Source organism: Anomalospiza imberbis, chromosome 2 (genome assembly GCF_031753505.1).
Source record: "Anomalospiza imberbis isolate Cuckoo-Finch-1a 21T00152 chromosome 2, ASM3175350v1, whole genome shotgun sequence".
In the NCBI taxonomy this organism is placed as follows: Eukaryota; Metazoa; Chordata; class Aves; order Passeriformes; family Viduidae; genus Anomalospiza; species Anomalospiza imberbis.
Window position 1 is genome coordinate 6,301,873 of NC_089682.1, and position 128,168 is coordinate 6,430,040.

The following is a 128,168-nucleotide window of genomic DNA, read 5'->3' on the forward strand; positions in this document are numbered from 1 at the left end:
ATAATTTCTCTCAATAAAGCTCTTGGAAGGATCAGTACTGAGTCAGGTGAACAACACCCACATTTGCTCAATAAATAAGCTCTCAAATGATATTTATCCGTGGAAATGCCAATTAACTCTGTTACCACAACTCTCTCCCAGGGTTTGGCCTTTGCATATTTTTTAAACTAATTAGGGGTATGGTAGTGTAGTTTTTTTAACCAGTAGAGTTATGTATGTGTGGTTTATTCTTCCTTGAGGGAGGGAGGCACACTGTCCAGCACTGGTGTGGCTGCACTGATTCACTCAACTGTGCCAATGTTTCCAATTATAGCTGTTAAAAATTGTAGAAGGTTTTCAAACAACTCATCTGTGCAAGTACCTGCACAGCCTAATCAATACAGTCACTTTAGCTGGAGGAATGACCTCTGCCTTAAGACTCATTAGGGCACTCGAATAGGCAAGTTTCAACAATTTCTAGTCTTAAAATATGAAGGAATGTGAGGTAGGGTCCTTTCTAATGAGGATAATGTGTTTGTAACACATGCTTTGTATATTAAAAAGTTCAGAAGTCTTGAAAGAAAAATTATTGCAAATCAGATACAAAATTTTCAGAGTGAGAAGGTTCTTCATTTTCTGTTTGTTGCTGAATTTTTTGAATATTCTTTTCAGGGTGAACACCAATAAAATTAAAAACAGGCAATTTTTTTTCTTAACAAATATCTTTTATTAAACAGAATGGTGGTAAAGAGAGTGGTGGTAAGGCAAAACCAGTCTCAGCAACAGTCTCATTTTTAAAGCTTTCTGCTGTTACAGGAAAAAGTCTAAAATAGAAATCAATATTAATTTAAAAATACTATCTCCCTAAAATATGAAATAATGATGTAGTTTTCAAGCAGGAAAAGTATAAGGTTGGTATTTTACTGAAGTGCTTGGAGCCCTGCTTCATGTGACAGGTGAAATTGGAGGCTGGGCATGTGCCAGGCAGGGATGGTCAGGGCATCCTGTGAGCCTGAAGGGGACTCACGAGGTCCTGCCTCCTACCAGGGATTCATATGGATTTTGTTTTCACATGAAACCGTGTGAAGGTGGTGTAGCAGATGTTGGACTTCCAGCCATTAACAATTTTCACCTTTGATGGCACAAGGCTGTTCCATCCCACAGAAACACAAGTTCACTTGAATTCCCACGCTGCCCATCTGCCTGCATTTCAAAGTTTGCTACCTTATTAACTGGTGAAATATGTTCATTATAATAGCAGCAATGAGAAGCACTTAAGTGCACCTCAAGCAGTCAAACCCCAAAGATTTAAATCTACAAAACCCATCTGCTCTTAACTCAGGAACTCACATAAAATAAGAAGGTGTAAAGGATTCCTATATTAAGTTTTGCAAGCACTTTCTTTCAGGCTTGGGGACATTGGAATTTCACTTGGAAGTGCAAGACAAGCCAACTTTTATTTTAATTTTTTGTCTTTGGTTTGACTGGGCATTATAAGTTCATGGGTGCTGCTGGTTTTGCTCAAGCTGATCATTCAGTTCTCAAAGCACTCTAAGTGCTCTCCAAGTTCTAAAAATTTTAGGTTCATTTCTTTTCTCTATCTCAGAATTATCGGTGGTGCCTATCTAAACTGCAAGTCCATTTTGTGACAAAGGTGGCCATATTGAGTATTAATTTAAAAATAAAGATTTGGGTCTGTGACTCCCAAAGTTTGGAGATGTTTCCTTGCAGATGAAAATAATGCATCACTTAAAACACAAGTCTTAATGACTGAATATATTTGTCCTGCCTGAAATATGGGTAAGACTATCAATTTAAAAAGTAAGATTTTTTTTTTTTTAGGACTGTGGAGAAACTCCTCCTTCGTTCAAGATGCAACATGTCCTCTAGTGGAAGACATTTTTCTTTTAAACACCAAATAATACTTATAATAAATGTCTAGGTTTGGAGGATGCCTTGGTTGCTGGAGCTGCCACTTTTCTGAGCACTGTGAATTCTGAGCTTTTAAGTAAGCTGAGAATTATTTTTAAAAAAGGATTCTTCCATTGTAATCAGCTAAATTGTCCTCCCTTCAAAAATCTATGTTATCAACAAATAAACAAAAAATCCTGTCAAAAAAGTAATAAATGTTAAGTTTCTTCTCTGATTTGTTTTTCACATGGGATATTTCTCTTGTGCCTGTAATTGCCTTTTCTGTGCAGAAAGATGCCATGCTCTGGCAGCTCACGTGTTGTCTTGGAACCAAAAAATCTGGGTTCTCTTCCCACAGGTTTCCCAGCTATTGCATCAAAGAAATGGCAGAAACAAAACCAAAAAGGGATGACTCTCACTGCTGAAGAAAATAGTATGGAAAGTATAGAAATTGATTTGCCCATCTTTGATACCAAGCTTTTCTTCAACACCTACCCTAAATGCCTTTGCTGCAAGGAGGGGTGGATGTATCGTGCTTGTTGCAAGGCTGTGTCAAGGCAGAGAGTTTGTGGGGGTTTTTTTAAGAGCTGTTTTAATCTGTTCTGGAAGTCTGTTTCTTGCCACAGAAAATCCAATCACACTGTTCTCTGCACGAGTGGTTTAAAGAATCCCTCTGTATCTTTCAACATGGAAATGTGCCTTGCACTTGCACTGCCTAGCAGTGCTGCAGTGCATGGTGGAAAACTCAGCAGGAGGAGCAGCCTCCTCATACCTGCCATCCTGGCCTGCTGAACTACGATTTCCTCCCCCTTTTTCTGTGTTTAAATCTTGTTTTTTGGTGGTTTGCAGATACTTCTCTTGCTTCCCACATAAATTCCAACAGTATGACCAGATGTCTGCTTGGTTTCTCTCACCACCCTTTACAGCCCTAATCCAAAATGTTTTTAACACCAGCCACAAAAGGATCGTGTGCTCGTCATGCAAATTACCTCAAGCAGATAGCCAAAACATTATCTCATGCTGGCCTAGATGTTACAATGCTTGCAGCTAAAATGCTCCCTCAGGATCCTGGGCAGATGTCTCTGGGCTTTCTGACTGTTCTCTGAGATGGGCAGAATCCTGCCTCAGCCATTTCCCCATGTAGGAAATGTGTTGCTGGAACAGAGGCTACTATAAGAACAAAGATGTATTTCTTGGTTGCACCTTCACCCAGAGGGATGCAGATACCAGCCACAAAAGATGTCCCTAAAGAGGAAGACTTCATGTAAGTGGTTTATAGGAGGGAGAAGGTGATCATGTTGGTATCAGTCCAGCTGAAAACTTGCTGTTTGGAAATGCTGCCACCTTCGGGGCTGTTCTGCCTGTTGGCAGTGGGAGCAGAACAGTCCAGGGCTCGCTGGCAACAACTGAAGAGCACAAGGTTTTTGCCCTAAGAATCTGAGTCTTTCACTCACCTTGATAAATTCTTGAAGGTTGGGTGCTCAGCTGTGAAGCATGCTCTGCTCGCCTACCACTGTCCTCCTCATCTTCCTTATTTTTTAATTTGTTTAATGTGTGTTTTTCTATTTGTAAAACTTTTAACTCTGTTAAACTTTCTGAGCTTCATGGTTGGAAAGTGCTGCTTAAAAATTGAGTTGTTCTTTCTGCTACTTGATTATTTTTTTCCCCAAGGCCTGGGTGAGATTAGAAGTTTGAGTTTGCGTGCTGAAGTTGTATTATTGTTTGGTTTTGTTTTCCTAACCACTTCCACATGCAATCAGGTTTTATTGCCAGCTGCTCTCCATAGTTGGTCTCTGGGGAATGTAGACTCCTGTTTGTTGTTAAACTCATAACAGTTGGTTAGTTTTACTTTTTTCAAATGTTGATTTGTCAAGTTTGGGTTTCCACTAGTTGTTTTTACCCAGCCAGAGGTGGGCAATGGAATAAGCAATGATGTATAAAAAGAGCTCATCAGGACCTCAAATTCCTGTAGAGGGAGAAATGGGCAAGTTTATCACCATCCTTGCATTCTTTCTGTATTAAAATTAGGTATCTTGGAATTTTTCACTTCCCACAGCGCAGGAACATGAAATTTAATTTAAATAATAAGAGAAAGATTTTTATTTCACGGTTTTAAACAGAAAAGGACAGGGTTCCCTGTGATGATTGCAGCAGGGAGCCTGTGAGCCCAGGCATGCTGCTCACCAGGGAGGCCAGGAGCTAGCAGGAAACCAGCCAGGTTTCCCTAGGAAGTGTGTTTGCTCGCTGCTAGAAGATTTGGTTCAATCAATCTGTTCCTGCAGAATATATATACATATTTTTCAGGAACTGGCATTTTCCTATGGAAAAAAAATTAAAAGTTTTGCTGAGTTAAAATTGGTGATTAGTGAGCATGCTTTTCTAGCTGCATTGGCGAGAAAGCCACATGTACTATGTAAATGTATGTAAATACATGACAATCTAACATACAGTTATGCAGCTGCACCAGACCTCTAAAATGCAGCCTATGGATGACCTAAAATTATCCTTAAGGGTTTTAGTACTGTTATCTGTCCACCTAAAGCTAACAATGGAATGAGCAAACTATTGAGATATTTTTCTACCTTGCAGGGAAAGGCTGTGTGGAAATGAGACACCAGAGAAAGCAAAAGAAGAAGCCAAAGGCAGTCACGGTGAGAACATGTGCACCCTCTTCAACTTTGCACTTTCAGTGTGATAGATGTGAGTCCTCTGCATTTCCCCGTGGAATTTATTCTTTTAAACCAAGCTTCTGATTGTGGGCTTGACCCCATGGTGCCAACAGCTGGAAGAGTTGAGGAATTGGGTGTCTGCTCTGGATTTAAGCATCAGTTATTGGTACCAGCTGACAGAGCCCTGAGCACTGGCTACTTTTTCAGCAGCCTGAGGGCTGGGCTGTCCCCAGACAGCTGACAATGTTTTGGAGGCCAGTGGCCAAGCTGCTGTGGTGCCAGCATGGGCACACAGGAGGGACAGAGTGGTGGTGAAAAAAAGGAGGGTTTGGGGCTGAGTGGGGTAGCACGGCCCATGTTCAGTCCCTTGGGAATTCCCACTGGGTATTCCAGAGGATGGCACATGGAAGGGCTTTAGTGAAGTCAGGACAGAAACAGAGTGTCTGGCCCCAGGCACCAGATAAGAGCTGAAGCAATTTCTCCTGTCCTGGTAGGTATAATGGACAAAAGCCTGTGGTCCCATGTGCTGCTCAGTGTGTAGGAATCTAAACCCCCCCCAAAAAAAGATTTTTTTTTCACACAGGCTGTTAAACAGAGATGAACTCTTGCAAGGCTTTGCATATGGACACCTTTCTCTCCTGTGCTTGCTCAGAAGACAGGTATAGTGGTAGGTATAATGGACAAAAGCCTGTGGTCCCATGTGCTGCTCAGTGTGTAGGAATCTAAACCCCCCCCCAAAAAAAGATTTTTTTTTCACACAGGCTGTTAAACAGAGATGAACTCTTGCAAGGCTTTGCATATGGACACCTTTCTCTCCTGTGCTTGCTCAGAAGACTCTGTAGGAACAGAAACCTGTGCTAAGGAAGGAAAGGGTTTAAGTCCTGAGTGAACTCTAGAGATCCTGCAGCATTTCCTACCCTTACCCTCATAATCTTTCCCTGTTGTTGTGGCTGTAGGCTTTTCTAGAGGAAAACTGGATTTACGTGGGGCCACACATCCAGTGCTCCAGCTCCATTTCACACGGAGGGAAGAGGAGCTGTGGTGCTGGAGTCTGAAGCCTGTCTACGGCTCTGTTTGGTAAAGCAAATGCGGGTGGGAGGAGTAGGACTAGAGCTCCCGTTCTCTGTGTGTGGAAGTGATGAGGAGACTGATCCCCTCAGACAGAGCAGTGTCACTGCCTGATGTGAAGGCCTTACTATTTAATAATTAGATGAAATCATCTAGTTTCTAGATGCAGGGAATAAAAGGCTGTTTGACTTTCTGAATTTTTACTCGTGTAAAGCTGTTACCCTCATTGTCCTGGCTGAAGGGAGCTGTGTTTAGTCCTCAGCTGGAACTTGGTTTGTGTTTTAGTGGAAACATTTCTCTTTTGGAAATACCTTGTCCCATAGCACTGAGCCCCACCAGTGACTCAGTGCTGACTCAGAAGAGAAGGTTCCACTCACTGAATCAGCCACGGAGCTGAGGGACAAGGCGAGGTTTTCCTTGGCTCTGTCCATCCAAACAGTGATCAGACCTGCGGATCTACTCAGCTTGCTAGGTGGGATGAGCTCACAGCTCGAGGCTGAAGTTGCATCAGAACATATTTGTAATGAGAATAAAAAAAGGGCATTTTCACAGACTTGGTTGTTTGTCCAGGAGGTAGAAGGAGGTGTGATGCAGGGCACCCGGATTTGGACCTCTCTGGATGCTTATTTTAGAATTTTCTGAAGGGAAATCATCAATCTTCTCAGAAATGAGAAGACACAGGTATTCTTTGGGGGTCTTTGAACTGAACTATTACGTTAGTATTCTGCCTGATTCAGATTCTGCTTTCCCTGCATGAGTCGCCTTCACAATGGTGGGGTTTGAGTTTTGTGGACTTGTTAATTTTTTTAGCTCACCCTTATATCAGCTGCAGTGCTTCTCACAGGGAGTAGTGCAAGAAGCTAAAAGCTACTTTATGACTATGTAAGGGGTGGTATATTACTCACCTTTCTAAAATAAAAGTTGTATAAATAATTAAATGCAATGATACCGAAAAAGGTAATTTTAGGTTGAAACTTCACAAAGAAATTTCGTCAGATCTGTTATTCTGCAAAGTATTTCCCTGCAAAGGTGGCTGAGAGAAGATCCTTAACAGTGTTTGACTACACCTGCATGGAGTGGGCTCCTTCAGCAGCAGAGCAAATAATCCTGTCCCTCTCACTGCTGCCATCTGTGACTGCAGCAGAGTTGAATATTTGCTCCCTGTGTATTTACTGCCATGAAAAATTTCACTGGGACACTGCTGACCCTGTCGGCCATCTGTTTTTGGTACTGGGCTGCCACACAGTGGTCTTCTTCAGAAACCTGGAGAATGGGAGGAGGAAGGGGGAATATCAAGCTGATAACAAGAACGAGCGAGTGTAAACGTCATGATTCAGTTTACAGTGTCTGTTAATTCCTTACTGGGTGGGGAAGCAGAGTTTTGTTTTGTACAGGCCAAACAAGAAGAAGAAACAAACATGAGAACACAGAAAGAAGAGGTAGGAAACCCCTGAGTTAACTAACAAAAAATTCTTTCAAGAAATTTATAAAGGAATTTGTATGAAAGTAGAAGAGTTTTCTCTGATTTACTAATACCTGATTTCTTTTCTTTGCTACTTCCTCTTTTTTCCCTAGATACAGACAACTAAAATTTGAAGCTTTTTCCTTTTGGATGAGCTCATGTTGGGAGGATGTTCAGGGTGGAGGTTTGGTTTTGTACTGCTGGTAGATTGAAACACAAACCCCCCTCAGGCAGCAGAGAAATGCTGTTTTGATCCAGACCTGGAACCTCTGTGATTTTAAATTTCAGCTGAAGTGTTCCCTCATGCAGGTTCTGCCTTTGTGAAGTGTCACAGAATTGTTTGGAGGTGGAAGGGGCATTCAAATCCATCTTGTTTCAAGCTGCCTGTCATCAGCAGGGGTGCCACCCACTAGACCAGCTTGCTCGGAGCCCCATCCAGCCTGGCCTCAAGCACTTCCAGGGATGGGGCATCCACAGCTTCTCTGGGCAACCTGTGCCACCAGGAGGGAGGTGGGAATGGACTTCATCCGTCAGGATCCTTCCTGGATTATTACTTTGTAACTTTGTAAGAAGCATGGGGTTTCGCTGCCCTATAGGTTGAGATTTGATGCCCTTCACTCCCCTTATGCCTTCCCATTCCTGTGGGAAGGTGATCCATGGCAGGTGGTCAGTCTTGGAGACTTCTAATGCACCTGACCCTGACAGCCTTCTGTGACAAATAATCTGAGGCAATACAAAATCTAACAGTGTGAGGCACTCTGAGTTTCTGCCATTCCAAACACACACTTCAGACCATCAGGAACCCTTAAATAAGAGACAGAATTTAGGAATTTTAGACTGCAGTGGCATTATGTGCCTGCAGTCAGACAAGTTGTGTTGGTTTATTAATATGAATTATTGCCGAGTAAGGAAGCAGAAAGGTAGGAAAATTAACTCTGTCTGTAAGAGAAGACTGTTTAAATCTTAAAAATAGTTTCATGTGATTACATGTCAGGTTTAGATCTATTATTTTATGTATTCATCTGTGTTAGGAATGTTCTGTACCTGCTTGTTCTCAGAATAAGCATCCTGTGCCCCTTGATTTGTCATAGTGTGAGGAGTCTGATGTTGTTTACAGTAGGTGGATGTGAAATATATTTCTGTAAAGCTCTAGGATCTTCATTTTAACACCTGCATGTTAGTGCTATTAGAGTGGGGAGCGTTTCCTTGGTGAAATTACTGCTTGCTTTGTCATTGTGCTTATAAGGCTGGTTTTATTTTGTCATAAATTCCCGTGCAGGCAGAGAAGCACAAGTGACTGAGGCAGCTGTTGCAGGCAAAACTGTCTCTACTTGGAGAAATTTTATTTAATCTAATTTACTGCCAATCAACACAAAATTCTGGTCACCTCGGTTTTGATGTTGAAAAAAAGAAAGACAAAATTAATCAAATGAACACTTCGGTAAAAAACCTTCCTGCCTCTTCCCCAGGCTCAGCAGAAGTTTGATCAGCATTCACAGGAGCAAAAGCCTGGATGTAACAAATGAGAGCGGAATTGAAACTGTCATAAAGGGACGTGGTGGGGCACCAACTTTCCTGGATGTGTATTTTCAATAAAAGCAACCACTTTCTGCAACCTAATAGATGTCTCTTAATGGTCTGTTTATCTGAGAAATGGAGAACAGGTTAATTTTGAAAGGAAAAGTCCACGCTGGGAAAGCATGTGCACTCAAGATCCCAAAAGGAAGTATACAGAGGAAACAAAATTCTGCATTCGACTGAGTGAGGTTTTTAGGGGCCCTCCTCATGGAAATCCCAGTGCAATTAGCCAGAAAAGCATTTGTCAGAAAAATCTGATGAAATTTTTATGTGGAAATATGCCCATGTGGTGTCTTTTCCAAGCAATTTCACAAAGAATTAAAAAAAAAAATCAGTTTTGGAAAATGTTTCAAAAGAATAAGATGGTGCAAAAAGAAACTGCATATTTTGCTTGAAATTTCATTTAATTCTTTTATATGTGTTCTGTTAGTAAAAATGTGATGAAACTTTCAGCACAGAGAAAGAAGAGCAAAACATTCAGTGTGTGTTGAATTGCTACTGTCATTAATGATTTTCAAGATGAAATAAAAAAATAATTTTTTATTAATTAATGGGAGTAGTTATATTTAATTCCTGAGTAACCCGTTCCCTATATTTCAATTTGTTAAGTAATATAAGAACAGTATATATAAACTAAGCAGTAAAGCATTTAAAATAGTTGAAAATTCCTAGTTATACTTTTTTAAATAACAATTTTCAGAGTTTTTATTCCATGGGAAAATTTGGAAATCATCCTTTCCTTTGAGAGTAAAGCTTCATTGAAAAAGTTGGAATTTCCCACAAAATAAATCCTAGATCTTGAGAAACTTTAGCTCAGAGTTTGAAGGACAGTCACAAAAATGTTTCGTTTCCTGCTTGAGAATTTCCTGCTGGAAACTCCTGGGAGCTGAGTCCTGAAATCTGTGGACACTAATAAGAGAATTCTTCTCTGGCTAAAAAAAAAAAAAAAAAAAATTAAAAAAAAAAAATCCTATAACTGGGAGCTAGAACATCCTTGGAGGTATCACTCAGTGTGCCCTCTGAAATGTTCATCCCACTGGTCATGTTTGGAGCCCAGAATTTTTGGTGGGGTTTGTTTGGGGCAGACGGAGATTATGAAACCCATGTCAAAATCCTACAGGTTTGAGAGAGAGGGCGTTTGTGTGGGAATCCTGCAATCCCAGCTGATTTAGGGCCCTGTCCTCTTCTCCTGCCATGGCATCTCCTTCATGAGAGGCTTGAAAGGTTTGGAAAACATCTGCCAGATGTGTTCTGAGTGTGGGGGATCCCTCCTCAGCGGAGGGAGAGGACAGTAAATGAATTGTGAATATTCTGCTTTTATGTCCCCTCCCAGGTGTCACAGCAAGTGGGGGATCTGGGGCCTCTCACCTGTGTGTTGTTCCGTGGTGCCTGCAGCTGAGTTTGGCTGGATGTGGGTTCTTTCCAGTGCTGTATTGCCAGGTTTTTGTTGGAAACATGTTCTTTCAAACCATACCTTCATCAGTATTCTGGGGCATTGCATTGCTCCAGTCCTGGTCCTGCCCTCTCCCCCAGGAGGCTTCCCCCGGGATGCAGAGGTTTCTCCTGGATACCTGGTCTCTGGCAGCATCTGCTGTCAGTGGTTTCTGTTCTCCAGCAAACTGCCTCCTGGAGCTGGGTGTGAGACTGACTACAGCCCAAACCACAGAAAAATAACCTGTGGGTTAATCCAAACAGAGCTCAAGTGGTGGTGGCTGTAAGTGGGCTGTAAAATCCATAGGGCAGGTTAGAAAAACAGGGAGAGCAACACCATTTAAAAGTGTCAGTGTGCCTGGGGTGGTGGGAGGAAGGTTACTACTTACAGCTCCTGGAGAGAGACTAGAGTTACACAGGAGCTCGGATGGTTTCCCCTCTATCTGTAATTTAGACAAATGCTAGCTGGAACTGTTTTGGAATGGGATGAATGCTTGTATTCCTGGCTGAAAAGCCTGGGGAGCAAAGGCTCCCAGCTCCACTGGGATGTGCTGGTTGCAGTGTGGTCCTGATCTTCAGTAGATTCAGAAAACTCATATTTGCAGCATAGCAAAGCAGGGACTGCCATGAAATCAACTGCAGTAAAGGAATACTACAAACTCTGGCCCCGCAGTGCTGCCCTTCCTCCCAATGTGCCCTTCCAGTGCTTCTTGAAGCAAGTTCAGGTCTGAGGAGGTTCCTTGATTTTCTAAGTAGTGTATTTTTCTTGCAATTCTTACCATTCCTATAATGGATTTTCCAGCTTCTTTCTTCAACTGGAAATAGGGCCTCTCTAAGTGTAATTTTGAGAACTACAACTTCAGAAGTTTTAACTGACACCACAACACACTGTGCATTCAGTGTCAGCAGTATTTGGTGTGTCACAAAATACGCTTTTGGTGAATTTTACTCTGTCTAACTAATGTCAGTGTTGCTGTCCCAACCCCTTTGCCATCAGTCAGGCTGATTTAATCAATTTAGAAAGCAGGGGAGCACTGAAGGAGTAATGTGTCAAACCAAGCCAAAGCAGAAGTGGAGCTCCAAACCAAATACAACATTAAAAAGATCTACATCACAGATAGCGGCTCTTCATGATCCTTGTGAATTTAGAGGGGTTGGCAGGTGAGTTTTAGCTTCTTCAAATTTAAGAAACAATGTCACACAATACATACAGCTTGAGAAATTTCTGGAAGAAGGAATGCAAGTGTTAGTAATGATCTTGGGTTATTTCATTTATATGAGGAGCATCCTGCTGTGAAGCTGCTGCCCTTTGTAATATTAGTTTTTATAATAATACCAGTATTTTTTACAGTGTGTTACTCCCATGTTCTTCTTTTTCACCAAGAAGCCTGTGCTTGATGTAATGTATAGGATGGCTCAGAGAAATGCAGTTCAGGGTTTCTTAGCAGTGGCCTTTTTGCAGTGGTACAAAATGGACCTTATGACAACGTTTTATCTTCAGCTAAGTGTATGAGACCCATTTTAATTGCCTGAATGTCATGATGGGTGCAAAAATCCAAAGAGTCACTACTGAATTAAGTAAATTATCTCACCACATCTTTTGACTTCAAGCCTTAATGCTTATAATTTCTAAATTTTTTCCCCCTTCCACACGTCCTTTAAAGACGGCAGAAGAAAGATGACCCAGCCAGCAGTGATGACAATCCATGGCTTTTCCTTGGGCAGGTCTTCCAACCTCAGGGAATTACAGGCAATTGGGAAAATGTGTAATGAAGAAGAAAGTTGTCAGGTTTTTTGCTAGGGAATCTATTAGTTTGAATTTACTCAAATTTCTCTATTTTGCTGCTAATTATTATTGCCACATGTCTGAGTAGGACATAGAAGAGTGATTTAAATACCATAATGAAAACAAAACTCTTTTAAAGTGCCAATATAAGGAATCTTCCAGTAGAACTTCTACTGGACTTCCTGCAAAGATGATCCAGCCCCAGGGAGAAAATGTAGCTGAATATGATTATGCAAAAGAGTAGGTGATTTCCACCTTTGATCACTGGCTGATCATAAAATGCTGAAAAAATTATCAAAAAGAGTGGTAACACGGGTTTTAGGAGTGCAGTTTCACAACTGGGGAGAAGCACATTGCTTTGCCATCCTGGCCAAACACAATGCATCTTTCTTTTTTTCCTTCCTTTAACCAAGGAACGCAGTGTGTTTGACAGCTCACAGGCTGAATGGGTTTGCCTTACAGGAGGAAAAAATAAAAATATGTGGGGATGTGGAGGTGGTGCTGTTTCTGTTTAATTTGTGGTGGGGTGGTGTTTTTTCTACCTAATTTATGTAAGATTAAAAGCAGGTATTTGGGAACTTTTTTGCTGTCATTTAAAAGGTGTTACAGGGAGGTCTTGAACAGGAAATTGTGAAAAAGGAAGTTGTATGCCTTTGAATTAATCCTTTATAAATAGGTGCAACCAGAGGGGTTGAATAAAGGCTAGGATTTATTTGCATAGGAAAGTAAATTATTCATGTTATATGCATAAAAGCAAAGGAGAAGAGCTGTGCAGCAGTGAATATGTCAGCTGTTTCTGTAAAAGGCTGTTTTTCACTTTATAAATATGGCACAGTGTTGACAGCATTCATGACATCATGTGATGTAAATGATGTCAGCAACTTGGTGTTGTGCAATTGTGTATTTTAACCTGCATTTCAACAAGAAAAAGACAAACGCTTGGGTTTCCTTTAAAATGTGAAACTTAAGGGCTCCAAATTAAAAGGTCCAAATGAAAATAGCCCACACTCCCCACCAAAAAAGTCTTGCTCCAGTTTAGGGGAAGCTGATCTCCATCAGATCAGGGGAAGCAGATGTAGGTGCCAAGGTAGGGATGCTCTTCTCTCTGCTTTGCTGAGACAATTTCTCTGGTTTTAATGACAATTCTCTTTCTCCTGACCAGTGAGATCAGAACAGTATCCAGCTGTAAAATGGCAACATGCTGAGGAAGCTGCAGCCTGACTCCTTGTAGTTAATCCATAAAGTAATTCTGTTTCTTAGACATTTATCTCTTCTGCAGCACTGACTTGGGTGATAATGTGAGGGGGAAAAAAGCACCCCTCGGGTAAGAAAGTGAATTTTTGCATTTCACACTGCTTCTGAAGAGCTTCCTGGTGCTCTGCTGGCAGCAGAATGATAATTTTCCACTCTGCTACTTTTCAATGTAAGACAAAAAATTCTGTTAATGGTGAGCTGCTATGTTAATTAGTTAATCATTTAATTGTTTCTAATAGCTGTTTCTACTAGGGCAAGGTAAAGAGATATAAATCTAGCTATACATATTTATTTATAGATCTGGAAGCGAGGAGGGTTTATACCTGGATGTATATTTCTAATTGGATGGATTTTTCTAAGAACCTGATTTACAGAGAAAATATATTGACAACAGACTTCAAGCTTTTTCCTTTTGGGAACTCAAAATTACTAATTATTCTTCAATCCTGCCTCTTGATTTCTTTATTTTTATTGGCCTTTTTTTTTTTGGAAGAGAACATAAAATAACTCAAGTATGCTGTGCTTTACGGTTCTAACTTAATTATAGTTCTGCACTTAATTAAGGAGAAATTATTGCAAATAACTCTTACTGTTCAGCATTCATTGAAAAAAAAATCCTGGAAATAATGGAGGCCAGATGAGAGAGAGAGAACTGAAACTCTGAAAAGTGGGCTGGTGGGGCAGCTGCTTTCCCAGGAGCCATGTTCTATAACCCCATATATGCTTCTTACAGGTTATTTATTTGGGAAGTAGAGAATTTTGAAAGGAAAAGTCTGTACTGAAGAGGTTAAAGTCTGATCTTACACCCCTGTTGTGTGACAGCCCTCCAAAGTTTGGCTGATTTTTTTGAGGTGTTTTGCAAATGGGTGGCATTAATTTGTGGTGGCAGGGGAATTCCTGTGGAGTCCAGGTGATCCCCACGGGTTGTGTGATTCCTGATGAGGGGATACAGGGTAACTGCATCCTAAAGGAGCACAAAAATGTAGGTATGTAGCTAAGAACTTTTATAGATTGTAGGCAGAGGAGTAATGTTAGGCTTTTAAAAATCCTGAGTGTATCCCAAGTACCTCAGTTGTAACCTGGTGCTGAACAGTTCCATCATCACAGCACACGATGCTCTTTGGGTGTTACAAGAAAAATTACCATCACCAAAGCACCCTCCACCTTCCTTTAGTGTTTTAAATTTCACCACCAGGTTTTTTCATGAGGTTCTACTGAACTGTGCTGTGTCTGTGAACAGCATGGGTCATTAAGCCATCCCTGAAGTGTATTCTGGCTCTAGAGGTATGCTGCATTCAGTAAGTTCACAGTGCATTCTTGAAGTAAATGAAGCAAGTTTCTGGAGTCTACCTGCTGGAAAAAATGCATTGTGCACTGCCAGCCAGCTCTACCAGCCAGATTTAAGTTGTTCATATACTGCTTTGTTTATCTTATTTGGGACTTTATTTACAGAGCGAATTGCAGATGTCTGAAGATCAAAAACCTCCCAAATGCCTGTTGAGAAAATTTAGTATAGGAACAAACATGAGTGTGTAGTTTAGGAGTTTGCCCTTGTTGTATCACTGAATAAAACCAATTTGATATCTTTAATGAAATGAGTCAGTCTGAGGGCAGAGAACAGCTCATGTTTACACTGTGGGAGCATTGGAGAAACTGTCTGTTCCCAAATTCAGGGTACAAATTGTTTTGCAACTAAGGGTCAAGAAGAAAATACCCTCTTTTTCCCCTCTCCATATCCTGCAGGATGCTATAGAACAATTAGGTTCATTGGGGGTGGGGGGGCAGGATTAATCCTCTTACGGAAACATCTGGAATTGGTAAATATCTGAGGTGGGAGACCCTCTTAGAACAGAATATGAAGGATTTCCACAATGGAACAAACCAGCTTTTATTCTTTCCTTTCTCCTGTTCTCAGCTCTTTGTTAAGTGACAGATTTTAAGACCTGAAACATAGAAAAAGTGTGTCTGTGCTTAAGGGGGAGATAGGAAGGAAGAACTTCAGCCAAAATGAACATTATAGACCAGACAGAGGATATGCTTATTCAGGATGGGATGAAAGAAGAAAATATCTCTCATGGCATGAGACCATTTGAACTTTCAGATACCTGGAAATAACACTGATAATGACAAAATACAGTGGAAGTTTCTTCTAGAGAGTAGAAAAGCAGGGGAAGGATGGAAGGGGCTGGTTTGTCTCAGAAGGACATTTCCCCAAACACAAGTTAAAAATCATGAATAAATGGTAGATACTTGCTGCTCACTTGGAACTAACACTTCCTTTTGTCTTTGTTTCTCTGTCATGGTTTTTTAAATGCATGTAACAGATATATATTCAAAAGTGCTGTTTTTTAGAGACCCTCATATTTCCTGGCTGAGAAGTTACTTCAGAGCAGAAAACCTGAAACTTCCTGAGCCTCAGGCAAAGTGGAGCCATATATGATAAACTCCTCTGCAGCTGTAATTTTACATGGCTTATTTGGCTTGTGCTTATTATGATTTCTGCCTGTTTTTCTGATTAGTCCAAACAGAAGAGGCTGATTCTGTGGTAACACTCTCTTCCAGCAGAGAGTAATTGGTCTTTGTATAGATACACCAATATGATAATTTTTCTGCAAGGAAAAGCTTTGTCTTGATGTTTTTGCATCAAGGATAAGTGGGAGGAAACAAACTGAGTCTGTCTCAGCTGATGTTTTCAACTGACTGAGGCTTGCCTACCAGACTAGGGAATTTATTAAATGTGACTTGTGTGGTTCATTCTATGCCATTAAGCTTCCTGCCTATCTCCTGCTAAAAGCAATTTCAATTAGAGCACTTTATTTTCAGGACCTCCCCCACCCCAACCTTCTCTTCAATGTATCTGTATTTGACAGTGGTATTATTTTGTAAGTATATGCATGTGTTTAGCACAAACTAAACCAGAACTGGCTGTGCTGGAGAAGTGAGAGTTCTCTTTAGGCATCTACTAAAATCCCTTTTTTTTCCCCAAGAAGTTAATTTTTTTTTTTTCTGCTGAAACTCACAGTACGTGGCATCAGTGATAAACCAACCTGATTTACTCTCAATTTGTTAAATAACATTCTGTTTCTATTGAAATTGTAATGTTGGATGCAACCTGATTCTTTCTAAATTACCCCCCATTCTCGAACTTCTATCAGCATGTTTAATATAAATTGCTATTGTCAAATTAAGATGTTACAATTTAAGAGTGTCGAAAACATTTTGGTCTTTTTTTTCCCTGTCATATGTAAAGTAAATATTGTGACAGCTGTCTTGCTGCAGATGTATTCATAATCCTCCTGGTAGGATTTCATATTAATGAGATTTTTTTCTGCCTATAGGTTTGATTTCATGGATGTAGGGCTGCTGCTGGGTCCCTGCATTCACCACTATTTGCTTGAGCTCAACACCAGCCTATAAATGTGCTCCTCTGTCTGGAAGGTGACTCAGGCCAGGACTAGAAAGTTGTTGTGTGTCTTCAAAAGACTGTGAGGACACAAACAGTCTCCTCATGAGTATCTGAACCATTAGAGCATCTGAGACTCTGTATAAGGCACAGAATACAGCCCCAGCTGGCCCTCTGCACTGGCCCAGGGATTTCTGTTTGATTATTGACAGGGCTTTGGTGAGTCTCTTCAGCCAGATTTCCAGCTGAGATGTTTGTCTGTGTGAGATGTGGATGTGAGGCTTGAAAGTCACCTCAGACTATGGCCTCCCTTCTTCTCCTGGAAACTTTGCTTAAAGCATTCCAGGAAAGAAAAATAATTCTCCAAAGGGTTTTAGGTAAAGTCAGTTCTTTCTTTAATAGTAATTTTATTTAATATTGCAATAAAGAGTGCTCATTTTTGTGATGCCTGTAAAAAGTGCTAAAGAAATTGAAGAGTATTTTATATTCTCAGAGATACTGCGAGAGGTACAGAAACAATTTGTCTGTTTCTGGGTTTCACATCCCATTAAATGTGAAGGAGACTTAGGTACCCTCTTTTAAGAAAATTGGGCATTTAAAAAACACTGAAGGACTAGGAAAGGACTTCAGACTAGAGCAAACAAAAATGAAAGAATATAACAGCTATTTCAAAACTGCAGACAGAAGTAAATTCCTGACAGGCATATCCAGCCTAGTCAGCCTCAATCTGTGGGGCAAGGAAGGATGCTGAGAACTAAAACCTACAGCAGCTGAAAACCAGAAGTAGCTAATAAAGCACAGTTATTAGCTGTGGTTTGCTACAATGCTTTAACCCCCCAAAAAAGGCTGACCCAAAAAGCAAAAATTCCTTGAGACACCATCCACAATCTTTTTACATTACCACTAACACTTTAGCTAATAATTAGGAATTCCTCTGGTTTCCAAAGTCACTGTATGAATCATTTGGTTTAAATGTGGGTACCTTAAGTGAGTCTGAATGATTCTGCTGGAATCAGCAAATTAAGTAGACCATTTAATCTTCTCAGCTGCATTTACCTGGCTAGAGGAAATGTGGCACAGACATTTTGAATGTTAATGGGAGACTTGTAAAAATGAAGGTTCCTCTTACTTTTGTAAAGGTCAGCAGAATGAATGGCACAATTCACATCACCTGAAAAAATGAAAACATCTTGGAAAGTGTCAGAAGTGAAAAAAAAATTAGTATTGAAATTAATAAACATGTGAAGGAATTAAGTGAAATGGGTACAGAATTTGCTTTGGGTCTAGGGATGAGCAGCTAGTGGGATGTGTAAAAGAAAATCTGTAAAAGTTGAAAATGTGGAGATAAACCTAGACTGGGAAATCTAATTCTAAATAGACAATTGGTCTGTAACATCTCCATTTCCCCCACCCCTTTATTGAATATGTGGTCATTGATTAACCAGCATTTTAATGAGTATATATATTACACACTTTAAAGAATCATTTGTGAGGCACAAATAAGAAAACCCTGTGAATGTGCTCTAATGGTAAAATATGTAATACTCATAAGTACTAAATGTTGAAAAACACTCCACTTTTCCATTTAATAAAATAGGTGAACTTGGCACCTACATAAAGTAACTAAGTGTGGGATGCATTGAGTTTCTGTATAAGGATCTCATTTGAAGTAGTTACTGTTCTTTCATTTAATTGGAAAAATAAAGAACTCTGCTTATTTTGTGAGAGTTCCCTTTGAGTGTTGCATTTCCCATCATATTTGCGTTTTGATGGGGTTTAAAAAAATTATTTGCTTGTTAGTTTCGGGGTTTTTTTTTAGCTTTTCTTCTATGCAGCTGATTCAGTGTCATTTTCCTGCCTCCCTGGCCCCAGGCTCAGCAGCATCTGTAGGTCAGCTCAGTTTTATGAAGGATGATGAGGAATTGCTGTGGGCAGCAGAGTTTTGTGTGGAAGGAAATGCTGCAACTGCTGTATGGGAGCAGATTACATTTCTCACCTGAGGGGCTACCAGTGATTAAATTGGTTCTGTCGAGCTGTCTGTGGGTTCAGAGCCCTGAATTTATTCAAAGTGTCCTTAACCAAAACCAGCATTTAACTTCCTTGCTTGTTGGAAGACTTTGAGCCCATCTGCTCTAAATGAGTCTTTAGGTATCGTTATTAAAATACCAGCAAGGGATATCACTCAAGACTGGAGTGCCCTTGCTCTGATTTCTGTGAAAACACAGACAAGGAAATATTCCCTGCCCCAAGAAATTAAATGGGTAAGACAAAGCCAACAGAAGCATCTGGAAGGGAATGAACTTGGTTGCAGTCACACAGTGAATAAATCCTTGGCAGACATCAAGGTCTCAAATTTTGTGTGGTTGAATTTTTTTTAAAAATAAATGCAACAGTGGTTTGAAATGGTATCCAAAATGTTAGAAATCCCCTTTATGTCTCTTTTACTGGTCCATAACTGGAAATACCCTTTCTGTCATATAAGTGATCTTCCTGACCTGCTGCAGTCCATAATCCCTATCACCTGCCCGTCTTCATTCACCTACCCTGTGAAGTGAGAAAGTTGTGAAAGAATATTTCTCATCTTGCATCAATAGTTATTTATCAGAGGCAAATGAACTCCAGAGTGAAGAAAAAGGGAGATACTTTGCAGTAGCCTAATTTATAGAGGTGGTAGCTTCTTTTGAAGACCAGGAATTTGGTCAATTTTTTGCAATAATGAACAGATAAAGCTATAAATCAGTTTACCTAATGTCACAGATTGGTGCGAGGAATAGAAACAGTGGAGACCAGAGACATACTGTGTTTTTATATTGCTTTTTCATCTGGTTTCCAGTTACCTTTTCTGCATATTTATTTCCTCACCATCTTCCTGTCTCCATGGTGGTATTTTGAAGTGCTACTGCAAACCTTTGTGTAGGAGGTCTCCACCAAGGCAACTGAAGCTGTAGAAGAAGTGCCACCAGCTCTGCTTTCTGATGGGACACAAAGATCCCTCTGCTTTCAACCCAGCTGCCTTCCTCTCTCATATTTGGCACCTCATCTCCTGCAGTTCTGTGGAAAAAAATAATAATTAGTACTGACAGAAATGCACACACATACACAAACACACACACACATATATATATATATAAAGATTTGGGCCAAGATTTATACAAATAGACTTAGATTTTAAAAACATTTTTCTTTTTAGGGGTTAGGTCCCTGTTTCAAAAGGCACTTTGGGGTCTCAGTCATGCAGAAGGTCACAAGAAACCACAACATGAAACAAAGCAGTCACTGGCAAAGCTCAGGCAGTGGTGTGGATTCAGGGACTGAATTTGTGTCCACACACCATGAAAAAAATCCTGCAGGGTGTAGTCATGGCAGTCCCCATGCTGGGCTGTTCTCTCACATCAGCTGACTGGTTCTGCCTGGTTTACAAATAATGTTTCTTTGGTAAAATGACCTACTTTTTCTACATTAATGTGAAGCTCCCTCTGCAGCAGTGGATTCATTCAGGCATTGTAAAATATGTAAGTGGCCATTTTCAAATTTAGTGGCACCTTGAGGTATAAGTTAGGGTTAAGGTCCCATTATACCAGGCACTGTAAAAACTCACAGGAGTTTTTCCATGACAGGAAATTTCTCTTATCTAAGTATTCAAGAATAGCCAAATTTAGGAGGTGAAGTAGTAATGCAGAGAAGAAAATAATGTGCCAACATCGTGTTGCAAGACAATAGAAACGATAAGAAATTAAACCATGGACCTGATTCAGTGGTTCTCTTATCCAGAACCACTGTTGTGTTCCAAAATTAAGCAGTAAGACTTAAAATTATATTTAGTAGAAGACAAGAAATAAAATAGGACTGTCCACCTCAAATACCTTTCTGCTTTTTGTGGTTCTCTGGACTTTTCTTTCCTGCTGTTTGCCTGATATTTGGGTACAGTGTTGAGGAACGTGGACTTTCACTCTTCCCCAGTTATGTGCTTTTAAATTTTCTTATCCTTTCCAGAATGGAGACTTACTCTGCCCCTTCTGACCAGAGGAGGACATTTAGGCTCCCTGTCCCTCTTGCTCGTGGGCAACACTGGATTTTTCACCTTGCTTTTTGTATTGCCTTGTCAATGGTGCTTTGTACAGCAGCACCTCCACTCTGAGCCAGCTGCTGGTCCTTCACCTTGTTGTGTGCAAGGGTCTGTGCTCAGAGCATGATGTTTTTTTCTTGCAAGTTTATCTCTGCATGCCTTTTCCTGGGTTGGATCTCGCCTGTCTGCTTTACAAACCAGAGCTCTCCTGTTGGCTGGAGTAAGTGAGCCACAAATGTGCCTTTAATTTAGGAGCTTTTAACAACTCCAAGTTATGTGTTGATGTGTGAGTTCTTGGGTCCATAACATATTTTGCTGTTTAACTTCTAGTCCAAGGCCTCTATTCTGTCACAAGAGTCACAGCAGTTCATGGCTGGCCTTGTGTTAACTCCTGGCAAGAGTGTGTGTCTTCTATATCCTTTCTTCCCCAAAACACAGCAAAATCTCCACCTTTCTTTTCTCTGCCCTGCTGCCTGTGAATAGGTTTGTTTATGGGCTTCACTGTTACTCTTGCTCCAGTGCTCGACCAGATTTGTAGACTCAGAAATGTAAATGCTGCTTTGTTTGCCTGTTCAATCCTAAATTCTGTTCTGGTGTGTGTTCTGCCTGGCTGACCATTGGTGCTGTGCTTCTCATATATTTATTAGGGAATAGCAAAAGAGCCAGAGTCTCTGAAGCTATATTCACTCCTTGCCAGGGACATTATTTGCAGAGATGCTGCAGGTTCTGCTCCTCTCCATCTAAGCTCACACAAGCTGGTTTCTTGGCTTCTTCCATCAAACTGTTCCATTTAGGGCTTTTCAGTTTTACAATGCAGCAGGAAAAAATTGAGTGAGTCTCCTTCCTTACTGTTTTTTGTAGCTCCTTCCTTGCTAAAGCAGAAGAAGGGTTGAAACAACACAGGAATGATTTAATGGTGGGGGATGGCAAAACCAGAAACAGGACTACAAAGCAGTGAGTGCCATGCAATGCAGTGTGAAGAATTTCAGGGTAACAGCATTGACAATGCCTGAATTAGGAATTGGAGGATTTAGGAGGAGAAATGTTCCTCTGTAGAAAGTCAAGTTTTCCCTATGTCTTCTGTTTCTTGTCCTGTGCTTAACATTGTTAACAGCAGAAGGAAATCCCCATTTTCTCCCTCATCCTCAATTAGACATGCTGTATTTCACTTGCAAGTACCTTCCAAGTAACTAAAGCAAAACAAATCACTATATGATTACTCCTCTCATTAAATGCAGATTTTTTTTTTAGTTCAGATAGAGTAGGGTGATACAGACATCTCTGTGAGCACAGTCCTTACACATTGTGAATCCTGAGGGCTTTTTTGCAAGAAAGCAGCTCTGGAGATAGATTTTCTTGTTTCCAGCTCATGAACTCAACTATGCTGATCTTTCCACTGGTGGCATTTTAGATTCTTCTCCTGATACATATGTTTTGATATTTGCATGACATCTGCTAGTACAGAAGACCAGGTGTGGTGTGATGTAGACAAGGTCTATGTTACTTGGCAAGTTATATAATCTTAAAATCTGTCATAGGAACATAAAGTATTGGAGTTTAAAGATGGAGTAAGTCTAGAATAGGTACTTGCTTTTATTTAGAATAAATACTTGGATGTTTTCACAAAATGACTGGAATTAGAGGCATTGTGTTAAACCCTTCAGCTTTCCCACTTGGTTGCTTCATGAAATTCCCCAAAGTTTTCCCATCACATAACGTGGTGGGCTTTTCTATTGCAGCAATGCTGTGCTACACTTTTCCCCAGACAAACAAGCCTTTGGGAAATGGTATCCAGGCAGGATGCAGGGAAATAGGACATCTCTGTAGCTTCTCTTCCTGGTGTAAACCAGAGCTTAGGCTTCATTGTGGCCCCTTTGAAGAAACAGAAGAGAGGCAGTTGCTAAAATTGCCAAACAAACCCAAAGTGTAATTGACTTTGTCAGCTGTGAAGACAAGCGTGTTCCGAGGCTGGATGTGTGCTTCTGCATGGGTTAAGGAATAAGTACAAAAGATGGCACGGCTTCACAAACTGAGAGGAAAGGGAGCTCTATAAAAAGGAGATAAGCCCAACCACCAGGGTGAACTCTGGGCTTTGAGGGGTAAGTCAGGTGAGGGGGCAGCTGAGGCTCTCAGCTCGCAGCACCAGCAGCAGTCCCACATTAATGAAACATTTTGCTCGGTGTGCTGGGCTGGCTGTGTCAGGCTCTGCAGCTCCTGCTGGTTCCCAAAACAGCAGAGACGCCTCCCTGGCATTGCCTTGGCACCAGCTGGGCTCCTGAGGGGCAGGAGCAAGAGCTGTCCAGGTGGCAGTCCAAGAGGATGCAGCTTTCCTAGTTCAGGGTATGTATGATCTCAGAAGGAAATAGAAAAGTCTGCTTTGTTTACCATCCCTTTTCCCTTTCCCTTACTTTTTTTTCTCTTTAGTATGTGCAATATACATCTCCTTTGGAATCTGTCCCAAATGATGGTGTTTAGCCTTTTCGTGTCATGCCCACCTGCTATTTTTCAGACATTTCAGAAAATTACTGGTTTCACAATGGGATTGCAACATATGTCGGAGGGACAGGGACATTAGGACGAAATTGGAGAGGGAGGAAAATATAAATGCATCCAGAGCTGTTATTTCATGTTAATATGCAGATGTTTTTTATTGCATAAAGGCATGGGGAACCATGTGGAACTTGCTCTCCTCACTCCTTTTGTCCCAGTCCTATTCCCCAGTTTTTGCATTATGTTTGATTGTTGCATTTCCTTGTAACCAAGAGTGTGTATTATCCTTGAGGCACCATCTGCTTGCCTTGTGCCTGTCTGAAACACCACCCTGGGACCTGGCACACACGGGCCCTGGATGCTCGGATGGCACACATTAACAGCCTGATGAATAGGGCAGCTCTGCACTTCCTTGGTGCTCCTGGGCTCAGGGTGTGAACAAAGCAAGCTCCAGCCCAGGGAGCTCTTGAACGCTCCGCAGTCAGTAGGAATTGGTGCTGGTTTGGAAATGTAGGTGAAGATTGCAACAAGGCATGTGTGTTGTTACAGAAGGTTTCTGTTTGGAGTATATTTGGAAAGAGTGTATTTTCTCTTGTAATGCAGTGTGAAGACACAATTCTTATTGCTCATTTCGGCTGAGTTAGAATCTGACCCAGCTGTCTGAGCTGCAGCTGAATTAGCTCCTGAGTCAGTTTTAATCCACTTCTGAAGTGTGATTGGAGTCCCATTTTCCCTGACTCATTTTTAGCCCAATGTCAGTAATTCAATATGATCTTCAATAAAGATATGACAAACCCAATTTTCCCCATTACAATTGCCTTTTTAAGCAATAACATTTTTCTTAGACTGTATTTTTCAGTTGGTTTTGCATAGTCCAAAACTCAAAGCCACAAAATCAACAACATTTAGGTCATTTGGAATCCACACTTTGTATGGTTCTGTATGTCAGCATCCTTTTCTACAATGCAGTAGAGCAGAGATGAAGCATATCCAAAATAAGGCCAAAGATTTCTCTAATATTTAAAGAGGAAAAAATTTATACATTTTAAAGCACGTGTTTTGTGAATCAATGCTGAGTTCTGTTTGCTCCAAGCTTTTCATTTTCTTTCAAAAAAACCTCAGGTCTGAACTTAAGCTATTTAAGGGATGAAGCACCGTTGTAAATGCCTGTAGGAAGAAAAAATAGGACACCACTTGAGGGCAGCAAATGCTCAGCTTCTCCCTGACAATACAGCAAAGTATCATGAGGAGGCAGGAGACTGTACTTTTATTTTCCATTCATTTATCGAGTATTTTTTGACTTGCTTTACAAAGAGCATTGTTTCCAAATAATTGCACAGATAAAAAGTTTTTTTTTGTTTATTGCTGCAAAAATAAATAAGGGAAATTTTGTTCCGGGTTTTTATTTTTGCTTTGGAATTCAGTAAACATACGAAGGTGCATGGAAGTTTTTTGAAGGTGGAAGAGAAGGAATCCAGCAGTAGAAGCTAATTTTATCCAAATATGTCTTAGGAATTTCACATGCCATTTGTGCAAAGTCTTCACACTAGAAAATACAGAAAAACATATGAACTAGGAAAGAAAAAATTTCAGTATAAATGATAATGTAGGATCGTGTAACTTTCAGATGCCTAAAGAATGAAGACAGTGTCAAAATACACATTTGATATGTCAGATTAAATCTGCACAAGAACTTGTAATCCTAGCATAGACTAAATTCCTACAGAACTTGATTTCACAACCTTATCTTTTCCCAAAAAATGCTCCATTTTAAAATGCAACAAAATGATAAAACACAATCCATCATCTGGAGCTAAATTTATGCCTTTGTGCTCCCTTAACAGTTTTAGAATTTAGATGCCAACTAGAGATCTTTACCAATTAGGGCAACAGGCTGATCAGCCAGGAGGTTATTTGGGAACTCGATGGAGAAGCCCATGAGGTTTTTTTTTCGATTCATGATGATGACAGAAAAGTGCAGGTTCCAGTTTGGTTTTTTACTTTCTTCCCAGTTCCATCTTTCCTCAGCTGACTCATTGTGCACCTTTTCTTGTACCAGTTGCTGCCTTCTCTCTACAGACCTTTTGTCCGCATTGAAGGTTTCCATTCCTCTGCTCTGCAGTTTGAGCTGCTCCCCCCCATCCCCTCGCTTCCTCTTCCTCTCCCAAGCTCCTTTTCCATGTCAGCTGGAGTTCTCCTCCTCCCCCTCGCTGAAGCACCAGGATGGGAGCAACCAGAGTGCATCAGAAATCACTTTCACCTCCTCTGCTTGGTGCTGCAGCATCCTCAGCTTGTTGGAAGACGTCAGGGCAGGGATGTCCTGCTCAACCCCATCAGCTGTGACTGTGTGTGAGTATTTTGGGACCTCTGAGTCTTGTACAGCACAACCTGAGCAGATTTTCACAGAGGCTGCAAATATCAGCACTGCTTTCATCCACGTTTGTGCTAAACTTTAATTTCTGGTCAAAAGCATGGAGTTGCTGGAGAGTTCTAGTTTTATGGTGGTATTTATTTTAACTTTAGTGAAAAAGTGAAGTCAATTTACCATTTTCAGAAACGAGTGAAAAGCATAAGTCAACTAAAAATATATCTGCATACAGAAATAAAATTCAAATTCAGTGCTTAATGCAATTCAGCACCATAATAGGCAATTTCAGTTCATATGAACAAAGTTGATAGGTTTAATTGAAGGCAGGCTTATGTAATTGAAAATGTAAAAGGTGCCTTACCTCTAAGTATTGTCATTGGTGTTACCTCTGCTGTTTCTCTTGTCTGAGGTCTTATTTTCCCGTGGATGCACAGGAATTTTGAAAGGGGATAAATGTCTCTATTTCACAGATGTAAACACACCACTCAGAAACACTGTTGGTCAGAGTTTTCAAGGTTTGGCACCGCTTTTGCATTTTAAAATTATCAGCTTTTTTTTTTTTTTTTTTTTTTTAATCCAATCTGTGAGAAAGAAACTGTCTTTTCCACAGTGCCTTTTCATTGTCCCTCCCACTGAAAGTAAACTGGAGCTTGCAGACCACTCTTCTAAAAATCAGGGTTTATATCTGTTTCAGATGAAGTCTGCAGAAACCGGCCATTACTGAAATGCTGCTTTTTTAAATCTATCTTGCACAGGAAATCTGTTTCAGAGCCAGAAATACAGATTGAATCTCAGGACTTCTACACCTTTGGTTCAGCAGCAAGACCATCTGTCACTTCTAATTCCTGCTATGAAAAAGATGATCTAGTTATCTTTGATGGAATAGTTCTGAATTTTGCAAGCTACAGTCTTCTCCTTTTCCTCAATTAGATTTTCCTCCCCTCCTACATACTGGAATCTCTATTTGAAGGTTCAGCCTTGGATAAAGCTAAACCCCAAAAGAATGATGCCTTTTTAATCACTGACTCCCCACTGCATATGATATAAACTTGCAAACATGCTAGCTCCTCTCACCACAGCAATCTTGAATTGCTTCCAAAGGGGAGAGAAAATAGGTGAATTCCTTGTCACTTTAGATTTCACTAAAGATATGCAGAAATTTTGCTCAATTTTAAGCTTGATATATATTTTGGAAGGTGGAGGATTTATAAGGAGGGGCTGGATGTTTTTTCAGGCATGTCTAAATCTTAACCAGCATCTGCATATCATTCCAAGGTTACCTTTAAATCTTCTGGATTTTCACTCAGCTTTGTTTGACTCTCAAAGGCAAAGCACTTTTTCTCATAGGACCATTAAATCATGATGAGATTCTCTTTTACAATGAGGAAAAAAATCCAGGGTTTTTTTCTTTTGAGGAAACCATCCTCATCTTCATCTGGGTAAAGAGATGCTTCCTGAATCATAATGTGTTCAGTCTTTCACATATGTGTTTTCTTGGTGTAAACTACAGATAAAAAGCACATGATATAGTCACATGCTTTTGTAATGTAGGTGAGGGATTGTCTCAGGCTGTTCCATCCAGCTATTGTTTTTTCCCACCCATGTACACATAAACACATTCCTGAAGCTCAAACTCAGCTGTGTTTCTCTAGGCATGTCTTGGGGCATGTCTCTGCTGTTAAATTTTAATGAAAATAAGATTGAAATTTTAGGGATTAATGACTGCTTGGCAAAAATTCAGCTGATATCTACTTTAGCTGCACCACTTCTTCCAACCTCCCTTCTCCAATGAATAACTGAAAAGGACTGAGGAACAGAAAGCTGTTTCTAGGATACAATGTGCAGCACTTCCTACTCTTGGCTCTCTCTAACTTCAGCCTCTCAGCTCTGTCATTTTTTTCTGTCTATGAATTTAAAATAGCTTTTGCCACCAGATAGTGAAGTGGAAGCAATAGCATTTGTCCCAGCTGTGAGTGGGATCACCTTGCTACTGTGGTAAAATCGAAGGGGCTGATCTTCACATGGATTTTACATTAAGGTAATTTCCACACCTTACTTATCTTGCTGTTGGGGTAAAACCTTTCCTGCAGTGAGTTCGGAGGCTTTATGCATGTGTGTAAGAGCACATATGTCTCTGTGCAAAGCATGGCTTCTCTGCATTGGCATTCCAGCTGGCAGTTCCTGGAAAGCTGTCTGGAAAGCCACCCTGCAGCTCCAAAATCTTGTGCAAAAGGGAAATCATGAATGATGTGGCCTCCCTCCTGCCACTCATACCTGTGCTGTCCTTTCTGTGCTCCAGCACGTGGGCAGAACAGGAAAGAGATGATTGCTTTTTTTGTAATCCCTCTTTGAAGGGAGTACAAATTCCTTTTTTTTTTTTTTTTTTTGACCATTCCAGATGAGGGGAAAGAAAAGTCTTTTGAACTGGGTTGCCCCAGGTTCATCTGGGTGCAAACACTTTGGGTACATTGATCCATTGTAAACTCCTGGAACAGGAACAGGATGCAGGTATGGTAGACAATTATTATAAAACAATTGCTGCTCTGTATCCAGCCAGTTTACAGCTTTCTGGTGTCCCCGAGATATAGGTGCTGGTTTCATGTTCTTGGCAGCCCTCCACACCCATATAGTCAAGGTCCCCCTTTTTGAGCAGGAGCTGGCAGGAGGCTCTCAGATCAATTGTGAGGGGCTATGGAGCAAAGCTTCCCTCAAATTGGAAAACTGAAGAGATTTTCTTGTCATTTAAGCTTGGGATACAAACCTCCTCACCAGCATTTTCCACTTGCAGTACGTGATTACTCTGAGATTTAGGAAGCAAACAAACCGTAATCATTAAGAGCAGTTTATTAAACAAAATAAATTTCTCCTTGTGTCATTGACTTAAGAGTAGGCAATTTAGCTGTTCCTAATTATGAGGTTATGCCTGGATTTTTCTAAACTGAAATGACAGTTTATATACACATTTTTTTTAGGAACACAGTCACTTTTTGAGGCTTTCGCACAGATGAACTCTTTGATATCACAAGTACCGCCATGTGCAAGAGATTGAAAATAGTGATGGAAGTGATTGAAAATTGTGTTGTAAATCTTGGTGCAGCTTCTAGCAAATTACAGAGCCTTGAATACATGGCACATACCCACAGTATTTTATACCTGCCCTGATGTTTAACAGAGGGGTTTTTTTTTTGAGCCATTCCAGTCAGATACACACATTCACTCCAGGCCCGTGTTTGGGATGGTGGAATGAAATAGTTCCCATAGTTATTCCTAGAAGTTAATTAGCTGTGACAGTGGGAAAGTGACCACCTCATGATTCTTGGATATTTATAACAAGGCTGTCACTTGTTAGGTTAGTCAGGTCATAGAGGAGATGAGAGAGTGAAGTCAGGTTTCTGGTGGCACACAGAGCTGAACCTGCATCACTGCTCTTCCTTGCCATGGCTTGGATGTTGGCAGGAAGGATCTCTTGGTGCAGAGTTTGTAACACGACCCCAGCTGTGATCCCTATCTTTTGCTGTGCTGCAGAGCTCTGTAGGTGCATCTGCATTTCCTTCATCACATGCCTTCAGAGTCTGGTCTGGGATTCATGAAATGGAGATGTCTTTTCTGCTCCTGCTTTCCTGAGCTCAAGGTCAGACTTCCACGGGCAGAGCAGAGCTGTGGCAGAGGATGGAGAAGTGTCACAGTGTCATCCCTCAGCTGCAGTGACTGCACCACCCATCTGCACCAAGTGCTGGTTACTCAGTGGGGGACACAGCGAGATTTGGGGGGTTTTTGCCGATACTTTATATATTTAGCAACTGGAACTTCCACTGTTGTGCCTCAGGACTTACTGTAGCTGTGCATTAGTTCCCTAATGCATGAAGAGATGTTTGTTTGACTCTCCAATTTTGCCATGTAATCAAGACTTAATGTGCTAAATGTGTTCTCTGTAAACTGCTATCAGCACAGCTGAGCATGACCTGAGCAGCTGGGAATATTTCTGAGAACATTTTTTGTGGTTTTGAGAATTAAAAGAGCAAAGGAGTTACATCAACAGGGGAAAAAACCCTCTCAAATTACATGTTTTGTGCAAACCAGAAGTATTTTATTGGTAATGATAGCCTAACCTGGAACAGATTATTCTGAAGATCTTTCTCATTTAGAGTACCATTTATAAATGTTGTCACTGCTCAGAAAAAGAGATATCTCACACTAAGAAAGCTATGAATTACTATCATGACAAGGAGAAAGCACAGAAGTTCATTTTTGTCTGTCTGTCATTACGGTCCTTCAGTTTTAGCAGGAAAAAACTTTCATAGAACTTCAGCATGATTTGCAGAGTGTCATTTCTCATTTCTCTGTTAAAATTTCCTGCCCATAAATAGTGTGCCAAATGTTGTAGTGGGTTTGTCATCTGCCCAATATTCTTCAGAGAAAGCAGCTGACTGTTGGCTTCCCTAATTATTTCTTCTTCTAATATTGTTTCCTCAGAGCTAGCTTGAAGGGGGAAAAAACCCCAACTATATATGCATGTATATAATCAAGTAAAACCAGACATTTCTGTCAAAAAAAAAAAAAAAGTGAAGCTTTGGAACAAACAATAAGTTTCATGCAAATGTCTTTCTCTTAAAACTGGCAAGATTTCAATAAGCATTTTCTGAGAAGCATTTAATTTTATTTTACTGAAAGGTGGGACACTGCTTTTTGCACTGCTATGAACCCCCACTGGAGAGCCAAGCTGGGAAACTGCCAAACCTCTCATACCTGCAGTGACAATGGGGAGCCATATCAACACACACAAACCCATATTTAACTAAACTGTTCAATTGAATTCTAATCTCCAGCTAATCACTAAAGTTGAGGAAAAAAAATTTCCCTATTCATGTTTTATTTCTAAAAAATACCTTTATGAGGTAATACAAGTGCATGAATGGATGAGAGACTCAAGCACAATACACTGTCTACAAAGCTAAATGAGCTAGGGGGGTCACATTCTGTTAAATATCTCACCCATGAAACTCACAGTTAAAAAGAAACTTTAATGGAGTTTTGAAAGTCACTGAAATGGAGTTTGGAAAGTCACTGAAGTCACTGAAAGTCACTTTTTGGGCGGTTCTCAGGGTAGAATGTGATACAGAGGTGTGTTTTTGTTTTGCTTCATTCCAAGTCTCCATAAGCCACACAAATCAATGAGATTACAACAGAAATACCAACGGACACCAATTTATGTGTACTTGTGCACATTTTGTGTTCAAAACAGAGCTGCAGCCTTCTAAACAGAGCATGTCTGTGTGTTGTAGGGCGTAGGGAGACCTTTCACCCTTCGTGCTGCAGGACTGTGCAGGAGAAAGCATGTCAGCCCTGAGTCTGGGCATCAGGCTGGACATCTCCGGTGTGACTGCCACTATCCAACTTAAATTCTTCTCAGTATTGTTTAGTGGGAGAGATCACAAAAGAAAAGAGGTGCTCCTTGTCTTCCTTGGGGTCATATTTGAGGTTAATAATGGAGGTAATGTGAGGTTAAAACACACAGTCCTTAGGTCAGGACTTGGAACACAGCCCCTCATCACTCTTTGCAAGGTAATGGGTGCCCTCCCCTGGTTTTACCAAAGCAGGACTGATGTTCCTGGTAAAAGCCACATCTGGAGAAAGTACCTGCCTGTTATAGAACCAAGATATAATTTCACATGAGGATGCTGTGGAGCAATTGTGAAGAACAAGACATTTGCATACAGCTGGTTCTCAAGCTCTGCTGCTCAGGTCTCTTGTTCTCCAGAAACCTGTTTGCAAAACAGAAAGGTCTCCCCTGGACCACCCCTCACAATTTCAGGGGCTTACTCTCTGGGTCTGAGTTTCCATCTTCTTTGCAGACCCTGAAGGCCAGTCTGGTCTGTGCTGATGGTTGGCTGGGGAATCCCACAGAACTCTCTGTGGGTATGATGGCTCCTCTTCACTGATTTCAAGAAATTCCTTGCAAGTAGCTCATTCTTCTGGCTGTCCTCCCTGCACGGCAAGGCTGGGCGTATCCTTGATTTAACCTGGCAGTGAGAACTGCTGGCACTCACTTTTAACTGAAAGGGTTCTCCCTGACCCAGGTTTCATGCTTGTGTGGAAACCCTGGCAGCAAAAATAATTTTCCAGTGTCTTCCCATTTGTCCTGTTACTTTACCGTGTCTCCAAATCTCACCTTTCTCGGTGTGAATAGGCCAATGTGACCTTCTTGGCAAACACTTGTTGAAGATTAGAGCCAACAAAGTGTTGTGGGGGGCTATCGAATGTCTCCGAGGTAAGGCATGCATAAAACATGAGCACAGAGTCGTAAATAACTCGGCTCCTCTTCATTTATTTGAAAATAATGACGGTTGTTTAACTGGCTTAAAAGGGTTACTCTTTCACCCCTAGCTTGTTCTGAGCACCGTGGGAAAATGACACGAGCACTGTTTAGTTTAAGGGATGTAGTCATGCAAAACCTTTGCTGTACCTTCTGGAGGAAGCTGGAGTGTTTCAAGAAATAATGAAGGTGTGAATCATCACAATTCTGAGTTGTCTGATAAGAAAATCTTTTAATCTCTTTTAGCAGTGCAAGGGCTCCGATTGCTGCAATTCTCTTTTATAAATTGTGCAATAAAATATGGAATAAATCATTGCAAATGAATCCAGGATTATCAGCAGTATTTTCCTTTGATATCAGTATTTCTGACCGGTGTTCTTTAAAGGCTTTTACTTGTTAGTTTAGTTTTAGGAGACAAATAAAGTAATTAGTGCTCTTTCTTTTTTTCCCATTTTATGGTCTGTTCTTGGCACACTTAGAAAACATTTGAGCTCGAACAGTTAATTTTCAGTTGTGCCTGTTAGCAGGAATTGTTTCCATTTTTCAAAAACAATGTAAGAAAAAACCAGGATGAGATACTGGTTTCATTAAAAGTGTATACAAAGGATGAGGTGTTTTGTTGCTTCTGTCCCATTTTCTTTTTTTTTTTTTTTTAATTTTAATATATTTTAAGTATTCAAGATGCACTAAAAAGTATCCAGTTTTATATGTGTGTGTTTAGTCAACAAAACCCTCAGGAGTTCCATTTTGAAAAATATTGTCATTGTTTCTGGAATTTGGCTCCACACACTCTGTGTGTTTTTACAGGACAAAATCTCTGGTCTTTTACCAAGGTTTTATGTTTTTATTTGTACAAAAACCACACAATGCCATAGGATGCCAAGAAAGTGAACAGCGTGGTAAGATTTAGGCTTTTGGGGAGTCCTTTCAAGATCAAGAAAGATATACAATCAAGTAAATACCTCAAATTGGAAACCTCAGAACCCAGCTTTGGTATGTGACCCTTTTCATAATATACAATATGACTCTGATTTAGCTTTATCACTTCATTGATCCCTTCCTAGGCAGCAGATGCCCATTGGCTAGAGAGAAAATCAAACTTTATACACTGCTACTTTGACTGTGGATGGTAAACATGTACTTATAATATGAGGCAATGTCCTGCTGTAAGAGACTGGAATAGTGGAGCTAGAGAGAGGAAGAATGAGCTACAGCCATAAAAAAATACAGCTTGAAGTCTTTGGGTTGGAATCTGTCGTGATTTATTCACCAGCTCCTTGCTCAGGTTGCTGCATGTCCCCTCAGCCTGCCCTGGGTGGGAGCTACAGGCAAGGGGAAGCTCTGCTGGGTGTCCATGAGCATCCTCCAAGCACTCTGGTTTCTAAAGGCTGAAAGAAGGTGGAAAAGCACTTTTTGAAAACAGCATGTCCACTTACCTTTTGGAAGTTTGTTGGGTTTTTTATTGCTGGAAAACCTTTTACTAATATTTGATAAGTGTGTGAAAAAAAAGAAGTGAAAAAATCGCATCAATAGTAAGGTTGCTCATGGTGCTTTAATTATTTGGTCCATTTGCTTCACGCAGGAAGTTATTAGGTAAAATACCTTTGTGTGCAGATTAGAGATGTGTGACACACACTGGCTAATTGTCTGGTTGTGCAGCTCAGATGAGGGTCAGGCTGCCTGGCCTCTGTCACCTCCCTCCCTTCATTCAGCTGTTTACAGCCAGCAATCGGCTTGGGAAAGAGCACACAGTTCAACCTCTGCTCGTGTGTCAGCCATGAGTGACTTCTTCCTACAAATGATTCCCAGACTGGCTTAGGAAACTGCTTTGGATGCTGGAGGGAGGAAGCCAAGGGACGTTGAGCTGCAGGGAGTGAGTGAATAGCTGAGGATGAGTGGTGGAATGGGAAGGCCATCTCTGCCAGGCATGGTTATGTCTCCTGGGGCTCAGAGGTGTGGTAGACTGACAATAAAATGTCCCTGGGAGGGCAAGAGAGGTCCTGAAGATGAGCTGAGACCCCCTTGAAGCTGAATAAGGGGATCTCAGTAGATGGTGGAGGTGCATTTGTGGAAGAGGACAGACTAAGGAGAATACGAGTTACTGAATCACAGCATTTACCTGGTTTGTGTGCAGCCCATGGGCTGCACAGGAGGACTTGACTGGCCTGAGCTCTTCTCAGGGGTCCTGAAGTGTTGAGGTGGTGAAGGATCTGTGAGGAGGAGGGAGTTAGTTCCTCTGTGCAGCTCTGCCTTGTGCTGAGGGGCAGCTGGCCCTTCCTGGAGCTCTGTGACACTGCAGTGAGGTCACCTTGCTGTCCTCCTGCTCTGAGTATATTTGTGGGCTCATGGTCCCTCTTGTGTTGCTGCAAAAATGATATGGATGCCTGAGCATGTGCGATCATACTCTGTCTATAATGGGCTTTAAATACCATCTGATTCAGAGACAATCTCATGCAGCAGTTGGGACTTTGTGTGAATTGCTTCATTTCTCCTTGGGTTTCTTTAAACCTGAGGCTATGGCACAGCAATCTAGAGATAACCTGGTGTAGAAAAATAATAGAGATGCTTCTGTTGTTCCCTTGCCATTTTCACTTCCTTTCTTTTTCTTCGAAACCCTGTTTATTTCCCCGTAGGGCTATGAAATAACAGGAAGCAAGAACACCCCAGCTAGGCAACATCTCTTCTGCAGAACTGCAGGAGATTACATCCTGTGAAAAGGTTAATGAGGAACTGAGACTTTTTTTGGTCAGGATAAAGAGAATTATTCACTTCCTGGTGTACTAGAAGCATTCGTGAAACCTCTTAGGAAATGGCATAATGTATTTTTAGTGCAAAATTAGGCTGGAAAGAAGTTGCAAAAAGCTGTACCATCAGTCCTGGATTTGATGCATCTGATATTCAGCAGCTGCAGGTTTTCTTGCTTCCTTTCTTCATTGAAAATGGATGTAGAGGACTTTAGAAAATATCCATCTTTTCTCATATCCTCATCAAACTCTCCCTGAAAAATGCACACCAGACAGTGTGTGTGTGAGCCAAGCTGACGCTGGCCACTGATCCTGCTGGTCACCAGGCAGAGCGCACAGCTCAACCCTCACTTTCCACCTTTGAGAGGACTTTTGTGGCTCAGGGCCCATTGCCATTTCCCTGCCTTCCTCTCCTGGCCCGTGGAAGCTGCTTCCAGAGCTGCTACTATGCACACTCAGAGATTTTTTTTTTTCTTTTCAGTCTCTGCATTTTAGTTACACGTCTTCCTTTTCAAAAGGCTGGATGCTTTGAGATAATAAAATCTTTCCACAGGTCATGCTGCTTTCCCTTCCTCTAATTCCTCTATTAACAGAAAGCTACCGGTTTCTAGAAGAAAATTGTCTTGATTTCTTTATAGCCTCAATCTGTTCTCACCAAAGCCACTGGCAAACCTTCTGTTTATTTTTCAGAGATACAAAAACTAAGCCAAGTGCCATCAGGCAAAGATCAGCACATTTACTGAACCACGAGCAAGGCCTGGGGAGCCTAGGCTAGTATATCATTACAGCTTCCTTGAAATTGCTCACTAAATAGGTTTGGGATTGTTTTTTGCCAGAAATGCTAGCTTGCTGAAGTGGAAACATTTTGTGGCAATGTACCCATTTCTGTTGGTTGTCCGGAAGGTTATTTTTGGGTCCCAGGTGAAATTTTATGGGGAGAAAAGGAGGCAGAAAAAGAATTTTTATCTGAAATACTGTGCTGAACAAATGCAGCTACCATGACTTCTGGGCTAGAATTGCTTGCAATTGCCTGAGCACATCTGGGCAGATGGACTTAGCCCTTGATTTCAGGTGTCTAAATTGAAAGGCATTTGAAAGAAGACTGAAAGGGGGTTGGACTGGATGATCCTGAAAACCCAACCAAGCCAAACCTTCCTGTGACTCTGTGAAGTCTGCATGTTTGTGATGTGCAATTGCTAAATATTCCTATTTATATCCGGTTATGAAAAGTGATGTTGGAATTGAGAGGGCCATCAACCTGAGGAAAGTAGAAACATCATTTAAGCCCAGTATTTTCATCAGGATTTGAATTCCATGTCATAATGAAGTGTGACATTCCCTGTCACAGGGCACAATGTTAATTCAATGCTCAGAAGGCACTTAGAGATATCATAGAAGATCTTGCCAAGAAGTATCAGCAAAAGCTGTTTCTAGTTAAGGAATCAGTAGAAACTGGGAAAGTGTGTTGAATCAAATCCATGCCATCTTTACCTTGTCCTTACACCTTTCTCTGGTTGTGTGGTCACTGTCCAAGACAGAACTCTGGGCTAATGAATATTTCAGTCTGATGCAGTGGGGTGTTCTATGCTATTTTAAAGAAATTTTGCATGAAAGCAACAGAAAAAAATTATTCCTGCCCCCTTCAGCTGTGCCTGCTCTCTGCAATTAGCACTGTGTGTCTGTAGCTGCACTGGCTCTTGCAGCTGAGATCTTCCACAAGGCTCTGGAGGTCTCAGTGAAGGAAAAATGATAATAGCGTCATGAGGAGTGCTGAGGCTGGAACAAGACCAAATATCCATCAGCATTCCACTGGTTTTGATCCATCACTGACAGTAAACCAAAGTCAGGGATCCACATTAATAAAGGCATTCAAATACCTAAAGTTCACCAAAATCTCTGTGAGTAAGGTGTCTGAATATTTTTATAATCTGTATCCTAACAAAGTTAATCAATAATGTTTGTGTTAAATCAGAGTGTTGATTTGGATGATTCAGGCTTTATGGGAATACAGGAAAATTATAGTTATTCTCAAATTGTTCAAAGTATCATATGGTTACCTTGCATTTGAAACACCTCTATCAGCTTACCTCACTGTTGTGTTGCATTGTGCTGATGTCACAGGCAGTATACAAACAAAAAAATGAATTAATGATGAATACTCCAACAAAAAACAGATCAAGATTTGCTTTGTATGTTGATTACCATTTTATTTATAAGCAGGACATATTCTAAATATTAATATTAAGTGATCAACTTTGCCCAACAGTATAAGTATGAAGTTCCAGGGTTTTTGCTTAGATGCTGGGTCCCCATCTGCTGTATCCATGGTGATAGCAAGACTTTTGTTCTGATTCCTTTTCAAATCAGTGTTGTGATTCTTAGTGATTTTGAAACTGCTTTCCAGCGACTCTAAAAATTAATGGTTAATCAAACAATCTCAGCTTTGGGGTGAGTTATCTATGTGCATGCACCCATTATTAAGTAGCAATCTACCTCCAGCAGCAAAACCTTTCATTGTGGTTTCAGTTCTTGTGCTGTGTCTGTAGGGATAGGATAATCTATTTGAAGAAAATCTGATGAAATTGCACCAAAGCTTTCTACATCCTTTATTGGGAAATATAAAGGTCAAGCTCTTTCTTTGTAGGGATTACTGGGTCCATACAGCCTCAGTAGTAGGAGTGAGCAATAGGAATGAAGGAGTGGGGTGATAAATCAGAGGAACACTTGCTTTATTAGATATCTCTCTTACAGCAATTTGCTCTCGGAAAGATAGTTAGGGTTTGTCTATCATCAGATCTTTTCTGGAATTTTTTGGGTAAAAAAGCCCAAACATAAAATATGTGACTATAGGGAGAAGAGAGATTATAAAGGAAGGGTGTCCCCATATGCATGTTTCACAGGAAAGGAGTGAGGAAGGCAGGAGGTACAGCAGGGTGTGCAGAGGAAATACCTTGGAAAGCAAGTGAGAAATATTCTCAGTTTTGACAATTGTGGAATAGGAAAACTTTGGTTGCCCCCCCCACACAAGGGATGACATGGAGCATTATGCCAATGGGACCAGCAAGAACCTGGGTTAGCCTGGAGTGTGGGACATGCCAATGGGGAAAATCAGTGTGTGACTGCTACAGCTCCTTCTCTTCTATCTAGAGACTTTTCCCCAAGCTTGGGCTGAATCAAATTAATATGTGTCTGATAGGAAACTTGAAAATCTTCCTGGTATTCATCAGGAACTGCAGGTCTCCAGAAACTGTGTATTGCCATGCTCAGGCTGAACAAAATGAAGAAGTACTCCAGAGATTTGCTGTGCTGTAATTTGCCCTTGAACAAAAATGAAGCTTAAAAAAGGTTTAACAAATATTCACACTTCTCAAATACTTCTCTGGGGTTCTGGCCTCCCACTTGGCCTTATACACTGAAGATGAGGGGGAGAAGTCTGCACTGTGATTAATCCCCCTGACAAGGTCACCTGGATAAAATGTTCTTGGCTGGAAAAAGCCAGTGAAGGGTCTGCAGTGATGTGGTTTGTCATTAACATGCATCACCAGTGATTGAAAGGTAACCTGAAGTCTTGTTTCTGTGACTGTACAGGACTTTTATACTTTCAAATAAACAGTTGAAGGTTTTCTTTGTTTCCTCCTCAAGTGAATGTGCAAAACATTTGGCTCTGGCCATTCCTCACACTTGCCTTGAGAGAGCTCCTCCCTGAGCCAGTGATGACAGAATGTGGTCCATTTTTTAAATGGGGATTTGCAAACCCAAACACATTCACAAATCAAGTTCAGTCAGGGGATTCCTCACATTCTCGCCCTGAATGGTCTCCAGATTCCATGAAAAATACAACTGGTCTGCACTCCATATGACCATGTTTTTTTAATTTTGCTCAGGGGGATGTCAAACGATAATCACTGTCAGCCAGTTTCACAAATGACTAGAAATTGTCCTAAAAGTCAGTGCTATCAAGATGGAAGGTTTCTAATATATCTTGTGCTACTTCTGATGTACAATAAGATGCAAAAATACCTCTCTTTTTTACAAACAATTTGACTGATGGAAGAGATGCTTTTAAAATTTGACACTTCAGTTGGTGGAGTTGCAAGATGTTCTGAAGGACACAATCAGAGTTCAAAATGAACTTGGTCAGACAGACAGATGAATAGAGAACTTGTCGGAGAGATGAATAGGTGAATAAGCAAAAGGACGTTCAGTGAACCAACCGTGACTTTTAGGAAGGAGAGTACAAATGCCAGATGGGTACTGTCTGCTAAGCAGCAGCTTGGGAGAGGAAGGTTTAGAGATGAGAGTGGAACAACATTCTTTTAGTCAACAGCATGGTACGGAAAAAAAATAGGAATTTCACCCTAGGCTGAAGCTGAGTTTTAAATAGCTTGGGTAGTCTTAAAAGTTCTTTACCAGTACTTCTGTGATAAATGCCTCATTTAGGCCTGATGGCCATTTATCCTCTGTGTAGATGCTCCATTTATTTTTGCAAAGCTAACTCATTCATTACAGCTAGCTCTTAGGAAAATGAAGCATTCAGCTGGGAAGGTTGGCCTATGGCAGTCAGCCTAAAGACATCTCCAATTTCGTTTTGAATTAATTTATACAGGCCCAGTGTAACAGCTCTTAAAGCCCACATGCAGTGTGGGGTGCCTCCCCTCCTTGGACTTGCTTTGAGAGTGAATTGTTCCATGGAGAGAGACAAGGTGCTGCAGAGGACATCCCAGGGAGTCTTCCTGGGACTGGAGGAATCTAAGGAAATCCACCCAGGCTATGGTAACATTTTGTGGCTTCATCCATTTATATGACTTGGCTGACAAGGATTGATGATGAGCACATGATTCTTATATTGAATTAATCTGAATTCTGCATTTTATTAAAAGCAGTGGAGACCAAACTGAAAACGATCTTGCACACAGACTCTGATTTTCTCTTTTCTTAAAGCACAAGCAATACAAAAATACAGATATCTTTCTTAGTTTCCCTGTGCTTTCCTTATCTCTACATAACTATTTAGCCAATACACACTTAAACAGAAAAAGCTTCTTACCTGTGTATCCTGTATGGCACAAGTTTGACAATAGTTTGGCTATCCATGTTAGCTGCTCAGAGCTTGGTTTAAAGCTTTGCAGCAAAAGGAAATTTCAGGTGGCTTTCAGTGGAGGCAGAACAGCCTTGGGTCCCTCTCAATGCTACTCCTTTAGGAGTTTTGCAAACTTCTTTTACACATAATGTATTAATATTTATTCCTGACTCATGAAAGAAGGGCTGGGCTAGAAGACAGTGTTGAAGTGGCCTTTAATTTCTATGACCTCTTCATTTCTTGCATAATGTTGTATGACTTCAAACTGCTTGTAGGTAAGTGCAGGCTGAAAAATGTTTCCTTTGCCTTCTGAGGGCACCATCAAAATGAAGCAAAGCAAAGAGAAGTAGGATAGCTGAATGGAGCTCTCAACATCTAGAAGATACAACATGTCTGTCTGCAGATCCCCTCTGTGCTGCAGCCTCTGCTCACTGCTTAGTTTGCAGAGATAAGTTGGTCTTATCTGGAAATATCTCTGTACTTGAAACTTCTAAGCAGAGCAGATGCACACACCTCCTCATACTGTAGAGTAACCTGTGAGGTTGGACTATCTGGTCTCATAAACCAGACTCTGTCATCAACAGTCTGCTTTTTGAAGTTTCTGCATGGCTTAACTGTAGAGTGCCATCTCTCTCTGAAGATAAGATCAGAGACTGGACCCTCTCTGCAGCAGTAGCCAAATGTGCCTGGCAATGTTTTCCTTTCCTTTCCTTTCCCCTTCTCTCTCTCCCATGCAAACACATACACAGCTAAACAAAACACAAGAAAAGAAGTGGAAATAATTGGGATAAACCAATCTAATATAAAACCTGTATCAACAGCCTCAAAGCTGCAAAGCTTTAAAAGCATTTCTGACTGACTTGGCTGACAAACCCTCATCACTCTAAATCTTACTCCTGGAGTTTGTACCTGAGTAACCAGGAAGATGCCTCCCAGAGAGATTATTGCTCTTGGTTTTCCCACCAGTAGAGCACAAGTTACACAGACCTACAGCACTGCTGTTCCAAGCTCCTGCCTGAAGTCAGAAAGAGAATGTAATGCACAGGAGCTGCTCTCATTTCCCTTCTCCGAGCCATTCACAGGGTTTCCCAGAGTTGCCAAGGTATAAGAGGTGTGTCTTGGGCTTTTCTTCCTTGCAAGAGAAGCATGAGATTTTCCTTAGAGAAAATTATGGCTTCTCTCCACACTGTGTAGCTGTTTGGATCAGTCAAGCTCTGTAGTTGGGAATGATCTTCCCAAGATTAATCAGATCTGAAAGATTCTTGGCCAATTAATTCTTGAACACTTTATTATTACACTCATCTGAGCTAAAATAGCTATGGAAAATTCTCTTGATATTTTGGATAAATTGCAAATACTTTTTCCTTATATTCTGGAATAAGCATGCATTATCCCTAGAACCAAGATTTCTCATATTTTCCCTAAATGGAAGTTTATTATTTATTGAAATCTTCTGTTAAAAATTAAATTAAAAGCTCTGAATAGTGTATCCAGAAGACTAATCGATATTTTAAATTCACTCAGACATATTAGCTGCTTACTGTTACATAGAGAAATAATGAACTTGCTATATGAGAAGGTAAAATTAATGAATAATTCATAGATGCATTAATTTATTCAGTTTTGCCTTTTGAATTGATTTGGCAATTATTCTTGTACTGCACATAATTTACAAATGCTTAGATATAAATATTTACAGTTGCAAATTTGTGGTCAAATCATTTCTGTTCTCTGATTGAATGGCTTCTGTAGCACACCAAGCAGTGCAAATTGTGAATTTTACTGTTAAATATACAGCTTGGTGGAATGTGGGTGCTGGAACAATCAAATAAAGTGGATACATACTGACTGCAAATATAGAAAAACTAATGTATTTTAAATGGAAATAAATACTTGCAGGCAAGTTTTCTTCATTTCTTATTGCAATAGGAACAAGGGAAAGACCCCATGTGCTGTGCTGCCCCAGACAACAAAGACTAATGTCCTTTGGCACTGATATTTTTATTGTTTATTCAGCCCTTCTCACTTTTTCCTTTCCTTTCATTTTTTCCCCTGCTGATTGGGTTTTACATCTTTCAAGGATGATTGCAACATTCAGGAAAATGAGAAGTCCCTCTAAAGGGGGATGACTTAACCCCACAGTGAAGCTGTGTAAAGAGAGGATCCAGAAGCAGAACATTATGGATCTCTGAAGAAAATGATGGTCTGAGTGAAAGGGTTAATTCACAGTGGCTTATTTCAGCCAAAGGAGACTTGCTCCCTAAACTCCCCTGTACTTATTGGAGAAGGAGAGACTTCTCTAGAGGATGATTCAGAACAGGAGCCTAGTTTTAAATGCTCTGAATCATGCTGCTAGTCTGCTTATTTTGAACAGTGAAGCTTATCTTTCCTCCATTTCTTACTTGTTGCCCTGATTGATGAGTAAGGATTTATGCAGAATGAATGAATTTCACCTTTTATGAATAAAGCATAGCATTATAAGCATTTAGAGAACTTTATTTGAGACTAAAGAACAAGTGAAAGAAGTATTATTTTATATATTTCTCTCTCTGAACAGTTAGAAGAACCTTAAAAAAATTCCAGCTTTAAGCATTTAAATGACTTAATACAGTGCAGTAATTCAAAGTCACTTCATGTGATTTTTTTTGTTTTCTTGAAGCACTCCAGAAAATTGTTTTTCCAAAGTTCTTTCACTTTGAAATGCCTGCACAGAAGCACTTGAGGCTGAAAGTAAAGCTAATCCATTTGCAGATAGCACGTTCAGAAAAGAACAAAACCTGTGAAATTACGAACAGTTTGTTCTGAAGAAAAAAAGATGAACACATTAGCATTCAAAGCAATCCTAAAGCAAAAGTAGGTATTTTGATGAAAATGCATTTGAGAAAAGAGAGTGGATGCTCAATTGGTCTTAAAGCCAGACCAGTGGCAGCCCAGTAGGGATGCGAGGGATGCGAAAAGGAAATTTGTCACTGTGTGTAGCTCATGAAACGGCACGAAATCACGTTCAAACTGTTTATGACTGTTCCCCTTCTGGGATGAAGTGCTTGTGCTCAGAGAAGAGCTTCACCATCACAGCACACCAAACTGCTGAAGCTCCTGCTCTTGGGGAAGCAGCATTATGGGGCTGCTGGAGCACCTTATGTCTGAGCGAGTTCTGGGTCAATGTGCTGAGCTGCATCTGATGCCCAGGAAGGAAAATCCTGACCAGCAGCCTCCTCAGGCCCTGCTGTTAAGTGCTGTCCACTGCCTTGCTCTCCTTGGTGGACTCTCTATGTCTTTTTCATTGTGGCGCTGGGGATGCACAGGGCTGTGGGTGGCGTCCTTCTGGCACATCAGCATCTCGGGACAACCACTGCTGATGCCTCTGAGCTGAAACTGGGTCACTTAACAGATGCTTCTACAGGTGTTGAATAGTGCATCTCTGTAAGGTGGCCTCCAGCAGGAAACTCAGGACATCCAGCTGCCAAGGGCTGTTGTGCAGGGACCTCTTGTCCCAGGCAGCCGCTGGTGGTCCCACTTGTGACACTGACTCCCTTCTGACATCTGCTGTTTTTACCCTGTGCCTTTGTCACCCCTGTACTTGCTGAGAGCTGAGGAAGACCTTCAAGCACCACCACAAATGATTTATCATTAAAAGACTGTTTTAAATATGATTTCCATTATGGGCAAGGTCCATATGGGGATTTGTGCAGTTCAGAAATAATGTAGGAGGGGAGTGATGAGTGAGCTCCTTAGGGCTCTGCCAGGTGCCTGTAGCATGTGTGTGCTCACTTAGTCACAGTGAATTGAGAAGAGGGGAGGCCACAGGGCCATTGCACAGAAGTGAGAAACTCTGTGCTGGTGAATTCAGTGATGGTGTAAAGGATGCTTGAACCTGGCTTCCTGCTCGTGATGTGGTACACTGTGGAGTAGCGTGCCTGCGGTTAACTCTTCCTGTCATGGGTGAACAGACAGAAATGATATTTGCTTTTTTGTTCAGTGCTGAAGCACTCTTGCAGTCTCCTCACATTTTCATGTGAAAAGCAGGAACAAAATTCTGCTGTCACTAAAATGAGTTGTCAGAACAACTGCATGTATGAGTTTAATTTCAATTAATATTTATTAGCTATCTAACTTTTCTTGGGATAATGATTTCACAAGAAGACAAAGATCAGAGCAGACCTCCTGCTAGTGTAGCACAGATACAGCAGGAACTGCAGAATTGCAGGGTCAATACAGCAGAATGAGATCCTGCCATCTGTAGTCATTGTGAGTAGCACTCCACTCCTTGAGAGTCTGCACTTGGGTCAGCAGGACTGTGCAAAGGAATGGACACACTCAGTGTTTATTGAGGAACAGAGTTTCACCCTAACTGCAAAATACTCCTTCCTTTGAAAAGAATAAACTGGGCATGGCTTAAGGCAACCCTTGGTGTCTGCTGCCTTTTGTGAGAGAGGTGAGATGTCTTCTCACAGATCTTGCATGTTTTAAGTCTGTGCTGTCCAGCCTATTCCATAGTCACATAAATTCTTCACTCAGCTGTGTCATGGGGGTATTATTTTATATATAGTGGACTTTAGTACAGCAATTTCTACAACATGTTTGGAACAGCAAACACTTCTCTATGGCAAACAATGCTAGAAACACTCAACCAGCAAACGAATGGTTTTGACATCAATGTCAAAAGTAATATTTCTGCTCTCAGCAGGTTAGCAGATATAGGTGGTTGTGGTCCACAGAGAAGAATAGGTGCTGATTTGTTTCCTCACAGTTGTATTGGCTCTGCAGTGCTAAAAGTCTTGCTAGTTCTTGTCCTTGGCATCGTCAGATGCATTACTCTGAATTTTGAGAGTGAGAAGAACCATTAGGTACAAAGGAGGGAACAAGAAGACTCACAGCATATGTTCAGTCTGCAGGAGAACAGCACTGCCTGTGCTAACCCTGATCCATGTGCATAAAGATGGTCTGGGAAGTTAATTATGACAGGCAAAAAAAAAAAAAAAAAAAGAAAAAAAAAGAAAAAAAAAAGAGAGAGAGAGAGAAAGGGCTGTAGGAATTTGCTCCAAATGACAGCAAATACAGTTGGCAGGATGACTGCAACTCAGTCCCTAAAGAATCCCTCCAGGATATGTAGCTTCCCTGACACAAAAGGAGTGGTCTTATTAGCTGGATTTGATGATAGATTCATTTGCTACCCATAGCCAGACTAACACATGTAATTCTTCCTCTTTCTAATTTTTTCTTCTGCCATTGGATAGGGGCCAGCTCCATAGATCAATTTGTTTATTTGTGGTGGTTTTTTTTTTTTTTTTTCCTGATGATGGATGAACCAAATGATCTTGCCATCACTGCCTTGTGAACCCAAGGATAAATTGTTAGCAAAAGCACTGCCTGATACCTGTAATCTCCACCGAGCAGGCACTGCTCCCTTCTCCCCAACTCGCAGGATGGCTGGAGCGCCTTTTCCTTTAATGTTTTATTTTTCACTGAGCTGCACCCTGTGGTTAATTTTCCTTCCTACTTTGCAGCTTCTCATCACCAGCCTGCTCCATTACGTAGGTTTATTCCACTTTCGGATCTCACAGCTCACCAAGTGCGAGGCACAGGGAGGAGCAGTGGCACAGATTTCAGAGGATCTGGCTAATTTATCTCCTGGTTGGCATTAAGGAGCAAATAACTGAGGATTTGTACCTGTTCATTGGAAAAGAATCCCCAAAGGTTTGCAGAGACAGAGGAAAGATGGTTTTCAGGCATGGCCCACCAGATGCCAACAGGGGGAGTTTCAGCTCTGCCTCAGATTTAGCCCTCTGTCAGTCTCCTCACCTTTGCTGATATTGATCATGAGGGATAAAAGTTACTTATTTTCCCACATTTCAATAACATTTCTTAACGCCTCTTTCCTTTAAAGAAACACTTCTGCAACTCTTCTATAGATTGAAAATGAAGGCGCAGTTCATATCTCTTGTTGAAATCCTTTTAGAAAGAGACCAGTGATGGAATGGTTCTACACCTTACTTTGCTGGAAGGAAAGAAAGCTAATTTGCCTCTGAGACAAGTTAAAACCAGATTTTAGAAAGTAATCTCCATTTCTCTCTCCTCCCTAAAAACCCTGATGATGAGGCACAGTTGACTTCTCTTGCTCACTTTGCATTGACTAAGATTTGAGTGATAAGATTTTAGAAAACCAAAAATCTGCTTCTAGCCTACCAGTTTAAACAAATTATTTCACAGCAAGATGAAAATCAAATGTAAAAAAAAAAACTAGACCTCTTTGATATATTTGTTTATTTAAGGGGGCAATAAATGGAAGGACTTCCATTGTGAGGAGGCAGAAAAGCATCTTATGAAAATGAAGCTCAGTCCTTAGAGTGGGGGTGTAAACCATGCTTGTGTAGAAATGAATGGAGGAAGGTTTTTTGAAGAGACATTTTGTCTCTTAATAAACAGGATGGATTATGTCTGTGCAATGCTGCAGTCAATTCTGCCAGGTCCCAGTGAACAGGAGTTTCTTTTCTTTTCACAAAACTTATCTTTTCTTATTTGAAAAATTGTTTTGGAAACTGGCTTCAAAGAAGAAGGACTGTGCATTTTTTGTAACAGAAGCATGATATTTCCAGTTGCTACTGAAGAGGCTATCTTCTGTATAATGGGCCTCTAGGGTTCACTCAAGTTGCATTTCAATCACTTTTTGCAGCCATCCAGACCAGACTTCAGCTGCTGAATCGACTTCATTTCTGGGTGTGAAAACAGGAACAGATTAAATCCAAAGCTCTTCAGGAGAAAGCTGAAGTGTCCTGAGTCATCCAGTGAGAGTTAACACTAGCTCCTCTTTTCAGAGACTTATTACCTCTGGTTCTGAGCTTCAAAACTACAGCTACTTTCAACTATGATGTCTCAGCTGAGAGGGTCCAGAGCTATCATCTTGTCAATAGAGGACAGGATGGAAGAAATCGCCCTTTGGCAGAGTTGGGCAAATCCTGGAAAATGGACTTCTTCAAACTTTGTGGAAAGCGCATTTTTAAGATATTAAATATTCTTCATTTTCCACTTGGCATATGAAATTTGAATTCACAAGCTTTGTCTTCATACCCATCCTTGGGAGGGCCATGCTCTGTTTAATATACAAAAACCATATAAGTAAGGATGTCTGTGTATATATGTATGTATGTGTGTATATATATATATATATATATATATATATATATATAAGCTGTAATTGCCTATTTCAGAAATCCAAATTAAAATTCATATCTACAGCAGTGATATTCATCATTTCATTCAGTCCAGTTTTGCAGTCAGTTAAAAACCTTTTTAATTAGTAGCTATCAGCAATCCTGTGAGTGGGTTGCTGAGTAGAGAAGGTTAATGCTGTATCTGAGGGGGAAGGGAGAGAACTTGCTGCTGTAGGAATTAGGACATTTTTCTTGATTTGATGAAACTGTGTTGGAGAGAAATCCACTGTGTCTTGATATTGACGTAATTGCATTGCATATGCTGAAACATCCCTCTGTAATGGGCTGATCCAAAGGGCAAGGATGGCCTGGTGAGGTTTGCTGAGATGCTCTGTCTATTCCCATGCCAGCAGACCAGCCAGGAGGGGTGAATGGTTCCAGGGGTATTAGGAGGGATGCCAAGATCAGTCAGGGCTGGCAGGTTTCACTAGGACAGTTGCAATATTGTGGTAATACATCTGTCCGGGCATGGCTCTTGAGTCAGAAATGGAGAGTAAAAGTAATTCCCAAGGATACAGAAGTAGGTCACTCCATCCCTGACTGTGACCCAAATATCTCCCCTGAGAATGAAGCCTCATTTCATACCCCGGCCAAGCAGTGTGAAGACAGGGCTGGAAACCATTCCAGCTCTCCTGTCTGTGAACTTCTGGTTGGAGCCCAGGCTGGTTGTTGAGGCTACTGGCAGAGAGTGAAAGAGAGGAAAGGCGTGTGGATGTAGGAGGGTGTTCAGACCAAGAGCTGAGAGAGGCTGTGCCGCAGGATTAAGGCAGCTATGCAAGCTTGCACAGGTATTTCCACTCGCGCTGTCCTCACACCTTCTCTGAGGGGAGGATTTTGTCCTGGACACAAGGGCTGTTTGTACATTGCCATGCACCACACACACACGGCCCCTGGCCATGTCTGCTGGTGAGGACACGCCAGTTTGCACGGTGCCAGGTGTGCCCTGGAGAAGGGAACGGACAGGGAAGGAGCTGTGGAGCAGCTAACACCTCTTGGGATGGCTGTGGGAGCAGGCCCCGCAGGGCCCAGCCGGAGGCCATGCTGGGGACCCGGCCTGCGTCTCGTCTGGGCCCTGCTGGGCTCTGGGCAGCGCTCTTTGGAATTCAGCAATGAGGATCCCAAGGCTGTATTCTGACCTGTGGGATCTGGCCCGTGTTTGGGAAGTGTACGAAATGTTGCTTGGGAAACATGCAAAATGGCCGCAGCAGGACATGGGGTACGTCCTTCTGTGGCTTTGGCCAAGAAGCCAACACTGCTGCTGTCACAACACCATGTGCAGCACCAAGGGTCACGATGGTGTTTTAAACAGCATTACCCCGTCACTGGGGAGGTGGGTGGTGCATGCACCACGTGCACAGCTGGCTTTGCGAACCACAAAATCAGAAGCCTTCGGAAAGGGTAAGTAGGAAAGCATCAGTTAACTTGTGGAATGAAGGTGGACATTTGATGGAAGTACATTAAAATTGTTTAATGCTAAATGACATATCAATAGAAAATGCCTTATATCTCTAACTTCCAGGCAGGCTTACATGGACAGTAAATGAAACAGTGTGCTTTTACGGAGTAAGGCCAAGATGCTGTCTTGGATCACATATCTTTTAGTCAAAAATGATATAGGATCATGTTGTCTCTTATGAGAAAAGGGACAGCTACAGAGGGGAAATATCTATAGAAGAACTGTTGATTCTGACAGCTGTGTGTTTAAAGCACAAAATCCCGTGAAACACCACCAGGAATTAGAGAGGAATGTGAGGCAATTCTTTAGAACAAAACAAAACAACAAAATGGGAAGCAAGAAAGTTGTGTCTACTATGTGCCTAAGAACAATAGCGCTGAGTCAAAACCTGCTGAATTTGGTTGGGAATGCTGTGGTTTAGCAAACCCAACTGAGTTGAACTGGAATGCTCTTTTTGTCTTTCAGCAAGCCTGTAAAGGCTGGCAGAGATCTGGTCAGCTGTTCAAGCCCTGCTGAAGAGCCCTCAGAATTCAGTTTTTATATCTAGTTAGGGGCCCAGTAGAAAAATTAAGGGTCAGGCATGTTGTGTTTGAGCAGTGTGTAGAATGGGTTTATTCTGCGTGGAAGAAAAATGTTTGTTGCATCAGAAAGATGTGTTCTCGTGCACTCTTGTGAAGCAGAGGATTACTGTGTAAATAGGAATGTGAGCAGCAGTTTGGGGAATTCTTTCATGCTTGTGACGTTACACAGACTAGTTTAGCTCTTTGTTTAAGGGCTCATGTCCAAATTGATTCAGGTCCAAGTCAGAACTTTGGTCTTGCACCTTGCTCCCTCTCTTCTTGCCAGCACTGATAATTGCATGGTCATGTCATGAGCCAGTTCATGGAATGAAACATCTTAAAGGCCTCAGCTTTTTCCTGCAGAAGTACTTTTTACCTGATTTGACTCCCTGAACCAGCTCATAGCAGGGTCATGGCAAGGCCTGGTACTGGCACACAACATCTTGCTGGAATTTGTGGCTGGGGTGCGAAGGGAATTGCAGGACTTGGATTGGTTGAGCTCTTAGGGAACCTCAACTTACAGCAATTCACCCTTCCTCCTGCTCCACTGCATCCACTTACAGACCTTCAGTCCCTTTAGATATTTTATATCCATGTTTACCTGACTGTGGGCTCTGTAACTGGACTCCTGCACTCATCATGTGTCTATTTGGGTCTGTGAAATGGTGTGGATTCCCAGCTTGGAAGGCTTAAATCTCACCACCCTGATGTCTCCTTCTCAGGTCTAGACAACAGGGACATATAGAGAGGTACAAAGACTCCCTGCTTTGTAACTGAGGTAATGCTGACTTGTTTTGGGCACATCTTGGGAAGAAAAATGAGTTGGTGCCAATATTTTGGCTTCATCCAATGCTGGTAAATCTCAAGATCATCTCTCATCCTGTGGGCATAGGCAGGCTATGCAGTCATATCCATTTAATGTTAGAAGATATCTATGCATGAAAAGAAATAGACCTCAGGATGGTAATGATTGGTCCTATCTTCTTTATGGGTCCCACAAGTATCAACAGAAATGCGCACTTTGTTAGAACTGGTGGAAAACAGGGCTTCAGAGGATGGTCTCAAACAGTGTCCCCTGGGAGCTTGCCTTACCAAACAACAACATCTCCTTCAGTTCAAAGAAAGTCAAAGTATTTTCAAAATTTGGTATGTAAGTAACAGTTGCAGTTGCTGCAGAGATATTGAGCAATTGTGGCTGAGTGTGGGAAGTAGCCTGTGAAATCAGGAGAGGTGGGGAAAAGTCCCAATGTACAATTTCTCGCTTGAGTGTGGGTTCCACATTTTGTGAAGGCCTGAGACCCTGACTGTAATTTCACCTTTCTGACAGTTTGACTTCTATTTCCATTTGCCAGCCACTGTCATTATTTTATGCCTCCATCACTCATCTGTTTGCCATAGCAATTTCTGCTAACTCTATCCCAGCTTATGTGTTTTAATTACTAATGGCTTCAGGTGGCAGGACTTGACCTTCCTTCCTTAACGTTTCCTCAGTGTTCCTCTGTTGCTGGGTATGGAAAGCAGGAATTTTTTTCTGCCCAGAATGAGGCTGTAGTTACCTGAAGGCTGAAAAAAAGGAACATTGTATTTCAAGTCAGTAGCACATAGCAGTGAAGAACCTAAGTGGTGCTTTTCACTTAGCCTGTTTTTCTACAATCCCTTTTTTTTTTTTTTTTTTTTTTTACCAGGAGCAAACAAGTGACTATTCCAATAATTAAAAGGAATATACCTGGAGAATAAGCTGCATAATGAGTGCCCCAGATGTTGAACTTCAGCTCTCTGATTGTACTTTTGTTCTCCACAGATCAAAAATGCAGAAGCCAAAATCCACTTTAGAGCTGCTGCTTTCAGATGGTAGCATGAACTCTGGTATCAGCACCAGTTAAAGAATATATTATTATTATTATTATTATTATTATTATTATTATTATTATTATTATTATTATTATTATTATTATATTAATTATTCTTTTCCAGTGCATACCTCAAAGTGACACTTAACAGGAAGACGTCTAGGGAAGAAATAAATACTGAAATGTGATAGCATGCATTTTATATGATTTACCCATGGTCAGAAGTGAAAGCAGTGACCTGATAAGTGTTTCTAGTTTTAATATACCTGAAGATAGGAGAGATTTACTCCCACTATGGAGCTATATATGGCTGGTTTTGGTCATATGGAAATATGTAGCTTCTATGCCCAGGGGTGATGGGACAAAACCTAGGGTAGCTGTACTCCTCTATGAATGAGTAAACTGGCTGTATTTCTCTCTTATTCAGAGGATATTCATCTTGCTTTTTAATCTTAGAATATAAGCATGGCTGAATCTCAGAGAAAAGACTTGAAAAAAACCCAGTAAATTTCTTTTTCTTGTTATACTGCTTTGGACACCCTTTTATGAATAAAATGGCACGGCCAAGCATGAAGTAACAAAGGAATTGTAAGCAGTGGCCAGCATGTGGGAAGTCAAAACTATCTACAGCTGAAAACGTTCTTATTAGAAATGAAGGGCAAACAGGAATATAATTTATTATTGCCTCTCTATGTGGCTTCAGAGATCACATAATCCAAAGTAAAAAAAGGCATGCATATGTTCCCTAAGATATTCTTCACCATAGAGGGGCTATATATCAAAACCTTATTTCCTGGTAATGAATTTTAAATAAGTGCCCAGGGCATCAGGTCACTGATGTTTCCACTTTGCAAACTGGGTGGGCTATGAAAGCCCCTAGAGCCCTTCAAAGGCGCCTTAAAAAAAGATCCCTAGCTTTAACTGACCAAACTTTTCAAGAAAAATACCTGAAACAATTAGGAGAATGAAAACCAGGAGGTCAGATTACTTGGCCCATGGCTGAGGATTTACATAAATAGGCCTAACCTTTGACTTGAAAATAAAAGGTAAGTACAGAGCCCTGACAGAACAGCAGGTCACTGGTATTTACTCTGTAAAGTACTGCCTGTGATGCTATGACAAAAATGCTAGGAATTCCACTGATCACCGTGTGCTGATAGGGCTCAAAGGTATGCAGGCAGCTAACAGAAACCCAGCCTACCTGACTGATCGAAACTGCATTACTCCCACGCATTTATAACCCACAATCTGTGAGCGTGGGAAAGCGTGCAAGGCCTCAGACTAATTCCTCAGGAAAAAAAAGGAGAAAGTTACTGTCCTTAAAATTTTTTTTTTTTTTTAATGGTCGTTTGGGCAACAAATAATAAAATTAACAAAAATTCTCTGAGTGAACATCTTGAGACATTTCACAGTGTATGCTGCAGTTCAAGTGATTCCAGAGCTGGTGTTGCCCATGCAGGCTGAGATTGATACCACATTCAGCATCTTGGGACTTTGTCAAAGATGAGCTGTGCTTCAAGTGCTGAACTGGTAACCAGCTGTAGGAAGCCAGTGCTTGGTTCAGTTTTTAACTGAGGAAACTCTAGACAGCAAACCTGCAGGAGAAATGCCATGCTGTGTGTTTGTGCTACATTTTGTCAAGCAATGGCTGTGTGCTCCCAGGTGAGAAAAGGTGAGCAAAACAATTTTTTTTTTGTTTTTGTTTTTAGTTCCAGTACAATAGCAAAGATACATTAGATATTTTTTTCTTTTCTACATGGACAATGGACAGCAAAGAAAGGAGGACCCCTGTGAAAGTGGAAACAATAAGGGCAGAGTTTTTATGTTCGTGTTTTATAGAGAGAGATTTGGTTTCCTGTTCCAGTTTGAGACACAAGCATACACCAAGTATCCTGCAGGCTGTTTCAAACTTGTTTTGCTAATTAATCAAAAGTGATCCATTACAGAAAACCTGCAGGAATGTCAGAGATGGATGCTTCTGCTCTACTGTTTTTGACTTGCTTGTTGCAACAGAGGGGGAAGCTGTTAGTGCCTGTCTAGTAAATTATTGAAGGATGGTGTAAGAGAGCCTGCCGCCTTCCTCTTGAAGGGCCAGGGAGCCTGGGGCTAGCCAGTCACATGCTGCTTTCCCTGGCTGCTATACCACTGTGGTGTTTTGGAGGGAGGTGGAGGAACACCCCACAGCTGGGTATTGATCAGAAAAGACAGGCTGGCCCCATGCCCTGGGCACTGCCTGGCCAAGACCCACGATTGGAAAGCTGGGCAGGGAGTGCTGAAGCAGAAGGAGAGAGTGGCCACCTGAGGATGGCCAAGCAGGGTGTCCCAGCACCCATGTCTGACCAGCATGGCCAGGGTACCACTGGACACAACTTCCTTTCCTCTCCAAACAACAGGCATGAACTCAAAGGGAAGTTAAACCCCTCTGAGGGACATTCAGTCTGGAGGGTGTTTGTGGTGACTACAGCCTCTTTGGTGTTAGTCCTGTTGCCTCCCCTCACCAGCCTCAAATGCCTCCTCCAGTGGACCCCACTGGCCCTGGTCTTCCTGGACAGAGCAGTAGCCAAATGGCCCTTCTTCTGAGTCAATTCTGTGACCCCCTCATGCTAAGAAGGCTGCACTGCTTTGGTGTCCGTGCGTAGGCGTGCTGTGCTGGCACTGTGTCACTGTGTCACTGGTGCACTAGGCTTGTAGGCCACAGGGCAGAGGTGTCACCTATCCACTCCCTGTACTGTGCTGCCACGTGCTCAATCTCATGCATGCTGAGCTGTGTTCCCTGCCCTGCTCTCATCATCTGCTTCTGTTTGGCAGGCAGGCTGTTAAGGGCAGCATCCTCTGTGGAGTGCTATTCCTGCACAGTCACTCACAGACTGCTCTTGAGTGCTCTCAGATTAGATTTTAGGCAGTGAGATAGATTTTGTGGAATGCTGAACTTTGTACCCTTACCAGTGGTAAGGGTACTCTTCTTCTGATTCTCTTTTTACTAAAATGTCCAGTTTGTAAATCCTCTTATCCATTTTGCCATCCAAAACATGTTCTGGCTTCCTGTGAAATGCCTAAGGGCAGTATTGAATTCATCTTTATGTGATCTCTGATGGTAGGTGGCTTTTTCTTAATGGTGCTTGTGCCATTCCATTCTTGCAAAACCACAGGAAAATATTCAGTATGACAGGACTTTCAAACATTGTGCTGCCATTTGCTTTCTTCAGATAATTATTTGTTTTTTTCAGGATCACTGTTAAATGTGACATTCACCCTGACATTCCCTAGAGGCTGTTCCGTTCATGCACACAAAACTTTTCCTTCAATCTCTGCACCTAATGGAGCAATTCACCCTTCCAGCCCCTTTTAGCTTCTGCTTTGGAGGTAGAACCAAACTTTCACTCCCTACAAGAATTCAATGGAATTTGTTTGGGGAGACTGTTGGGGTTGAACCCTGATCCCAAAACCTCATCATCAGCCCCTTCAGTCTGCACCAATGTTGTTTTGCCCCTGACCAATAAGTGCCTCTCTCAGCAGATAAAAGCAAGAATTTCATAAAATTTTCACCCCAGGGAGACATTTTCTCCCCCAGCTCTGTATTGGTTGAATATGTTATTTATTCCTCCACTCCTCCGCTTGCTGTGCTGCCTAATTAAGGTAAGACACTGGCCCTGTAAAACCCAGATCAGCCCAGCTTGCCTTCTTTTGCCTATAGATTTTCCCTCAGACCTAACAAGACCACAATGTAGACCAGAGATCTGGGTACCTACGTTCAACTGGAGATTAAGATGTCCCTTTTTTTGTTTAAGTTGGTTGTCTGTTCCACTTCAGGCACAGTGCTGTCCCCAGCTCTGTCAGAGGACTCCCTCGAGTGGTATCTCCTGGGTTGCTGAGCACAGGCTCCCCACACATTTGTAAACTCCTCCAGTGCCCTCGTGTAGCTCAGGCTCGTTAGGTTGCTTCCCACTGCACAGAAGAGCTATTTCATATATTCACTCATAGCTGGAAAGCATAAACATTCAGAAGCAAAACATTACTCAAAGTCATAAGGATGGAAGGCTGCAGTTGTAAAATCTTGTGTGGAGAAGCCCATTTTCTCTTGTGAAGAGCTCTCAGGCACCATATCAAGCTTGTGATTTGCTAGAGGAGGCATCAGCTGAAACAGCGGCAGCCAAAAGGCATTGATTCCTTTCATTTATTTTTAACTTTCCCATTGAAATGCCTGAGGGAAAAAAAAAAAAAAGGGAAATCACTCCCTTGGAGAACCCTTCATCTCTGGGAAAGATACCTGCTGCAATCTAGAAACAAGCTTGTTCAGGGAACAGCCAGGCCAAGCATTGCCCAGGGGGCTGCAGTTTGTTCCTTCCTGATCTATTTATTTTAACTGTGAGCACAGCCACTTCTTTCAAAGGCTGTTGCTGTGGTTTTGGTTTTTGGTTTGGGGTGGTTTTTTTTTTTTGGTTTTTTTTTTTTTTTTGGCAGGGGGGGTTGGTTGTTTTTTTTTTGGTTTTTTTTTTTTTTTTTTTTTTTGTGGAGAGCTGAGCAGTCTCCAGTCATGGGGGTGGAACACAGCAAGAGCAGGGAGACCCTGAGCCTGGGCAGCCTGGGCTGCGTCAGCCAGCCGGTCACAAGGATGCCTGTCATGTGCTGCCGCTCCTCACACAAAGATCCCTTTCTTTCCATGCCTGGTGGGTTCTCCATCAATGAGAGGACCTTGTCCTACAAACAGAAATCAAACGTCTGTAATTGCAGTGTCACTGATAAAACATTACTTCTTTACCAATTTGTGTGAGCACTTTGACCTCCTGCCTCAGTGCAGCAGACTTGAAGATTCTTTTTTGTCTCTGGCTTTTTTGAAGGCTGTGCTGGAAATACTGCAGGAAGGTTTATTTGGGGAGTATTTTTGATCCATCTCAAGCAAAAAGCTAAGCTCGTGCACTTCAGTCAAAATTGCGCTGAATTGTCTGGAGTGATTGCTAGCTCTAAAAAAAAAAAGGTTCTCAGGTTATGGTTTATTTTTGCTTAAATTTAGAACTGCTTTTGCATGAATAACTAGTATTATGTATTTCCAACAAAAATGAGAACAAAATTTCTGCTCCACACGGCTTCCATTCCTAAAAAAAGTGAAAAACTTAAGAAGGTTGAAAAGAAAAAAAAATTCAGTGCTGAATAGCATGGCTGAGCAGCTGTCTTATTTTTTTCTTCCCTAAATTGGATTATTGCTATAACTGTTCTTTCTAAGTTAAGATCTCACTGGGGGAAGGAAGAAAGTTTCTAGGTTTCCCAGCAGGAAAGTCTTTAACAAGAAGTTAATGTAGGATAATGAAGGGGTCAGGAAAATCGTAAGCAGGAAGGGATTGTCCAGGAGGCTGTGCAGAGAGGAGAGGAGTGCAAATAAAGATACTAAAGAGGAGGGGAAAAGTGCAGCAACTCTTTTGAATTTTTACCAAGCTTTTCATGCCACCGCACATCACCCTGGGCACAGCAATCAGCAGCACCCGTGGTCAGTGTCCCAAGTTGTCACAGAGAAGAGAAATTTCTTGTTTGTTCATGTGTTCTTCTTTAAAGGGAAATACCTTAAAAGTGACAGGATTTAAAGTCTAGAAGATGCATAGGAAGACAATGCTGTTTAAACACAAAGATGAACTAAAAATGGAGAGAAGCAGATATTTTTGGGATTTTGAGATTATGCTTGAAATTTGGATTTTGAGATTATACTTGAAGTTTCTAACATTTAACTCCAACAACAGGGAAATAGAACAAATTAACTGGGTTAGCAGACCACTTAGATTTGTTGTTGTTTTTCAGTCAATAGGTCACTTCCCTGGGTTAAGGATTGTGCTCTGCCAAGCAGCAGGATTTTCTAGCTGGTTCTGTATTGATGAGAAAATAACTCTCGGATTCTATGATGCCATAGGTCATCAATAAAATAAAAAATGATTATGTTCTTCAATACTGCAAAATTTCAGCCTTTAATAGTCTTAGGGTATTATGTTGTTTTTCAAATATACTAGAAATTTTTCAAATATATTTGAAACCCATCTCAGCCAATTTTTTTTTTTTTGCAACCAGTTTTATAAACATTATCTTCTGAATTCCCCTTGAGCTGCTGTGTACTAACTGTGCCGATATCTAATTTGGATTTATTAACTAGAGTAGGATTTTGCCAGTTAGGTCCCTTTAGGGTCAGGCTTGGACACTCAGAGGTGTTATGGCCATGGAGACTATTACATTATGCAGATGTAAGTACCTCTCTGGTTTGTATAGTTGTGTTTGCATTGATACCCCTAACATTGAAATAACTTGCCAGCTTTAAACACTGCGTACGATGGATGAGAGACAGCATGAGTAGCACTGAGTTCTATGAACAGATCTGTTGCTGAACACCATTATTAGCAACAGAAAAAATGCTATCTCATCTACCAATTTCAGGAGATTTTATTGTTCCCTGATAAGATAAGAAGATTCCACATTCCTTATTTCAGATAGAAGTGGTTTTTATCTGTGAAATGTCCTCACTTCTCAAAAACAGATGTCACAGGCTAAAATACTTAAATACTGAGGAAAATGACAGCTCTCCCCTTTCCTTTTGCCCTCAACAAAAATGAAGTCATGGCTAGCTACTGGCATTTTTTTAGGAATTATGCCTGCTCAGTTATTTTTTTAATATTGCTGCAACTCTTTTTGCCTGATTCTGGCATAAATGAGGCTTATGCAATCCTGCTGCATGCGCTTGTATCTTCGTCACTTCCACACCCCCGAATTCTTTTGAACCTATTGACAAATTTCAACCCATTGATCTCTCAAAGAAAATCAAGCTCCTACAAGCTTTGTGAAAATAACCTGCTCACAGAGAGGTTGGATGCAGTGCGAACAGGCACCATTTCAGACAGAGGAAAACCCACTTTTAGGAAAAGTGTTTATTTATAGACAGCTGTCCATGGGGAGCATTTCAGGGAAAGCTTTTTCCTTCTTTGAACTGAAGTCAATTGAGTTTGAGGCTCTGGTCTTTCAGCAGCCAGGCTTCAATGTACTGATCTCCACAGCATGTGTGGATACTGATTTGTAGTAATGATTTACCACCTTAACTGCATTTAAAGCAAATTATTTCAAAACCCACTTAATTTTCCATTACCTTTCCTTTTTCTTCCCTTCCTTTTTGTTTAGAACCAAAAACTGCCCAATAGCCTGTCTCTTAAGACCAAGACATTATGCCCATCACCCTAGAAGTCAACCCTTGACCTTTAACACTGTCACTTTTCTCTGTGGATTCTCTGAGGTTAAAGTTACAGAATTGCTGAAACAGATAACAGAGTGCAGAAGGCTGAAAAGTGACTGGGACGAACCTTCAGGGACAAAGTTAATCTGTTGGAGCATTTCCTGTGTGTACTTTGAAACCTCTCAATTTAACTTGATCAAAGCATGAGCCGACACGTTTCAGCTCCCTACTGAACAAACAAATTTGCTGCTTATCGTTGTTGCCACCTCAGCCTTTAATTTACTTTACTTAGTAAGCCAGTACATGTTAAATGAACAACCTGGTTACTACAAATGCTGGGTGCTGGTCTCCAAAAAGCTGCAGTTTCCCTGACATTATTTAGCTCAGCACATCACAGACCCTGTTTTTCACCACAATCTCAATGTAACAGGAAGTTTAAGCCATGCACAGCCAGAGGCCTCTTAGGGACCACTAGATCCATCAGCATCCATTGGCTTATATTTCAATATCTTGGGATTCTACCTTTCTTTTTCATTAATTCCCACAGGGCATATGTGAACTGAGAAAATAAATAGTGGTACTTTCAAAATACATTGGTTAACTCGTATTAACACCTTTCAAATCACGTATGGATTAACAGTTCCTTTAAACATCACTTTTTAAAATCAAAAGCAGTAACTAATACTTTTTAAAATGTTCTGCTAGTTGGTATTTTTTTCCCAAAAAATATCTTTAGTCAAGTTAATAATAACAATAGTAAAGACTAGTGTGAGGTGTTGCATGAAGGGGGCATGGCCAGACATGATAATGAGCTAAAGTGGCTGTTTTCTGGTTTTAAACCAAAACAACTTGGCAAGTGTTTTAAAACCAAGTCTAAAGTATATTCATTGTTTTCCACTTATTTAAATCCACTGGCGTATATTTTCTAGCATATTTGCCTTCCCTTATTCTCAGAGAAATTGAGTCCAATGATTTGATTCCTGTGTCAACTGTTCTTCATTGCTTCTCTGTGGCTGCAGAATCCCTGAACTAGGAAATTACTCCTGTCCCTTCAGGGTATAGGTTTCTGAGTCCATCATGCAAATATTGAAATATCCTGGGCTAGAGGAAACAATCAGTCAATAAACCAGCCTCTTAAACCAACCTTCCTCCCAGAGCAATGCTAGAAGGGAATTTTGCTTGATATAGGTAGGTACAGATATATCTGTAGCTACTCTTCATCCAAAACATGGTTGCCTTTGGCAGCTCCTTTCCTTCTTTCAAGTAAAACTGACTTAAAATATTCTGCAAGCTCAGATATTAAACATAATCAGTTTTTATTCTACTTCTGCGTTCATCACTCATTGAAAATGCAAAATACTTAGACAATGTAAGTAATGATGGAAAATTTCTCAAAGAGTGCAGTGCAGTGACACGTGTCCTCTTGGAATTAATGGGACATGTGTGATGGTCTCCTGAACAATTCCCTCAGTGTCATTCAGAGACTTGTGAGCATCTCTGTAGGAAATGACAGGGCAGCCAGCCACATGGCAGTGTCTGCTGACACAGATCAGCCTCCGCAAGCAATTCAATAATAAGTGTATCATGTCTTTCCCCATAATAATCCCAGACTAGTTGAGTTTAGGGGTTTGTGAAGCTTGCAGGTGATCTTTTGGTTTTGCTGCCATGTAAGACTCTTTCAATTCCACAAGATTCCTTCCCAATGTGGACTTGCACTGATTACTCTCTTTCTCCATGTTATTAACATGTTATCAACATGTTGCTTAACAAGTCAAGCAACTTATTTTTCCACCTAAATGAAAACTGTGCCAGACATAGAAAACTCCTTGCCTAGAAGAGGAGTTATCACAAATAAATGACCTGCATTTTGGGTTTAGCTTTAATGAGTTAACTGCAAATATTGCAAGATAATGCAAGATTTATCATTTTGCCAACCTGGTTTCAAATTTGTCTAAGGAAATCTAATTGTAACTAGTTGCCATTTTCAAGAACAAATTTAGGCAGCAGAGTTGGCTGTGTAATGTTTCCATGCTTCTCTGGCATGAAGCAGAACTCTAAAAGTATTCTCCAAATAGGGAAAAGAGCAAGTTTGTTCTGGACTAGGTGGTCGCCTGGTGCTTCTTTTTCACATTGGGGTTATTGGAGAAACAGATTTAAACCCTTCATTGGCTTGATCTGGGTTTCTCACACCAGGAGGGATTCCCCTGACACCACTCCATCAGCTGCCCTGTGATGGGTCTCCTTAAATGGGTCTGGCCATATAAGTTGCTTGTGCTTCTCCAAGAGATGTTGTTTGTGTGGGTTTGAGCACTGCTCTAGGATGAGGGACACTCAGATGCTTGCTCCTGAGCCAAGTATTTTTTATTTGTAAAAAGTGGAAACTTCTGCAGTGGGTGGGATTGGAGAAGATGCTTTTTCCTTTCTATCAAATGACACTGGTGAGAGCACTTAATCCTGAAATTGAAATCCCTATATCAGCTCCAGCAGCCTTGACACATATTGTCTCCTAGACTGACATAAGCTGGTTTTTATACCAAAAATTTTGTTTTAACATCTGTATTTCCATAAGATTCTCTATTTTTTTAGCAAGTCCACATTTTGTTTAAAAAAAAAAAAAAAAAAAAAAAAAAAAAAAAAAAAGGTGTTTTATAGAAATTTTGATAGCAGCTCTAGAGAATAGGAGGTCAAAGGACCGGTTCCTTGGGCTGCTCTGTGGACCCTTGCACTCCTTGCACTCAGTCCTCAAAAAAACTTCAATCCTTTGACTTCCCTTCTCATCCCAGCTGGTCTTGGCACAACTAATCATAGAACACTGTTGTTTCATAGTGCAACAGAACACCAGAGCTGATGCCTGGAACATGCTGCTAAGGGCTGCAAATGCCCTTGCAGGTATTCCTGTCTGTGCTGAAGCAGCCAAACAAGTCAGGGCCCCTAAATAAGCAGGGCTGCATGGAGGCCAGCCCAGAGGTGACCTGTCCCATGTGTGGAGCCCTTACACAGCTAGTAATGGTTTTTAAAAGTAGAATGGGAACAAAATATTTAAAATCCCTTACAAAGGAGTCACCATCAGCTGCTGCTCAGCTGTACTGGAGGCCCTGTCTCAATGGAAGTCTGGCTGAATGGTTGGGAAATAAATTCCACACACCCCTGGTTACTAAAGGAATAGGAGCCAGGATTTGTCAGCCTTACATGCTCCTTGGTCCTTCTCTTCTGGATGAATATTAGTTATACTTTTCTAGGCGGTTTTGTGGGTGGATAGAAACAAAGGAGAAAATTGACAGGAGAAAAAAAAAAATCTCTATTTCTGTGGCAAGGCCTGTGTCTTCTCAGGGTGGTGGCCTCATTGTGTGTACTGCTTCTTTTTTCCTCTACAGACAGCCAGTGTTCCACACATCTGCAATTTTCCAACCATGAGTTATTTTAAATTCAGACACCAATTTTAGCCTTCAAAAATTAATCTTTGCAAAGCATCTATGTCAGGAAAACTGCTGTCCATTAGTAGGAAATTATCCAGAAAAAGGAAGACAATTTGCTTATTTATGTAAGAAACTGCTGTACAACTAAATAAAGATATAGGTCAGTAAAATAAGTTCTTTGATCTATTGCCACAAGAAATCAGTGTAAATATGTTTCCTGATAAGAGTTGCTACAGCAAAATTGCATTTTACAAACTGTGTAGTGTGCTATTACTCAGGAAATGTGTTCACTTATATACATGTCTCCACTCAGCCTCATGGCTGAAAGGTTTGCTTTTTCTCTTATTTATAGTTCTTGCACATTTTTTAATAAGGTGATTAAACTCATGAAGGCATGGAAGAAAGTACAAATAGGGAAAATTGATTCTAGAGCACACACAACCACAATTGAAATAGACACCAGTTGATTGTTTTCAAACATATGTAGGTTACTGGCATTTGAGATTAAACTGCAAGGCAAATATTAAGAGGGATTAGTTTATACTGTCAACTATGACTGTTCTGGGCTTCATCTTTTTGCTAGAATAGCTGAGAGCACAACTCCATCACAGCCATAAAAAGGCTTGTTCTTCATGCAGTTTTGCCCAGTTTTAGGGGGAACAGTGCTCACTCTAGAAATTGAGCCCCTCCAGAGCTTGCTCAAGCTGCTAACTGAATGCTGGTGGTATTGGATGCTCACCAGGTCCTCACCTTAGGGCAGATTTACCCATTTACTCTGGGTTTTAGTGGGATTGCTGATATGGGAAGATGGAAATGATCATAGCACTGTTAGTGCTCCAGCCATAATTCCCTATTTACTAGGGATGCTGCCATAATAATGAAAGGTATCTAGGTAACTCCTTTCAAGGTTTGTGAACCTACCTGAGCAAAGTCTGCTGGATAGAAATTGTTCAGCCAGGCAGAACTGAGCTTATTAAACATTGTCTCAGCATGAAAATATGTATATGAGTGTACAGGTTTAAGCAAAGCCGTCTCATCAGATTTAATATAGGTGATATGAAAAGAGCATTGTTAAGAGTGTCAGGGAAGTGGTTGCAGTAGTATTTCTTTGTTTTGGAGAGCACATGGTTGAGCTACCAGAAACAGAACACTGCAGCAGGATGGGAAAAGCAGGAATGCATCTCTGCACTCAGGTTACAGAGGCTGGGATTTGACTACTTGCGGGCTGCTATAAAGTCCCATTTTGCCTTGGCATGGTATTCTTGACAGGATAAACAATCCCCTTCAGGCTCCTGTGGGATGTCAATCATTCTCATGGTCTACAGTAGGCAGCAGAGGAAAAAACAGTGGGTCACTCCCAAGACAGAGGATGTGGTTCTGGGTTCATGGCCAGAGTGGGAGGCTATTCCCGCATCCTGCCTTTTCACTGGAAGCCAAACGTGCTGCTCTGCACATCGTATTCTTGTCATAGAAAAACAATTTCTACAGCTGTCTTCCCTGCAACAGCTTCAGGGACAAGGCCTTCCTGGGACAGCCTGAGGGAAGCTCTTGCTTTTTCTTACAGGAGGTGCAATATGCAGTCACGTGGAGGACAGCCTGAAATCAAAATGAAACTGAAATCTGATTTGTCATTGTCTGCTGGTTTTGGAGGAGCAATGGGAGCCATCACCATCGCTTGGGATTTAAGTGAGCCTTGTGCTGTTTCATGACTTTCCTGCTCCTGACCTCTCTCCTCGAGGTATCTCCTTTCAATTTTTTGGGAACCAGTATCTTTGTGTGACTGTGAAATGGTTCAGTAATACTTGCCTTCCTTCTTAATTCACTTGGAGATTGACTGGTGGAAAGCATTTGGTGGAACAGTCTAAGTTCCTGATGGCATAGCAATTCAGACTGTGATCAGGTTCTGCAAAGGTTGAAATGTTTTTTCTTGCTGTGATTGTAACTCCCAGAGTATGCAGAAAAACCTTCTCCTTAGAGATATATATAGGATTGTCCTTGACATAGTTGTTAGAAATTTAGCTTTATCTTTTTCTCTCTTCATATTTTTTTTACCTTTTAAAATATGTTGGAATATTGAATAAGACGGAGAAAATAAACCCATAAAAGAATGCATTAAGAATATATTATAAGCAGATACTAGGAAACAACTACATTCATGTTGCACACAGAGTCTCAATTTGGCTGCTTTGGGACAGTACAGTCTCTAATTACATGAACAAATATAATTTTTGAAGTCATATAATATAAAAATATTGACTATATAAAACCTTAGACAAACATGAAAGTCCCACCAGTTATGTTACTCTTCCTCTGCTCTGTTGCCCTTGTGGGTATGACACTCATTTTCTACAACAGTTCACTGAGAGTACGGAGGGATTGCAAGTGTGTTCAAATGTTCCTGACTCCAGTGCTTTCCTAAACTGGGATAGATGTATTAAAATTTTGAAAGGCTTTCCTCACTCAAGCTCACGAAGATTGCTAGCAGGGGCCATAGCTGGAGAGCAGAGAACCTTGGCTGGGGGAAGGATGTCCCATCACTATATATTAGAAGAGCAGGGCTTATCTTTTTCAGATTTCTAAAGAGAATTGTAAAGAGAAGTCTGGAGGGATTTTTGAAGATATGTAAAAGGATGTAAATGAGGATATGAAAAAGTGGAATAGTCTGACCCAGACAGAAAATTGTTATTCCAGTATGTGTGAGGGCATCTAACTTGAGTCATCTTACTTAGGGATGAGAAAGTTAGACTCTGGATGCTAAAAGACAAGAGTATTGATAAGATACCTGAAAAGCGTGAAAAGAAATTAGGTGGCTCCTTCAGATATGCATCAGGCTTTTCCTCAATCTCTTCCCCAGCAGTATTATATGGAGAAATGCTTCCTTCTGTACAAGAACTTTTCTAGTGGTTAAAGACATTAATGAAGTCTGAGACAGACCTTTAAGTCCTGTTTCTTGACTGCTCCTAATAGACTGCAGGAACTCAATCACACAGTTTTACATCCCTGAACTTCATCTTATTTCTCTGGAAGACAGCCTTCTGCTTTCAGTGTTAAGTACCTCACACAGACTTGTGAGGACAGACTTTATGTAAAGCCAGCAAAGATTTGCTGGGGGAAAAAAAGTGTAGTGCAATCATAACATCTTAGAGTTATTATCTTTTGCCATTAAAAGAATTGTACTTTGGCATGTGAGAAAGGGAAGAAGGAAAGATCTGCTGCTCATTAGCAGCTTCCTTAGGCTCTGAGCTTCCAGAAGTGTGAGCACAGCTGCAGAGAAGTGTGAGCACAGCTGCAGTCCCACAGCAGCCTCAGCTGATGGAGCAGCTGCCTCTGCAGTGCAGTGCCATCATCTGCCCCTCTCCTTCAGCCCCACTCTATTCCCTCCATCCCCTGCACTGGCCCAGATGTTCTCTGCTCCTTTAAGGAGCCATTTTAAGGTGTTAATGTGGAAGAAAGCTATCTGTGACCTTTTGTTTGTGGAGATAAGGAAGGCTCTGAAGTGTGGCAGGACACTCAAGGTGCCCCAAGGTGCTGCAGGAGAGGGGGAGAGTGGTGGGACAGGACAGCAGAAGTGGCTGTGGTGGACAGAAGACACCGCAAATGAGGCTGCCAAGGAGCCACAGCCTTTCCCTTCAAGCCAGAGCTTCCTGGTGTGATGGAAGCTCCTGCTGAGACTGCCTAGCTTCCCTAGAACCCCACAAACACCATTGTTGCCCTGACTGTGGGGGAAGTGCAAGAATGAAGAGGAGAAAGGAGAGGAGTGAGGATGCTGTAACATGGGACTACAATCAATAATTACTTTAAGAGAGACAAATAGGAGTCTGAAAGTACCATGGCGAAAATGCTGTTTCATGGCTCTGCAAAGCTGACCAGACTGGGGTTATTAAGAGAAGTTTATCTAATAGTCTGGATATACCATTTTCCCACAGTAGAAAGTGCTGGATTTGCTCACCTCTTAAACTCTGCAAGGAGTTGTGGTCCTTCCTCCCTCCCTTAGAAGGGATGAAGTTGAATTAATAAAGGTTGCGAGAAGGACAAGGATGAGTGAAGGTACAGGGCATCTTACCCTTTTCTAAGGGGAGAGGCAAAACAGAATATTCACCCTGGTGTCTGGAAAAGAGACCTGGCAAGGACAGTGAGGGGTTCTTGGTTTTCGGTCCTTCATGGGATCATCAGTGATGTGGTTGATGGGTAAGAAGAAACTGAAGAATGAGGTGTTTCGCTATTACTTGCCAAAAAGGGGGGTGAACACCCTGACAAGTTACAAAGACAGGATGATTTAAGTTGAAAGGAATCCCTGGATATAATCTGGTTGAAACTAAGCACTGCCACCTTAGCTCAGGATTTGTCTTCTTTGGTTTTGAATGTAGGATGCAGATCCTACAGCCTCTCTGGGCAACCTCTTCTAGTGTTACCTGACTGAAGATCTGAAGCAAATTAAGAAAGTGGATAAAATGCATAAACCAGATCATTTAGTATGTTTTACTCATGGGATGCTGTGGAGTGAAAGTCTGAATTGCTTCATAAAATGACCAAAACACAACATGAAAAACACTTCCTGAGCTACTAAAACTGTGAGCACAACATCTGACTCGAGGCAGCAGGTTGAGGAATCAGCATGAGTCCCACCACAACTATTTGTCCTCCTCTGCCCTGAGACACCTACTATTGACCACTGTCAAAAGTCAAGTATTTGTTTTGAAGGGCCTCTGCTCCACCCAGCATGATGGTCTTTGGTCTGATCAGTGACCCAAACCTGCCAACACATCAAGCAGGTGAAAATGCTACTCTTAATGCTGCCTTCAGTTTTCACAGGACAGCTGCCCAGGCAGGTTCGGACCAATTTCCATCAAGTATTAAAATTTGGTTTCATAACATGTATTTTTCTGTCAAACTTTGTGAATAAAACAGTGCAGGAAGATGTCGTGACTAACGCGAAGCTTTTTATTCAGGCAGCAGATGAAGTGGGTTAGTTTTAGAAAGGAGTAGGAGTCAGAAGAACATTCAGCTTAAGCAGACAGACCAACCCTGGTTAAACTGAAGGGAAAAGCAGTGACACTAGGACCTGTATATCTGATGTGAAAGACTAGGAATACAATACTGGATTTATTGTTCGGGTTATACATTATCCCAGAAAACTGTGGTTTTATAGTGGTGACATCTGACCGCTTGCTATCAAGAGATAACTTGAAAGTGCTGCATGATAGGAAAGCTGTTCTTTTCTTGTTGCAGTTATTTTTATTGACAAGCTTTCAGACACCAAGAAAGAGTCCACTGGTACTCAGCAGCAAAATACTGTTCACAACCAGCCAGAGGAAGATTGGAGGCACGAACAACAAAGTAAATGAATTCCCTGCTGCCTCTCTGCACACATAGCTGCTTGTTCAGCCTTCAAAAACAAGTAAATAAAACTCACAGATGTTTGGATTCAGAGATAAGATGATTCCTCAGTGCAGGAATGTTTTCCATTTGTTGGATGCATTGTGCAGCATCTTGCAGGAGAGATGCTTCTTTCTGCAGCAGAGCCCCTCACTCTCACATCAGACCCAGACCCCTCCTTTCCCACTCACAGGAGTTGATAATCTCGTTGTTGCAGAAACATTAATTGATTGCTTGGGGGGGAAATACATTGAGAAGGAATGCAATACTTTATTTTTAGGTTAGTTGTTGCTTTTCCTCCTGTAAATTGCCTTTGCTTCTGGTGGTTGATTGTTAAGGAGAGCAATGCTGTGATCACAGGCAAAGGCTTTCTGGTGTCTCTGTCTTCTTGCTCTAATTTCTGCTGTTTCCCTGCTGAGCTCAGCTGCAAAGGGAAGTTCTGCACCAGCTGTGGTAGTGTCCAGAGCTCAGGATGGCACAAACTAGGCACAAGGGCCCAGCAGGCAGGTCCCAGGCAGGGGACGAGCCAAGGAACCTGTGACAGGCGCAGTGCCTGGATCTGCAGCTCCAGTTCCAGAGGCTTAGTGTTGCCAGGAGTGTCATGGCCAAGACATGGTGGATGGGCAGGTGGAGTGAGCTCAGCCAGGTGTCATCACGGACACCAGCTACACCAGATCACCCAGTATCTGAGTCTATGAGCAAAAAGATACCCTCATTTCCCCTCCACATGCACTTACAGGAAAGGAGGAAGCCTAATCTGTGTCCAGTGGGGCTCCACCTTAGATGAGCAGCTCTGGAGCCAGGACTTGTCCTGGATGGCGAAGGAAGAGCAAGCTGGATGCCCAAGTCTGCACATTGCAAAGATGGGGAGACAATGAACATGCACATTATTTTGTTTTTGCAGCTTGTATCTTACCCAAGCCTTTATTTTTAGGGATCTCAGTTAGAGCAAGAGAAATAGCAAAGCTTTTAGTAAGATCAGTTTCTCTAATGACTCACCAAGTGCTACAAAGTCAAAACAGGTTGCTTGTGCTTGAAAGGTATAAAACATGTCATTTTTATGGTTACTCTATAAAACACTGCATATATGCATGCAAGGGAACATTTTAAAATTTCATCGAGCTTTTCTCTTGTGCAGCTAGAGGCTCCTTTCTCCTGTTCTTTTATTCGTGTGTCATGATTTGTATTAAGCATTATTGCTCTAGCAATTAAGCAAATTTCCTCACTGCACTCTGCCAGTCAGAGTGTTGCTCCTTTATGCTCCCAAAAGAAAGGAGGAATTAAGTTGATGTACCAGTGTCCCAAAACAGATCCTTTTGCAGTCCACTGGAGTATTTTCATTGGTGTTAGAAGGGGCATCAAGTTCTGTGAGCACTGGGGAATGAGTAATACCTGCATCTGACCTCTAATAAAGACCTGCAAGTCCATCAAATGTCTGTTACATAATGCTATTTTCAACAACATTAATACACCTACATTTCTTTAATGTCTTTCATTCCAAATGAAATTTCACCACCATAGTGGAAAATGTGCCTTTACTGTTGTAATTACACAAGATTTGACAAGAAAAATATCCCTTTCAGCAAAGTCTGACAGAAAAACAAAATTCCAAGGAAATAAAATATTGTGTAATGCAATTAGAGATTTTTGCAAAAAACTTTTGAGGGAAATACTCTGATTTCTTTAGAAGAAATGACAGCCATTTTAGAATTTTCCATTAGTTTCTTAATCTTTCCTCCCTTTTTAAAGTTTTAAAAAATTTGATTTCATGGAACAGGAAGCATACAGAATTACCCAAGCCCCTAGAGGATATAGAAGAATATAAATAGTAGCATGTGATATTTCCTTGAGTGGAGAATAATTCTTGTACATCATATTCCTTTTGCAAGTTAGGGGACACCTCTGCTACAGCACCTGATTATTGCTGACGTGGCTGATCTACACCAAAGTCCCACTTCCACAGCAGCACCTCTACCCAGGCCCCCACAGCTGGTGTGGAGCTCACCTGGGTGTGAGCTGCAGACAAAGGATGCTCAAGACATCCCTGCATTGTTTTTAGACCTGCCTGAAATGGAATCTGAAAGGAGTTTATCTGATGAGTTAAAGCAGCAATGCATACAAGAAATAGCTCACATCTTTGAGATCTTTGGTTTCTTTGTACAAAGGTAAGTTACAAAATCCCTGGTAGGACTCTGCAGGTGAAATGGTCTTTTTCCTCCTCTTCCTTCCTGCTGGGGAACTGTGCCAACTGGTTGCTCAAGGAATTTGTCCTTCTTACCATGCTGGTTACAGGATGAGGATTTCTTGATGAAGACTGTCTTGAGGATGGGGATGAAGTAAAAATTTAACCACACTCTTCCCTTGCAACACTGGCTTCACAAGAGCACTTCCCCTCCCTAGGCCATGGAGGGTGTTATAAAAACAGGTGGAGGTACATCACTCTCGTATGGAACTGTGGAGAACATTGGATTCTGTGGAGTTTTTTCTACACTGTTGCTCTGTGACCTGCACAAGCTGTTAGAAAAATGGAAAGAGTTAAATGTGATGGCTTTTGGGAGTGCCTTCCCAGCTTGGTGCAGGTATTTCCTACCCGACAGCTCAAAAATGGTAATTCATGGGTGCACATTTCTTTCTGCTCTCTGCTCATTAAAAAATCAGTGATGGCAGACACAATCTCCAGAGTGGCTGTTCTGTGCCTTGCCTCATGGCTCTGGCCTTCCCCCAAGCAAGAGGGCTTGGTGCTGGTGGGTACCAGCACAAATTTCCAGGGCCCAGCCACACATTGTAGGGGTGGCAGGAAGAGCTTTGAATGACCTCTAGTCCCCAGTCCTATTTACATTCTCATGTGGTCAGGGAAACCTTTGACTAAAGTGATCTTCAAGTTCTGGGAGAAATGTGCTGATCTAGGTCTTGTGCAATGCCACAGACTGGGGACAACCCCAGCAGGGAGGAGTTTTACAGCAGGGTGATGGAAAGGTGGGCTTGTTACCCATGGATGGCTGAGCTGACCTGCATCCCAAACTTCCCAGGACTGTCCCAGTAACTGCTCTGGGCTCTTGCATGTCCTTCTCCAGGACTACTAAGCTGCTCTGCTTCTTCAAGATCTTTAAATTTGGGTTTCCCCACAGCCAGACCTTTCTCAAGCTGCTTAGCTTTTTTTTCCTAGTACACCCACATAATTACTCCAGCACAAAGAGTGGGCTTGTGAAGCAGCAGCATTTTAAAAAACCACAAACTCTGATCTCAAGGCAATCTTTCCCTCCCACTTCCTCCCCCTTCAAGCAGGGGTGTCAGCCGTGCTGTTTCTTTCAAACTTTCTCTGAGTCATCTCATCAGGCAGCTTGTAAATACTTGAATGCATCCATCAATGTCAAGTCGAAGTAAGTAAGTAGCAGCACATGCTGTGCAATGGACTTTCCCTTGCTCACATTTCTCTCACTTTCAGGGGTGCAGAGAATTTAGGGGTGACCCTATCTTCCTGTACCATCAGCATACATACAGAGATTTCATCAAAGATGATGTCTCATCATGAGAACAAGACACCAGAAATAAGGTGAGCTGCTTAAATTCAAGAAAGCTTCAACTCTTCTGAAACTCCCACTGCTGCATTATCCAGAGTGGAATGCCTTCATGTAAGGTGCTCCGTTCATTTCATCCTAAATCTAAGGAATTTGAGGAGCTGCATTACCAGCATGCCTTTGAGAATTTGAGAATGTGTCATTGCTAACCATTTTGGACCAGCTGGTCACAGCATTATGAACTGTTGCTAGAAAAATATTATGTTTTCATATTACAAGGGTGTAATTTGCTGTGTCATTGTTGCGTACTAAAATCTAAAAGGCGGAATGTGATTCAGAGGGTGCATGGAACAGAAACCACCTCCTCAGAAGGCAAAAATCTCTGCTGAAGAGCAGCAATGCTCCCGAGTATGACTGATAAACATGTGAGTCTTGTCGTGAGCTAAATGGCAAAATATGGACCCTGCACCAAGGCTTTGCTCAGCACAGCGCATAATTCCCTGGTTTGTCTGCTAGTAGGCTGGTTTATGGTAATGAAATCATGGCAGTGGGAAGAAAGGAAAAGTCTTGTACAATTTCTGAGTTATTCCCTCCAGATGGCTTGGAAGGAAGGTCTGGTGTCATTGTGATATTTGCCTAATAACTCCGAAATGATCAGTTGAGGTGGATGAGTGTACTCTCAAACAAGTATATATGTGGAAATATGCTCCTCCCCAGCCCTTCCACTCAGACAGGTTGGTTATGTGTGAAAATTACATTGTGAGCCAGGAACTCAAGCTCAGTGCTACCTTATGGAGTAGACTGGGGGAAAACTGGCTGAGTAAGAAGAATGTTATACTGCAAAACAGAAGGGAAGATGTTCTGAATACTCTTCCTCCTCTCTGCTCCAACCCCCAGTGAGAGTTGAGCACAAGTTCTGCTGTGAGGGGCATCTCACTCATATCTACTTTGCTTTTAAAACATAACGCATGGAGATCTCCTCTGAATTCAGTGGCCTGTCAGAGTAAGATACTGGTTAAGGTGAGAACAGATGGTAGAACTGATCCGCAAGCAATTTTTCCCTGCCATGACCAAGAGACATTTCAAAGGTTGCCCTTCCCTCTTTTTTCTCAGGGAGTGCAAGTTGAAAATCAGGATAATTGCACAGCAAAAATGCTTTCCATCTCACTCCTTTATTTACTTTTTTTTCATGATTTCCTTCCACTCCCAGGTGAAGGAATGTAGGCTGTTTGAAGAGCTGATCTGCTCGGGTGGGGCATTAACTTAATTTGAAGCATTGCTGAATATTTAGTCATGTTCTGTAGGAGTATTAGAATCAGAAAATTCTTGGATTCCTAACAAACTCTGCACGTGTACACGATCTCCAGAAAGAGAACAAGTGTTTAAAAACAAGGTTCTGTACACAATTCTGAAGTAATTTAAATATAAGATATATATATATATATATATATATATATATATATATATATATATATATATATAAGTTAAAAACATCTTGCAGTACTACATTACTGACAGCTGAAAGTCAGACACCAACTGTGATAGCATAGATCTGTAAAGCGCTTTAGGGAAAAATTACTAACTGGTATAAATCTGATTTTAAAATAAAAATAGCACAAAGAGAAGTTTGAGTTCATTTAAATAGGAACATGCCATTTACAAAGAGAAGTCTCTTTACAATGATCAAACTGGTCAACCAACAGTGGTTTATGAAGGTAGCTCTCTTATTTTTAAATCCATTAGTTTGTGCTGTGGCATGCAGCACCTTGCTTTTGTGACTTATATCTTGAAATCAGGACACTTCCCAAGTCTGCTAAGGGCTATAGCAAGATTCTCTTCTCTAAAAGATTTTGTGTTTTCATCAAAAATTTCCCATTTTGGACAAGGATGAACATGAGTGCTTAAGTGAGCATTTAATCCAGGGCTTACAGAAGTGCTTTCAGCATGGAATCACTTTGTCTCCCTTTTTCTCAGAGTAATAGATGTACACCTTTTTTTAGAAAAACATAAGTACCTGATTAAGTGATGACTTTATAAACAGGCCCTTTTCTGATCCTTCAGACTCAGACTAGAGATGGAAGTTTCACAATGCATACTGGAGTGCTGTGCAACAAGAACTGGACCTAGCATTTTCAAACCAGGTCCACTCATCATTCATACACACTGGCTTCTGGCTCTTTTGTGTCAGATTTCAGAGGAAAGTAGAAATTGTTGTTAATGCACAAATGCTTTAGAGTGAATACGCTTTCACTGTGTGAAAGATGAGCTCAAAGCTGATGGTGGATGACAGATTGGCTGATTTATCCAACTTCCATGGACAGTTTTCCAGCTGTAGCTCCAGAGCCATAGTCAATATGTAGTCATCTAACTACTTCCTGGAGAGGCATAACGAAGTAATTAGCTACCTAAACTCTATCAGATATACTTGCCCCTATGTGCCCACAAAACTGCTCCTGTGAAAGTCAAAACACAAATATGGGAGGAACTCCAAGCCATAATGTTATATTCACAATCAAAGTGAGGCAAAGGCAGCAACTGTATCAAAAAACTCCCCCCAGTTCCATTGTCAAATCAAATTGGCTTTCAGGTCTTAATGGTCATTTCCCAATCCCTCATCTGCCCAGTGGCTGAGAGCAGCTGCCCCACAAAGCCACACAACATAATTCCCTCTCACACACCACATTGACTTCAGCACCGAGGTGCATCTCATGCCCTGACTTATCTTGGTACGTTCTGCCTATGAATAATTCAGGACATCTCCAGACAAGTTTACCATTTCAGTCCAAGTGAATAAGCAGCAGTAACAAATTCAATGCAAAAGTGTAGCAACAGACTGTGTAGCTAGCGCAAAGCAAGGAAGGTTTCCATGGACACACTTCTGCTCTGTTAGGAGGCTTTAAGAGAGAAATGCAGCATGAGTGGAGCAGGTTAAGGACATAAGAGAGGATGGAGTGCTCCAGAGAGCAGCACCAGTTGTGTTTGCCTGGCCAGTGGGGCAGGAAGGTGTGATGAGATCTGGAGGCAGCTGGCAGGATGAAGGCTGTGCAATGTGCCCATCCCTGCAGTCTGGGACTGCCTGAGTTTTGCCAGCAAGCTGTGCTTATTAGTCACTGCTGGTGTGACAATGGGCTGCACTCCTGGCACTGCAGCTGTGCCAGATGCTCAGAGCTCCGGTGCCAAGTCACACCGTGCAGGACACGGTCACACGCAGATAGACCTGTGCACATGGTTACAAAGACACTTTGTTACGATGTTGAATTGGTTTTGGGTGCATAGCTTCCAGATTTTAACTTTTTTAGCCAGAAATTGTACCAAGCAGCTCAGAGGCTTATGTTAGAAACAGGCAGACTTCTTGTGACAATGTGTTTGGCAAGGATAACACTCAGCAGATTTCAAGGACATTTTGACAGGAAACTTTAAGATACATTGTCAGTGCTATAACGAGAAAGAATATCCTCCTATTAACATGTATCTAGATTTTCTCCTTGATTGTTTGGTTAATGATCCCAGCCTCGTTAGCTGCTACTAGGGAAGATCCAGCAGCTAGAGGTCTGAGATGAAGAAGATGAAGAATCATGGATTTCTAAATTAGAAATGTTCAAAGATAGAAATGGGTAATAAGGAAATGAAAGGAAAAATCTTTGTGATAATCATCCAAACTGTAGGGAGAAATAAATAAATCTGCTATGGATAGGAGGTACTCTCCATTCAGCCCTTCAGGTCAAAGGGTTTTGTGAAGTTTCTTTCTTTGAAGAGAGAAAATAAAAGGAGCACAGATTTAGAAATACAGGGGTAATGTGGAATACAAATGGGAATACTTGGAAACGTTGTGGTACTTAGGTCCCTTTCTTTGGGGAGAATGACTTGACTTTACCCTGCCAAAACTCGTCACACCTAAATTACTTAACTATTCCTGTTATGCTTGTCCCTTGCAATATTTGAGTAGCTGAAAGCTGGACAAGCTTTATTGGTGGATTTAGGAATTTTTTGAGGTTCAGGGTCTGGATTTGTAAAATTATTTAATTTTGTGGTTTTCACCACAGCTTGTCTCTTCATTCCAATGTTTCCTTCAAGTTCTCTGAGCAGGGATTGTCTCTTGCTATATTAATATATCCTGCTTCTGGTATGAAGAGTCCTGCTCTGGGGCAGGGGTGCTTCTCCTGCACAAAGCATATCTAACTTTTTATTTTACAACTAGCTTCTCAAGGTCTTGGTTATCTTTTATCTGCTATTTAGGTAAAGAATCTACAGCAAAGAATCCTATAAGTCTTTCCAGCTATCTGCCAAACTAATTAAAAAAAGTCTCATTAATTTCTTTTGGGCAATTACTACATAGTGAATAATGCACTAAGTCACTCCAAGCTCCTGTGTAACGTTTCTTTGCTTTATGGATTGTTTCCGAGCATGCCTGCAGCAGAGCTGTTTATGTTGTTTTCACTTTGTAATTTTGTGCATGAAGAACTACAATAAACGTAATTAAAACCAAATTTCCCTATCTCTCCTCATGACTCTTCCCTTCTCTTAATCTTCTTCATTCTCCTGCTTCCTTCCTTGCAAATTTATTCTTCTTTCCTTACTCTTTCTGCTTTTCCTTCTGCTTCCTCTCCATTCCCAGTTCTTTTCTGCCTTTTTTTGTATTCCATGTGTTTTCAGAGCCCTCAGAGGGCCTACACTTAGCATAAGCTGGGGTTTCCAGAGATGACAAGTTTGTGGGTAGATGCCAATAAGATTTGAAGCTGAAACACAATCATAAAAAAGATCTACAAACACTTGCAAAACTGGCTTGTATAGACTCATACCTGTGAAAGACTTATGAACAGACTGTATACATTGCTTGTATTTTCCATTTAAGGTGATCAAATGTCATCTTTCCACCATTCATCCAGCTGCCTGATTTTGTATCTATCAGTAATTTTTTTTAAGGAGATAGCTGCTACAGTACTGAAAGCACAGCTGGATTTTATTCCCTAAAATGCTCCCTCTGCATCTGGATTTGTGAATGCAGACCTTATTTTAGGGGTCAAGATTTTAGGGCTCTCCAGTCTTTGTTTCTGCTTTCCATCTGCAAGATGGAGATATTGACTTTTTTGCAAATTACTTGGAGTTCTACAGATGACAAAGGTCTTTACTGTAAAAAATTATATTTTTCTTTTATTTACACCAAGAAAGCACTAAATGGTTCTTGATTAATATTCAGCCCTTGCATGTAGAGCAGATGAATGCTAACCACTGGGATGAGGGGGTGAAGTTTTCCACAAAATTTAGCAGTTCATCCAAAAAATGTCTAGAAGCTGATGAACGTTATCCAGTGGGATTTTTTAAATTACTTCTTCCTCTGCATCTCAGGAAAAGCCATCACATCTCATTATGCAGATTCTGATCACTAAGTGGGAATAATTGGCTACTGGAATGGCACTGCTTTAGGTAAGCATTGCCCATGACGTAATGACAAAAAGTGTGTCCCTTTTGAAAAAGAGAGAGATGCCACCCTGACTGTGCTGAACACCAATATCAGTTTGAATTTGCTATCTTTTCTAAGGGTCCCTGTAGCACTTGCTCTGAAATTTTGTTTGGCCATTGATAAGGACTGTAGGATTTGGCTTTTAATAAAGATGATACAAATTTCACCTTGGCATCTTTTAGAAATGTCATACTTGAGGTAAAGGAAAATGCTTCTGCTCAGCACAGAATCCTGTTCTGACAGTCACAATGAAACACAGATTAATACTTTCATGCTAAAATATTCTCTCATGTACCTTTGCTAAGTTTACATCAAGAAAACATGTCCCAAGGTGTGGAATGGGATCATATTTTTTTCTTACAATTACATAGCTTCCAAGCTTCTTTGAATGTTATTTACCAATGCAAGAAAAGAAGGTGAGAAGGTTTTCCCCACCCTTTCACCCCCTCCTCTATGCTTGCTGCTATTACAAAATACCCAAATGAAGAAATTAAGCAAAGATGAATTAACATTAAACATGTTTGGACACACCTATGAGAAGGACTTGGGAAGTTCCAAGAGACCTGGGAGAATGAAATCCTCTGTTTGTCAACAGCTGAAATGGGACCACTTGGAGGAATTGCCAGCAAAAGTCACCATGTTTTGTCAAGTCCAGAATATCTGCACTTGTAAATTACACAGTACAGTTGTCTCAGTGTAAATACAAATGCCATCATTTCTTTAATGCTGTAGTGTTAGAAGACTCTTGGTGCCCTAAATACAGCAGCGACCTTCACCTAACAAACTTCTCTAACCAATTAATTCAAAGGTTCCTTGCTCACTAGAAGGGAAGAGATAGGGCTTGATCCAGATTTTGTGGGGATGGGGAGACAGACTTCCCTTTGACTATGCTGCCTCAGGCCCCTGGAGACCACATGTATGTGCATTTTAATGTGGATGTTCCTCGCACGTCTCCAATCCAACCCAGGGGTCTTGGCAGGGACACAGCCTAAAGGGGTGACCCAGGGTTCATCTCACACTGCACCGAGGGCAAGGCAGCTCTCTGTTTCCATTTTAATTGTGTCAGTGTTAGCCAGGGCTCACGTCTGCTTCCTCTCTCACCCCACAAAGGGAAAATGTGTGCCAAAATGCTTCCTGTTTTTCACTGCCAGCTGGGTCGCGTGCTCGGGGTGAAGCTCATTAAGGCAGTGTGTGGCACTAACCCCGGCAGCCTCCAGGAGTGGAAACAATCATATTTCAGCATCCTAGTCCTGAGTGGACTCAAGTGGAAATCAGGCTGCAGAGCACAATCAGTCCAGAGACAAAACCTGAACGAGGGAAGGCAGCCGCATTTAGCGGTCTGAACAAACCAGGGGAAGAGGGCATTTGTTCCACACAGACAGTGTAATTGTCCTTTCCTTCAGACAACATAGGAAGAGAGCCCAAAAGGGACACCTGATGGTGCAAAATTGCTTATAGTCAGAGGGGTTTGCCTTCTTTCCCACAGTATGAAGGGTTGTCCATTTGGGCAACCCTTTTCTGGCTGATGGAGCCAACATGCATTACAAAAGCATTATCCCATTAATTAACCTTTAAAACCCCCGCCCCTTTTCTTGACAAAAGTACACACATCTGTGTCCTTGCCACACTTTTCTGTACTTTATACTTCTCAGCTGTGATATCTCTTCCTCCCTATGTTGCACCTACATTTTCCTAAGCCTTGCAGGCCAAATTGTTTGAATAATGCTGGTCATTTTGTCCTATAAGGGCTTTTTTTTCTCCCAGAGCAGTTTACAGGGCTGTTATGTCTAACTCTAATCTCACATGTGGAATAAAAGACAAAGAAAAGCTGTCTAGTGTTTCACTCTCTCTCCGTTCTTGGTGGCTAAAACAAGATTTCATAATAATGTTTATGTTTAGAATTTCTGCAGTAATAAGCAGATCAGTATCAGTGTGTATGCAGTAAGTTTAAAGAGCTGTTAATAGACAGTTGGATGGCTTAGGAATTTAAAACCTTCATTTCTATGTTGTCAGTTCAAAGCCAACTCAGTTTACCAGGGATCCCTGATAGCATCAGTCTCTCCTTCCCAGATGAAGCAGGTATGCTTGTCCAAACTTGGAATTGTATTGCAATTCCACAGAAAAATCAGAAATTACAAACTTTTCATTCTACAATTTCCTACAAAAAATATTCTGAAAAACGGTATTTTTAAAAATTTCTATGCTCATTTTGAAATTTCATTTGGCCTGCAAAACACTCATAAACAGCCAAGATTAAAATTATGCCAAAAGTAGAATGGTGTAACAAGAAGATATAATACACAACTTTCTTTTTTTAAATAATGAATTTTGAAAATCTGTTTTATAGTTATGATCCAGAAGGGATATATCCTATAATAATACATCATTCTGGTTATTTTCTCCAGGGGAAATAATTATGAAAGGTTTTCTTTTGATTTTTTTTGATATGAAAATACATCTTTTGTAGTTGTTGGAGACAATTTAGGTTAATGTGCTTTGAATGTCCTTCTGATATTGTGTGTATACAAATTCCTCATGAAGAAGGGAAGGGAAGAACTGGTAACTTACTTAGAATATTCCACTTAGGATTCCTAATAATTTGCTAATGATCTTGGAGTAATTTTCCACAGCCACCAGTTGTGGTCTTGCAAAATGGATTGGGACAGCAAGGAAGGGAGGGAAGGAAGGAGGAGAAGGAGGAGGAGGAGGAGGAGGAGGAGGAGGAGGAGGAGAAGGAGAAGGAGAAGGAGAAGGAGAAGGAGAAGGAGAAGGAGAAGGAGAAGGAGAAGGAGAAGGAGAAGGAGAAGGAGAAGGAGAAGGAGAAGGAGAAGGAGAAGGAGAAGGAGAAGGAGAAGGAGAAGGAGAAGGAGAAGGAGAAGGAGAAGGAGAAAACACGGTGTTTCTTTAACAGAGTATATCCTACATGGTAACAGTCTGTTACATGCTGCTTTGCCCTTCCAAATGCTCCGTGAGGAGACAGTGGGTTTTTAAAAATACAGTTGTAGGTTTTAGGTATTTTCCTGATGAGACTCACCAAGTAAGATCAGAGGGCTAAAATGTAACTCATTGTTTGTTTGTCTGTCCATTTCCACCATCATGAGAAATCCCAAGTTATCCACCAGTGATTGGTTTCTGCCTTCCAAAGCCAAGTAAGGAGTTCAGAGAGGCTGATTGTTTCCTTGTCTGTGAAAAGTCACTTTGTATTTATCTGTGTTGCTCTCCCAAGGGAGGATATTCTTGATTAATTGGATTCTGGTGATAAGAATAGATGAGGTAATGGTGTGGTGAGTCCAGTTTTCAGCTATGGAAATGCTCAGGCCATTGGTTGTACTTAACCCTATATTTAAAAAGGAGAAAAATTCACCCCTTTGCCTTTGCTATTGTCACTAGGAATGTAGGTGCCAATTAACATGAATAATAAAGAAGGAAGAAATTTTCTTAAACCACAAAATTTGAATGTGGAAATTTCCACTTTAATTCCTGAAAAAATGCCTTTATCACTTTTTAAATGGAAGTTTTCTTGGGCTATGACTTTCTCCTCTAGTGCTATGGTTTTCAGTGTTTTGTCTATGAATGCTTCATGGTCCACAAAGTATTGGTGGGGTTCAGAAAAAGATGAATAAGTAAAGAAGGTTCATACATGCTCTTGAGTGATGTATACACATGAATAGTTGTGGAAAATTGAAAAGGTTTGGACATCCATAAAGCAAAAAATTGTACTTGCAATCAGTGAGGAGTAGAGAAATTTTGGACATGAGTATCTGGATATTTTGTGTTTAGTCTAAAAGACTTTCCCATAAACTACTTTACTAGTTAAAACGGTATAGAATGGTTTCATGATATTTTTAAAACATGCAATGAAACTGATAAACTGATTCTCACTTGAGGGTATCTAGGAATGCCAGACAAACTCAGGATACATACAAAATGTAGGCCCTGCCTCCCTAAGAGGTTTTTGAGTAGGCATGCAGAGACAGATTTTTCCCTTAGAAAAACTCATGGTTAAATAAAAACAGTAAAACAAATTGCTTGCTAATATTCTTTCAAAAGAAAGATGTCATGTGAAATTGCTCCAATCCAACCACCAGGTTGTAACTCCCTCTTTTTCTTCTCTATTTTTCTGAGCTGCAATAATGACATGTTCTTCCTGGTATGGTATCTGACATCAGATTGATCCACATACTCTGAATACCAGGGAAATCTGACAGGTTTTGGTCATTCCCTGACATTCTTTTGTATCCTGAGGCTGGAATCAGGCCTTGTCCTTTCCCTGGTAACACAACTTACAACAACAGGCACCAGCTGACCTGCAGGTTTCTGTAGGTAAACTGCTCTTTTTTTGGAAAGCTTTGTCCTATTGCTGAGAGAGATCTTTTGACAATTAATATTATTATTACTATTACTACTGATTTTTTAGAAACAGAAGAACTCCCCACACCTTTTTCTGCAAGGCTCTGGTTTCAGTGTGTCCAGTAAAATACTCACATTTTATGTCCTCTTAGGGTCTGAATCCAAGCATCCATCTACTACTGATTATGTAGAATGCTGCCTTTCCAGGTTGGTGTAGCCATGTATTAGGGTGTAGCTTTCATGCAAAATCCCAGCTTTAACTTAAAATTAACTCTTTGGGTCAAGACTTTCAGATTTTCAGACCTACACAATAGCTCCATGGCCAGAGATTTTTGCAGCAGTGACAGCTACATGCGTTGAACTTCTTTGGAAACCAAATTCCTTGTGCCTCTCTCTCCTACAAAACCTTTCCATGTGCAGTGAGGCACGGGCAGTTTGGTGGTTGTCAGTGGAGCAGCCTCCATGCGTGCAATGAAATACATGAATAGGTGCAGCATTGAGCCACCTATTCTGTGATTTGCTTGTCTTGATCTTAACTTGAAGCCAGTGAGGCTTGAAAAAATTGTCTTAGTTCATGTAAGAGATGAGGTGAAAAGTAAAGCTACTGTTTATACTGAAGAAATTTCTGAGTAATCTTAACACTTATTTTGAAGTAGTCAAATATGGTAGCCTAGCTATGACTCATAGCTGCCAAGTTGAGCATCTTAGAACTTAAAAATGGCTGCAACTTCATGAGAAAAACCAGGTGAAACTGGAGATGGTGGCACCTTGAAGCATCCTTCTGTGACAAGGAGGTGATGTTTTCTGGACTGCAGCATCATTTTACTTGTTTGTTATTTGCAGATGCCCATAGCTGAGATAATCTGAGTCAGTGTGACACAGAGTTCCACTGGAAAGTTTGCATTTTCAAAGGAACTGAGTGGTGACTGCAACTCACTGTTATTATGTGAGAATCTCTGAACTTCTCACAATTTCATCAATGCAAAACAGAAGAAGGTTCAAAAGTTGTTGTGTTCCTTCCTTTCTCAGTCTGATTTTCAGCTATACACAGCCAGTACATTAAGCAACCTCTGTATCTTTAAAAAAAATCTATATCTATATTGATATATTTATATTCTGATTTTTTTTGGCAACTGTAGTACCAGGTGTTTGAGGATCTCAGCTATCAGCATCAGGTGTTTCCTACGTGGAAGACTTGTGCAAAGAGAATTTTCATGAGCTTTTGGTATAAACAAAATGTTCCTTAAAGCTCTTTAAGTGTTCCTTCCTGCTATAGAGTGCATGGGGGAAGAATACTCTCTATGTTAGAATTATTTGTCCTCAAAAAGTGAAAGCTTGGCTTTGGTGACCAAAGGAATGGTTTGTTCAAAAGCAAGCCAGTGAAAGATGGAATGAAATTCTGGGTTCTCTGTAGCCAGATCTCTTTGGCTTCAAGGACATCCTTAAGCCTTAAGTAGTAATTACAGAAAAGAGCTTGCAATGATTATTTCAATATCTCTGCAACAGAACATGTATATCACAACACTCTTTATGAAATGCTCCCTGGGTAACGTTTGTAAGTTAACTTTGCCATATGAAGGTAAAAGTTCCCCTCTTGTTTGAAGGGTTTCATGAAAAAAAAAGAAAAAAAAAATAGTGGATCGCCCACTGACAATTTCAAAGACCAGTTTTAACAATATCATACTTTTGTTTGTTTATAGTAAAGCTCTTGTCTAAACTTGAAGATTCAGGGTTGTTTTCCCCTGGAGTAGTTTTGTTGGCACTGTTCGTAATCTTTGAAATTCCAAGCTAGATTTTGGAGGACAGTCAATGTATTACTTCATGTGAAAGCTATTATTCCCTATGAATAATTAGCACTCCATTCTGCAGGATGGTGAATGTGAGGCTTAGTGCTGAGCTGCTGCTCAGAATGCTGACTCTGGTTTTCACAATTTGCAGTCCAAAGTGGAATAAACTGTGGGCTTGGGCTGCCAGAAACACCACTCCTAGGTGTATGGGCTGCTCACTGAATGAGCTCTCTTTGGGAGAAAGCTCATGGAAAGCTTTTTGTGCACATGGATGTCTGTCCTCCCCAGCCCCAGGTGCATCTGCAGGAAGAGCTGCTTGCAAAAGTGAAAATGGCTGCTGTGGAATTCCTTGCCACGTGGAGGATTGCAGTTTGGAAAGACACCAAACCGCACACACTTGTTCAGCATCCTCCTGTCCATAGGGGTGTCACTGAAGTTTTTATCCATTCCCAAAGTCAGATCCTAAAGCAGTAAAAGGATGATGAAGAAGAGCAGGAAAAGGCAGATTTTGTTTATGTGCCATGCTTTTCAGACTGCCAATCCACATATCTCTGTGCAGGTCACACTTACAGAAGCTTCTTGTAATCCTGACTAAGAAATTTCATCTGTTTTCTGAATTAATCTGTCATAATGATGTAGGGATATCAGTGTTGTAAGGCTGCTGTTATCTATGTAATGCAACCAAGACATCTTTATAGATTATTAATTCTAGTGTAAACCATTTACCACAACACCCACATAACTGGTATGTGAATACTGATAATGTTGGACTCTCCCAGAGCACAGGAGCATGTTGCACAAAGAATCCAGTACACAAACCTAAGATATTGAAAAAGATAGTGCATGGTTGCTTATGGAGTTACTAGAAGTCATAGCAACCTGGAGAAAAATTGATCCATATTTGGCACTGCATCTCTGTCATTAAGAAAGTATGATGATTTCTTAATGGCAGGGTATGAAAACAGTTTTAGTTCCAGGACTTTTCAGAGTGCTCCCAGGAGTTTGAATTATCTCAGAAATTACTTTTCCACATGAATTGTGGAATTTCTATAGGAGTCTGAGGTTCAGGGCATAGATGTTTGCACATGATCTCAAAAGTCAGTGAGTATTCCTGTGAGAGGACAGGGAAAGTGAGCAATTGTGTTGACCTGAGCTATTTTTACCCAATATCAAAAAGTTTCACACATTTTTATAATTATTCTTTCTAATTTTTTTTTCTCTGGATTGAATATTCTGGTCAAAATATGGATCCTCAACGAGTACTAAATGTTCCGGAGAAGAGTAGAATAGGAATTTGCACCCAGTGAACTCTAAAACTTTGTGTGAACACTGTGGCCACATCACTTTTTTCCCTGAACAGGCATGTTTTGAGAAAGAGAGTAAAAGAGAGACACTTCATTGAAGAATTTCTAAATTAAATACTTCTCCCTTGATGTAACTCTAAACTGAATGCTAGGAATATAGTTTTAATGCCAGAAAGGACTATTTATGATCACCTTGCTTGACAGAAGCCATACATTTTTATCAAACTGGTTTTTCTTTTGAGTCCCTAAACCTTGGTAGGGTACACAGGTTCAATTTCAAGGCTTCACCTGAGAAGGAATCCAATGTACCCTTGAGCAAGTGATTTGGTTGGAGATCTTGGCTGTTAGGAATGCATGCCTTTGCTCCCGAATGCAGTTAGAGTAGTTGCCAGATGTTGGATCTTGCTTTACCCTAATCCATTAGTTTAAAAAGCCCTTTGCTATCAGAGGTATTTACAGGCCATATTCAGATCCTTTTTTACCTTTCTGGGGATAAACTAAACAGACTGAAGTCCAGAAGTCATAAAACTCCTCCTTACATAAAGGTTTAACTTTAGATTGTTGCGCCCTCTGAAAGCTGACTGTAAAAACAGCGCGGTGGAGTTTCATGTTGATGGTTTTAATGGTTTCTATATAAAGAGCTTTGGTTTACCAGTTAAAATGCAGTGTGACTGCCTGCCAGACCTTTCAGTTTTATCATAGTCTCTGAGGGAAGTTGAGATTTTGCATCCTGTCTGTCATCACAGGCAGTAAACACAGATTAAATCAGACTAGGGGTTGAAGATGGCAGTTGAAATCCATCATCTGCATCCCTCTCACCTTGGAGGAAAGGGATCACATCTCTGGTGATATCAAGCCTTCTCATGTCATGTGATGCAACTTGGAAGTTGCTCAGTCCCCCCATCCCCTGGTCCCTTCCTGGCCCCCACCACCAGGAGCCATGTCCAGTCCAGCATTGTACAAGTGGGGAATGAGAGGCTGTAGGGCAGTGCCATGGAAAGGGGTCCTGCTCAATGGAGAGTTGAATGTGAGCCAGAAGTGCCCTGGCAGCCAAGAGGAACATGGGGACATGCCTGTTCTGGGGGACGTCCCTGTTCTGAGGGACATCAGGCCAGCCAGGCAAGGAAGGGGATTGTCCTGCTCTGCTCTGGGCTGGGGCAGCCTCACCTCGAGTGCTGGGGGCAGTTTTGGGCACCACCATAGAAAAAAGATGTGAAGCTATTGGAGAGTGGCCAAAGGCAATAAAGATGGTGAAGGACCTTGAGGAGAAGCCATATGAAGCTGAGGGCACTTGGTCTGTTCAGCCTCGAGGACACTGAGGGGAGACCTCACTGCAGTTACAGCTTCCTTGTGAGGGGCAGAGGAGGGGCAGGCACTGATCTCTGCTGTGGTGACAGTGACAGAACCCAAGAGAATGGCCTGAAGTTGTGCCAGGGCAGGTTTAGGTTGGATATTAGGAAAAGGTTCTTCCCCCAGAGAGTTGGATGGCACTAAACAGGCTCTCCAGGGCAGTGGTCACAGCACTAGCCTGGCAGAGCTCAAGAAGGGTTTGAACAATGCTCTGAGTTACGTGGAGAGACCCCTGGGGATGGTGCTGGGCCAGGAGTTTGATTGGTGATACTTGTGGGTCCCTTCCAGCTCAGCATATTCTGTGGTTCTGTGATTTTGTGATCTCCTCTGGTCCTGCTACTCCTTCATCTTCCCCATGTGGTGGTGACATTGTCAGTGCCTTTCACTGAGTCAGCAGCCAATGTCACCCCGTGAGGCTGGACAAGTGGCCCTGTTAATGAGCCACAAGATGAAGCAGAAGTCTGCTCTTGCTCCTTCAGCCACACTGGCTCTCTCCTGCAAACACCCAGTGAAGCAGTATGTTGCTTTCCAAAAAAATAACTTGAATGTCCCTTAGTGCAAAAAGCATTAATTTTGTTCTGTGAGAGGATATCACTTTTGCACAGTCATTTCTTCACAGCAATGCTGCCCTTTGAGGCAAAGAAATGTTTTTTTACTCCCTCTTGTTCCAGTTGGTGGGTATAGATAGAAAGAAAATTCCATACTTTAAAGCTAAGAATTACAAAACTAGTGGATTAGATTGGTGATTGTTAGGAGGAAAACCTAAATACAGAATGAGTGAAAGAAAAGGGGAAGAAGAAATTAAGGAAAGCAATGAATGTTTGAGGAAAGAATACACAGTATTTCTTTTTCTCTCTATTATTTTTTCTTCCCATCACTCCTTCTAATTTAAATCTTTCCTTTGGTTGTAGGCATCAATCCAGCAACTATATGAAGCAAGTAATTAGTGCAATGTATGGCAATAGTAATATTAACTTTGGTGACCAGCGTCAAGATCAGATTTCTGTTCCTTTTTTTTCTATAATATACATGTAGAATTATATTTCCCATGACAGAATATTTCCTTTGCAATTTGTTAATTGCCTCTTTTATTATGAAGAGAATTTGTACTCAGAGAGCTACAAAAGGCCATAGGGCTCCAACAGCACTTAGAAACAGTCAGATCTGAATGGGAAATAAAGGGATGAATTAAATGATCCCCAAATGGTTTCCAAGCCTGGAACAAGAGCTAAGGCTGTCTTTTAACCAGTTAACTTCTCCCTAAACACATCCACATTGTCAAATAGGCAAATCCAGGCTATTCTGGATTAGAGCTGCACCTGCAAGACCCAGAGGCGCAGGAACAAACACTGCAGCTGTTTTTTAACAGGTGGGGAGTTGGATGTGAGGTCTGGGGAAACTCTTTGGATTTGCCCCAGTTGCAGGGTAACAGGTGTAATGCTGGTCTCCAAAAACCCTAAGTACAGAATACACTGTGACCAACCTTCTTGATAAAATATTGGGAATTCAGGCTGCAGTGATCTAGGCTGGGTTTCATCACCCTCTTCCCCCTGCCCAATGCTTTTACCAAATAGGAAACATTTCCAAATACATTTCACAAGCTGTGTCCTTTTAATTACCATTAATGATATTTAATTCTTGAAGATACATGTCTGCTTAAATATTTATTATAAATAAGCCCGCACTATAGAGTTAGAGTCCATTTTAAAATGCAAATCATCTCTAAAAAGCAGATTTAAGACAGATCTTATACAATATTTATAAATTAAAACTAGTTTCAGGAATTCATAGTTGCATAAGGATTTATAAATAAAAAATAATACTGGGGGATATGTTTCATTTAAACTATTTTATTTTCTTTAGATTCAGTTATATCTAATATTTTGGTAGTTAAATTGAAATCCTGCTACATAATTTACATCTGAGAACATAAGCTAACATCTAATTTTATTTCATCTTCTTTAGAACAGATATAAAAGAAATTCTGCAGATTCATAGGGACATTGTGGATTTTTATAATTAACCTGACAGGACACAAGAAATGCATGTATGGATAGTTGTTAGCAGCCTTCCACCATGGTTAAAGCCCTCTTGCAAAGAAATCAAGAAAGGTGTGGATTCCTTCAGAAGATCAAAGAGATCATGCATATTTGTTCCAAGTGCTGTCCAGACCTGGCCCTACCTAGACTGTGAGATCTAACACAATTCTGGTCCCAGTCTGTTCTGGTTCAAAAGAAAACAGAAGTTCTGCAGCTGCTGCTGCCTGAAATGTTTGGTTGGTGTAGCCAGTCTGAACTGAATTCAAAAGTTACTATATAATAGTAACTTCTTATTCCCACCAGGAGGAAAACATTGGGAAGTTAATATTGATATATTTTATTCACAAAGTATTTGAAACTTCCCGAGGCTGCAGAGGTTGTCAGTGTCTTAAAAACATCTACAGATTCAGAATTTCGTCCTGGTATTGCTGTGTAGATCAGTTTGTCCTGTTTTCCTATATCCTTCTGTTGTTCCTTATCTCAGTCTTCCACTGAAAACCCCTTCAGACACAGACCAACCTTTGCTTCTGACATTGTGCCCATGGCAGGGTTGTCTTTCCCTATGAAGTCTTGGTGACACGAACAATTATACCAAAAGGCCATTGTGGCAATCTGTTTAGGATTCCTGTAGTAACAAATGTCTGAAGACTTTGAACAGACCTTGTTTGAATTGCAATGAATCTTTAGGGGGAAAAAAAATCTAGTCGTGATTTAAGCATTTTCCAGTGGCAGAGAATCGATCACAATCCTCTGCAATTGATAAATGTTAATTATCAGCATTTCTATTAATTGTTATCATTTCCTTAAAACAACCACATCAAAACCTAACTGTCTGTTTACTCAGAATTGCAGATTAATCAGATCTGTTCAGTTTAGGAATCTGCCAGGATGAAGGTATCCTTCTGCTATGCTACTCCACCCCAAAGAATATTGTATTTCTCCAGAAATTCACTCCAGGACACATCAAAGAGTTTTGGGGGAGATTGCTTTACTTCTCAAAAGAGTTAACAAGCAATAGGGGTGAACAAATGAAATATGTAACACTGTGGATTTCACTTCCCCCTGCTGCAAAGTGTCCATGAGCAGCACATACATTATTTAATGTGGCTCTTGAGAATTGCTGCACAGAGCTGTATATTGGTGTGTGTATGTGAGAAAAGAGGGTTATTATTCCTTCCCAACCAATTGCTTGGCAAATTCCCTGCAAATATTTGGGTCTTGAGAAATATTAACTGTGATGGATCATATTTTGGTATTCTTTCTGGACTTGGCAGGTGCTATCAGCAGGTGGAATGTATTTGGGTTTTCAGCTCTGCCGTGCAGACACACAGTTGGAAAATTCAAAACTTGAAAACAAGTCTCCCCTTCTTGAGTCAGTCAGGGCTTACATGAGACACTATTGTTGCAAATCTTGTGTTTGGTGGTGAAATCCGTGGACAAATCTTGAAATGGATGCACTTTACTGGAGCCAGGCTGGCCCTGGGCATCTGCAGCATCATGGCTGGGAGAGGTTTGAGAGTTCCCTGCCAGCAACAGCCTTGGTAAGGAGTGGATGACAACTCCAAGTTTCACTCTGCTCTTTTCCCTCACAAATACCTGCACACCCCCTGATTCACAGCCTTCAGCAGCAGGTAAAGCCTCAGGTGGGCAGCAAAGGACAGTAACCCCTGGAGGTATCCTGGTCCACCCACTGCCTCCAGGGAACAGGAATGTGGACTGGGTACAGCAGCATGGAAGATTTGAGGGCATTCAAATAAAGATTGCTTTTTACTGACAATCCCCTGTGAAATTAGCACCTACTTTTCCTGATTGATTGTTTGTTTGTTTTTTAAGTACCTGACACTGAAATGCAGCTAACAGGCACTCTTGGTATCGCTTGTATTATGAAACAAGAAATTATTTTAATTGCCCTAGCAATTCCCTTCCCGTTGCTGTAAACAAAACGATTTCCTTCTGCAGCAGTCTGACTCATGTGGTGGCTGCTCCCTCGGATCAGGGCTGCTGAAAAGTTCTGTGGGGGCTGCAGCCTTTCCCCTCACCTGGACCACAGGGGCTGCAGCCAGCCCGGGGATGCTGCTGGGGCAGGGACTGATCTCTCAGCCCTTTGCTTCCAGCTGTCCTCACCCAGCTGAGTCTGCACAGACCCTGCCCCTCTCCTTTGCAACTGCTCTCATTTACAAGTCATTTCAATGCTGCGTGTGTGGAAAACATTTTAGGATAGGGGAAGGGAAGAGCACTGAGCTGGGAGAGCTTCGAGAGCCCAGCTCTCTCTGAATTATTTCTAGACTGAAGTATCTTTGTGAAGTTTGAAGGTTCACGCTCTGTAAAAGCATTCAGTTAAGACAGAAAAGCAGTAGAATCCAAAGGAGCAGAAAAGGGATTTTGGTGCATGGGAAAATCTGGTGGATTTTCTCTCAAAATGTGCTGATCTATAAATTCATGCACTAAATGCAGCACACAAATATTATGAAAATGCATCTCTGGCATTGCACAGCCTGCAGAACCTCCTCCTCTGGTGCTGGCTTTGAACTCACAGCTTCAAAATTATTGATTTAAACATTTTATTATTGATTACATCATCAAAGTATGAGTGAAGGAAGGACCATGCAGCCAGTTATGGTATTCAGCTTCTCTTTATATGACTTTATGAGACACATTATTTATTTGTGTCTTGCTGTGGGATGAGATGGAAATGTGTCTTTAGATATGCTTTTGGCCCGTGGCAAGTGAAACATCTTGGATTAATATCAAGTCTTAAGCCAGTAGCACAATTATATGAACACCACACTTCAGCTTTCATATTCTGGATCCTTAATCATAATGCTGTAGTTAACTAAATGCCTGTTTCTATCTCCATAAGCCTACTAAGTCTGTATTATTAATAAAAATGGCCTTTGCTGAGACTTTTAAAACTCCTCTATATTCTCAATGCTCAGGTGAAAAAGGGAGACATGAAGAGAGATTTTCAGACACTTCAGGGTGTAGAAATGAAATTACAAGCTTTTTTCTTCAATTCATAATAATTTTCTGCAGACTGCACTCTGACTAATATGCAGCTTAAATTGTGTAAAATCAAATTGGCATTATTTAAGAAACACAGATTTCTCTGGAGAAATACCTATTTTTCTGCATGTATCTCTCCTGGTAGTGGGATTGCAGAAGCACACAGATGCCTCAGTCAGAATTTGCTCATAGACATAAAAAGTCCTTTGATAGTGATACATATACATTTTAATTAAATAAAGAAGACGTGGCTTCAAACTGATTCATGTAGTAGATGATACAGCAAAGCTAAATATTATCTTTGAATCTGATAACAACAGAAGTAAAATCTTCCTGATGCAAGGGAAAGAGATATAGAGAGCATTTGGGAAAGAATGTAATGCAGATTCAACGACTCTTATTTTCTATTAAAATCAGATATGAAAGTAATTATAGCATTTTTGTGTACCTGTGTCAAATTTTGCCAATGTCAAATAAACTGGAACTACAAATTCTTTAAAAGATACCCTAAGTAACTTGCAGTATTTATCTTGTCAGCATTTTCAGGTGGATATAGTACTGGTTTGCTGTGTTGGCTGCATTTATTCAACCTGGGATGAAGTAGAAGAGGTGTTATTTATAGTTACTCCTTCCATTAAACTCAAAGCTTGTCCTCTGCGCCACAGAGGAGCATCCAGCAGTCTACAGAGTTCAGATTACTCCAACTGCTCAGACTCCAGTCTGGCCTTAATTCCATAATCAATAATGATCCAGCCCTCATTTTTATAACTACTCAATAGATATAGTGGGAGATATACAGCACTGCTACCACTAAAACATCTTTGTTCAACATCCTGTCCATGACACAGCAACACTATCTTCTTTTTTTCTCATCCTTTGAAAAAAAAAGATTTTTAAAAGATTAGCTATATTGATGACGTGGATTTTCCCTTAAATCTGGAAACTCTTTTGGGGAACTTCATACAGCTAGGTTACGGAGTGTTTTTTCACTTGCTTGTTTTCTAATTGCATATAAATTGCAGCCAAAAACTTGGTAGATCTGAACACATATAGCCTCTGGGAGATGTGATCTGAGCTCAAAATTGAATTAGATTGCAAATTTTGTAAAATTTTTTGTTTTCATATCACAAAACTCTGAAGTCAGATGGGCTGACCTTGAGAACATTCCAAACTATATGGCCCAAAGTCATCTCCTATAAAACTCTAGAATTTACAATCTGTTACAAAGGGAGCAGAAGAGTCTCTTTGTATTGATACTACTAGTGTCAAGGTTAATTATTCAATAATTAATTAAATTTGGTTCAAATAATTAGCTTTTGCTTTCTGTTCTTCATTTGTTTGCATACCTGTGCCAGCTGGTCATACAGATTGCATAGGATTGGGTTTCTTCATTTAGACTGCTTGATACTTTTAAAGCAGGAAAATTCTAAGCAGAGCAATTTTGGCTTTGAATTTTATGATACGCAGTCCTTTGAGCTAAAATTTGTAAAACTCTGGGTGTCCTGTTAATACATAAAATCTAATTTGTACTTCTGAATAGTTGAGGTAGTAAATAACACAATTCTCTCTTAATCTGTAATACAAAATAAAACTAATTTCTTTTTTTTAATGTGCCAATCTTTCATAGAAAACAAAGTGGCATTTTAATAGCATTGCTAACTTCTAGTTAGTAACCAGTAACAAGAAACCCTAATTATTCAAGGTTTCTTTTTTCTACATGTTATAAATTCTGGATGTTTATTATGAGTTAACTCCTTAGTAAAGATTTGTGAAGGAGTGTTTTCTTGCCTTTAATATGAGTAGTTTTTTGCCCCTCAAATTCTGTTCAGAATTCTGAAGGTTATTTTCTTCCCCAAGGTGAATCTATGTAGAAGCATGAACTCAACTGCATATGAAAAAGGTTGAGGGCAAAACCTGACCTCAAATTTTGATTTTGTTCAAAACCAAAACCCAGGTGAGAAGACTGTATTTTCTAACCCTCTGTCAAAAATGAGCAGTATTGAGAAACCTAAATTACTCAGGCACAGCTGAGAAGTTCACAGTGCAGTCAAGAAGGATAATGTAGTTTTCAGGTCTGTGGGTTTAAACTCAGGCAATTTAAAGGAGTGTTGCTTAAACTGATCATCTTCTAAGGAAATATGCTCAGTAGCCTCTCCAAAATGAGGACTAGCTGGCTCATCAGACTTTCTAGTAGATACCCATCTACAGACCAAGAAGTAAAGTTCTTTTCTCAACCAAAAATTCAGGCAAATAGGACATATTTGAAGTAGGGAAGGGTTCAAAGCCTTGTGGTCGAACTGGAGATGTTCACCTGTTCACAACAGGCCTGGATTGCAGCAGTCCCCTGTTATTAAAAACTATTAACACAGCTGGTTGCAGATGTCCAGAGTATCCAGGAGTTTATGCCACCGAACCTCATGCCACAACTACACCTTGGTAAAACATGGCTTGGAGCTTAATAGCAATTGATAAACTGAAATAATTAAATCATGCTAGGGAAATCAGGATTCAAAATAACTCCATTCATTAGGATTAACTCTGTCTGGCACTGTACAGCTTGGGCAACATGGATTGCTATTCCATATTGATTTTCTGAGTATGGTCTGAATAGTATTTGAATTACCTCCTGCATTAGGAACTTTATTCCCTGGGTTTGATCAAGCTGAAATTGCATGTATATGCTTCGCATTTTGACTGTGTGCATTAAGCATTCAGTTTTCAGGCAATCATGCACATCAGAGAACTTACAGATCATTTCAGATATGATGAGAAAAACATCAGCTCTTGGGTAACCCAAACCTGCCCCAGTCAGGTATCTCTTCCTTCCAGGCTCACTGTATCATGTTTCTATGAAAAGTCAACATCCTTCCTGGAATGCTCCCCCTTAGGGGGAAGAGCAAGGGGGAAAAAACAGGGAACTTGCCTGTGAGACAGTGGTATGCCTTTGATTCATTGATCCTAAGGACAGTGCTGAGGCATCCTCAAGAATTTAATGGCTTTGGAGCCTGAATTCCAGCTTGCCAGTGTTTTTTTCAATGTTAAAACCATGGAAATTGAAGAGTTTCTTTCTTCTTGTTGTTATGGTGTTTGTTTAGTTTTTTTTTTTTTTTTTTTTTTTTTTTTTTTGCTTTTCTGTCATTGAAAATGCTGGTTTAATTCTTTTCATTTGTTTGGAAAGAACAAGAATTAGTCCTCCCCTCTATAGTCTTGTGTTCATCTACACTACACCAGCATGAAGTCAGTGAATGATGCTGGTATTAAAAACTGAATCCATTTCTTTTCCTGTGTTTGTATCATCTGTGGATTATAACCTTGCAGCTGCACTGAGCCCCCAAAAGTCCATAAAGCTGCACTTAGTGTTTCCACATGCAATCTGATTGCAGGGATACATTAAATACAAATATATTAAAAAGAAGGTTTCAAGAGCAGGCCTGACACTCTTCCCTGTAAGTCTGGAATACAACCACACTTTTTTTTCTGTTATTCTAGCTGTATTAATATAAATAAAATTTAATTTTAATCAGAGTATCAAGTCTATTGTAAAAGCTTCCTTTATTTATGAGCAATGTTATAAAACAAGTAGTATTTACCCTGGAATGTCTTTAAACTTGTTGAAACTGTAAAATCCAATTAACGCTGTCTCTTCTTTGCTTCAGTCCATTCAAAAACCAGTGCTTAAGCCTTCCAAATACTGACATAAGTGTTTGTTAGCTTCATAGAAAACATCCAAACAGTTCATGGAATTTATGCCTTGGGGAAACATTTGTTTTTGTTTGGTCAATTGAACACTGCCTTTCTTAAGGGAGGGTGTATTGTAACATCAGGCATGATAATAAACAGAAGCACCAACGGGTTGCTGCAAAAAGTTTGGGTTGATGTTGGGGTTCCAGTTATGCCTTTGGAGAGCTCAGACACTCAGGGAAGGAGTAATGCAAACTGAGGAGCCTTCTGCACAATTTTGCTTGAGATAATTCAAACTGAATAGCTCCAAGCTTCTTAGGAAGCTGATAGTGCTCTAGTGGCAAGAAGTGAAAAAAAAAAATCAGCTACGTGATTATTTTTTCAATGTGAGCAAAGAGAATTTTAAGCAGAAATGCTATGAAGAAGTTATGATGGTTCCATCAAAAACATTGGGAAAGCTTTTCTGCTGAAAAGGAATAGATGTACAAAGCATACAAATTCTTGAGCTGGATGGAGGCTTAGAAAGTCCTGATTCAACACAGAACACTATGATTTCATCAACATCTTTACGAAAAGTTTTGCTTTATTTCAATACATTTAAGATGTATGATGTTCACTTTAGGTTTTATTTTTATATTTACATTTAGATTTATCTTTCTTTTTTGCAATATAATAGAAAGGTCAAAATTATATGAAGCAGCAGTGAAGCATTTTTGTAAGTATGAACTGAGTAATTAATTTTGAATTATTTTGATCTCACACAAAGTCAAGGATTACAGATTCTGAAGCCTAGGATTTTCCCATTAGGTGATCTCAGGTGGTAAATCATCAAATTGCAGAGGGTGTGTTTCCTTTCATTAGTTCTATTTGCAGGTGCTGCCTTCACAGTCACAGGCACAAAGTCAATCCAGCTCTTGCTCTTTCCAGAAGCTCTGGCTGTAGAACTGCACTCAAGAAGCTCTGTCCTGTTCCTCTGTCTTTTGGGTGTGTCACCAGTGTTTTAGAATGAAATACAAAGTGTATTCTTCAAAGTTTCAAAATAGCTGTTGGTGAACTTCCTCCTTTGATTTTGTTCCTACCTTCCCTCAACCTATTCTGTCCCTCCTGAACTGATTATGTTAAGAATGACTCTGGAAGAGGAGGTGACTGGAAAAATACAAAAATTACACACATCTGTTCTTCTCTCTGTCTCCCCCCACTGAGTTGCTGAGCACATATAGAAACCCTGGACTGCAGTCCCCAGCAGGCCTGTGGCAAACCGTATGCAGGACATGTTAACTGGGATTCTCTCACAAAGTCCTTATTAGGCTACACCAGCAGACTTTCCTCTTCTTCCTTCTCCAGGTTGCTGTGGGAGTGTAACTGATGCACTTCATTAGGGTTTGAAATGATGTGAGTAATCCTATTGTTTCTATCACTCTGTGTAAAGTGTGTATAATCACCCTGCTTCCTCATGATGGTATGAGTAACCCCTTTTTATGACAAGCTTTTTCCATTTTCCCTATTTTTTGCCCTTTAACTTGTGATTCTACTCCTGCAGCTTTGGATTGATTCAGGTGAGGGGGGAGGCTGGGAGGTGGGAAGAAGGAGAGATGCAAAGAGACAAAAAGAGCACTTTTCCTTCCCTTACCTGTAACCCTGATGGTTCAGTTTGGCTGTGGGCTGGAGATCAGATCATAAACCGGAGGAAATCCCACAGGCTGTGACTGCTGAGAGTTGTCAGTGAGGATGTGGCAATGGAGGCACATTGTCCTATTCCCAGCAGATGGAAGTGGTGGTTTGGTGAGGGTGTCACCATCCCAGGGGCCTTTTCCATGCTCACTCTGCCAGTGCTGCTCCTGCTGGTACAATTGTACTGAGATGGGAAACCTGGGGCCAAGAAATGAAGTGTAGGCAACGTCCAGAATTTGCTTACAAGAAAGTTCTTTTGTCTACTCTGTGAACAAGGATCTGGAAATTAAAAACTTGAGCTGGTTCTGGGCACAAGGAATACCATTGCTCCTCACTCATGTCTCTCAGTTACCTAAAAGCACTGAATGTATAACTTGGCTTAATTATTTCAGGTGATACATTTGTTTTCCTCGTGCTGCGTGTGCCTTGTTCTTGCTGCTGCTCAGTATTCAGTAATGCCATCACATCCAGCAGTTTGTAGTGCTTTCCCCAGTGTGTCCCTGTGTTCAGCTCCCTCAGACAGTCATACTGGGCTCTACGGTCACATGTATTTTGCAATATTCCTCTGCCACTCATTCCCACCAGCACTGTCTTTGCTGCAATGTTTTGCCACAGGAGGAGATGGACAGCGTTGTTCAGAGCATTTCCCAAAGGCTCAATAAGACTTAAGTTGAGGGTTTGTTATACTTGTTATACTTCCTGGGAATGAGACAGTTCCCATCCTCTTAGAAGAGCAGGAGAAGTAGGCCTACGGAAGAAAGAAGCTTAAACACCAGCTACTGGATTGATGGATTGCTTTGCTTTACCTCCTTCATAATACACAGAGATAAACCAAAATCTTCCATCTCACAGTTTGACATTTCTGGCAAATGTAAAATAGAGACCAATAGAAAAACAAAAGCAGCAAATACCAGGAATCAGTCCCACAAACCAAACTTTTTTTTTTTTACTTTGCTGCCACAAAACCCTTATCCCCATATTGTTAAAATAATTCCTTCTCTTCCTTCCTACATACAAGCTCAGCCCCCTTGATAGATTGTCCATTCCTTTTTAGTGTCTACTGTCTTTGTGGTAGCATTTTTATTTGCTGGATGAAAGGGTAGGAAACCCACTGGTGATTTTCTATTGCTGTTTATTTTATGCAGAATTTCCTCAGATGCTCCAGCATGGGTATCTGGGATATTTTCTTCTATACTATCCAGCATGGAAGGGTCTTGATCCTTGTTACACATACAGTAAATACTCAGCATTAGCAACATATCAATATTTTGTTTTCCTTAAATAATTGTTGTTGCCACTGGCTGGAAAAGAGAATAAATGGGAGGGGAGGCATACCATGGGCAAGTATTGATTGCTGTTTCAAGATATTGTCAAAAAAGAGATCCACAGAAACTATAGTAAAACATTGCAGTACAAGTTGGTGAGACACTGTGTTCTGAATTGTTTTCAACTTTGTTGAGAACATTATTGATCTTCTGTATCCAAGGGGACTTGGTTTCCTAAGCATTTTCATTACAGTTTCTGGCTCCCTACAAGCACACTAAACCAAGAATACTTTGTCTGGGGAACTAAGTGGTCTCTGGTCTGCCTTGCCCTTGAATTGAATCCGACTTCTAAGACACTTCCTCAGCCCTGATGTCGTCAGCAGAGCACAGTGCTATGTTGGAACATGAGGGAAATATTAGATCATGGAAATTAACTAAGTGGAAGGACTTAATCTAATTCCTTCATCCTAGGTTATTGTTCTTTTAGAGTCATAACAAATTAGGAAGACTACATAGTGCAGGGAAAAAAATGAAAAACACTTTACCCCAAAATCCCCTAAGAAACAAAACAACAGACCCTGGCTCATGATGTCTTTGCCCTGTGTTCTGATGTGTCCCTACTCTTGTCCTTTTAAAATACATCATGAATATTTCAGAATGTGCTCTCTGCTGTTGTGCATGGAGCCGTAGGTTACAGATGTTAATAGGATGTGGTAGAAATTAGTTTTAAAATTTCTGGTGAAGAGAATTGTGCTGGATATGGTCATAGCCTGGTGAGATGATCCACAAGTGGTGCTGAATGTCTGTGATTTTGCTGTTTTGAAAATATACATTCCAGGAGTGGGGCTGATTGGAACAGCTGCAAAAAATAGAGCTTTTATTTTAAGTGTTGAGGAGAGATGATAAAGGGCATTTACTGCAAAATGAGGCTTGTGAACATGTTGGTGACAGTTCTGATACTCTGGCAGTGGCTGCCACATGAGAGAATCCTCGAGTCTGAGGACGGGCTGGGGCAGTTTCCCAGCTGCCCTCAGACAGATGGAGGAATGGATGGGTGCCAGACTTCTCTGTGTTTTCTCGACAGGTTTTATGTGACCCAGCAGAACACTACTGAAACAGCAGGTCCTGTACCACTCATGTAGTAAAAGCTAATGGTTTTGTTGCTGAAATTTTTAGGTTTTCTGTGTGCAGTTGTAAGCATCCCATTTATCTAACAGCTGTGCTATTGTTGTTTATGACCACTGACTTGAATGAGTTTCCAGGAGCTGTTCAGAAGGGGCTCTTTGCTGCCTGTGGCTGCTTTTGTCTATGCCCTTGTATCCCCCCAAAAGAGCTGGGCTTTAAAAAGGTGTGACTCAGCACAGTTGTGTCATGCTATTTATTATTATTCTTGCTGAGAGCCTTGGGTATTACCTCAACACAATTATGAAACAGGGCCCTTTTGTGGTTAGCCCTGTACACAAATTTTGCTGAAGGGGTAGTCCTGTTATAAAATGAATTGTACAATGAGAAATACCAGCTAGAGACACTAAAATGAGTGCAAAAAACCAATATAATGTTTTAGCCATCAGTGGTTGGGTTAGTCTACAATTGCCTCAGCTGAAAACATAGGAATTCAAAATTGTAAAAGGCTCCTTAAAAAAAGAAAAACAAACATAAACTTTACACCATATTTGTGGGCCAAACAGAATCAATGGTTTTGAGATGGTGAAGCAATTGAAAGAAAAAATGTTTGCAGAGTGATTAAAATAGGGCACTAGCAAATCTGGGCTTGCATCTCATGGTCCTTGCTGCTGAAGAATGAGTCTGTTTCTATGGCTGGTGGTTGTGTTCCCTGTCCTGTCCTTCTCTGGCACCACACTTTTGGAAACTGCTTCATGGCAGGATTGAGAGTGTGATGGGCCTCAGAGCAGCTGGCTCAGACAACATGTCCATTGTTCCAGAGAGGATTTCCAGAATCCAGCTTTGGTCCCACAGGAGAGCACTGGATCTCCCAAAGAGATCCCATTAAAATATAGGTTCCAGAAATTTCCAGTCTCTCTGCTGCAGAGCTTAAGCTCAATTAGATCAAGAGCTGCAGGACCTTTGCTTTAGATCCATGGATGACTAAAACTTTCTGGGGGTCTGGTTTGTCTCTCACTGCCAATAAAGTTTTCCTCTAGGAAAAGTCTGATGAGTCACGGTGGGTTGATTCTGCCTGGATGCCAGGTGCCCACCAAAGGCACCCTATCACTCCCATCCTCAGTTTGACAGGGGAAAGAAAATACAACACAAGGTTCATGGGTTGAGATAAGGACAGAGAAAGATCACTCGCCCATTACCATCATGGGCAAAGCAGACTTAATATGAGAAAATCAGATTAATTTATTACCAATTAAAGCAGAGTAGCATAATGAGAAATGAAAAGCATACCTTAAAATACTTTCCCCCTGCTATTCCCTTCCTTCTGGGCTCAACGTCACTCCCATTTCTCCCCCTCCTATCCCTTAGCAGCACAAGGGGACAGGGAATAGGGGCTGCAGTCAGTTCATCACTCCTCTCTGCTGCTCCTTCCTCCTCAGGGGGAGGACTTCTCACACCTTTCCCTTGTTCTAGTTTGGGGTCAGATACAGGGGAAGCTTCCAGCAGCTTCTCACAGAAGAAACCCTGTAGTCCCCCAGCTTCCAAAACCTTGCCTCAGAATCCCAATCCAAAGAACCATAGAATGGTTTGGTTTGGAAGGGACCTTTAAAGATCATCTAGTCCAGCTTCCCTGAGAGAAACAGGGACACCTTCCAGTAGATCACCTCTAATCATGACATGTCTAATAGGTCTTGTGGCTGAAAAATACATTTGATTTTAGGGAAACTCTGAATGGGCAGCAGTGATTCTGCTTTGCGTATTTCCATGAGTGCTCCATCAAGACTGAAGCACCATCATGGTGGCTGAGGGGAGATTTGATTTGTGGGTCAAAAATTCATTTCCACATCTCTGAATAGTATAACACCCTTTCACACTGATCCAAGATACACGGAATTTCTGAATAAACACTGTTTTTCCCTGTGACTGTGGCTTCTTCCTTCTACCTCCCTATACAGGCCAGACCTTGCTGCTGCTGCTATATAAAGTTGTTCAGCTGAAGTCCATAAGGCTGTGGCAAGTGACCACAACTGAGTATCTATCCCATGTATTGTTTTCTTCTCCGATTAAAAACTCAGGCAAATTCTTCTCATTCCCTAATTTCCCAAAGTGCCATGATCAGGTCTGTGTACCAGCACACCAGTTCCTCACGAGCAGCTTGCAGTGACACAGAACTGCTCTGTGACACGTGCAGCTGGGGATGTTGCAGAGTGAAGATGTCATTTAGCAACTCCCTCTAAAGTGACACTTTTTTTCCTCCTGAAAATAGAAATAAAGTTTTTTCTGTCTCTCAGGACAGGTTCTGAGCTACAGCAGGTCAGTGGTGTCTGGGCCAAGTGAAGATTGCATCAAATAGTCAGCCCCCACTGGTCCATGTAGGAGCTCCAAGTATGCTGTTAGTGCTTATTTTACCAGGTAGGGAGGTGAACCAAGCACACAGCAAATATTGTATGGTCATCTCTGCAGCCTCAGAATAAGTATTTAACCTGGGGGGAAAAAAAGGCACATAAAAAGATAAAGTGGGTGTGTTGGGAGGGGAGGTAATTTTTAAGCAAAAACTACAGTGTTTGGAGATAATGGTTTGATTCATATGGTTTTCTAGAGCTGGAGGAAGGATATGTATCACTTGAGTCAAGGAAAGTCTTTGAGGGGGCCATTCTGGAAATATAAAATGACATGATTAGTACGAGCATTCCCCAATTGTCTACCCATAAGACTAAGGAATACTTTTTTTCCCTACTTAACCATGCACAAGTTTTTGTGCTGAATGGCATCTTTTGGGAGATTGGCAATGCCAAAGGTATAGGCTGGCTACTCTTTTCTCTCCAGTTGATACATCTGGATGTATCAGTCAAGGAATATATTGTGAAAATAGTAAGAGTTTAAAATTAGACTAATCACTGAGAGAAATTATTCATGCCATGACATAAAATAGTTTAGGTAGTTTAGGAAGTGGCATCTATGTTCTAGCCAGCTGCAACTGGATCTTGTCTGTCTCTCAGTTGTGGAGTTTCTTTTCAATTGATACTGTCATTGAAATAGCTGAGACTCAACTCCAGCTACCTTGACCTTTTTCTGCTTATTTTAATGCTGACTGATTCTTCTGGATTCCCTACTCTCCTTATTAATTATACATTGAAAAAATAACAAAATATTATGAAGCACTGCCATGTGGAATCCAGCATATTGGATTTTTCGCCTGGAGTGTCAAGCTAGATTAATTATTCTGAAAACAGCAGGATTAATCCATTCATCACATACAGTGAAAAAGGCACTGTTAACATTCGGACTGAGTTATTCTTGGTCTTGAGATGTGCAAATAGCAGAACTGGCATTCAGAGGGCATTTGTGCCTTTAAAAAAACCACATTCCCCTGTTACCTTCTCCCTTTCTTGGGCTAGATTTTTGCTGCAGGTCTGGCAGTTACCATGGGGGCAGGAGGCAGCTCTGGGCTGTCTAGGTGCAAATGTTTGGCAGAACCCTCCATTGTTAGGTAGAGGGTATAATTAACCTGTCATTTAACATTAAAAACAAAACAGAACATAATAAAAAAAACAACAGAAAAAAAAAAAGATGGAAGTGATTTTGTTTTTCTGGTTGCCTTAGTTCCTGCTTTCCTAAGGTGAGATTGCCAAGAACCATTACACAGCTTTTGAAAGCTAATTTGAGGTCAGACAGTGATCAAAATCAGTTCTTGATTTTTGTCAAGTGTGAGCTGCAGCCGAAGGGTCTGATTTAGGAAGAGAGTGAGCATCCACGCTGGCATCCTGCCCTCATTGCTGCTTCCAGCTGCCAGCATCTTCTGTGCTGGCCTCCACATTCCTGTACTTCCTCTGAACTGATGAAACTCAGGGGCAGGATTCTTTCAGCTCAAACCCCTCATGTTCAAAAAACTTATTCTATTTTGGTACAGGGAAAGGAAAAGAAAGTTAGATCTCTGGAATGTGCCCTCATTAAAAAGAGGCAGGTAACTGGCTGGATGCATGACTGGAACTCGTCTCAGCTCATGCACTTGTAACTGAAGCAACTCAACTTTCCAGAAGTCTCTAAATGGATTGCTTTCAGTCGGAACAGTACACAGACATTATAAAACCTGCAATTACTTTTACTGTAGGGCCATAAAATATAGATCTGTTAAAGCCTGGGTGCAGAACACACGGACATCCTACAGTTCCGACCAGCACAGATGAAAGTCTATTATGAATGATGAAAACAAGGTACTAGAAAATCCATTAGAGCTATTTATTCCCACTTGCAATGATAGTCTCTGTAACCACATTAAATCAAAGCATCTCTGGGACTTCATTACAAATTTTTTATTGATACCGTAAGCTGATATAAATAACAGTGTAAGAAAATCTGGGAGAAGAAATTACATTGCATTGTATGATTTAGGGATTTGTGATCAATTATTTAGCATTTCTAGCAGAGATGCACTTAATGTTTTCATTGGAATGGGACCCTCTAGTGCTGGGGACTGTGTGTATATTGAGCGAACAAAGTCGCTGGCCCAGAGTGCTCTGACCATTTAAATTGGGTTAAGGACATAAGAATGTAAAATGAGAGAGGAAAAATGACTAAACTCCTCTCTAGACACCACCACTGCTCTGGGAGTGAAACTACATTCATATCCAATGAGAAATGAAAAGACATGTTTGGTTTTGAAATGTAAGAAATGGTAAAAACAGAGACCAACAGAAACCTGTGGACACTGTGTAACAGCTCCTTCCCTGTGCTCTCCCAAGACCCTTCTTCTCTCACAAAGAGAAACAAGACTGGCTGGTATCTCTTCTGGAAATAATGACCTTGGTCAAGAATGGTTAGCAAAGAGAAGCAAGAACTGCATGTTTTTGTGGCAAAAATTGAATCAAGATTTTCTACAGGGGCAAGTAGAACAAGGGATAATGTCTTTCAGCTGAAAGAGGGTAGACTTAGATTAGATATTGGGAAGAAATTCTTTACTGTGAGGGTGGTGAGACACTGGGACATGTTACCCCGAGAAATTGTGGACTCACCAGCCCTGGAAGTGTTCCAGGCCAGGTTGTATGGAGCTCTGAGCAACCTGGTTTGGGAAAGGGGGGTTGGAATGAGATGATCTTTAAGGTTCATTCTAACCCAAACAATTCTAACATACTCTGATTCTGTAATTAAGATTATTGTTGTGTTTTTGACAAGAGTCAAAACCAGCCTTGTCCTTCCTGATCCATCAAGAGGTTTGCATTTCAGTTGCAAATGAGCTCAAAACATAAAAAAGAGATATTAATCAAACATGCCAATAAGGTTCAGAGAAAGTAACATGAACCCAAACCAGTGATTTCCCCTCCACACAGATTACCCTCCCTCTCTGCAGTATGTAATTATCATGAGGTGGTTATCAGTCCTGCATTAACTAGGCACAACAGCGTAAGTTAGGAATGTATCATCAATTTATCATCAACATTACCTTGTAATTTTTTTGCTTTTATTGGTCTATACAACCTCATCATACATAAATAGTGGTATGCAACTTTGTGAAAATTGTTCAAAATTAAAAAGCCCACCTTGGAAAAAATGATATTAAACACATCAATTTCTAGCATAAATATATAATTTGCATTTTAGAAATCCAAGATGCCTGCAACCCCAAATTATAAGAACTGTGACTTGTTGACATAGATGAGAAATGTCTGTGTCAGTCACTGGTTCCAAAATAATCTCAAACAATAAATCTGAAACTCAAACTTGCATAATGCAACATTTGCAGGGACTGCTTGGGTGGGTGAAGTTCAGACAATGACGGCAAAGGCTCTAATTAGCTAAAGGATGTGAAAATCCAGTTTTTACTCAAGGTGGCTTTAAAAATCTTGGACTGTTTATTCAGCATTATCACCTCCATGCCTTCGTCCCTGTAAACTGGATGTGTCAGAGAAACATGTTCCTGTCCTAGAGGATGGTACTGCTGTAAGGAAGACAGAATTCCAGGAGTATTCTTTCAGGATGCACATGGGGGAGAATGGAGTGCTCTTCTGAAGGCCTCAAACGGCAGAGAATTCTTTGTCTCCCTCTAAGGGTAAAGCCCTGGAGATCTTCCCCAAGGTCTGGACAGCTGGAGTTGATGCCATGTGCAGGAGCAAACTCCCAGTACAAGCAGCAATGGTTGTTCCTGACTCCAGCCACAGCCTTCCTGTCAGTCGTGGGGGCTGGTTGGCTCCAAGACAACTGCAGCAGCTCATCCTTTACCCTTCTTTGGGTCTGAAAGCCTGGGTTTGTTGGACTGTTCTCATTCTTTGAAAGGAGGAGCAGATGTGAGTATCCTATCCAAAGAGAGCCTTTGGGGCAGTTGCTATTCCTAATTTGATCTTTAGTCAGTGTAATCATGGAAGCAGAGTGTTTTACATTACTGGCATTCATGAAGAAAGCAGAGGACCCTCCAGGTGGGCATTGCAGGATTACATCAATATTGCCCCTTTTTCTCTTCCATTTCACTGTACCAGAAAGGTGAATCTATCAGTTATGTCCCAAAAAGCTACAGATTAAATAAACACACAGCCTGCTGTCTCCCAGCAGCCTCTCTCTGACCTGTTTGACTGAATGCCACATAGCAAAACCAAAAAGCAGGAAAACATCCTGTCCTCACAGCAGTGACATGATATAACCAATGTCCTTGTCTCTGGTGTCCCTAGGAAAAAAACCTTTTGAGGTTTAGCTGAAGCTCCTGAAAACATCCTTTAACATGGCTTCTGAACACATCAGCGTTACAGCTTTTTTGTGTATATCTGTTTATGTACATACGTACATATAAATATTTTTAAAAAGTAAAAGTCCAATTCAGCTTCCATTCCTTACAAGTAGAGTACATCCACTGGGTTTAAGAGAAGAGTAAAATCAGATCCCAGCTCATGAAAGGGCTTCAGTCTGTGCTTTGGGGTGACACATACCAGAGACTTTAATTAGTCATGTCAGCAAAAGCTCTGCTGACTAAGGGCTTCCTTAGCTCAGCTGGTCTGTAGGGCAGCATCCAAGCTGGATGCTATAGGATGTTGACCTCTCTTGAGAACCCTGTGCAGCAGCCAACCATCTGCAAAACATGCAGAGTAATCATAATAATTCCCTTGGCAGTCTGTTTCAGAGAGGAAAGGGAAAAGAAAGAGAGAGAGGAAAAAAAAAAAAAAAAAGAAAATTAATTTCAGTATTTCAGCATTGAAATAGTCCTATGATTATTGTCTTCACATTTTTTAGTTTGGGGCTATATATTAGAACATTTCTACTCTCAACACCAAATGTTGTAACAAGGTCTTCAGGGCTAAGACAAAAAAGAAAACTTGTTGTACTAGTTTGGTATTCTGCCCCATCAACAAAGGTAGATCTTGATTCTTAAGAGGAGATGTTTTTTTACACATTTTGGTTAACATTATTTGTTAGTAGCCACAATAGCTTTCATATCTAATTGTAGGCCAACCTCCCTGACCATATAACAATAAATTGTTCCCTCCATGAACAGTATAACAAAATCATCAGATGCCTGACAGTCTGTTATCCCTAAACTTATAAGAAGCGGAAGGGAAATAAATTTATGGTGTTTTGTGTTTATTTTGTGTTTGTTTTTTGTGGTTTTTTGGGTGGTGGTTTTTTTTTTTTTTTGGTTTGTTTTTTTTCCCCTGAAGCACTGACATATAAAATGCCTCAATATTGCTGTATTGCTGTATCTGATGCCCTGAACTCCTCCATTCCTCTGGAAGCACTGGCAAGAGCAGGTGCTGCTTTGCAGAACAGCTGCCTCTGGCTGGTGACTGCAGCATTATCAGGCCAAAACTGTTTTCCATGGAAGGCCTGTTTACCCAGGAGAGGTCAGGAGGTGGAAGTGTCCCCATGTGGAGGCAAACCCGTGGCAGTGCATGGGGCTGGCTTTAAAATAAAGGCACTCTTTAGCAGGTTCAGTTCTGAAATTTGTCACTTGTACAAATGGGGGAACAGAAAGTAAAATGAGACTATTTTTCATGTACCACATGTAATAACCCTTGAAATACTTTGTGAGCCCTCTAGTGGTGCTGTCCATGCCCTGGAAACCTCCGGGAGGCAGCTGGAGCAGGGCAGCCCTTCCTGTGAGTACCAACACTGCTCTTAAGGCTGCAGCGTGCACATCTCCTTTTTCTGATTAACTTTTAAAACCACAGAGGTGAGGGCTTTATTTCTGCTTCCCTTGATAAAAAATTCTTCAGAACAAAAGTGTGTGGCTCCTACATCTTGGGCAGCTGTGGTGGACAGCGAAAGACGACATCGTCCTTAATGTGTCTGTTGCAGGTCTGGTTTTCAGTATGCCATGGGTTAAACAGCATAGCAGGGATACAGCAAGAGTTCACCAGAGAGGAAAAATTTGGCTGGAAAATGCTAAACCCATTTCTAAAAGAGCTCATCTATGGGATTTCTGTGCTGTGAAAAGCATCACTTTGCTTTTATTCCAAACACAGTTTGGAGCGCTCCTTTATTTTTTTAGAATTGACTCATAAAGACTACAGGAGGGCAATTAGTGAAATAAACCTCTAATCCTCGGTGCAGTGCCTGCTATGGGACTGCTGTTTAACAGCCTCCTTGCTAATCAATTCTCTTCAGTCGGCTAAATGCCATAGATGCTATGTAAATAAATGCAAGTTTAAGAGTGTTCTACAGCGAGCAGTTACAGGTCTGTTCCTTCTCCTCTGCCATAAAATCAGCAGGCATGTTAACAGATATCTACTCCACCTTATAGAAACGACTTTCCTTGTTTGTTTGATTGCTGCAGCTTGGGAAAAACAGAAGCAGGGAGCAGCAATAAACCTGCCTGTTCATCGTGGGCAGCACCTCAAACATCTGATACCTCGATGGCAGCCAAGGCATGGAACAAAGGTGCATATTTTAGAGTCAAAACAATGCCCACAGTTTAGATGGCTATTTTATTTCCTCTGTGATAAATTTAAAGCCAGACTCTTATAGTTAGAGCTTTCTGGATGAAATGGCTGCTCCTTGTCACCTTCTTCATGCATAATATTCCTCCAGAGAGGTTTTCCTTTACAAGTTGAGATGTTTTCCCTTACAAATTGAGATATTAGTGAAACATGTAATAAGTGTGATATCAAATGAGGCAGTGTGCGAAATCTCATCAAAGACAAATGAAACCTAACCCTGTTGAGGATGGTGGCAAACCCACACCTTCTTTAACGGAACTAGAATTTCACCCTAGTGTGTCAGTGAGCAACACCTTTTAACTAACTTTTTTCTCTTCTAAGGAGGGTTAATGTTTTTTCAGAAACCTGAAAAGCTGTGTGTATTTGTCATTTCTTTTCTGTGCTGTCCTGAGGTAAGAGCAGTGATGCTCAGAAAGAGATAATGAAACCCTTAATATTTCCAATGCTACATCCTAGTATCCTCCAGCACAGAGTGTGAAAAAGTTAAGACATGGGGAGGTGGAATTACTTGCCCTGAATTATCCATCAGAACTTTAAACAAAGCACAGGTCTTGTATGCTCATGGCATTGAGCAGACTTTTAAAACCAAGTAAATAAGATGATGCTGTGTCCTGCAAGTTTCACTGAGTTACTTTCTTGTCAGTCTTCATTGTTACCTTGAGTAACAAATCTAAATAAACAAAGCATTTTATTTGAGTTGAATAACAAATATCGAATAAACAAAATGTTTTATATGAGTATCTAGCATTTAAGAATTTTCAGAAGCTCCAAAGTTCCATTATCTTGCCTTTGTAGAAAACTACTCCCTTCCTTTTTTTTTCAGTGTGGATTTTTTAATAATTTCTGATAATGTTGTGATACATATCACTGGCAACTTCAAACACTCACTTTTTTGCAGATAAATGATCTTAATTATACAAATTCCTTCTGCCTAGTGGGAACTTATTAATATAGCAACATCTTATACATTAATACTAACTAATTTCCACATATATTATTTATCAATATTCTAGCATCTAGCACAGGTGGTGAGCTTTTCACTGACTAAAATGGTGAATGAACCCAGGTAAATTATACTGACAGACCATATGCACCATGTGCATGAGTGATTAAACCTAAGAATTTCACAAAGCAGAAAAAAGGATGCCATACTTTTTTGCTCTCCAAATGTTACCAATTTTGGAGCTCATTTCCTTCTATGCACACAGAGACACAAAATATTCAGCAATTTCATTAGTTATATTTATTAAGGATACAGAACTGGACCTATTGACATACTGCATGTGCAAAGCCATACTGAAGTTATTAGTTTAACTAATAGGCAGTTAAATGATTTCAAAATATGCTTAGAACAGGTAAGATTGCTTAAAGAGGAATATTTCTGAATTCAGTAACTGAAAAAGGTGGCAGCAAAACCTGCAAATTTAAATAATTGCAAACTAGAGGACAAAGAGCTGGTTATGCAGAAAATGGGAATTTAAAAAAAAACTCAGTGAGTCCTGGTGAAATTCCACAACAGCAAAATATAACAATTTCTTTGGAGAATGTTGGAGAAAGTTTGTTTCTTTAACTTTATTTGAATTTTAATTTTAATATGAGATGTTCAGAATTTTTTTTTTTTTGTTTTCTTAAGTTAGCAAGATCCTATCCATCTAGGAAAAAGAGTGGGGGCTTTTCTTCTACCTTGCATTAGACTGAAAATACACACACTTAGTATAAAATAGCTTTAAATTATGTAGCCTAATTTCCTGCCAAAGATTTGGATCTGCTCTTACTAGGGCTAGTGGTTTGTCAGGATAAACCATACATGTTTTCATGGGGAAAATGCAAGGTAAGCATCACAAGCATGTAGTATAAAACATGGGTAATTTTATTTAAATACACATAGATATTATCGATTTTTAAATACACATATTGAAAAATAAAGTAGAACAACAATTTTGTTAACTATTTATCTTTACTTCAGTGGTAGCAATAGCAGAGTGGTGTTATTGCCCCCTCCTCATTTCTGCTGCTTTGGCTGTGCAGAGGGAATTGAGTTCCTGGTTCTGTGGGGTCAGGAGCTTCTAAGAACACAGGTGACTTCTCTAGGGGCTGCCGGCCCACATCCAGTGGGTCACCCTACCAGCCTTCAGCCCTCTAACAGAGAACTCCAGGGATCTGTGATGGACAAGACAAAAATCATTGCTATTACAGATTTCCACAGAGCAGCCACGTCCCTACAGGGTGTAATTACAGAATCATCAAGGTTGGAAGAGACCTGCAAGATCATCCAGTCCCACGGTCAACCCAGTACCACCATAATCACCCCTAATCCATGTCCCCAGGTGCCACATCCAGATGGTTCTTGAACACTTCCAGAGACTCCACTAACTCCTTGGTCAATTTATTCCAATGCCTGACCACTGTGTCAGTAAGTTTCTTTACTAGTATCTAATCTGAACCTCCTCTGGTGCAACTTCAGGCCATCCCCTCTTGTCCTTTCACTTGAGAATGGCAGAGGAGGCAGATCCCAGCTCACTACAACCTCCTCTCAAGTAGTTGTAGATGTCTTTGGGCTCCTTCCATGATCATAACTGAGATAAAGTAATCTGATATAACTGAGATAAGGTAATCTCACAACTGAAATAACATAACCACTTGCCCAGAGAAGTCTATTTCTGTCCCTAATTAATCAACCAACCCTGATGAATGAATCTCCAGCAACTTAAATTCTTCTCTATGAATTTTTTCCCCTGTTAAGCCCCCTTCCATTCTAAGCACAGGTGGTACAGAACCAGAGGGGGTGGGTTTATACTAATAGCAGCCCTGCCAAGTCAGTGCCCACTTTTCCCTGTCAAGAAAGGTCCTGCTCCATCTCCCCTGCCCTTTCTCCCCAGCTGCAGGCACCCTTCTGCCTCCTCATCTTGGCTTTGGAAATTGTGTGGCCTCAGGGCGAGCCTGCTCACTTGACAGGTTGACATATCTGGCAGTAAAATGTTCTTGTACTTGCACATTTATTTATCTGCGGTGTTGGATTTCCACCAGGTCAATTCTCTGCATTGATTTGCCCCAGGGCTACCTGATCACTTGAACCATCCCAAGGGAATGGGGCAGGAGTGTGGCTGGGGGAGGAGAGAGGGTGAGGGCAGGGTCTCCTCTCTCTTCCTTGGCAGGACACAGCGAGATGTGAAACCATAACCAGAAGATGAAGCTCACTGGCAGCTTGATGTCCTGCCTGCTCCTGACACATTCTCCTGTCCTGTCCTTGCACCAGCCCCAGCAGCTGCAGGAGCTGCCTTTGACAAAGACCTGAGACTTCCTTGCAGTCCTTGTTTCAGCTGCACTGGCAGAAATGCATTTTACTACTGGGCAGGCAGGCAAGAGCCCACCCACACTGACAGGAGGGAGCAGGCAGGCCAGGGACATGGAACCACAGCAGATAGATGGCAAACAGATGGCTTGAGATACTTTGGAAGGGCCTCTGAGATATCCAGAAGAAATCATGAGCTCTACTGTGGGATTGGCATCCTTGAGAGCCCCTCTGAATGTGTTCACCGTGTCCCTCTTCCCACATCACTCAGCACATCTTTCTCCTCTTAAGAAACAAATGTCTCCTTATGGCAGGAGCTGTGAATGGATTTAAAACCACATGAAGCCAGCTGAAAGCAAAATTCATGTGACAGCTATCACAAAACTGCAGCTCTAACAGTGATGGCTGCCTGGATGTCGAAACAGCGCTGAAAAGAGAGTCGGACTCAGTGCAGTGGCACTCGCCAAACCCTGACATGACGGGAGGTATCCTTCCTGTTCACGCAGGCATTCCAGAAGCCAGAACTGTCTTTCTGCATCTGCCTTATAAAAACTTGCTTCTTGAGCTACACTTACCAATTCAGTTTTCCTTCCTTCTGGATGATGAGCAAACGCGAGCTTTTCAATTTATCAAGCCACAGCTGTGAGACACCTTTGACAGGGAATCTGCAAACCCAAATCCCCCAGTCTGATGAATATTCTCAAAACTAAGCACATCCAGGCTTCTGTGCACTGGATATCACACGGGCTTCCACAAGATGTGAGGGACTGGCAAAACAGAGTAGTGAGCTTAATTATGAAACAAAAAGCAACTATGAGAGCAACTATGTAGTAGCTAAGGGTACCCAAAACCCAGATATTAACTCTGTCTTCCTGAGATACGAAGGACTGGCTGTTACAGGCCTGGTTTATCACTGTGTTAAACCAATTTTATGTTGGTGTAAAAACAGGATGATAGAGTTGTGCTGAATAAACCTAAGTACGCATCCCCTCTGTTCTGTCGTGCTCTCTCACAGATATAAAACCAGCTAATGATGGAGAAAATCAAAGAAAAACCTCTAAAAATGAAATGGTAGAAATGTCAGGTGTGGGGGAAGAGAATCATTACACTACTTGATCAATGCACTCCTACTGAAATGATTCGACCTGAGGGGCAAGAGAAATTTATTGGGAAGATAACATGCAGCAAGATAAAGACCTCTTGGAAAGCAGCATTAAAATATCTTTCATGAGTAATTAAACCAGGCTGAAAGTTTCCTAAAGACTCTAGAGTTCAACATACATCTTGTATGTTTGACCACCTCCATCTCACTGTGTTTGATGCTTGCAACCCTTTGAACCCTGTTCTGTTATTACTGAGCTTGTTGTACAGTACTTTATTTGTTTAGGAGACACGTTGATTCTCAGTGTCTTATTCACAGCATAATTCTATTCAAGAGAAACAAGCATGTGATTCTGTACAACAGCAGCACATTCTGAGTGGATAGTATGGCACACATTGCAAAATCTATATTCATCACAGAGCATGTGTTCATGCCATGAAAATTCATATTTCTTCTTTAAAACTACACAAGTCTTTCTCAAGTGTAAAAGGCATTAGGAAGTGCACTTGAAAACACTCTGAAGTTCAGGAAATGCCAAGGAACCTAATTTCTAAGCGTGTCTATTTGCACGGGAGCGTCAGTATGCAGGATGACTGCTGGGCTAGAACAATGCAGGAAAAGAATTTGCAGAAAGGGGGCCAGCCTGACTGGGATGAGCATATTGTGAGAATAGTACCTTGCATGGTACCAGAGCTTTCAAATAATGGCTCCATTTGATTCCATCTATGATTATTAACTTTGGCTTTTTAAAATATTGCAAATGTATTCCTTATGTGATTGTTTCAAAGAAATACAATAAGTATTGCAATAAGTCAGTAGTAATCAGTGGCAATGGTACTTTTGCAGTAAATGCACATGAAGTTTATGAGTGACTACACAGTAGGACATAAAAATATGTATTTGGAATTTCCAAGTTTTATGGGTGTTCTCCAGAATAAAACCCAACCTTCTGAGAAGCCTATTTACCCAAGTAGACATCTATATACACTCATTTGCTGTAAGAGAAAGCAAATTTGTATTCGCTGTAATGTTTACTTTGATTAACTATAGGTGGTTTACCATTTGATTGCTGCTAATGTTCTGTGGAACCATTTGTTTTCCTGCAGAGTTAAGGGCATTAAAGGAGGAAGTATTGCTTTCTTTTTGGCATGAATTAATTTTAAAAGAATTTTTGTTTAAAAGAGTATTTAAAACATCCTGACGAAGCAGAGATTGCCCAGTCTCTTACCTGTCTGCTTTAGGAGTGCGCATGAGCAGACACCTGGGACAAGGACTTTATTAAGGAAGAAGGGAGAATATTTCTGTAAGGAGCACTCTGTTGAGTTATTGGCAACAAATCACTCGTCCCTCAGGACACAAAGCACTTTCATTTCTACTGGCAAAACATGGAGGGAGCCTGTTCTAAGTTTACCTGCGATTTATTCTGAAAGGTTTTAATAAAGACTTAATTGTAGAAGGGTTTCCAAGGAACGACTTGAGAGTGAATGTATCCCTGTCCAGGGAAAATAATTGTTCTGATGCATAGTTCAGAATCTTTGGGATTAAGGAGGTGGCTGGTGGAATTTATGAAAAATAGTGTAAATAAATACATCAAGATATGATCATTTGGAGGCTGTTTCTCATAACTGCTATTTCCCCTTCTTTTGTGTTATTTATTCTTCTCTGTTGTGCAGCCCTGACAGTTTCCTTTGGGAGCTGGTGCAGACACCTGGGTTCTGGCTGCTGGGTCCCCACAGTCGGGATGGGCTGGTCCCACCTCGATGTGCTCAGAGGGCTTCAGCCTCCAAACACACCCCAGGAGAAAGCAAACAAGGGAAGGCTCAGGTTCCCTTGTTGGTGTTCAGAGACATGCTGTACCTGCTGTGGGTGGGGGCTTCACCACCCTACAGTGCTCTGTTGGTGATCTTCTTTCCTTTGCTTTCTGTGGAGGAATCTGTTGACAATGAACTATTTTCCACCTGAAAATGGAAGCAGTTTTGCTGTTCATCTTCCCCACTGAAGGTTTTCGATGGCAGGTGTGCTGCAGCAGCTCTGGAGAGCTTGAGGAGCCCACTGCTCTCACACCACAAATCAGAGAAAGGCATGTGGGCATGAAGAGCCTTTCGAGAGACTCTTGAACCTGAACTTGGCTGCTTCTGTTGTGAATGAAAGCAAAGAGCAAATCACCCCTAACCAAACTCATGTTGCAGTAAAGGGAATTTAAATCCTGAGCGTTTTTGCTTCAAGGCTATACAGACACCTCCCTTTGGTCACTGGCCTGTCTTTTTATTCCAGCACCATTTTAGGAATGTAAATTAGGACCAACAAGGAACAAAATGGTTTCTATTCCTAAGTAGATGCTTAAATCGAGGCCATCAGATGCAAGTTTTAATTATCATTGAGGTAATTGAATACTAACATTTTTTTCCTTGTTTCAGGCTGTAATTATCTCATTTTACACCTTCATGGTCACTGCTTGTTTTCATGGGGAGATTTTTTGCAGTCTCTCACAGTGATTTAAAAAAACATCTGAAATTACTAGTACCATAATTAGGACTGAAATTAGGAGCAGTTCTCCCTAATAATTGAAGATATGACGAGTAACTGTAATTTATATTGGCTTTTTATCAGCACAAGTTTCACAAAAAGCAAGCAAACAAAAACATGTCAGCATCCCCACACTTGTTTTTTGCCCAACCTGTCCCCTCCCCTCCTGGTTCCTGTGGGCTGTGGCCACACAAAGGCAAAGGTGTGGGCTGAGCACGTCTGTCTGTCAGTTTTTGCTGCATCTCTCCGGTGTAACGTGGGGGTGAACCACACTGGATGTCATCCCCTTATCCCCTCCTCCCCTGTGCCACATCCTCAAGCACAGCAGCTCACAAGGGTGTGAAAACTGAGCTGACAAAGTCAGAGGACCCAGTGGATGGGAACCCACAACACTGAGTGTTGTGAAGTTATGAGGAGCCAACAGAGAAAAGTTTGGCATCAAATCCCCCTCCCAAGTGTGTCTGCTGGGCAAAGGTCCATTGCAACCTCTCTTATCTCAAGACACTGCAGAAGTACTTTAAGAATTGAAAACCATAATGTTTTAAAAAAGAACTATATTTGGGGGAGTTGCAGGTTGACTTTTTAGACACAATTGTCTAAAACCCCAGATGTTTCATGTTTAAGTCATTACCATGAACTCAGAGCTCTGATGCTCCACTCAGGCTAGTCCCAAGGTTTAGAAGCTTAGGACCATCTAATAGATCATCCATATGTTGTCTCTCTGTCCTTTCAGTGATTATTCAGACTTCAAACTTCTCATTTTTATGATTTGCCTTTCAGTGTGTTTTTCATTAATATTAAGATAAAAATGAACCGCAGAAAGTTATTAGGTGTATGAACGTATCATTAATACAAGTGTTGAATGATTGCGTAAGATAAGAGTGCTTTTTCTCCTCCCTTGCATTTCCATGGAATAAGAAACTGTAATACGCCTGAAAACCCTCCTTTGAAATGTTGCTTCACAATCATTGACTAGAAAAATCAGAACATTTCCTGAAATAATGTGGTTTGCATAAGGTCACAGTAGAGATCAGAGGGAAGAATTGCACCATGTCCCAGTTAAAATATGTCTTTTAACTACTGAATTTGCTCTTTTGTAATTTTGACTATTCCTCCCAAATGAGCATAATCAAGATACGTCCACATATGTTATTGTGCATGTATCTGTATTTATACACGTACCCATATATATAGCATATGCAAAGATTTTGGTTGTACCAAATGCAACTGCAAAAGCAGTTACTTCAGAAAATTAACCAGTAATAAAATGCTGTAATTTTCCTTAGAAAGACGAGAAAATGTGAGTAAATATTAGATTTATAAAAACAAAAATTCATCTGGAAAACTCTTCTGCAGTAAGCAGAACTGCTGTTCTTTATCACAGTGGTCAGACACTCACCTGCAGTGTGGCAGCTGTCCCTGACCACCATTGAGTTCTGCATGCCCATGGCTCTGTACTCCTCTTATAATTGCTGACTTAAAGTTATAGGAAGGTAAATAAAATAAAGGGAATATCAGAGTATCAGTTGTAACAGAGCACTGGAAACCAAAGAGCCACAATGTGTTGTCTGGCTGATGGTGTATCCAAAGTTCATCTGGAAGTTGAAAGGGGCTGCAGGAAGACATCAAATGCACCTGAGAGATAACAATGTAAATCAGGCTTTGTGGTAATTAAGGTATGTATGGTGAAAACACAGGCAGATGAATGTTTAGATTAGTGAGTTGTGCCAGACATGATTGGTGCTGAAACTTCAAGAACTGATTGCCAAATTTGTTGTTATTCCCATTCTGGGCAGAGAGTTTGGAGTAGGAGAAGAGTCATTAGCAGCAATTCTCTCAACATGTACCAATGTAATGATTAGTAAAACACCTGAAACATGCTGTGAGGCCCTCTGGAGAACTGGCTGCTTACATGGCCCTGTAATTTTCTCTTACATTTTGTCTTTTGCCTCCTGGTGTCCTAAAATGATATTTTCCACCTTCTTTTGTCCTAACCCCTGATTTTGGAGACTAAAATGAAACATATGACAACCCTTCTGTTCTCAGAGTCAGTAGGAATACTCACTTGCTGAGAGTTAATCACACACCAAAAAAGCATTTTGAATGGCCATTTTAACCCTGCAACACCCTGCCATGTGCCAAAGAAAAATGCACTGGCAAGGATTAGTGTTATTCCCAATGTTGTCTCCCCAGCTCTGTTTATGGCAAGAGCCTGTGCTTTTAATTTATCATAGTTCCCTCCTGAAGTCTGATGTTGTCAGGTAAAGCCAAACAGAGCAGATGTTGTTATGACGATGATTATTAACATTATTATTGATGTTTATAAATTAAAGCCTGTTTAGGGGAGCAGTCAGCTGCCTGTTTCAGTTCTGTGGAACTGACAGGACCGCTGAGGTCCCCATGCTTGATTAAAGGCTGTTTTAAAGAGGAATTAACCTGAACATATGTTTAATTGCCTCACTAGAAGTATGGAAAGTCTCATTCTCTTCACGGGACAAATCTTTGTTCCTTCCAGCCAGACCATGCAGGCGTAAATCACTCTGAACAGCCAAAGAATCCTCTGCCTGCAAAAATTCCCGGATTGATCAAACTTAACACCTAATTACAGAGCTGGTGAACTTACACTGAAGGTGGTTTGAAAGGCTGCCTGGAACATCATGGGTTGAGAAGCCTTTGTTGAGAGCATTGTGCTGTGATGCGTAACGTGGGTAGATTCCTGTGGGATGTTGACAGTTTGTGGGAAATGCATGTAGGAGGAACTGGGTTATGAAGACCAGGGGGTTTAAATTTTATTTTTTTTACTCTCTCTCTCTCATTGTGCATGTGGGCTTGGAGATTTTTGGGGTTTGGTTTGTTTTGTTGGCTTTTTAAGGTATGGGGAAGGAAGAGCTTTTGGTTTTGGAAAAATCTGGCCACTACGTGCAGTGTGTCATGAAGGTTCGATACTGCACTGGTCCTACCTTCCCAAAAGGGTGCTGGTTGATGCTCCTGAAAGCTCTAATGTTCTGGTTTTTGATTATGGCATTTGTCCTGAGTGCTAATTACTTGTTAAACTATGGATTTATGTAATAAATTAATTAGCTCTGTAATGTTTTCTCCACTCTCTGCCTGCCAGTCTGTCTCTGCTGGGACTTGTTAGTTTCTTTCCAGTTACAAATAGCTCTCAGTATTATTATTTGCTTTTAAATAATTTGTCAGGCTAATATTTTTTCCCTTTCACACCAGAAGTCGATTTTCTCCTGTGTGTTATCCCAGCCTGGGGAACAGGGCAGGCGTGATTTGGGTCTGCACTGGCAGTGAGTTTTCCACACACAGACATAGTTTAAAGTTCATTGGCTTACAGCAATGCAAGGATAGGGCCAGAAGCTTTGCCATTGGAAAGGATGAATCTTGCCTTCATGAACAACTTAGGGCTATTATCAACAGGGCATGAGATATCCAAAGTCATAATGCCATTAGTTGTAGAAAAAACATTTTCATGGCATCCTCCCTCCCAGGCTTTCTGTTCCCTCTCCTGAATGTATGCTGGAATTGGTATGATATCAGAGCAGGATCTGTTTAATCCAGAGACGGTGTTTACAACTTCTTGAAAAATATTTCTTGAACTTCATGAATTTGCATATTCTAGTTTTCTTCATATGCATTCAGTCCATTTTAATTTTGTTATAACAAAGCATTTCAGAGAATTGTATTTCAGAGTTTTGTATTGGTGCTGTGAGAAAAAATGCAGCCTTTTATCACTCCTTATGGATTTTTATTATGCAATGTTTCCACCTTTTTGAACGAGAGAAACATTGAATAGGAGAACAGGATATTTCATTTGTATTAAACTCATCATATTGAAACCTTGAATATATTTCTCCTTATTTTGTCTTCAGATTAAGTGGACCTAATCCTTTTTCTCTTTTCACACAGAAAATTCTTTATTCCTCTATTTATTTTAATTATTTTTATCTGAATCCCCTCTGTTGTTGTATTATCTCCTCTAAAAGCACTGACCAACACTGAACACCGTGTCCCTGTTGGCAGTGCATTATTCATTTACCTATCACATTATGCTGTTTATAATATTTTCCACCCTGTCTTACACCTCATAATACACAATTTGTCATTTTTTTTCCCACAGATTCCACACTCTACAGAAGCTTTCCTGCAGAGCTGTCGTCAGGAGTGAACCAAGCCTTTTCCAGAGTGTAGCAGTTTAAAAGTCAATAAAGTGCCCTTGACTTTCCAAATTCTTCTTACTAATTGTCAATGCTTCTCACTCATCAGCATGTACTAGGCTGCCATTCCCCTGGCATTGTTAGGGTTGTCACTATGTTTTTTCTCCAATTTTAGCCAATAATGTGTTCAGTTCTGGGGCCCTCACAACAATAAATACTTTGAGGCTGTGGAGAGTGTCCAGAGAAGGGCAATGGAGCTGGGGAAGGGGATGGAGCACAAATATTATGATCAGCAGCTGAGGGATCTGGGGGTGTTTAGCCTGGATAAAAGGAGGCTCAGGTGGGACCTTATCACTCTCTAAAACTCCCTGATAGGAGGTTTTGAGCAAATAGACATCAGTCTCTTCTCCCAGGAAAAAAATTATAGGACAAGAGAAGGAAGTCTCCCTCAAATGGAGGTTTAGATTGGATATTAGGAAATATGTTTTCATGGGACCAATTGGCAAGCATTGAAACAGGCTGCCCAGAGAAGTGGTGGAGTCACCAACCCTGAAGGTATTTAAAAGACCAAAAATTGGTCTTCTATATAATATATTAATTATTATGTAGTAAAGTATAAGCATGGCACTGAGGGACATGGTTTGGTTGTAGATCTAGAAGTGCTGCGTTAACAGTTGAAACTGGTGCCTTTTCCAACCCAAACTCTATGACTCTGCATGTGTGTGTGTTCTGCAGATGCTCCCACATAAGCTCACATCCCTTTCTCAGGTTCATTTCCATCAGTAGCCCTGCTAGAAGACAAGAGACACCCCAGCTCAGTTTCTGCCAGGCCATCTGGGTTCTTTGTTCTTACTCTTCACCTCACACCTCTGTGCTGTGCTCCAGCTGTCAGCGCAGAGCTGGCATGGGGCTCGTGCAGACACATCTGAGCTCCTCTGAACTGGCTGGCCCAGGTGGAGCTGGCAGCAGTGTGGGAGGCTGAGAGCCTCCCTGAGGTAGCTGTGATGATCTCTGTGCCGATACACCTCCCCTCCTGCAGCACGGGAGCTACGCTGGCAAAAAATGATTCACGTAAAGCTCCTCAGCCTCCAGCTGCACCTCTGAGTGCAACTTGTGCATGGCCTGCATATTTCAGCCACGAGGAGGGTTTCTCCAGCATCCTGGGCTGCCACGTGTTGAACAGCCTTTCTGGGGAAAAAAAGCCACTTTATCAGAGGCTTTTGGATAGTTCTATTGCATAATATCCACTGAGGTAACTTCAGTGATTCTAGATTCTTTCAGGCCTCCATCAAACAAAACTCATAATCTTTTGCTTAATAGTAAGTTACCAGTGGGATTTTTCCTGTGCTCACATGCAAAAATGTATGCTCCTATGTTAAACTCAGTGACATCTTTCTTTTTGAGTACTTGGCTGAAGAAACAAGCTGTTTTATGGGATGCAGTCTTTAGACTTTATTTCTAAAATGTTCCTTTCTGTAGCCTACAGAGCAGGTTCTGTGGTGCTGTGCCTGAAAGGCTGCTCACTGATAGCAGGAAATGTTGGCTGCACTACCTTTCTAAACTCTGGCCAAAAGAGCATTCAGATTAAGCAATAATTTAAGCAACATCATCATGAGTGGGGAGAGCACATGGCCAGTTAGTCACCAGAGGTACAGACGCACGCAGAAAGTAAATCCCCAACCTGTTATAGTAATGCACTTAGTTACTGGAAATGCAATATGAGCCTACTTTCATGAGCAAGGATGAAAGAACTTGTTTAACCTTTGTACAGCATTTTCCACCCACACACGGGAGTGACATCAGATGCTTTGTATAGGTAAAAAAAACAAGTCAGCATTTGGGAGACTCCCAAACAAGAGACAGAGATAACCCCTCACCTCTAAGTTTGTGCATTTAACACGCTTGTGGTGGGTCACTTGAAACTTCTTGCTACTTATTCCTAGATCCTGATGACTCTGACAGAAAAAACCCCAAAAAAACCCAAAAAAAATTCAGCCCTGTGTGTAAGACACTGGATGTGAAGCACTTACTGGAAGGTATTTGGTGTTTGTGCATGCAGTATAAAGTGGGGTTTTGCATTTAAATTGGGGACATTTTAATTTTGAATATCCTGAAGACCAAATCATTGTCACTGAAGAGGGATTTTTAGGGGGCCAGTCATTAGCTGGCCTTTAAGTAAGATCATAAAGCCTGGGAATGGAAGTTTGAGTGAGCATCACTGAGCCAGATAAGCAGGGCTGGAAGTGTCTGGCTCTGTGCAGCACCTGGGTGGATTTAAGTCCACTCAGTGCCACCTGAAAAGCCCTGCAGAATTTCTGAAGTTCAAGCTCTCCTGAGCAACTCCATGCTAACCTTTGTGTAACTTTCAAATTATCTTGGGGCTTAGTTCCTGTGCGTCCCAACATGCAACAAGAAAGGATTTGGTTTTAATTGATGGGTTTGATTTTTGGAACAATCTGATTCCTCTTTCCTCCCTCCTGCTCACCTCCCACCCCTCAAAAGTGCTTGATAAATAAACTTTGAAGTCCTGGGAGAAGTAGCATGTGTTGGTGAAGGGAGAAGGTGGGGGTGGCAGGGGTGGTGGAAGGAGCTCAGTTTGTCAACACAACAGCCAGGAAGCAAGTTATTTATAAGGCTTGTGGTGGAGAGGGGGCCGGCCCACGTGTTTTTAAAAAAGGGCTTAACTAACCACATGGTACAGCTATTTCTGATATTTGTAAATACATTTCACTCTCCCTTGGTGGATGAAAGGAGAGCTAAAAGAGGATCACAGCTCAGGACGTGACAAGTCTATCTCTATGCCCAAGAGCCGCCCTGTGCAGGTGCCCAGATTTCTCTGGACTGCAGTGATGCTCTGAAAAGGATTTTGCTGTCCCTAGGCAAAGCATGAATGGAGGTGCATGGGAACTGATGCTTTCTCAGAATTCAAAATCTTAAATACGGGCTCTGACAATGCTCAGCCTAAATTCTGAATGCATTCTTAAACCACAGAATGCTTCATTTTCAGCAGGGTTTCATGACTCTCACAAGGTGGAAGTTGACTGTGAGAGGCATATGACCATGAGACTAAACTTGGCTGGACTGATATCAAAAGTGAATTTTTGACACACAAAGATTTTTAAACCCACTGATTCAGTACAGTTATTTTTTTTTTCTGTGTGGAGCATATAGTGAGCCATTCTTGTGGATTCAAAGATACTCAAAGTCCCATGATGGAGGCATGACACTGACTTAACACTGCTGCTACATTCCTCATTTCAGCAGCCATGGGAAGGCTGTATCCTCCTCAGCTAAAAAAGGCCAAAAAAATAGCTTTATCTCCAGAGGATAGTCTGAAATTTAGTGCTTGGCTGGGCAAACTCAAATCACATGTGTATGTCTCTCTCTCTCTCTCTATATATATATATTTATATACATAATGAATAGACAGAAATATACATATATGTATATAAACAACAGTATTGCACTCTTCAATACAGTTATATTTAATTTCATTTTCTTACAATAAAAAACTAAATCACACAAGTCCATTTCCTTTTTTCCTTAAAGAGCAGTAAAAGATATAAACATGTGATATAACAGATATGCAAGTGTTTATACTTTATTTTTATACTTGGAAAAGTATATTATAAACAGATACATGTTTATTAATAATGATAGTAGTAGTAGTAGTAGTAGTAGTAGCAGTAGTAGTAGTAGTAGTAGTAGTAGTACTTAGGTCTGCCTTGTTAAAGAAAAGGAAAGCAGAGAGAAGCTGCAATAGGTTTTGCTGTAGAAACCCCCCTGAGTTATGGCCATTTACTGTTTAGAAAACTAAAATCACTTCAGGCCATGCCCTGCCCTTCATCCTCTGGATGTGATCCCAGTGGGATCCTGCAGAGCTCTGGAAGTGCAGCAGAGCTCCAGCTGGGGACGTGCCATCACCGTCAGGAACTCACAGTTAGCGTGGAATGAAATTTCTGCGTGAAATTCTGGCCCTGTTGGCCTTGGCAGGTGTTTTGCAATTGGATGAAATGGAAAGAGAATTTAATCCTCTTTGTCCAGAAGAAGAGAGAAGAGAGAAGTTGAGGCTCAAAATTAATACCCAGGTAAAACTGAGGGAATTTTATACTTTTGAGTAGCAGGGGACCTGCTCTTGGTCTGGAAGGTCACTGGATGAATCAGGAAATTAAGTAATAGAAAAAAAATTCAGTGCCAATTTCACTGTGTTCCTGGTGTTCCAAAGAGGTAGGAAATTAGCATCAGTTATAATTTAAATGTAACTTGCTGACAAGATTTACAAGAACTTTCCCACACCTGATAATGAGAGTATATGACAGCTTTTACTCTTCTAAAAACAAAAAAAAAAAGGCATCCAAGAGCAAACTTGGAAAGCTACATTTTGAAAACAAAAAGTTTTAAGAGAAACAAACATCTGGAAAAAATCTTTTAGAGGACATTTTGGTATTCTAAAATGTAGGGCACTCCATGCCCTTCCAATATTGCATAAAAATGATGGAATTTGCTGCACCCCAACACCATTGTGAAGGGTGTTCCTTCCTAGCCAGCAGAACATGACATTGGAAGGACAACAAAAGGAGAACTTACTTAAAAGTTTCAGCTCCCATTTCGCCTGTAAAATCTTACAAACAAGGGAAGACTAAATAGAATTTCTATTTTATATGCACATATGAAAATAGATATTTTAGCAGTCCACTCTGTGTCACTTCTCAGGCCAGTTTGAACAGAATGCATTTAGGGATGCACAAAGAAATTATATTTCCATTTAAGTATAAAAAAAATGAAGCTTTCATTTCAGTCTTTGGTTTTATTTTTAGTCTATTATTTATATTCCTTCACAAAGGCAATGAATCAGCAAAAGCTGTCCTGGCCCTACAAAATACAAAAATTGTCTCCAGTAATTTGCAGAGGTGTCGAGCCCAACATTCCTCACTGGACAGTTTGCTGAATGTAACCTGGTGCTGCTCTTCCCAAAGGGTCATAAATAATGTTTTCACTGGAAGTTCAGGAGGCTTCTTGACTTTAAGACTCTCCCATATTCATATCAAGCTAATCTCTGTTCTGTGTTCTTGTGTTCCATAATATAAGTGAAAGCAAGCAACATCCGTGTTCCCAGCTATGGTTTCTGGCTGATATTTTTTCCAGAAACAAATTCAGGCAGTCAAATCCCAGCACTCCCCCCCAGTTCAATTTGTAAAAATACAATTTTATGCTTTCAAGGTTGGATTGCAATTTCTTGGTATTTTACCTATGTTTTGAACCATGATCAAGAAATGATAAATTGATCTCATCTGCAGTACCATCAGTCTAAAATGTTATAATAACTTTGGCTAATTATTTAAATTGATTGCAAACAATTCTAATGAGACCTTTTTATGTGAATTTATTTTTAAATGATACGTAATTATCTTAAATTGGGACAAGTGTTTAAGCTGGCAAGCAAACTAATTGAGACAAATGTCTCAAAGCCATGATCTCTTGTCTAGGCGAGGAAATGTTGAAGTAAGACTGACAGTGGATAAAATGATAGGATTTGTAGAACTTATTTATACAGGGAGTCTGTAACATGTCAAATCAGTCAAGCAAGTATGCTCTTTCTAGGCTGACTATGGATCCAAAACAGAAGTCTGTGCTTCAGAAATATTCGGTTTAAAAATTCTGATTCTTTATGCATTTTATGGACTTTGAGTAGAACTGGATCAAAATTTCCATGGAGAGCAGTTCCAGCACCAGTGATCCATCCGTGAAGCTGGGTGCTAGCATCGATCAGGCTGTGTCGCAAGTATTGTGAAACTGCAATATTTGTTTTGAAAAGGCACAGATCCTGAGGCTCGAGAGCCTCAGCCACTTTATTTTTGATTAACAAACTATTTCTAGCACTGAAGCATGAACTTTTTTAGTCTGTACAAAACACCTTGACTTATTAATGGAAAATTATAATTAGACTCAATTTTGTGTTTTCTCTTTTAGATATTTGTAGGGCAGAGGTGGCATTTAATTAGGGAAGAAAGAGACCAGGGTTTTGCACTCTTAACCTACCAAGCCGTGGTGCTTCCCTGCAGAAATCTCTCACGTCTCCCATGTACCAGGCAGCAGCATATGAGCCCATGTTCTTCCTGCTCAGATGACCAGCTGGGTAACAGTTAATCCTGACATTTTAAATAGAACTGACAATTCAACAATAGTTGCTACAGCTGTGAGGGAGTTCATTACGCCAAGGGACTGCATCTACAATGCACAATGGAAGTGAATCTGGGGAGGATTTGAATAAAAAGGAGCTGAGCAGTTTGGAGGGGAAATGTGGAAGATTAAATAGAGTCAAGAGCATGGAGGCTGCCTTTGTATAAATATGAACATATGAAAAGAGGTTGTGGATGGAACTGAATTTCACCAGGGAGGTGGGGTCCCCATGCACAGCCTCTGTGGGCTGAGCTTCCCTATCTGACCTGGATGTTGCCAAAGTGCAGCACGGAGTGAGGAAGCTTCAGACAGAGCTGTGGTACAGAGGAGAAGCTCAGGAGGCCAAATCAACCACCCAAATAAATAAAAAGAGTATTGGACACCTATAAAGAACACATATTATAATTATTTTTCCTTCATTTAATGGATCCTAGAAGACAAAGTCTTTGTTCAGGATGATCTGTCAAGGTAGATTCCAAGCGTGCTGTATCGACATCCTCAGAAACCCTTGCCTAGATGTTGGTTGATTACTAATATTAAGAAAGGTGGGCAGACAGTACTGGGCTGCAGGCTGAAAAACACAATTCAAAACTGCATAAAAATGTGTGTTAGGCTACTGGGTGAGCTGTGCAGTACCCTGGTGTTGTGTGACCCAGCCTAAGGAGAGATGCATGAAACAAACCTGCATGTAGAGTCCTTAGAAGGCAAGGAGCACATGAAACCACATCAAGGCCTCTGTGAGCTCCTTCTCAAATGTTAACAGGCAGCTTCCTTAAAGAGCAGTGGCAATGATGAGAGAGACAGAGACAGAGAATGTAATTGGCTGGAAATAATTTTACTGCCAGAATGCTCTTTTGAACTGCTTGCTATAGCTTTCCAGCAAGTTATTTGCAATTTCAGCCCGTGTTTAGCAAAGTTTCATTTGAGACAAACAAACAAACAAACAAACCCCCAAAACCAAAAAACAAAACCAAACAAAAAAATAAAGGGGCAGCTATAATCCTATGTGTCTGCTAAGAAAATAGTACTAGCTGACAAGAGGAAAATATGACTTGGCCAGCAGTCTTAACAGCTTTTGATCTTTTGGAAAAACTTAGACTGGAGGAAAAGAGAGGGAGTGTGTGAAAGGTGTCTGATGGTGTGTTGCTGGAGCGGGGAGGGATGAGTGGGTTGTAGTAGTTGTTTTTAAATAGTATTAATAAAATGTTTGCAAAAAGGACTCGCATGCTGGTGATATCCTTCCTGAGCTAAAAGGAAGACAGAAGAGAAGCCAGTCCCACCTGCAGCCCATCAGCTCCCATCACAGCTGTTGGGATAAGAGGGATACAGGGAGGTAGTCTCAGGTGAGATGCTGAAGATGAGACCCTTGGAAGCATCACAGTGGCCTGGCTTCAAAACTGGTGGTGCACCACAAGCCCTGGAATTGTTTCACACCTCTGGCATGGAGTTTGTTCCCACAAAGCGGGAAAAAAAAATCACAGAATGACGTGGGTTGGAAGGGACCTTAAAGATCCTCCAGTTCCAGCCTCCCTGCCATGGGCAGAGATTGAGTGGTCATGGTGCCCTGTGGCTCCTGGGAAGTAATCTCAGAAACAGTTTTCTCAGAAATAATCTGAGAAGTAGTTTTGGATCAGCCAGGACCATGCTTTGATTAGGCACAGTAGTATTGTTTGAAAAACCTGGCAACACACTGGCCATGGCTGATATTAAGAGAACCTGAAAAATTATGAGAGAGGCCCTCATACATGTTTTTTTTTTCATTGTTCTTTATGCAATCCAGTGCCTTCAGAGAGTAGCTGTGCTGTTTGTTTATTATTGTCATTAGCTTTTATTAGATTCAATGCAACTTACCTCAGAGTCCCTCTGTGTTTCAGTTTCTGTTTTGACACTATTATTTGTACTGAGGGAAATTTCAATATATTGTAGAAATTATTGTGAAGTAAATTATTATATGATAAATTATTAAAATTTCTTATATAGTATTTTAATAAAAATTACCAATTGTTGAAAACATATTAAATGCAGATACTTCTGCAGCTGGCTGAGGGGAGTCCAAGCAATTCAAGCAGCTATGAAATGTTTATATTAGTGCTATCTATAGGAAAATGGAGGATTTTTTTAACACAAACTAAGCAACACCTTGATTGAGATACGGTCTTGAGGTGAAGATCTGTAGCAGTTCTAGCAATTGGTTGACTCTTCATCTATCTACCACGGGAGCTAAAGCAATTTCTTTTGATAAATGTGAAAATGCTGTAGAGCTGAATGACACTTGTTTGCTGTGCAATTAAACTGTTAAGGTCGACATTTCAATTACCATCATTAGCCCTCAGCCTGAGCACCCCACCGAGAGGGATGGCATCAGTTTACAACCACACAGAGCGCCCCGGCTCCAGGCTCTCTGAGGAGCTGGGCATAGCTCCCTGTGCTGGTCTCCCGTTCACCCGGTGTCTGGAAGGTTGCTCCCATCCCCAGACAGGCTGGAAATGATGGTTTAGTTCCCAGTACAGCCCCACTTTTTCCCACTGCAAGCCAATTTCAACAATTTCATGTGCTGAGAGCTGTGATGGCTGCTTGCACTCACTGCATTTCTTCAAGTGAAACCCATGTCCTCCTGTTGTCAACTTCTGCCCCACACTCACTGGAAGCTTTCTCACCCTTCCTCACCTGTACTCTTTTCCCAAACTTTCTTTGCTTTCATATCTTGTTGCACAAGTGCCACACCAGAGCCCTGTCCTGCTTCAGAGCCCTGTGAGGCTGCTGCCTCTGGGACGGGACCTGCTGCATCTGCTGAGGGCAATGAGGGTGTGACAGACACACAGCCAGGAATTTTTGTCTCTTTTTTGCCCTGAGCCACTGTCCCTCCCCAGTTCCACCCTGGCATTTCCATGACCACATCCCCTGGTCGAGCAAGGCACCAGTGACAAGGGTGATACTGAAGGAGGGGGAAGAGCAGCCAGCTGAGAGGGGAAGGTGGCACATTCAAAGCAGAGCTGGCAGTTTTGTAAAGCTGACACCAGCAGTGCCAGTGCCCAGGTGGATTACCCAATACACCTCAAAGGTTTCATCAGGAGAAGGCAAGATACTCTGGTTTCAAGAATGGAAAATTTGGAATAGTTCTGTCCTGTATGGGGAGATAGTTCAACCTCGAACCAGATTTTTGTAGGGTACCTCTCATTTGTGCATCATCTCTGAAGTTACTCCCTGACTCACACCCAGTCTAAGTGCTCTAAATGCAGTTATGAAGGTGTCGTGCTCACAGGAGCCAGAGGATGGATGGATCTTCCCAAACCTGCAGGCAGAGCAGTGCAGAGGTCTCAGGGGGCTGCAAAACCTCTTCATTTAGGATGCCTGGCACTCTTCTTTCTCTGTAGCTTTTCTTTTGTAGTTCCCCTTCTGCACGGGTGGGATGAGAACAGACTGCCTAGATTCTGTGTGCGTTTCACCGGAGATGGGTTGGGCCTTTTGGGAGATTTAACCGCATTATCATTGCAGACAGCTCCTTATTGTGCAAGGTCACCAATCCAGATCTCTTCACCACCAACTGTGGGGTGAAGAGATGCCCAGCATGAACCCCTGTGGTTCTGGCCGGTCTCCTCACTCCAGCTCAAAGCTGACCACGGATGAACAGTGGAACCATGACATGACCATGGAGAACTCCACCCTGTGCTTCCAATTCCTGCATTATCCCAGGCCCTGATCCCAGGGAAGAGGGAATTGATTGAAGCCCAGAATTGCACTACAAGCATTGCATTGGCAGGCTTGCTAGTGTGGAGTATAAAATTAAAAGTGGCAATAACATTTTTTTTTCTTTTACTTTATGAGCATTTCTAGTTTTTTAGTCTGGCAAAACTGATGCAGAGATAAGGTGACTTATACAATGTCACTCACCCAGCAAGTATCAGTCAAAATAGAGACTAAGTAGCCAGAATCCCTTTATAAGCAGCTTTCATCTCATATTTTGGCCTGACTTAGCATCATCTCACATCCCAAGGACTTTTAAGTGAATACTGTCTTCAGCAATGCATGACAGTGACTGCATGACATTTCCCAGACTCCTGAAAACTTAATACAGGAATACAGTGGTGATTCTGATGTGCTTTTGCGTGCACATCAAATCAAACCTCACCTTAGCACACAGGCACATTACAATGTCAGCTTTATCCCCATCATAACTCTGTTGGCTCTAACGGAGCGGCACCAGAAACGAGGTTTGGCTGTGAAACGCTAAAGCAAGTTTCAGGAACAGGCTTTTCAGCCCATGTGCCACTATTTTCCACAATGGCAAGAAGTACATTATTCAGTGAATGAAATAGAAACACTGACAGTCTGAGTGTGATGTTGAAGAAAGTAGTTTTTTCTTCATGTGTTGAAGGAAAATGAACTGGCTGTGTTTAAATATGTGGCCAAGCATATGTGATGAGTAACATATAAAATGACTCAAGAAAAAAACCAGGACATTTTCAGCATTGCTGGGAGCCATGCTTTTAGACCAGAATTCATAGTAAATCCGGATGGTGGGACTTTTTTGGTTTGACTTTTTAAAAAAATTTAAATCCAACTCAGGTTTATCAGAACATGGCAGAAAAAATTCCTGTCCACAGCATTTTTCCCTGTGGGGAAGGTCATAGTGGCAGAAATTTCACAAGGACAACTGGCATCATCCTGTCCACAGCATTTTTCCCTGAGGTGGAGGTCATGATGGCAGAAATTTCACAAGGAAAACTGGCACCAGGACATTTCCACCTTTCAGTTGGTTTTGGGCCA

General features: G+C 41.1%; 3 long non-coding RNA genes across 3 annotated transcripts; 2 read left to right on the top strand and 1 right to left on the bottom strand.

The window, feature by feature from the left end:
* The first annotated feature begins 7,769 nt into the window (after nt 1-7,769).
* LOC137465649 (uncharacterized) lies at nt 7,770-8,670 on the top strand. The gene is made up of 2 exons (XR_010994744.1): nt 7,770-8,009; nt 8,559-8,670. It is a non-coding gene; the product is annotated as an uncharacterized lncRNA (long non-coding RNA).
* Nucleotides 8,671-24,362: 15,692 nt separating this feature from the next.
* On the bottom strand, nt 24,363-34,122 carry LOC137468211 (uncharacterized). The gene is made up of 2 exons (XR_010995799.1): nt 33,898-34,122; nt 24,363-24,643 (listed from the first exon to the last, which is right to left on the bottom strand). It is a non-coding gene; the product is annotated as an uncharacterized lncRNA (long non-coding RNA).
* Nucleotides 34,123-49,823: 15,701 nt separating this feature from the next.
* LOC137468210 (uncharacterized) lies at nt 49,824-117,293 on the top strand. Its single transcript, XR_010995798.1, has 3 exons — nt 49,824-49,979; nt 105,976-106,079; nt 117,185-117,293. It is a non-coding gene; the product is annotated as an uncharacterized lncRNA (long non-coding RNA).
* The last annotated feature ends 10,875 nt before the right edge of the window (nt 117,294-128,168 follow it).